Genomic DNA, 139,373 nt, shown 5'->3' on the forward strand with positions numbered 1-139,373 from the left:
AGTATAATATTAAGGTTTCATTATTGTCTAGGTATGATGATAAAATGTTTATTTTATTTTCTCTTGATTTGCAATCAGTCCAGAATTCAGTCCTCTCCAGCCTGCACTGGTTATGACATGTAGCTTTTGGGTGTTAACAAATCCTTCACTATATTAATGAATAAGTCCTGAATTTCACACGGCTAGTTATATAACTACTGTCAGTAACACTGAACTTAACTTAAACTGGACTTAATGTCAAAAGAAGATCTTCAAACACAACTACATGGTGTAAATGTAAAAGTCTGAAACCTTAATCATGCCTGAGTTTGTGAAACAATGTGTGATGCAGAATAAGGTGTAATTGTAAACTATGATGTGGCAGCCTGGGCTTGAAAGATCACCAAGCAGCCAGCTTGAGTTTGTGACCTTTTCATTTTATGAAGACTCCTTCAAACAGATGACTCACTCAACACAACGAAAGCCGTTATTATTGTGAAAAAACACTTTATTTTTCTATTTTATGAAGGTTATTACACTCAAGAGTCGAGGCTGGCCACACTGTCAGGTCTTTGAAAGTGCATCAGAGTGAATGTGGCATTAACAGCTGTTCATATACTCATTCTAGTCAGGTTTACATACTGACAAGGACTGCACGGGCAAATCTGATGAGAATATCTTCAGAAATTCATTTACTCCATGACTGTAACTAGAATTTAGAAAGAAAGCCCTTTGATAGGCATGAGGTTAGACTGGGGAATGGTAAATTAAAACCAGGCTGGTAAGGCTTAGTCTTATCCAACAGCAAGACTGGAAGTGTTAACCTGGAGTTAAATATTGATAAAATTAGCCCCACCTTCATTATAAACACATATAATCTGATACCATGCATTATTCATTTATTTGTTCTTTAAAATTTTTTAATTTCCAAATCTTTCTATTGCAAGTCTGTAGGATGGTGGTTTATGGAGGACCACTACTCTTAAGTATATCTTCCCAGTGATGTTTCAAATCCATTACTGAATATTGCATTTCGTTTCAGAAAATATGACCTTAATAAAACAGCAGTGAGAAATTCCTGGCTCATCCTCCAGGTGAAGACAAGCAGTTCACATCTCATCCACGGCACTGCCTTTCATCCCGTTCCACTGGGTTAAAATGCGAGCAGTGGTTCACTGAATATGCAGTCACACTGGGAACTCTTGCAACCCTTCAAATTATCGGATATGAAATATTCAGACCTTGCCTCTGTGGGGACAGAGCAGAAGCATGGCTGGGGCTGATTGGGTGGCTGAGTTCCCCTTTACTGCACACTGTAACTGCATTCACCTCTTACACCAACAGGGCTGACATAAATAGATACACAGTTAGAAAATATAGTAATTGGCAACTGGAAGAGGCAGGTTAGAGGTTAACTGTTTTCCATTACCGGTGATAAAAATAAACATTTGTGAGATTGAAAATGGCCTGATGTTTATATATAGCACCTTTCTACTGAGTTTAGCACTCTAAGTGCTTTCTACTACAAGTCTCATTTGCCCAGTCATATTCATACAGCACTTTTACACTATATTACCAAAAGTATTCACTCACCCATCCAAATCATTGAATTCAGGTGTTCCGATCACTTCCATGGCCACAGGTTTATAAAATGAAGCACCTTGGCATGAAGACTGCTTCTGCAAACATTTGTGAAAGAATGGGTCGTCCTGTGGAGCTTCAGTAAATTCCAGCATGGTACTGTCATAGGATATCACCTGTGCAGCAAGTCCATTTGTGAAATTTCCGCGCTATTAAATATTCCACAGTCAACTGTTAGTGGAAGTGGTTTGGAATGACAGCAACCGAGTCACTTGTGAAATCACAGATCGGGCTCAGCAAATGCTGAAGAAATGTCACAGAGTAGTAAATAGCTGCAGACCTCCCAACTTCATGTATGCTTCAGATTAGCTCAAGAACAGTGCATAGAGAGCTTCATGGAATGGTCTGGACGACCAGATGTGTCGAGCAACGTGTCAGATGGTGCTAGAAAGCACGCTGCCACTGGACTTTAGAGAAGGAGAGATGTGTTCTCAGGAGACAGAAATCATGCTTTTCCATCTGGCAAGCCAATGGATGAGTTTGGTGGTTATCAGGAGAACAGTACTTGTCTGACTACAGTTTGGGGATGGCCTCTTCCTGTTCCAACATCATTGCGCACCAATGCACAAATTAAGCTCTATAAAGATTTGGATGAGTAAATTTGGTGTGGGATGAATTAGAGTGGAGCCCTTGTTGTCCAACATCAGTGTCCAACCTCACAAATTTGGTTCTGGAAGAATGGTTAAAAAACTCTATAAACACACTCCTAAACCTTGTGGAAAGCCTTCCCACAATAACTGAAACTGTTATAGCAGCAAAGGGTGGGCTGACATTGTATTAAACCCTATGGATTAATAATGGGATGTCACTCATGTTCATATGCAAGTGATGGCAGACGAGTGAATAATTTTAGCAATATAGAGTATCTGTACTTTCAAATATTTACATGAACTCACAAATGGATGTATTTGGGGCAACTTGGGGTTCAGTATCTTGCTCAAAAATACTTTGGCATGCAGAGTGAAGGAGTCGGGGATCAGTCCACCAACCTTCCCACCGGTAGATGACCCACTTAACCACCTTAGCCAAAGCTCAGTGTTCTGTGGGATCATTTAATCATAATACAAATGAAAGCGTTTATGCACATGCAGTGTTTTTTAGGGCAACTTTGGGGAAATGAAAGTTTCAAAGAGATAAATGACAGCTAACAGCTTAGGTAGCTGATAAGAAAATCATAGATGTCATAGATTCTCATGTCATGACTGCATCTTAGGCAGAGAAAATAATGCTTAATCCCAGGTTCAAAAACCGACATTCATAAATGTAACTTGATACCGAAGATAAAAAAAATCAGGCTAAGTGTCACAGTTTGAAAAGAGCTTGAAGTTGTCTGTAATTCTGTGGTAGCTCTGTAGCATTTTGCTTGAGTATCAATATAGCAAAATCTCATGAAACAGACTCGGAAGTGGTGTTTTCATCAACATGTACGGCATGACCTTCAGAAAGGTCAGAGTAGACTTCAGGCTCAGCGTAAACCTTCGTTGTCAAAGTCAAGACTTCTCTACAATATTGTTATCCCACCTAAAGAGTGATGCCTGGATGTAATGGGAGCTAGAGGTGCAACTATGATTCAAAAGAAAACAAATCAAGAATTTAAAAAAATTAACAGGGCAGTGTCCTTTAACCATTTTATTTAGCAGAAATTGTTTTTCTTGTTATCCTTGTAATCTTTCTGCAACACTTTAGGCTTATCTTGTGATTCTCCAGGGGTCCTGATTATTGATTTCTTCCCTGCAGAAGCTGCATGCATCCAGTCTCACATTTTCAGCTCATCTTTGTAAACACAAAGACAATATGGAGACAGCTAAATCTTTTCCTTCCCCTCCCCTTTTGGAAAGGAAACAACAAAACTGTCCATTGCAGATAACCTGAGAAGGATAAATAGCCCTGTCATGGTTTGTTTGTTCTTTTGCTAAATGTGTGTTTATAGCCCATTTGCGCTCTTTTGTCATCTATACTGTGTACAACTCAACCAAACCCAAGGTTTACTTACTCTAAAAAAATATATTTCTATTCAGTTTATAAAATATAAGTGTTGTTTTCAATCAATTGCATGCTCAAAAAATGTTTTGTCTCACTCCCATTTCTCCTTGTTGCATGTTGAAGCTCTACTTTGAACCTTGTTAGGCTCCAACCATGCAAAGTAAGATTTTTTCCCATTTTTCAAGTGGTCTTAAACTTTTGATCGGGACTGTATATAGATTCTCTTTGTGCCTGTGGGTCAGCTTCAAGTAGTTTGTGTTCAGCCGACAGTCCAAAGACTGTTGTATTAGCTGGTGATTCTAACTTGGATGGAAGTGTGCATGTGTGCATATGAAGAGCTGTCTCCCTGTGTTAGACACATGAAAGCTGGGATAGACTCCAATTTCCCCATTGACTCCAAGCTGGATAAGATGTTAACAAAATACATGGGTCCCTGCACTAAGCCAGCTAAAAAGGTCACAACTCAAAACAGTTATTTTATCCATACCCTGTTCTGATGGTGGATGTTTGTGTAATGAAGTCAGTGCGTGCACTTATATCCATCGTCTTCTACAAAAAGAGCCGTTTTTAACCCACGTAATCCCACGTAAGCAGTTTACAGAGTGGATATGGACATTACTTTTATTTTTATTGCACAAAAGGATGAGAGGGAGAATGTAAAATGGAGACTGCTTCAGGAGAGAAACATTTGTATGATACTGTTTGCACAACTTTACCTCCCCGCAAGCATAGCATGCTAATGCTAAGCTACCCAAGAACCCAGAGAGATGCTAAAGCAGCATAAATGCTGACCCCAGTCCAGCACCGTGATGAAGTGAGCAGTCATTTGTGATGAAGCCAGTCGCTGCTGAACTTCAACAGGTAACAAACTCCGTTTCTCTTTGTGATGGTTTTCATCTTGGATATATGCTGTCGGCTTTGTGTTCATACCTAAATGCTAAGAGAAAGATCACGTGTCCTCATTAGGGGCTGTAGCCTCTAGGTTTATATTATCAGGTGTGAGACGGTGTGTTTCATATCATTTTACAGAGTAACATAACAGTAGCGTAACAACTAGTATAACGAATGCCTTTCTCCTTAGAGAAAAAAAAGTATTTGTCTTTCTCCTGTTACTGCGATCGTGGCTCAAGAGTTGGGAGTTCGCCTTGTAATCGGAAGGTTGCCGGTTCGAGCCCCGGCTTGGACAGTCTCTGTCGTTGTCAGAGAACATAAACTCTGCTATGGCTGCACCAAACCTGGACATAGTGCAAAAGACTGTCGACATCGACACTCATGCAACACGTGCAAGGGTAAACATCCCACTTGTTTACACGATGACAACTATGTAAAGAAGGAAAGGGTCCTGCCACAGGAAACCACTATCCTGAGGCTGCTGCAACTTCAATGTCAGTGATTACTGGACAGCCAACTAACACATCAATGATTGTGCCTGTGTGGGTGTCAAAAAAGGATGCAGGAACTGAGAAACTGGTTTACGCCCTGCTGGACACACAAAGCGACACGACATTTGTTGACCAGGAACTGAGTGATGTACTAAAGGCAGATTCCTGTCCAGTTAAGCTGAAGTTAACTACTATGATCGGACGTGACGTGATTGTAAAGAGCCAAAGAGTCTCAGGGCTTTGTGTTCGGGGTTATCGCTCTTCCCTCCTCATCAACCTTCCTCCTGCTTATACCAAGGATTGCATACCGGTAAACAGAGCCCATATCCCAACAAGCGAGACAGCTAAAAGATGGAATCATCTCTCCAAGGTCATAGAAGAGATTCCACCTCTACAGGACTGTGAGGTTGGTTTATTGATAGGCTATAACTGTGCACGAGCAATGGCACCAAGAGACGTCATAACGGGAGGAGACGATGAGCCTTACGCAATTTGTACCGACTTAGGATGGAGCATAGTTGGTGGTGCGTCGACATGCCCCGACACTTCAAGTACGGCGGGACAGTGCTTCCGAGTTGCAGTCAGGGAGCTCCCACCAGTCACCCCGGCAGATGCCATTCGCATTCTAGAGTCTGACTTTAAGGATGCTAAGGAAGACGGCAAACCAGTGTCTCAGGAGGACATCCTGTTCCTGGACAAACTCAAGAACCACATCAAAAAGAACAGTCTAGGTCACTACGAGATGCCGTTACCCTTTAAGGAGAGACCTACCTTACCTGACAACAAACAGCTTGCAGTCATGCGTCTGAGCCATCTAAAGAGGAAGCTGTTAAAGGATGAAGGGTATAAAGAACAGTATGTCAAGTTCATGGAGGAGGTCATAGAAAAGGGTGATGCAGAGGAAGTCCATGATGATGGGAAAGAGGGCGAAAAATGGTACATACCTCATCACGGTGTATTCCACGACAAGAAGCCAGACAAACTGCGCGTGGTGTTCGACTGCTCTGCCAAGTACCAGGGAACCAGTCTGAATGATCATCTGCTCACTGGTCCTGACCTGATGAACAATCTCAACGGCGTACTCCTTCGCTTCCGGTTGCACTCCACTGCATTGATGTGCGACATAGAGAAAATGTTTCATCAATTTCATGTGAGGAAGTTGGACCAGGATTACCTGCGCTTCCTTTGGTGGAAGAAAGGAGATCTCGGTGCACAACCCCAAGAATACCGTATGAGGGTGCATATCTTTGCAGCCTCATCACCTGGTTGTGCGAACTACGGATTGAAGCATTTGGCTACAGAAAATAAAGACCAATACCCATTAGGCTCTCAGTTCATTCTAAGAGATTTCTATGTCGACGATGGAGTCACAAGTACAGACAGCTCAGAGAAGGCTATCAAGTTAGCAGAAGAAGCCAGAAGACTTTGTGCCCTGGGTGGTCTTAGGCTCCACAAGTTTGTGTCCAACGACAAAGCTGTCCTGGAAAGCATACCAGCAACTGAACGTGCATCAGACATTAAAGACCTCAACCTTGCCTTTGATAACTTACCTTCAGAGAGAGCGTTGGGTATCCAATGGCACGTCGAATCAGACTGCCTGAAGATCAGCACCAACCTTAAGGAACAGCCTGCAACGCGTCGAGGCATATTGTCCATTGTTGCATCCCTGTACGATCCCTTGGGTCTCATAGCCCCTTTTTTGCTCATTGGAAAGGAAGTACTGCAGCAGATGTGCTGCCATGGAACAGGTTGGGACGACCCTCTAACCAACGAACTTCGCCCACGGTGGGAGAAATGGAAAAACGACCTCAACAACTTGGAGAGGATAAATATACCCCGAAGTTACGCCCCGGCAGATTTCGGAAAGGTTATCAAACGTGAGTTACATCACTTCTCCGACGCAAGCACTACTGGCTATGGACAGTGTTCATATCTGAGGCTTAGCAATGAAGAAGGAGACATCCACTGTGCACTAGTCATGGCCAAATCTCGCGTCGCCCCAACAAAGGTCACCACGATCCCAAGATTAGAGTTGACGGCTGCAGTCATCTCTGTGAAAACCAGCAATGTTTTGAAGGAAGAACTTGGATATACGGACATTGAAGAGCATTTTTGGACCAATTCCAAGGTTGTACTAGGGTACATCAATAACGAGGCTCGACGTTTTCACACATTCATAGCCAACCGTATCCAGAAGATACATCTCTACACGAATCAAAGGCAATGGAGATACGTCCCTACCAACCAGAATCCTGCGGATCGTGCTTCTAGAGGTTGTTTTGTCAATGAGCTAATATCATCGAACTGGTTTACCGGCCCAGCATTTCTATGGGAAAAGAGAGTTGACCTCTCAGAAGAGGTGGCTCTGGAACTGTCAGTCGGAGATCCAGAAGTTAAGGAAACACGGAAACTGTAGAACAAGATTCTCTTACTTATCGGCTGACAAAGTTCTCGTCCTGGACTTGCGCCATCTGTGCAGTGGCTCGCATTCTTCGAAAGATCAACAAGGATAAGTCAATTGGCCTCTCTACAGTGCAGGAAAGAGAAGAAGCAGAGCGCCTCATCATCAAAGATCTGCAGAGACAAACATACTCGGAGGAAGTGCGGCTATTGAGGAAAGGTCGTCAGCTGCCACCTCATAACAAGCTACATCACCTCAACCCCTTCTTGGACAACAATGGTGTGATTAAGGTGGGAGGTCGACTCCGTGATTCAAACCTTCCTCTCTCAGTCAAACACCCTACCATCATTCCAAAGGAACACCATGTTACAAGGATGATCATAGCATACTGTCATGAAGAAGTCAAGCATCAAGGCAAGGGGATGACTCTCAGTGCAATTAGGACAAGAGGTTACTGGATACCAGGAATTGGTAGGACGGTTGCATCCTATCTTCGCCAATGTGTAGTTTGTCGGAAGCTTCGGAGACGGACAGAAGAACAGAAAATGGCCGATCTCCCTCCAGAGCGAGTAAATCCATCTCCACCCTTTACCTACTGTGGAATGGATTGCTTTGGACCCTTCTATAGCAAGCAAGGACGTAGTGTGCGAAAACGATATGGTCTCCTTTTTACCTGCTTCTCCTCTAGAGCCATCCATATTGAAATGCTGGAGGACCTATCTACAGACTCATTCATAATTGGACTGCGCTGGTTCATTGCTATACGTGGAGCCGTGCGCCAGATCAAATCTGACCAAGGCAGTAACTTCCTAGGAGCCAAGAATGAACTGCAGGAAGCCCTCGTGGAATTAGATGGTGATAAACTGACGAACTTCCTTTCTAAGAAGCAGTGTGACTTCATCCTAAATGCTCCTGGTTCAAGTCATGTTGGTGGAGTGTGGGAGCGTCAAATTAGAACAGTCAGGAGTGTTCTCAACGCGACCCTTGGACTCTCACCTGGAAACCTACCTGATGCTTCCCTCTGAGCATTCTTCTATGAAGCAATGACGATAGTTAATAGTCGTCCTCTCACTATTGAAAACCTACATGATCCCAACAGTCTTGAGCCACTGACACCAAACCACTTACTTACCCTGAAGTCTACCATGGCCCTTCCTCCCCCCGGCAAATTCATAAGGGAAGATATGTATGCGAGAAAGAGATGGCGCCACGTACAATATTTGGCCGAGCAGTTCTGGAGCCGTTGGCGGAGAGAGTACTTGGCCAACATTGCCTTTAGACAACGCTGGCACACCCCAAAGAGAAACCTACAGATCGGGGATATAGTCATAATGAAGGATGAAGACTTGCCCAGAAATGAATGGAGGATGGGAAGAGTCGTAGAGACTACAATGGACAGAGATGGACTGGTTAGGAGAGTGAAGCTTTGTCTAGGTGACAGGAAACTTGGCAAAAATGGTGAACGTCTTACTAAGCGGTCAGTGCTCGAATGGCCAGTTCAAAAACTAGTCTTATTGTTGAAAAATGACTAGTTCATTCCTTGCATACTATGCTTCTGTTGTTTGGTCATTATTTGTATTATGAAATCATTTGTGTTCTCTCTTCCTATGGTTATGGAGTTATGATGTTTGTTACACTAATGATTTGGTGGGAGTGTAAATGACCCAGATTATTTATCTTATTGATATTTTTTAAACAGTTAAATCCCTGAACAAATTATACCTTATAATATAGATTCGACTCTTATTTTGAAATTCGGAACGGGCAACTTCCGGGAAGGAAGATCGTATTGCTACTGCTTGCCATAGAAACAGTTAATGAGAAAGTTACCGTTTTCCATCCATCTTTAAATTAGCATCTAGCTGGAAGGCGAACAGGTATGTTTGTTTGTTGTACTTGTTGTTTACATTTCGGACAATTTGTAAATGTATTATTTGATTGTTAATAAGTTTATGAGTGATCTAGCAGGCTGATGCTAGCACCTCCTGTGCCTTTTCTGTGAATTAATTAGCATAACGGAAACGTGAATCAATCTATCAAGTGAATGTTTTATGTTTTATTTTGTTTTATGTCATGATTACAGCTCTTACGATGTGTCTATGGTAACTTGAGAATAAATGGTTTGGAATACCCCACCATGGTCCATCCGTAATGATCATTGAGTGCATCGTCTGAATAAAGTCTGGCTGGAATGCTACAGTGACTACAATGTAGCTTGCCATCACCAGTGTGTGAATGGGTGGATGACTGGATATGTAAAGTGCTTTGGGGTCCTTAGGGACTAGTAAAGTGCTATATAAATACAGGCCATTTACCATTTACTTTTAAGAAAAGAGTTCTGTGTAATACTTGTAATTACGGAGCCCCTCAGGGGAGAAAAAAAACACATGGGAGAAAAAAAAAAATTAAGACGGACTTTTGCGCGATCCCGAGTTTGTTTTGCGAGATCGCGCAAAAGTCCGTCTTAAATTTTTTTCTCCCATGTCCCCTGCGGGGCTCTGTATGTAATAACCTTTTACTTTTGGAGTTACTTTTTTGAGTAATGACCACAACACTGATCACAGGCAAGATGGAAAATACCTCCAACATGCACAAACATTTGACTACACAGTATTTAACAATTTGCATGAACGCCATGATATGCTGCTTAGGGGTGGTGGTGACTCTTAAAGTGAAGCCGACGGGAATTTATAAGGAATCCAATGGATAAGTGATATTGATAAAGGAATTGGAATCACTAAATTCTTATCGGTTCCCATCCCTATGTTCCCACTGTAATGGCCCTGGCTGTGCTTCCCTGGAGCCCGAAAGCCTTAGAAATGGCTTTGTAACCAAAGAGAATAAATGGATAGCGTCTAATAGAGTTAGTATTGCAGAAGTTTACATGTCTCCTACAATTAGCCTGGGTGAAATTCCAGTGTATTTTGCATGCCTGAGCAACTCGGGGGCACTATTCACATTCTCATTCATTCATTTATCCATCAATCATGTATCCACTGCTCCTCTCTGTTGTGTTGCTGAGCTGTGTCATCTGCTTCACCTCAGTGATCCGATGTCCCTGTTTACTTTACCCGATGTCATTTAGATTATAGCCATTTTTTATTCTTTGCCTGAGATATTAATGCTCGCATTCTGCCATTCAGCAGTAGTTATTTGCTGCCACTCATACTTTCTCTAAGCGACATGCCACAGTCAACATAAAGCTGCAGCTTTAGTTAGTGTTTCAACAGTTTTTCAGTGCTTTCACAATCAGTTCTGCAGTATATTCTCTGTCAGTCACACATATAAAGAAATGCCTTGAAACGATGCCTCACACATGTCACCTCAAAAAGCAAATTATCACAATTTTGATGTTTTGTTAGTCTTTTTTTATAGTTTGAACAAAAGATGACAAATGACAAAACAATTTAATAACAGAGAAAACATCTCGTAAATCAGTATGTAGGGAGTGCAACTCAGATAAGTGTGCTCATTTGGGCTCCGCTGCTTCTCCAGACGCTGGCCAAACAGATCAGTTGTCAAGTGTTTGGGGAGCAACTGTTCTCTGACTTCTAATTTTGCACCCCAAAATCTGAGCCAATCACCCAATCAAACACAGCAGCACTGTTGTCACCATGATAAATAATAGGAACAGATGAATAATTGTGGCAAGAAGAATCAATTCTAATTCAAAGTTTCTGACAGGCTAATGGATGGCGCTCCAGTTCTGTTGTGCTGGTGATGTGAAACGCTATTGGCCACCAATGATGGAAAAAGAAATCTCACTGCTGCTGCTGTTATAGTCTACGCTCTAACAGTGTTTGGAAATCGCATGATGTATGGAGGTGATGAGGGAAAGCATTGACTTTTTTACCTTGAACAATCATTGCTCTGACTGCACACCTCAAGGTCCAGTATTAATCATTCATTGCATCATGTTTTGAGTTAATGGTATTTCAGTGGTGAAAGAAGTACTTAGATCCCTTACATAACACCATCTGTTACAGGTTTTCATTAAAGACAGGAAAATTCTCCTCCTTTATCTTATTTGTTCTATTCTATTATCAACACAGATGCATCGGTTTGTAAGCATAATTTTTGCTGTCATAGCTGCTTAAACACAGGTGAGTTCTATATACAGGTTGGTGGTTTTGTGGGTGGACTTCACCATCAATCCCCCTGATCGTGAATGATCAGAGGATGATGTGATGAAATGATTAACAGCAGGGGAAAGATGATGAAACAAGATTTTCCTTCATGAATGTTATTAGGATGTTCTTTTTCTCATGAAATATTGAGAAGCTTTACCTTTTCAAGTTTTCGACCATTTTCTAAAAAAAAAAAAAGATCTAAAAGTTTAGAGGAGAAATATCTCTTAGGTTGAACTCCAAATCAAACATTTATCTGTTTTCTATAGATGTGGTTCCTTTGTTGTTGCTGAGCCAGTTCTGTCTTGCTGCTTTTTGTGAACCAGCCAGCATTTTTGAAAAGTTTGAGAAGCAAATGTTACATAATCTTCAAGCTGCATATGCAAATCCGATGTAAATTTCTTCCCATAGCCTCTAAAGTCAGTGATTCTCACTTCGGGACCAGTAATTTTGTGCTGCTCTGGCACCTGTATATTTGCTAGAAACAAGTGGGGATGATTCTAGTTGGATGAAAGGTAAATGACCTTGGATATGACAAGCAAGGGGCCAAACATACAGATATTGTCTGTTTACTTTTGGTAAAGGTCACAAGCAGATACAGATATTGTATTTCATCAGACAACTCAAACTTAAAATGACTGTGGTGTTAGAGAATACAGTTAAAGTGTTTGTGCCATCACCCAAACACTCAGTTTCACTGTTTTGGCTCTGTATGATATACAAGAAGGGGGAGAATAGCTAATCTGGTGATCTCAGGCCCATTGTTTTAGACTTTCAAGAAATTCTTTTGACTCACCAAATAAACTATTATTTTATGTGAGAGGAAAATCTGTTTAAAACCACATTAATCAGGCAAACACATTAGATTAGAGTCTGTTGCTTGTGTTTTTGTATCTGTGGCTGTTACTCATTTGCTATCTGGCTGCGAGGCTTGCACAGAGTTGTTATAGTTCTAAGTTTGTTTGGCAGCTAAATATGATAAGATCTTCTTTCTAATGTATCCCAGATGGAGGAAATAGTAATTTGCATCTGTTATCGGAGAGACAAGACGAGGCTGTGTCAAACTGTTTGAGAAAATTCAAATATTTTTCTCTGTCCTCACCTTCCACCCGCCCTCCTGTGTTTCCCTTGGATTAAAGAGTCATCGGTCGACCTCAAAACATTCTTGGAGAGTCTTGAACGTCTAAAACCCTTAATTAAGCTGTGTCCTGAAACTTTCATAGCCAGTTTTCTGAATAGGAAATCTATATTCACATTTCATAAAGAAGGAGGTCATGAAGTACAACACCAAGAAACCAGTACATGGTTGTATTTGAGCATATATTTGTATCACTTCATCAGTTTTCTATTGATTTATTCATCTATTCACTGAACTTAGCTTTTCTGCAAAGCATGTGTGAATATCTAAAGTACACACTAAGCACCTGATGCATAACTGAACAACCTTGTAGTGTTGATAGCAAGTATAGAAATATTAAATAAATAATATTTAATAGAATATACTAAATATATGGCTTTAAGTGTGTGTGTGTGTGTGTGTGTGTGTGTGTGTGTGTGTGTGTGTGTGTGTGTGTGTGTGTGTGTGTGTGTGTGTGTGTGAGATACTGAGCATCAGTGGGTCTGGTGGACACTGACACCTGTTTTCTGTTTGAGTGGACTGAGCATCGACAGTTGCTTCAGGCTTCTGACTTAATCATCATGTCAGCTCTCACTGCATCTTATGCTGAGTGGTGCTGGCAGAATAATAATAATAATTTACTCATTTATATTTCACAAGTGGAAGAGCAACTATTGCAAAATTACCTCTTCCCTTCAAAAACCTTTTTAAATTAACGCTTATGTGAAGTCCACTGATTACTTAACAAAGACTGCAGCCATGCTGAGCTATGCAGTATGAAGCTCTAGTTAGTACAGGGTGGGATCACAGACTAAAGATACTATTCATAATACGCCACCCACACAAATGGCAGTTTTATAATATTTGATCATTATGGTCATTTCATAATCAAGTTTATAGATTATATATTAATATACATTTAATTTTTATTTATTATTGTTTTAGTTTAGTTCACTAGCTCCAAGACTAGCTATCTCCTGTTAAAATTATTCTTCTAAACTGCTGTGCATTTACCATTTAAGCCCTCGGAGAATGATAAAGTAACAAGGATTCAAATCAAGTAAAACTGAAGATGTAGCCACCATAATGTCAAACTAAAGTAAAACTTTGGAGCCACAAGGGGCCATAATTGGAAAGCAGGGTAGGCAGTGCTAGGAAGTATGGATAAGCCCCAATCAAACAGGTATAGAGACTGGTCCCCTGACAACAAGCATTTGCTAGGAAAGTGTATATTCTCTGATGCCAGCCACCTATTAAGTTAAAAATGTAATTAATTCATTTAGTGGTGGCTGAAGTTCACAAAGATTTTGGGTTGCCAGGGGGTCCCCCACCAATCACTAGGCTTACGTGACTAGGGCTCTAGCAGCACTGGTTAGCACATTTCATCCATAAAATGTGTGGCTGTAACACACAAAGACCTGCTAATTACAGCTAAGTAACAGACTAATAAAAGACCACAATTTCACTCTAAAGCAAAAACTTATTGGGCCACATTGTTTGTCATGTATTTTCTTTGAAAGTGCTCAAAAAAGCACCAACAACACAAACCTGGTGAAGTCTAAAGGGATGAGTTATTAAAAATACCCACTGTTCAGTTCTTATGAAATGCGAAATGCCACATGTTTTGTTTTTTTCCGTGTTTCTGGCTACTTTTCAGCTCATTTCACAATCAGCTCATAGTTACTGTGTGCTACCCTTCATGTCATGTTTTTTAAAAAAATTTTATTTACTTGTTGAAGCTGGCTCATATCAGATGTTATTATACACTATATTGGCAAAAGTATTCCCGTATCAGCCTTCACATGCATTTGAACATGTGACATCCCATTCTTAATCCATAGGGTTTAATATAATGTCGGTCCACCCTCTGCTGCTATAACAGCTTCAGCTCATCTGGGAAGGCTTTCCACAAGGTGATGAGTGTGTTTACGGGAATTTTTGACTATTCTTTCAGAAGCGCATTTGTGAGTTCAGACACTGTTGGATGAGAAGGCCTGGCTCAAAGCCTCCTCTGTAATTTATTCCAAAGGTGTTATGTAGGGTTAAGGTCAGGACTCTGTTCAGGCCAGTCAAGTTCTTCTACACCAAACTCGCTCATCCATGTCTTTATGGGGCCTGCTTTGTGCACTGGTGTGCAGTCATATTAAGGGCTTCACTGGGGCAAAAAAATATCGGCCTAGAATTTTTGGTCCAGGTGTCCCATCGTGATTGCACACATACAAACATGCAGCTGAGGACCACATGAAGTTTGGAGATCTGTAGTGATTGACTCTGCAGAAAGTTGGACATCTCTGTACTCTATGTGCTGTATGATTTTATACTCACCACTTCATGGCTGAGTTGCTGTTATTCCATATTGCTTCCACTTTGTTATAACACCACTAACACTTGGCTGTGGAATATTTAGTAGCGAGTAAATTTCACAGCTGGACTTGTTGCACATGTGGCATCCTATCATAATACCACAGCGGACCCATTATTGACAAATGTTTGCAGAGGTAGTCTGTATGCCTGCGTGCTTCACTTTATACACATGTGGCCACGGAAGTGATTGGAACACCTGAATTCAATTACTTGGATGGATGATTGAATACTTTTGGTAATATTGTGTATAAGAAAAATGTTTAAATTAGTTTAGGTTGCAAGAAAATTTATGTTAAAGTAAGCAATTGTTCAGCCTAGAAAACTGAAAGTCAATTTAAAAGTGTTTACATGGATTCTGATCCTACACCACTGGGGTCACTTTTCAGTTCTCAGTTTTTGCAATCATAATCATCATAATCTCAAATAACTGTGCATTTGGGAAGATCACAGAAATATTCATATTCATCCTTGAAATATATCAAACAGCTACTATAATAAAATATAAGTGTGAAGTAATGATTTAATTACAATATTGGTGCATGTGTAAAAGCAAGTTCTTCTAACTATAACAGTATATGGTAAAATGGTAAATGGCCTGTATTTATATAGCGCTTTACTAGTCCCTAAGGACCCCAAAGCGCTTTACATATCCAGTCATCCACCCATTCACACACTGGTGATGGAAAGCTACATTGTAGCCACAGCCACCCTGGGGCGCACTGACAGAGGCGAGGCTGCCGGACACTGGCGCCACCGGGCCCTCTGACCACCACCAGTAGGCAACGGGTGAAGTGTCTTGCCCAAGGACACAACGACCGAGACTGTCCAAGCCGGGGCTCGAACCGGCAACCTTCCGATTACAAGGTGAACTCCCAACTCTTGAGCCACGATCGCCCCAGTATATGTTTATTTGAATAAAATATAACATTAAAAAAACGTATCTGCATGCCTGTGAAGGAATCTTAGAATTGTAAATAAAGATGTGAAGGTGCCAATCACAAATTTAGATCTGGACGTCCACTAAGGGAGTCCCCCCACCAAATTTCTTCAGGATAATAAACAAACAAGCAGACACGGAGGGATAGAAACACCTCCCACATAATCGACAGACACTCCAGCCCCCTGTAAGAGCAGGACAGATGTTCCAGCAGTCCTCTTTAATTTTCTGTCATATCAAAGCTGCTGCACTTGACTTAGGCTCGTGCTTACAGCAGTGCTGTAACAGCAGGAATGCTGTGCTCCTGTGTGGTCTTACACGGTGTGATCTGCATGATTTAGGACCCTTACATTTTTAAAACAGCAGCAGCACATTTTCTGATAGTCAAACATGAAAAAACACGGAGCACCTCACGCCTTCAGCACGAGCGCATCGCTGATTCTGCTTTTAATGTGTTTTCCACGCTGAATTAGAGCAAATATCATATAAAGACAGGGCGGCATGGAGAATACACGGGTTCTACATTTAAAGGGGCTTGAAGGCTAATTATAATTGCAAATTGGGAACTTGACTCCTGGGCCTCCTTTGGCAGAGATCCAGCTTGAACTCATCATTAAATGTTGCATCCACTGATATTCCCCAGTCCTGGCCATATGTATGTTAAATATTTGTATCACATTAAATGCATCTCTAACTTTGTTATCATTTTAAAAAGAAATCTCCTTGTCAGTAGATAGCTTTGATATATAACGATGGATATAAAAGACACGTTATCACGTCTAAAACCGAAGCTAAAACCTGTTACTAATGGCAACACTTGAAGACGGAACGAAAAGTTGGACTTTAAAGACAGCGGGGAGGCACGGTAAAGGTACAAAGGAGGTAACAGCGTTCATGGTGTCGCAGCAGTTGTACACAAAAAAGTGACAGAAATAATGAGAGCATAAGAAGTTCAAACCATTTCCAAGTTTTTCAGCTCCAAGTAGCAGACTAGTTACTTTATGAACTCAGATGCTGCTGGACAGTCGAAATATAGAGTCTGTTAACTGTTTCAGTGGAGAAGGAAAATCTTTGAGAAAATAGGGACAAGGATGTTCAGCCACACCCAGGTGTTGTCTTTAAAGTGCATTTATGCTTATTTTGTTAGAAGACATAAGCTAGTGCCTTCACAAAATAGCTTAGCTATCTAACAGTTAACAGAAATGAGAGATAATTATATCGCTGTGGTAACAGGACTTCATCGTTCGTCATCATTTGCCTTTTATGGTTTGGCTGGATTGGAATTGGAGACCTAAAATCTCTTCAACTGTTTAGAAGAATGCTGCATAAAAGAAGGACATTACCAACAGTCAAAGATTAGTTTGTAGGTTCTCATTCTGAAGTCTTAGCTGGAGCATACTCACTGACTGACACATTTAGTTTTTGAAGAGCCGCAAGGTAACATATTAGAAGGAAGTGCTAAATAATCAGCTTAAATGCAAAACTGAAATTTGCCATTACTGATGCACAATTAACCAAACAGCGACGATAACCAGGTTGGCACCCACCTGTCACTCCCATGTCCCAATAATGTCCTTTGGAACTTCAAGTCAGGGGTTCGACTCCCAAGCAGAGCATCTGTATTCAGTAAGGGTCCCCCAGCTAGACCCACCCCATGCTAACCTTGGAGATGAGCGAGAAAGAGATAACTGAAGCCATACTGGCTTGGAAGTCACCCAGATTAACAAGGTCCACATCAGGTGTTGAGGAACCAGCAACACTGATGAAAACTGGGCTACTGTAACAAGAAAGCATAAATGGGCAAGGGATGAGAACCGGGCTTTTTAAATAATTCGGTGTGTTTTTAAACCTGCAGTCTTTTAATGGCTGGCCAGGGGTGATTGTTGTGGTTGTAAAAACACTTCCCATCATACAGAACTCTATTAGAATATGCCCCAAGGTTTCATTAGGTTTATTTTATAACCTATGCTCATTTCAATAAGGGGAGATCATTAGAAAGAATGAACACAATTTGTTGAAAATATGAACAGAATATAGATAGGCGTTTGGCCGTTAGACTCCAATGGCCTGTCTTGGTGGATCGGCGCTTGAGTGATGAGCAGTGGACATGGGGAGAAGGTCGGTTGCACAAAGGCGTCTGCAAAGGAGAAAAACAGATGCGCAGTGAGATTTAAATTACGCAGCATGAATCCTGATTGGCCTGGAGAATGCCGGGAGAAGGTGATCTGACCAGACCAGTGATAACACAAGCAGCTTGACAGCGTGGGAAAGTGAGAGTGAAAAAGCTCAGATTTAGCCAGCAGCACCTAGGAGTGGACAGATGTGAGACCATCAATCTACCTTATTGAATGCATACGTTTCATTATGAGAGTCTGAAAAGAGGATTATCCAGGCTAAGCACACTAGCTCATAATTTGTCAGTCACAAAGTATGAGCCAACGAATGAGCGCCATTCCTCTCAAAATCCATTTCACTTCGCAGGTCAGGTCCGGTTACAAAACACCAACATCCAAGTGATGCTGAAACTGCTGAGCTCGAGGTTTCAAAATGCAACTTCATAAGCCACGAGCCTCTGTATACCAGCTATGTTTGACATAAATCTAACAAAGCACGCTGTGACTACATTTATTTATGCTGTAAAGTAGGGCATTTTGACTTTGGAGTGTTTTGTTTCAACTAGCCTTTGGAACTGGCCTCAAGTGGCCATTAGAGGAACTGCAGTTTGCCACACTTGGAAGCTGGCTTTAGGATGTTTTGCAGTGTGTCTGGAGATCCCTTTTTAAAGAGGACCAGAAATGTATTTTATGCATTTCAATCATGCTAATAGTGTTAGTAAAAATAAATTTGCTTGAAGTAAAAAATAAAAGTGCCTACACAAAGTGACTTGGCATAGCCTTCCAGCTATGCCAAGTCACTACATAAGCCCCAGGGCTCACAACTCCCTGAGGCAGGCACAAATGTGATGGTGGTTTTATGCGATGCTTACCCACTTAGAATAAATAAAGCAGCTGAAGTGACATGCTTTGAGTTTGTGTAGCTATAGGTGTAACACGTTGCCTCTTTAAGGCAGAAAATCCAGAGAGAGAGAGAGATAGTGCAGGGTGGGGGCTGGAGAGAAGAGGAGAGAAAAGTGGGAGCCAATAAGAGGCAGTGGGAGCAGACACAGTGTTTGTGACACCTTGTGGTGGAGCGTGAGGGGGTGGCAGAGTTTGAGAGAGAGAGAGAGAGAAAGGAGGGGGGCACCACTGGATAGAGAAAGAGAGAGAGGGAGAGATCAAAGCGAAAGAAGAGACAGAGGAGGAGAAACGAGGATGAGAGATAGCAGCATTGCAGCGAGAGCGAGCGAGCGAGAGCCCTTCCTGCCTTTGCAACGAGTGTTTACTCCACTTTTCCTGAGAGCCGGTTATCTCCCCTCTGCGTGAGTCATGGAAGTGATTTACTGTAGGTGAGTGGAGCGGCGCGGCAGCAGAAATACACAGATCTGTGTGTGTGCGTGTGTGTGTGGACCGTGGGGAGGTACGATCGCTCCGTATCTCCCTGGATGTTATTTTCACAGTTTGGTCCCTTCATCCTCTTTTTCTTTCCCATCTCGTCGTGAGAAGCCGTACAACCAACTTCTGCGGAGTTTGGGTCTTGTTCAAACAGCCGCTTCTCCTCCTTTCCCCACATTTGTCCTTTCAGGCGTAGGATACTTTGTGCTCGTGCAGGCTGTACACACACTGTGTAAAGTGTGAAAGGCACGCTGCAGTCTCTCTCTGACAGTCTGAGCAGCATTTAGTGCTTCTGTATTGACAGTCGGACTCAACGGGGCTGAGGGTTGGAAGAGGATGAGAGGGAGATGACTCAAATTTCTGCTTGAGGGACCTGGAGGGTAGCAGCATCAGCGATGATGATGTCGATCTGTAGAAGAGCAGAGATGGAGACAGAGAGAGGGAGGGAAAAAAAGAGATAATCTTGCACAAATAAGCCTTGGCTGCTTGTCAGATTTTTACACAGTATTTTTATGTCTGTGACAAAGCTGATGCCAAATGCGTGCATGTAGATCCTGTGTGATGGCTCCACAGCTGGATCTTCTCCCTGAGCATCTCTCTATGTCCCCACTAACTGAGGTGTGCAGCCTGTGGTTTTGTTGGTGTGTGTGTGTGTGTGTGTGTTTGTTTAAGGCAGGTGATCAGAGATTTGTGGCTCAGACATCCTGAGTGACAGCTGAGCTCTATCACAGCTTTCATCATGACTCAAGCTGGTAAACTGTAGCTCAGCTTGTGACACAACCCCCCCACCCCCCACCATCATGAGGGAATAACCTGCCTTCATCTCATGGCTGGATTAGAGTGATTTACTGTCGCTCCCCGTTAACCTGGATGTGTTTGTGTGGGGTCTGACCTATTATGGCACCTAATGGCCTCATATGTTATTTCCAAAAGGACATTGTCAAATGGTAAACACTGTTGTCAGCCACATCCAGCTGGACTGACAACAGTTGTTATTAATGTTAGCTCTAGTTCTGACCCCTGTGAAAACTACTACTGGCAGAGGTGCTGGACAAGAATTAATAGACCCTTTAAAATTAGAAATTACATTTAGTGCAGACTGGATTTACCATCAGCCAGGATTTCCTTCACTCTTGCTAAAGGACAACTCCAGAGGATATTTTTATCTTTTCTGGCTGGCCCGCAAAGTAGTCCTCAACACAACTCTTGATTGAATGTACAGAATATTAGGGTCACTGCCCTCGCATTGATCTTCAGGCCCTCTCTCTACATCCCTGTTTTCTTGCAGCTTAAAAATCCTTTTTCATTGATTCGTCTCCTCCTTTCTACCTGCACTCCCTCTGCTGTGATTCATATAGATTTAATACAGGGAATCAATGAAGGAAATGGCTGGATTGACCTCATCTGTGTTTTTTGTGGAAAGACAAAGAGCTTCTGACACCTTTTTAGATTCAGTTTGTTACCCTGTGAGAACTGCCTGGGACTTTTAAACAAACACATTCGCCTTCTTTTAAATTCGAGACATCATATGAAAGATTCAGGGGTGCAGACAGGTGAAATAGCTCACGCTCATGGATCGATGAACAGGCAGGTAAAAAAAATGTAAATGAGAGAAGCAACAGAGCTAATAAACACGAATAGCAAGTTATACCACAGTTGGTATTACTTACAAATCAGTGTCAGTCTGCTACCATCATATCGAGCGAGCAGAGCTAAATTGGGCAAATAAAGTTTTTGAAGCATGCACCGAATTTCTTGAGAGCAAAACAGTTTTTTTGTTTGCTTGTTTTTTACAGTACAGTCCTTTCATGTTCACTCACATCACTCACTGCACTTTGAGAAATAGGAGTACATTAAAACTGCACTGGTGTCCTTAAAAGTGCAGTTTAAACAGTAAATGGACAAGTACTTATATAACACTTTTCTACTCTAACTGAGCACTCAAAGCACTTTTTACTACAAGCCTCCTTTACTCGATCACACAAGCATTTTTTTCCTCTATATTCAAGCACCTCTAATATTCACACCGCAATAGATGAATTGCAACCTAAGGATCTGCTGACATGCAGACTGTAGCTGGGCATCGAATCGTCAACCGACTGGTAGACAATCGGTCGCTCTACCTCCTGAGCCATAGCCGCCCAGTCAACACCGAAGTAGCCTGCAGGGTTAATTAGTGGTATCCAAAGTAATTAGGTGTGCAATCTCAAGGGTAAAAAAACACAAATAATGGTATACATGTTCCCCAGTAATAATATGTGCATCATTGCACACTTTCATTTAGCTTTTATGATTAAATATAAAGTTTGGTAAAATATTAATATTGCTCTTAGACTTTAAGATTTTTACATTTTACCATACAATAGTAGAGAGAAAACTCCAACAATGAGGTGACTCCATACGTCAAGCACTTGGCAACAGTGGGAAGGAAAACTCCCTTTTAACAGGAAGAAACCTCCAATAGAACCAGGTTCAGGGAGGGGCGGCCATCTACCGTGATGACCAGCTGGGCTGATGAGAGGGAGACGGGACAAAAGACAAGCTGTGGAAGTGAGCCAGAGATTAAATATTAACTAATTACTAAATGCAAAGTAGTAAGTTAAATAAAAAGCATTTGATTCAAGTCTCATATTGTGTTTCACTTCTATATTGGTGGCAGACTGTTAGCACTTTTGCCTCACAGCATGAAGGTTCTAGTTTCAGTGGGATCATTTCTCCCTAGGCCTGTTTGGTTTTCTCCAGGATAAAATAACAACTGAGAACAATGAATTGAGGTGAGGTTGGTAAGAGTAGAAATATGCTATATGAACTGCAGTGCATTTCCAAGGCTATGAATTTATAATTATAAAAATATGTACAGTTGATTATTACCCCAGTATGCAGTATTTTGCTTTTTTTGTAAAAGATGCATTTTTGTACTCTTACATAAAATTTTAAAATAGTCCTTCAAAGCTGTTCTCTATTGGGCCAAAGATGTTTTCTGTCAATTATCTTATAGGATGGCACCCCAATGACAAGCTTTTGTACCTCTAATAGGACAATAAAGGACGCAACTCTCGTGACGCAACTCTCGTGACGCAACTCTCGTGACGCAACTCTCGTGACGCAACTTGTCCTCTGGTTACAAAATATGAAATGTCCACTCAAGATTTGTTTTATGTCTTTGAATGTTCCTCAGTGCATTTTAAAATCTCAGTTGTCACGTTGCACCTCTGTCTTTGAGAAATATTGTTAGTTAGTAAGAAAGCAGAAGTCTGATGGGAGCAATTCGACTTTTGCCAGTTCATAATAAATATTCACTTTCTTTGTCACTGAAACACAGTTAAGTGTTTATGCTTGCTCAAAAGCAGCACTAGGCGAGCGTTGCTGGTTGAAAAGTTTCACATTTGTTACCGACAGGAGGTGCTCGGTGTGGTAACACTTGTTATGCGCAGCTAAAATGTCTTGGTGCTACATCACTGCAGCTGGTGTGAGAGTGGAAGTCAGCAAAAAACAAAGAAAATCTTGGTTGACTGAAATTGTAGCTTCTCTTCGATTTATTTATGTTGGATGGGTTTGTGGTTGTCATTAGATTAATTAAATCTCCTTCAATACTCTGAGTGCACACTCAAGGCTTATTCACCAAAATGAATTAGAAATAAAAGTAAAAAACTAGCATTTTAAGTGATATTACACCTTGTTATGATTACAGATTTGTACACCTGCCTATACACTGCTTAGTCAAATCCAGGTGTTTTTTTGTAATGTAATCTTTTACATTACATTATTATGCTGAAGAAAAACAAGCCTTTCTGAGTAATAAATCCCACACATAATATAATTCTTTATATATCTGATGAAAGAGGAGGCTTCTCTTGTAGCATGGTCTGCGTGTTGCTGCTGCTGGCAGGTACTGGGAAGCTGCTACAAACCTATAAATAAATCACACGTATTGAAATATGTCAATTCTGCTGGGTTTACACTCAAAGTCTTGAGTGGTAAATGTAAGATGTGTTGAAACATACGTACACAGACAAGTTAGCTTTCTGTTTTTAGAAGATATGGTGTGTGGCTTGCTGAGTTTGTGATATATAAAATGAACTCGACTTTTTCTTTTTAATGGGGTCCGTCAGTTTGGAGATAAGTAAACTTTCTGCAAATTTAGGTTAGACTTGCAATGTTCATTAGGTTATCATGGACTGAGGAAGAAGGACCCAAATACATACCAAAACAAGTAAAACTGTGAAAACTGACTGTAAAAAGTCCATGAGGTACAAAAATCCAAATAGTTCCCCCCAAAAATAACTGGTGCTCTAAAAAGAACTCAACGACAGGCTGGGCTAATAGGGAATGAGCTGGGAAACTAAACACAGCTAAATCACATAAAGTAATGAACAATAGTTGAACTACAAAAATTAATCCAATGACATGACAGAGAAGGTAGAACTGTGCAGCAAGTGACTGCCACAATAAAACAGGAAACAGGAAACCCAAACATGAAAACTGAGAACTTAATTAAGACACAGGGAACACAGGGGCAGCAGGATAAACTGAAATACCGAATTATAAAATATTAACAAAACCAACCATGACCAGATCCCACATAGGTAAACTATAACAAAGATGAAAATAAACAGAAATAAACCAACCTGGAACATTTTGGAATACAAAATATGAATCTCTAAATATCACAAATGCAAATACAAAAATTCAAATTCAGGCATGAAACTTGACGTAGGTTTGGTGTGTTCAAAGCTGTCACAATTTAGGGTGTTTAAAGTTTCTTTTTCCTGCATTCCAAAATTAATGTATTGGTCTTATTCGGCTATTGCAGTTTCCATTATGTCCTTTTTAAAGTAACACATTGTCAGACCAACAAGGATGTGCTTGCACAAGAGCAGGTCAACCGGCCAAGCTGTGAGACCCGAGACTAGAGCCGGTCTTACAGGTTTAAGATCATGTCAAGCAGTTCTTTAACATAAAAAAATCAATAAAATAAAAAACAACAGTTTTGCTTGCTTTTAATCTCTGGGTCCCTTCTTTTGTCCTGTCTCTCTCCCCCAACACCCAACCAATTTCTTTTTGTTAAAAGCTCTTCCCACTATCGCCAAGTACTTGCTTATCGGGGGTCATCTGATTGTTCGGGTTTTCTCCGTTTATTGGGTCTTTACCTTACAACATAAAAGACCTTGAGACAATATTTGTTTTTTATTTGGCACTAAAAAATTGAATCAAATTGGATTGAATTGAACTGAATTCTGCAAAAACAGAGTAGCTGAACATAAGCATATTTGAGTAGACAAAATCTGAAATTCAGTACATATTCCATTTTTTGATAGTTAACCTCCAATCAATTAACTGTCATTTCTGAATCATTAAATGAATCATTTAATATCAGTCATTTTATGTTGTAGCTGCAAAGTCATGACGCACAAAACAAATTGCAGTACACAAACAACAAGGCTCAAACAGAACAGATTTGTGAACAAAAGCATGTCACAACAAACCTCATAACTAGAAAAAAATAATAACAAAACAATTTCACAATGGAACAATAGAAAGTGTGTTTTGATGTGCCTTGGCCTTGAGTCGTCGCGCTCCTTTTCAGCTTTCTCTTCGACAAACGAAAGTGTGAAAAATATGGAAGGTGGGTGGACAGCCTACTTTTAAGCAAGCAAGCAAAGTCTACATGGCCATCTGCTCGCACCAGAATTTTCTTTTAATCAAGGCTGCAGCCCCACAAGAAGCAGACTCCCTCTCACTCCCACAATTTAGCATCTTGTATTAAGTGGGAACAGAACACTCAGCATAACATGATAGCTACATCAAATCCAAGTTGAAATCCAAGAGTGGCTTTGGTGCCATAAACAGATGCTCCGTTTGACAAATTAGTCAGAGATTTGCTGTTGGACGATCGATGCTGATGCTTTTCCTGAGCAGCTTCCTTTTTTATTTTTAGATTCTTTTTCTAACTTTGTCACACTTTATGTTAGAGGTTTACTGAAATTCATTAAAAATGTGAATCAGATTCTTTGGATACACATTAAAGTGGAATATAATGCATTTAAAACATAAGTATCTATGAATACACATTCAGAAGACCAAGTACTTTATTGCAGTGTTTCCCAACCACTGTGCCACGGCACATAGGTGTGCTTTGAGAAATGATCAGGTGTGCCATGCAAGATTATCTGGTTCCACCTGATTAGTACTCTAAACGATCGGCGTTAACGGGCAGAACAATTACATTCTCTTCCACTAGAGGGCAGTACAACTACCTGCTCTAATTAAATGGGTTGCCAACTGGCAGTAAAACTGGAGTCCTGGAGAAAATTCCGACCCAGATCAAGGCCCTAGTATGCGTAGTGGTCAGAAGAAAGCAAAAAAAAAAGGGATATTGGGGACAACCTGAGCCAATTCTGCTATACCTGGTGCGCGGGGGAAAATTATCAATATGCTTTTTGTGGCATTTTTGTTTGGTGGTTTGTGCCATGGCTCCGAAAAGTTGGGAAACACTGCTTTATTGTACATTTGGTGGTACAATAGCTTGCTACTGCGGCAGTACCCTCGTATTGACCTTCTTATTGTGGTAGGACCATTGTACCCTTAACAAAGAGTAAAAGTTTGTACTTTTGTGGTTTGTCCTTTACAGACACCAGTCTTCAACTTCTAGTGGCACTTTTCTATGTTTATGTAAAGCTGCAAAAACTGACATTTAAAAAAAAATGTATTCATTCATACACAGTGGTTTTCAAGTCTTACTAGCACCTATAGCACATTTGTATAGATCGCACCTGTAAGACAAAGTAAGTCTCATTTCATATGAGGTTCTAAAACATAATACTATATTACATTTAAGGTTATCAAATGCCCTATTTTATTAATATTTAACTAAGATCAAGATTAAAGAAAAAAAGTTTTATATTATGATGTACGCTCACTTCAGAGTTACACCTTGCTAGTACCATGTCAGACCCCCTTTTTGCCTAATTGTCCTGAAGGTAAAAGATAAGCTTAAAATCTTAAATTTTTAGCTCATTTTTGTAAACACAAAGACAGCATGGATACAGCTACATCTTTTCCTTCCCATTGCAGATAACCTGAGAAGGGTAAATCTGTGTTTGTTAGTTTGTTTTGTATAAAATATGATTATAAATTCAGTCAAACATTAACAGATAACACAATAAACAGGTTAGGATAACCCTTTAATGGCCAGCACCCCTGTGGGTATACAGTACTGTACTTGTATTGTTTAATTCAATCCAATTCAATTTTATTTTATTTATACAGCGCCAAATCACAACAACAGTCGCCTCAAAGCGCTTTATATTGTAAGGTAGACCCTACAATAATACATACAGAGAAAAACCCAACAATCGTATGACCCCCCTATGAGCAAGCACTTTGGCGACAGTGGGAAGGAAAAACTCCCTTTTAACAGGAAGAAACCTCCAGCAGAACCAGACTCAGGGAGGGGCGGGGCCATCTGTCGCGACCGCTTGGCTTCTTAGGTGAAACACTTACCAGACACTTTATATCTTTCTAGAACAGGAACAATGTGCTATAAACAATCCTCAAATATTGTGGTTCATATTGACATAATAGCATCACACAGCTGCAGATTTGTTGGCTACACATCCATGATAAGAACCATACATATTTCACATCCCATAGGCGCTCTATTGAACTGAGTTCTGGTTACTGCAAAGATAATCTGAGTAGAAAGAACAAAATGTCATGTTCAAGAGCAGCGGTCCCCAACCTTTTTTGCGACATGGACCGGTTTATGCCCGACAATATTTTTGGACCGGTCTGTAAGCTGTCGCGGATAAATACAACAAAATAAAACTAGTACCGGTACCGAAAAAAAGAAGATTTATTCATAACACACGTGAAAAGACTCAGGAAAACCGAGTTAACGATCAAAACGATAACAAAATAACGCTGAAAACCGATAAAAACCCTGAAAACCATACATTTCACACCTGAGCCTCAACTCTCGCGGCCCGGCACCACACGACTCACGGACCGGTACCGGTCCGAGGCCCGGGGGTTGGGGACCACTGTTCAAGAGGATAATTTGAGCGTTATGACAAGCTGTGTTATCCTGCTGGAAGCAGCCTTCAGAAGATGGTACACTGTAGTCAAAAAGAGATGGACACGGTCAGCAACAATACCCAGGCATTGTTGTGCCTGTCTGAATTTTAGCTGCAGTTCCCTGATGTTAGCTAACAGGGGTGGCACCTGGTGTGGTTTTCGGCTGCTGTAGCCTATCAGCTTCAAGGTTCAAGGTTTACATTCAGAGCTTTTCTGCATTCCTTGGTTGCAACAAGTGGTTATTTGAATTACTCTTGCCTTTGAAGCACTCTGGCCAAGCTTCTTTGACCTCTGACAATAACAAGGGATTTTCAGCTGGTGCCAGCCAGTGGATACTTTTTCTCACATTGTGTGGGAAATCCCAGCAGATAAGCAGTGTTTAAAATACTCAGACCAACCCGTCTGGTACCAACAGTCATGCTGCATTCAAAATCACTTAAATCTCCTTTCTTCCACATTCTAATTCTTGGTTTGAACTTCAGTAAGATGTCTTGATCATGTCAACATGCCTAAATGCATTGAATTGCTGCAATGTAAATGGCTGATTAGATATGAGCGGTTGAACAGGTGTACCTAAAATGTCTGCTGTTACAGAGATGCTCAATAATGAGAGTGTTCTGTCTGAACACATACGCAATGTTTTGGGAAAAAAAAACTGTTCATCAGAGAAAATGCTGTTTGTGAAAGTCTAATGCTCAAGTCTGACTGAACATGCAGTCCTTAGTCTCTAATGGACAGACACTTCATTAGAGTGTGCGTGGGTGAAAGAGCATTATAGTCTTTTAAATGATAAAAATAAAATGTGTCACCTTATATTTGTTTCTTTTCTGCTTTGTTTCTTTTTCCTTTCAGGCTGTCTTATTGTTGTGATTAAATCTGCCCCATGCCAGCACAGAGAGCGAACACAGGGGAAAGCAGCACACAACCTGACCACATCAGCAGGCAGGTACTGGTTTTGTATTCTAACTCTTGTAGTTTCTTTTTAAAAGTGCTTCAGGATTCAGTATGTGAATGATTTTTTTCCACAATGTTGTCAAGTTTGTTGTAATCACACATTTTAATTGTTGCTACAAATGTGACTCTCGTCATCAGAACAGCACAGGCACTGCTAATCATTCTGTGTTATCATTTCTTCGAATGTGATAATTCGCAGCTGTAATTGTATGCAAAATCTGTGAATACTGTTTGTTCTGGAATTGGGCTGTGAATCAGAAGTCTAAAGAAAGCAAGCAGAATATCACTTCAAACCCTTGAATGCTTATCAGTTCTGACCTACCTGAGGCAAAAGGAGATGTGTTGAGAACTCAGATCCTGTGAGAACATTTTTCTGTTAATATCATTTTATTTGTATTTTAAAGCATTGAAGAAGAGCATTTAGTTCTTTCAGGTTATGACAGTTTTTCTGGTTAATGTAACTAAAAGCAAAAGTAGGTGTAAAAAAACATTTTAGTTATATGAAAAAATATAAACAGAGGAAATGTCCTTGGTTTTGATCTTTTGCCAATTTGTCAGTTGCCTGTCGTGTCCTGTTGCCTTATTTAACTCCACTTAAAATTTTGCCAATGACAAAGACTTTCTTTATTATAATAACTAAAAAAGATGCATATGGTTGATGCTGCTCTTGCAAGCCACTTTGCAACCCACCTTCACCAGCACCTCTATTTCATGTTATTTCAGACTTGATTAGTGCCATTTCCAGTTGACTGTGAAGGCTGCTCTGTTCTTTGCGCCTGCTCTCCCTCCTTTTTAGACTTTCCAGGTAAAGCTTGCAGAATGAAAGGGAATTCCTAGAACAGAGCTATACCAAATATAACTGCAGATGAAATAATAGTCCCATTTTCTCTAAATGACTGCAAATTTAACAGTTAAACAGGCTCTACTGGTTTATACCTCAGAGTTACATAAATGCAGGTTAAAGGTTCATCTAAATTGATGCGTCTGAATCTAAATAGCATGTGTTCAACTTCCAAGCTCTATTTCTCAGCAACACCAACCAAAACTTTTGCTCTATATCAGCGGTCTCCAACCTTTTTTGCGCCACGGACCGGTTTATGCCCGACAATATTTTCACGGACCGGCTTTTAAGCTGTTGCGGATAAATACAACAAAATAAAACTAGTACCGGTACCAAAAAAAAGAAGATTTATTCATAACACACGTGAAAAGACTCAGGAAAACCGAGTTAACGATCAAAACGATAACAAAATAATGCTGAAAACCGATAAAAACCCTGAAAACCATACATTTCACACCTGAGCCTCAACTCTCGCGGCCCGGCACCACACGACTCACGGACCGTTACCGGTCCGAGGTCCGGGGGTTGGGGACCGCTGCTCTATAAGATAAACACCCACAGCTGTTTGTGTCCAGTAAAAGGGAGACTTTTGACATGCATAAAGATTATTGGTGTTGATCGGGTGTATGCAATTGCTTCAGGGTGCGACCTTAATCTTTGCCTTTCCTGGAAGGAAATTATGTATGAGATTTATGCTGCACTTATAATCTAACTTGTATATCTAAATAAAACTCTTTTTCTTTCATGCTGAGAGTTGGACGAAATGATTGACAATAAAGATGAAGCTGCAATCAGCTTAGCTTAGTATAAAAACTTGAGATTGAAGAACAGATAACCCGCTGTAAGCTTTGAAGCTTTATTTTCCCCCAAACTATTTTTTTTGGTTGGGTTTCAGTTAAGTTGCTTTTGACTCCTCCCTCATCACAAAGGGTTGCTACAACAGGTGGCTCTGCATGTTTGATTTAGCACTTTTACACCAGATACCCTTCCTGATGCAACCCCAATGAGTATTTGTGTCTCCAGCTAGAATCAAACAGCAACCTTTTGTTTGCCAAGGAAGGTTTCAGACATGTCAGGTATCAGTAAATGTTATTAATTCTCTGTTGCTGACTCTTTCAGATTGAGAGAAGGTTATGATATTGTCGACACCAACACTATGGTCCAGAGTTCTTCTGAAGTAGACATTAAATTGTAAATGTATTTATTTGCTGAATTACATAGTACTTTGGCAAATAACTTATAGCATTAAATGTATTACTCTGGGTCAATTCACGTGTACGATGATGTTTGATATTCTCCACAGGTTGCTTTGCTTTGCTGTAGCTTCTAATATACTAAACCATGTGGATGATTGATTAATGGTCACATTCAGTCCTTGTTTTAGTTTTCTTTCAGCTTAAGTGTTGATTGGTGCTAAGCAATTCCTGATAAAAAATCAATAAAATGGGACACAGGGATGAATTAAAAAATACTTTTATTAACCTGCAGCATGCAAGTCTGCAAGGACAGGCACCCTGAAAACATTTAATTGGAGAACCATAGACCATAAAGTCTGTAAGTAATAGTTCATCAAACTATCCACATATTGAAGTGGAACAGACCAATTATTCATTATTTAAGGATAGAGCTGGTATAGCTTTCCTGACTATTCTCAGATTAAGACAGTAACCAACCAAGAACTGACTGCTAACAGCTTCTGTCTGTAACCAAAGCCTGATACATCATATTTATGTGGAACTGCATGAAACTTCACTGTTGTTCCGAAACTATTAAAAACTCATCCACATGTTATTAAGAGATATCTTCCTTCATTACCATAAATACATATCCTCCTGCCAAAAATGCTTCCCTTGGAAGAATACACTTAAATTAAAATTTCACAGGTCTACACTACCCAGTATGTTACAGTCTTCTGTTTTTTTAAATACAGAAACTATATATTTTGTGAGTCTTGCACCAATTTCCTTATTTTTATATAAAAATGAGAAATATGTGCAGTTATTTACTGAAGCACGTGGAAGCATTTTGTACAGTTCTAACAAGCTTGAAAGTCGATGTGTTCTGAACACCTTTCTTCTTCAACACAGTCTGAACTCTCTCAGGCAAGCTTTTCTGTGCTATCATTAAGTAGTCCTGACGAATAGTTCTCCGGGCTTCTTGGAGGACATTCCAAAGCTCTTTAAAAGCTGTGTTTTGTTCTGTTCTCTGCTGAGAAGATCCCACACTGTTTCAGTAATGTTGAGATCCAGCTCTGGGAAGCTGATCCGTAACTGATAATGTAGTAGTGTGTGCTTTCCTATCCAAGTATGCACACGATAACTTGAGAACAAAGCGACGTAGGATTTTTAAATTCATACCACAAGTGCATCTGCTGGGAGGCTGAGGGGTAGAACTGGACGCTTCTGTATTTTTGCTGTTTCTGAAGGACATGACTTTTGGATAATTGTCATTTGCTGTAATTTTTCTTAGGCTTCCCACTGCTTCTTTGTACCCAGATTGTCCAGTTTCCCTATTATTTACACACAGTGCACACAATGATAGACATATCTAGTTTTGTTGATGCAAAAATATTATTTTATGTCACACTGTGTTATCCTTGACAATTTTCAAAGATTGAGCTAAAGAAATACGAACATGTTTTTGGCTGCTAGTAACAAGTCCCTTGTTAGTTCCTTGCCGGTGCATCCCCTGGTGCCTTTGTCCTTTGTCCATCCATCCATTCCCTTCCGCTTATCCTTTTCAGGGTTGCTGGGGTGGGGGGGTGGGGGGGGGGGGTGGGGGGGGTGCTGGAGCCTATCCCAGTTGTCTTAGGGCGAGAGGCAGGGTACACCCTAGTGATGGGATTTCTGGCTCTTTTTAGAGATCCGGCTCTTTCGGTTCGGCTCACTAAAAAGAGCCGGCTCTTTCGGCTCCGAACCGGCTCTTCAGGTTGTTTTGTTGCTTTAATTAATTAATTATTAACAACAATATAAAATTATGCACAAAATGAATTACTAATGTAAAAAAAAAGTAGTTTTATTTATATATGTTTATATATAAATATATGCGGTGGCCCCTAGAGACAAAACACGTACAAACTCCAAAACACATTTCTAGCGTTAACTGAGCTTCCAAAACAGAGCTACTTAGATCACTTAAATTACACAATTGAAAGCATATGTGTATTGTTTGTGTATTTATACACAAACAATCATATATATTCAAATAATTAAAAAAAATTTCATTTACCTGTTACTACCACACACCAAATCCGGTCGTTGGTACTTCCTGGCTTGTGTAGCCACTAGGTAACAAAAGCTCAACACTGCGTCCGAGCATCCTGGAGCACTTCTGTTGTCTTTTGTACGTGTTTCTGAGTTTTTACGTGTTTTGAAGTTTGTATGTACTTTGTCTGTAGGGGCCACCGTAAATATACTTTTATTTATTCACTCCACATAAAATGTAATAAATAAATCATATAATACAAAAACCAACTAGTCACAGTTCAACTTTTAACTATTTACATTTTCAGCTTTTTCCTTTTAAACAAATTTAAAGTGAAACAACACAAAACGCTGCAAACCAGAATACAATCAAATATAAACTATAATATGAAAACAAAACGAAGATGCACATTCTCTGTCATATGGGCCTGCATGAATAAACTTTCTGAATCCTTTATCATCCACAACTGAAAATAGTTGTGGATGATCACTACACCTTTCTAATGTGATGTTGTTGTCCCTGGCTCTCTTTCTCTCTCTCTCCCTCCTGCTCTGTTCCTGTGCTACTGCGAGTGTAACTACCGCCCCTCCCCCCTCATCCCAGCGCAAAGCACAAGGCTCGTGTGCGGAGTGAAGCGGAAAAAAAGTGCAAGAGAGAGGGTACCCAACCCATGCCTAGCGATAAGGAGCCGGCTTGCGTCGTTCACGTCAAAGATCCGGCTCTAAGAGCCGTTTCGTTCGCGACCGACACATCACTAGTCCACCCTGGACAGGTCGCTAGGTGTCACAGAACTAACACATAGACAGAGACAACCATTCACTGTATTCTCATTCACTCCAGCAAACACACCTATGGGAAATTTACTGTTAACCTAATTTAGTGTTTCCAATTAACCTATCCCCACTAACTGCATGTCTTTGGACTGTGGGAGGAAGCCGGAGTACCCAGGGAGAACAAGCAGACTCCGCACAGAAAGACCCCGGCCTGATGGTGGAATTGAACTCAGGACCTTCTTGTGAGGCCACCATGCCAGTGTGCCTTTGTTTTTCTGTAATAATTCATAGGTTAGTGTTAAATATCTTAACAGACAAGAAAAAAAAAAATCATCTTCTGAACTTTTGGAAGCAAAATATGAAGAAATGAGAGTTGTCTCATGATTTTTGCACAGTACTATGAGTATTATCCTGTATGTCCCTGCACATCATTAGGTGTGGAGTCCAAAATCCATTTAGAGTTGAAGTTAGGTTGGGAAATGAAAAAAATAACTCAGTGCAAAAGTGCCAAAAACTGCAGTTACTCTGATGGTCATGTGATGGTCATGTGAGGCTGGCTCCAAAAGTGAATCTATCCCTCCAACTTCCCATCTCTGATATTTAGCCATGAGCAAACTCTAACCCTTTTGCGACTTCAAGAAGGAATAAGGGAGTGCCGCACCACTTAACAATATATTAAACTGCCAGCCTAAGAAAATAGATTTCAGTCCAAAACCTTAAACGATCATAATTAAAATGATATAAAACAGATTCATCTTTTGCTAAAATTAATTCTTCATTTTTGCAAGTTCTTTCATATTTCAGTAAGAAACGCTGGTGCGTATTTCTCCTCATTGCAGGTTTGTTTAGAAGGCTTTGATTACAAATCTGCCCCGAGTCTGACTGAACTTTTATCCTGAAGTAAGATAAGGGTCAAAGGGAAACCAGGCATCATCAATAATACGTTTGTTGTCTCTGTCAGATTAGCTCTTTTATTTTGGTTGTGTTTCAAAGGCGTTTGGTCTGCCTCCCTCTAACTTTTGACAACTTAGAAGAGGAAGGCTTATTGTAGTCCCACAAGGCTTAATTATCCCTCCATCTGATAACAACCTGGTAAGAGAGGAGGTCGGCCAGAATGAGAACAGGAACCAAGGGAGGGGTGGGGGGTAGGATTAATGTAGATTGTCTGATATTACCTGGCCTCTGATCAAAAGACTGTGTTGGCAGGCGGAGCACATAATCCTCTTGATTTCGCCTGTCAGTGCCAAAAACTTCTGGTACTGTGTAGCTCAGTGGGTAGGGCAAGACATTACTGACCAGCCAATGGGAACTCTGCCATATCGTTTCCATAAATACATATCTCAAAGCATGAATCATATTAAACATTTCATCAAAATGCACAGGTAAGTACTGACCTCACAGCCCTAGAGCAGAGTGATTTTTTTTCCTGTCATTTTTGTTTTTATAAATATTGACAAATTTTCGTATGATAGTACTAAGAGTTTTGTGGCATTTTAATATATCCATCCATTCTCACATTTTACTTGCTCTCTGTTGTATTATCTGTGGATCTTTGTGTCCAGAGAGAAAGCAATTTTGAGCAAATTTTCATTTTTAGTCATCATTTTTTTTCTCTTCTGAAGTGCATCTCTCTTGCAATAAGATGCAATAAGATGAAATATTATTAGAATGGGGTTTTTTTTTTCAACTCAAGGACATTTTCTAAAAAAAAGGAAAAAAGGAAAAATAGACAAAAAAGTGATGTTTAAAAAAAGAGAGCAGCTCAAAAGACACTGACAAAAGAAATGATGATTAAGATAATTATGATGTGTTTCATTATATATAATTACTACTAGTAGCAGCTTTAGTCTAAACATACAAAAACCACCATATGCATATCTATGTATCTGTCTATGTATCATATATGCTTAATGCTAAGCTTACTGTGCAGTCAGACACATGAATCCTCTATAGAAAACAAAGAGCAACTTGCAAACCATCTATCAAGTGCAGATCCTGATGCCACATTCTGATGGAGAATGTTTCTTTCAAAACCCATTTTTTTGTATAGATCTGTGCTTTTGGCTTCCTTTAAAAGACGTTTTGTGCATAAGAGAATCTATCCTTTGAAAGAGCTGTCCAAATGCTAAACTGCTTAATGGATAGAAAAAGCAGCAATTTGACTTTATACTCAGTAGTGCTGATCTAGTACCTAAAAGAAATCTACCCATATTTTGCAACATTACCAACCATGGTTAGTTACTATATCATGATAATTGATTTTTCTGACATTTGTCCCTATTCACTTTAAGAAACTTTCCCACAGTGGATTCACCTCCATGCTGAAGGTTACATTTTAGAGATGATCTCAATCGATGATATATGATTATATCAGATAGGAGGAGAGGAGAGCCGAGCGTCCATGTCTAATGATTCAAATAGCCGCTTTCACCTCTGTTGGGAAAAGTAATTATGAGAAAGTCACGTGAGGCTGAAAAAGGGAACGTGGATGAGGACAAGATCAGTGAAATGCACCATTCATCTTTTGCAAAAGAATATTTTGCTGAAAAATTGCGACATTTGTTGACAAGAAATTGTTTTGCATGCAAAACAACAATTTAAAAGTCTAAAAAACGGACGTTGATTATAAGAGGAACATAAAAGAAGAGATGAGAAGAGTTTGATTAAATTGTGTGCAAAGATAAAAATTTAAAAAGTGGAAACTCATTGGAGTATGTAGGGGACACTGGGGTAGCATGTCCTATACAGTAGATCTGGAAATAACAAAGCGTTGTATGATGCAACACAAAGAAGGAACATTGTCAAAGTCTCCATTATTAAATGACTGTGAGCCCCTCTGTACAAACCTCAAAATTTTTAAGTTATATGACCTGTTAAACTGTTCACAGATACATGCATAAAAAAGTTGGTTCAAGGAAATAAACTTGCAACCTTTGCTCATTTGTTAGAAGTGCTGCCATTGCTGTGCCTCACGTTTTATTCACCAAATAGAATCGTGTCAGAAGTGTCAGAAGTCCACTTGTTATTCTAAGCAATGACAGACCTTCTCTGCATCAAATCATAGCAAGACTCAAGGTTTCTGTGGAGGTGAGGCAATTCACTTTAAAACACTGTGAGGAAACTGGAACATTTGTTTCCCAAACACGATCAGGCAGGCTGAAAGTGACCACACCGTCAGAGGATCCAGACATTTAGCTGTATTGGCAGAGAGACGGAGAAGCAATTTGATCACAGATGATGTGAAAAATGCTTAATTTACCCTTATTAAGGGACTTCTTACAGATAATGTAAATAAAGAAGAAAAGTCAGAAGAAGGCTGTCCAGCAGAGGAGTCATGAGTATCTACACCGATTCTTGTGGAAGGAAATAAGGTCAGATTGGGGAGGTAGTCTGAGACTAACATTTCACTGTGATTGACTGAAAAAATTGTCCTTTTTCCTGATGACTGAGGTTTTAGATTTTAGGTTAGTTTTTGATTACTGGCAGTAACAGAGAGGTGTGTGTAAGTGTTATCTACATTGAAACGAGTGGGGAGAATATTCAAATTTATGGCTGTCATAATTTAGACCCCTGCAGTGAATTGACATCTTCCTGACCAAGGAGCATTACGGTCCTCGGAGTCATACTATTCTGACTGGTTTATATATTTATTTATGAGTATTCATGCCTTAGACCAATGTGCGCTGACTGTCATGGACTAAAAAAGCAGTCACAAAAAAATCCGTCAGTCAGATTTTTCCTACAGAAATCAATATAAATGAATGATAAGCAATGATAATGCTGTTCATAATGAGCAAATTAGTTACTTAACAGTTCAGTAATCACTGAGTGGGCCATAAATTTGAAGCCAGAAGGACAATCAGATGGAAGCTTATCAATCCTCCATTTATATCAGCACCCTGCTGAACTGTGAAGAGCACACGAGTCAAACACATGGTCTGTGACATGTGTTCGACGGTGTTTCAGATCAGGGATTATTGCGTTAATTAGCATGGATATGCTCTTCAAAAACTGGAACCCGTCAGTGATTGGATCAGTTAAGCATTTGACATTCAGAGCTTGCTTTTACCCCTCTTTTTGCAAATCCCAGGGAGGATTTCATAACAGACGCCTGCCTGCTACTGAGCTGTCAGATTCTATTTTCTTATTTTCCATTTTTACTGTCTGCAGTAGTGCTGTGTTGTGTATCCGTGTTAACTCGTTGTAGAGTAGTGCCATCATGTTTTCCAGCTGAATATCGAGTAGTATTTCTAGACTGTATATAAAAGATGAATATAGCCTCTGGGTCTGAAAAGTGAAGCCAAAGGGGAGCTTCTTTAAACCTGCATTCTTCCTAATAACCAGCAGGGGGCGACTTGTTTGGTTTCAGAAAGTTTGTGTACGGAAGTCAAGTGTCCTTTTGTCTTAGTTTCTGTTGGATTATTCTTGCCTTTTTCATTACTTTGCACCTATGACTTAGTGAAACCCCGTCAGCCTGAGTGATCTTTGTCCTCACCATCCTCTGTATTTTCAAACTGGATTGTAATGAGTGAAGTGTGGATCTGATTGTGATGTGCTGTTTATCTTGCAACCTCTTAATCACAAGTCATTAGTCAATGGCCAATACCTTCTTTCTGAGTCTTTGAATTAACATAATTTAATAATGGTAATTCTCTTAGAATTACCCAAAAATGAGTTACAGAGCCCATAATGTCATCAGAACATTTTTCAGGTTAGAGTCAATTCCTGTTTTCCCACAGAAAGGATCAGATGTCTTTTTGCAGCCACAGGTATCACCTGCTGGTGGTTCATCTTATATATTATCTGGAGATGTAAGTGAACTTCAATGTCTCTTTTTGTGCTCCATGTCCAAGTCTAAATCCTTTATTCACTGCACATCACTTTGTGATCAACAATTGCTTTCTATTCTGGATATTCCAGGCTCTGGCACTGTAGGTAACCCTTGTTTATTTTGAACTCTATCATGTTGTTCAGCGATAGTTTTTCTGTGTTTTCTACATTTTTGACAGGGTTATATTGTCTAAAACAGAACACAACAAATGTTCACTCTACTAAAATTACAGTTGAGTGATTTTTGCAAATATGAGCATGCTGCCAGTACCCTGACTACTAGAGATGGACCGATCTGATATTACATATCGGTATCGGTCTGATACTGACCCAAATTACTGGATCGGATATCAGCGAGAAATAAAAAATGTAATCCGATCCATTAAATATCAAAAAAGCACCTCACAAAACTTGCTACAACTCGGCTCATAACGTAGCCCTTCGGAGCAGTGTGCATCACGTGATAGAGCGGCTGCCTGTATTTGTAGCGTCCTACCAAACCAGCATTTCATCTCCGAGGACGTTTTCCCAGAGAGAAGTAAAGCAAGTGTGTAAGTTCATCTCTGAATGTCTGTAAAGCATTCCCGCGTTAAGCTTAACAACCGATATATGGAGGACTGCCTCTCTCTCTCTCTCTCTCTCTCTCCTGCTGCTACTTCAATCGTGAAACTGCTTAATGATCAGCTGATCGGCTTTTCTGTCGCGAGTTCGTCTCTCTTCTTGGTTTTTGGCCCACTTCTCACCAGAAAGAGGAAACCAGCGGCTGAACAACAGCAGCACGTTTAACCTTGATAATCTTTTGTTAGAATTTATTTAATATAACTTTCTACAGCAGGATCTTTTTCTACATAGCTGACGGCTGTAACTGTGCAGGGGCGGATCTAGCAAAGTTTAGCCAGGGGGGCCGATAGGGCATGAACAGGGAAAAGGGGGCACAAAGACATACTTTTCTTTCTTATTCTCATTTAAAATGTCTAGCTTTTAATAAATAATTATCTGAATCGTACACCCAAAGTTTTAATCTGATGTAAAATCGGTATCGGACATAAAAAAAGTGGTATCGTGCCATCTCTACTGACTACATAGAAAACTAAAATTTTGACAATTTAACAAACAGTTGCCACAAAAGAAAACATCATTGAGTAAAAATACAGAAAAAAATCTGGTGCTGTTAGGGCTCACTCACTCAGACCAAAAAATGGGTTAGTGACCCCCTGGCAATCACAGTTGGCTAGGGAAAAAAACATTCCCCAATCAGTTGGTAAATGGTTGCTGGAAGTCCCTGGCCACTGATACAGTATGTAAAACTGCACCAAAAACCTCCTTGTAATTGGTTTAGGTGTTGGCAGGTTGCCATGGTTGGTTGTTGCATAGACGATGCAAGCTTGTCTGCAAACACTTGCCAACTACTTACCAAGTCGTAAGGAGATGTTTATAGATATGTTGTCATCTTCCAGGCAAACTGTGGGGAACCACAGCAACCTGACAGTGACCTCCATAGGCCTGTTTGCAACCAACTTCAACTAGTAATAACCAACAGCCAGTCACCAACCAGCTGAGGAATACACATTTTTTCATAGAAACCATGACTGCCAGGGGGGTAGCCGACCCTACTGGCTCAAAAATTATTAGCTCCTCCTCTTCAGCAAAATATGTAGTCAATATGATAACCTTTGAACATTAGAAACTTTCAGCATTCATTCATTTTGATTGCAACAAGCACCAGCATCTGGACAGTTGGTAGTGCACTGCAAGTAGTGCAAGCTTAGGTAAGGCCACAGCTGTTCTAACTAAAACAAATAATTCCTTATTCGAGGAAGACATTTTGAGATGTCACGGTAGGAAGACCACATGTGTAAATTAACAATAGCAGATTCTTAATGGTTTAGGGTTATTTAAAAAACAATTTAAAGGACATTTTTTTAATCCTTAAGATTTATTTAACACTTTAAATAATAAAAATACTTTTTAAGAAAAGAGAAATTCTTGGTAAAATGACTACATAAGTGATGTAAAGGAAGATTTACTTCTCATTCCAGTGCCCTTCCAACTCGTGTTTTTCGCCATCTATGCTGAGTCATTTCAGAAGAGAAAAACAGTAAAAGGCTCTTGAATTCTCACAGTGAAAAGCTGCTGCCCATCTTCTGTTTTCCCCCCAACTGCCATATGTAGACAAATAAAAGTAAGCTGACTTCTTTCATTATATTATTCTGTTACCCTTGACATCATTGAGTACTTCTTCTGCAAAACAGCCTTTAAGGACAAGTAGAAGCATAAAGCAGAAATGCACTCAGGATCTAGCTTTAAGTGTGTCAAACTGCAATTTGAAATGAACTTTACACAACTAACCAGATATATTCTATGCTTACAATAAAATAGTGATTTTTCTTTTTTTACTTTGGCCCTCCAGTATGTGAAAGAAATTTGAGAAATGATTCTAGTTTGCATGTAAGTGACTGAGGGGGCCTTTGGGGTATTTTTAATCTGAAAAATATGTCCTACGCTAAATTGGTCAGTCTGTTTCTCTTATTCATATTTCTGCCACAGTTGGCCCACTGGTGTGGCAATGATGATGGAAATTTTTATATATACTTTTTAACAATTTAAGCTTTCATTGTGTTGTAATTTTTCACTTCTAATGCAGTAAACTTCCTGACAGAACTAGAGTAGATTGATTTATGGCTACAGAAGTCATTGATAGATGCTTATTGCCCAAAGATAGATATATCGATACATCAGGACTCTTTTAAGAGCTGGCCGCCCAGCCAATCTGAGCAATCAGGGTAGAAGGTATTTAGTCAGCGAGGTGACCGAGGACCTAAAAGCACTCCTGCATTAGTCTGTGGAGAGAGGCAATCCATCCAAAAGGAAAACATTTTATGTAGCACTCCACCAATATTTGTGTCTTTGTGGTAGAGTGGCTAGATGGAAGCCACTCCTCAGTAAAAGGCAGATGACAGCCAGCCTGGAGATTGCCAAAAGGCATCTGAAAGACTCTCAGACAATGAGACACAACATTTTCTGGTCTGAAGAAACAAAGATTGAACTCTTTTTCCTAAATGCCAAGTATCTTGTCTGGAAGAAACCAGGCACAACTCATCACCTGTCCAATACCATTTCTACATTAAAGCATTGTGTGGAGTTGTTTGTAAGTAGCAGGAACTGGGACAGTGACTAGTCAAGGTTAAGGGAAAGATGAATGTATCAATGTACAAAGATATCCTTGATGATGTCCTGCTCCAGAGCGCTCTAGACTTTCAACTAGGGCGAAAGTTCAGCTTCCAAATGGACAATGACCCTAAGCACACTACCAAGATAACAAAATCAGTGGCTTCAGGACTATTGGGTAAATGTCCACGAGTTAACCAGACAGAGCCCAGACTTGTAAGTAAGTAAGTAAAATTTATTTATATAGCGCTTTTCACAGATAAAAATCACAAAGTGCTTTACAACACAGGAAATGGAAATATAAAAACAATATAACAGTAAATAAAACAATGTAAAACAATAAAACTATAAAAACAGCATAAGAAGAAATTAATCAAATGCTTTCTAAATAAAAATGTCTTCAGCTGTTTCTTAAAAGAATCAATGGAGTCCGTGCAGCGAAGAGACAGTGGGAGAGAATTCCACAACCGTGGTGCCACAGTCTGAAAGGCCCGATCACCACGAGTTTTAAAACGAGTGCGCGGTACCACCAGCAGTCTCTGATCTAATGACCTTAAAGCCCGAGAAGATGAATGTGGTTTCAGCAGGTCAGATAAATATCTGCTACATTGTAGCCACAGCTGCCCTGGGGCGCACTGACAGAGGCGAGGCTGCCGGACACTGGCGCCACCGGGCCCTCTGACCACCACCAGTAGGCAAACATGGGGTTAGTATCTTGCCCAAGGATATTTGGCATGCAGCCAGGAGGCAGCCTGGGATTGAACCACCGACCTTCTGATTAGTGGCTGACCTGCTCTGCCACCTGAGCTACAGCCACCCCATAAAAAAACACCCCCACAAAAAAAAAAAAAAAGGTCAAGAAAAAAAAACGAAAGATTGCATTTACTAATGAACCACTTTTTCTCCTTAATTCACAAGGTTTTCAACAGGAAGTTCGGGCAAATAAAAATTTAAAACTGAAATGTAGGGCCCTAAACGTTAGAACTAAAATTTTAAAATGAAACCTAATCCTGACTGAGTTTGAGCGGTTCTTCAAAGAAAAATGGAAGAAACTTCCCAAAAATAGGGTTTCCAAGTTTGTAGCATCATAGTCAAAGACTTCAGCATGTATTTGCTTCCAAAGGTGCTTCAACTAAGTATTGAATCTAGGCTGTGAATACTTATGTACATGTTATATATGTTTTTTCCAATAATATTTTTGTTTCACTTTGTCATTATGGGGTATTATGTGTAGAATTTGGAGGAGAAAAATTAATTTAATTAATTCTGGTATAAAGCTTTAACATGAAAAAATGTGGAAGAAGTAAAATGCTGGTAATATTTTCCAGATATACTCCAGCTTTAAAATTTCAGCCTCTTAAGGTTCTTCTTCTTCTCTGTGCCCTTTGACTACTATTTCTATTCTGTGATCAGTCCCCAGTTCATCTATTTTTGGGTGTTAAAATACTACCATATTAGTTATAAATTATATTTTAGTTACCAAAATAGTTTGGTTCCTTGACGGTCAATAAATGTAATTTGCGTAATGTTGGGTGAGCCTCACACACTTTCACAGTAGTTTGTGGTGACTTTTGTATCATTTTATACTATTTTCATTCCATTCACCATTCAGATTTGTCACACTGGATTGCAAAAAACAGGACGGTGATGACCAAAATTCCAAACTAGAGGCTTGTGGTGGGGCGTGGTCTGCGGTGCCGTGAAGGGAGGGCGGACGCACCTGCATGGCATCCGTAATCACGCCCGCCGGGTTAAAACACGGGGACCTAGGTGTGTGGGGGTTGTGTTGTGGTGAGATGTGAATAAAGATGGCTCTAAATGATACTCCGTGGTCCCGCCGAAACCCAGGAGGCGGCACGGCGGGTCCTTATCGGAGCCAGGGAAGGGAGGAGCTGGCCCAGAGGGTGGCCGAAATGGCGGCCGCCCAGCGGGAGCAGGTGGCGGAGGTGCGTCGCCAGCAGGCAGAGCTGCGGGACCAGTCCGAGCGCCACCTACAAACGGATTGGGGAGCTGGCGGCAGGGAGGGCGGACACACCTGCACGGCATCCGTAATCACGCCCGCCGGGTTAAAACACGGGGACTCAGGTGTGTGGGGGTTGTGTTGTGGTGAGATGTGAATAAAGATGGCTCTAAATGATACTCCGTGGTCCCGCCGTGACTTATTCTCGCCACAAGGCTTAAAAACAGTAGTCATCAAGTCACGACATAGGAACATTGACAGTAATTCAAGGAATGGGGAATTGAAAATGTTTAATTTTACAAGTAGGCAAGATGCACCTGAATGCATCATTTTTTTCTGTCTGTTGAGACTTTGTTAGTTGGCTTTCAGGTTTCATTAAGAACACAGATTTCACAAGGCCTTCTGCTGATTCAGTCATTGAACTGTAGACGGCTTTAGTCACGCTTAACTTCGCAGCCGGTCGTGTTTGATAGGAAAGACACGCGAAAGGAAAAGGCTGACCTCTACTATTAGTCTGTGAGTAGGTGGGACAAACTGCATTATTCCACACCAGACCCTATTTCTACATACATTGTTTTCTACATATTACCCTTTCCTTTCAGTGTTGGAATTCCCCTACTACACAAGACAAGCAAAGAAAAATAAAATCCATAAAAAGGTAAAGGATAAAAGCAGACAGCATACAGATTCCAATGCAGTTCAACAGTAGAAGATTCTTTTCTTTCAGCTTGCAGGCATGCATAATATAAAGCAGAATGTGCTTAAACTGGGGCAGTATGGTTTGGCAATTGTTCTGAGATTATTGCATGCAAGATGATGCAAAGTTTGCCTTGCTGCGATGTTTAAAGATCCCAGTTGGCAGCTATATACAATACGCGGCTCCTCCAGTCCTAACAAGCTCAGCCTGTCTCTTCTGTTGGTGGCAGGTTTGCCAGACAGCCTCACCTTGTGAAGGACCCAGTTTCAAAGTTTCCTGACAGATCCTTTTGATTATCGTGAATGTTGGCAGCATGAAACAAAAGGCATTACAGAGTTATTTTCTACGGGAACAAAGGCGCTGGCTCACCACATTCTTAGAGCAGCTAGACTATAAAAAAAGTAAACTCCCAACATACTTTAAAGGGGTTACAGTGGGAATTGCTCTTTAAAATTACTTTTCTTGTGTCAGATCTGATGGTTTGAATCCAGCTGTCCTCAAGCCAAGGTCTCTACAAATCAGAAAGAAGATGTCTGCGTGTTAGGATCTAAGCAATGTTAGGAGCTGGTGGTTTCTTGTAGTTTGCAACAATATTTAGATGGGTGGTCAGATACTGAACAACCATCCCTGTGAATACTGAGTAAACAGCTGTCTGTGTAGATTTGCATTCATCCAGGTTATACAGCCCGTTCTCACTGCCGAGGCGTAACATCCTGACGATTTGTCACGTCCCGCGACGTTCCTGAGGAACGCGAAAGGTGACCTTCCGCATTCTTATGCTACGTGCCGGGTTATGGGTGAAATACAGTAGAATGACCGCGGTAATATGCGTTCCAGCCATGTATTCCAGCTCTAACCCTATCCCTAACCCTAACCAGCACTTTAATGACGTTAAATAGTGTTTTCCAAAGCGATTTAAGTAAAATGAACGAACATGTGTAGATTGATTCCAAACGGTTCTCATGTTTCCTCATTTTTTTTCTGATCTTCTGTGTTGTGTGCCCAGGAGCGTAACATGTTGACAATTTGTCACCTAGCGTTGGGAGTGAGAACTTGTTGGGTTATAGTAGTGCTGAGAGCTTGAAAAAGGCAAATGGATATTTCACCCTTCTTCCGAGAGACTTCTTAACTTCTAGAACAGCCAGTGGCAAGTCCGAAGGACTGGGATGAGGGGGTCGGTCCAAACATCTTCATATTATGTTGTTATCAGCTCAAGTTCATTTGGGACTTGGCTGTACTTTCAGGTAACACCAGTGTACCAGCAAGTTGTGAAGACCCCGTTCCTATATGTAATGGCAGCTTGGCAATAGGCAAAGCTTCTTGAGTAAATGAAGTTCAGGCTAAAAAAAAAAAAAAAAAAAAAAAAAATCCATCAAGGTTAAAGGTCAACCAGCACCCACCCTAAAACACCTCAACAGCTACTTTAAGGTTTTAGATAAATACTGCAAAGGTTAAACATGCTTCATGCACATCCTGAATACAAATAAATGAAGACAGATACTTAATACTCAAGTTTGAGTAAACTTTTATTTCTGCATGTTAAGGCAACTATAGTAAAACAAACTAAATAAATAATATAAAAAATAAAGGAAGGAAGGAGGTGACATTCTGTGAATGAAACCTTTCAGCTGTTCGCTTATTGAAAAGATGTCACTCCTCATGTTTGATTTGGCAGATGCCATATGCCAGATGCACTTCTTGAAACAACCCCAAATGAATCTGGGCTTCCTCCTAGGACTGAACCAGGGATCTTTTACTAGTTAGACAAGTGTGCAAACCGCACTACTGCCACTGGGCAAACTTCAGAGACAAAGACTGCAAAAAAAGTGCAATACAGAAAAAAGAACCCATGAAAGACAAATACATTAATAACTTTGCTCTCACATACTGTCAGATGTAGGAGCCCTACTTTGCCTCGCATTAAATTACCTTCTTTAAATTTGGTTACTGCACTTTCAGTTAGATATTCACTGTAATTAAAATTTCCCCCAAATGTGCGTAGTCTATAACTGAAAATCAAGGGTTGTAAAATGCACAGACGATCTCAAAATCAGAAGTCACATTTATAGACCGTGTGACTCAACAGGATCCCCTGCAGCGTGAAATGTAAACAGTGCCTGAACATAGTCACCTGTGCTGCCAGCATGTCTGCCTTACTGACATGGTTGGAAATAGGTGTTGTTTGTCTTCTAATACCATTTCTTAGGAGTTATTGATCTCAAGAGTTCAAATATGCAAATTTCTTTCCAACTCAGCCTTGAAAAGTGAAGCAGCATCACTCCTTCATGAAAAAATGTAAATTTGCATCTTTATTTTTGCTGTGAATTGAACAGGTTTGTTTAATAGAGTTATGCCGTCATGCCATTTCACAGAGGAGCCCACAGTAGAGTGTTACATAAAGAGGTCTCCCTAAAGATGAGAAACAGAATCACAGTGGACGAGATATGTGTCTTTGAACAAAAAAGGTGCCAGATCAGATCACAAAGTGGAAGTGAGAACCGTACGAAAATGCATCACACATTACGAGATCAGTGAGAAAATCAGATTGAATTTAACTGTCTACATCCACACAAAGGTCCAATAAATAAGGTCGTTGCAGGGGAAAAAAAGGGGGGATATGAGGGAAGTATTGACTTTAGGAACAAAATTAGAATTGATCCGGTCAGCAGAGAGAAGATGGTTTACACTTCCTGCAGTGAATTGTTATACTCGTAGTCGAAGTAAACCTCTGGTAGAGCCATCCTCTCATTATTCTTCCAGGCAGGCGTGCAGTTCTCAGACTCGAAATGAGAGTAACTTCAGATGGCTTAAAAATCTTAATTGATGAAGCTGAGGTTGATGTGCAGGTCCTTCTCTGTCACTTTCTCTTCTCGTCAAAACGGCGCCTCAGTGAAGAAAAACCGTCAGGGAGCGAGACTCTGCTGCTCTCTGCCAAGAAAGAAAAAAAGAGAAACCTTTTCTCCCAGCACATCCACATCTCCACTTTAAAGCGGAAAGATAAACTGTGAGACTGTGGGATGTCCTCAGCTAATCCTTTTGAGAACACACAAACAAAATCCCACCCCAACAATCCTGTGTTAATGCTGATGAAATCTTTAGGAACAAGGAGGCTTACAGCTAAGTATTAGCTGATTAATATTCATCTATTCATTTATTGCAACCAATTTAAAAAGAATTTAGAAGTGATGTAGGACAGTTTGGTTTAGCATTTCAACTTCTTTTCGTCTTAGAGGACCAAACAGCAAATCCTCTTATATAAAAGTCTGTAAGTCATGTTTTTTCTTTTTTCTAACTTAATTTATTATAGGTATATCCAGTCTAATCCAATCCACTCCAATTTCATCTAATCTGAAATATGAAATTCCCATCAAAACCGCTCAACAATCTTCATGTGACATTTTTACACACGTTAAAGGTTCGTTTTATTACCGACAAACTGTGTCAGTCGGACAATTTTCGTGTCAGCATGATGAGGGAACCTCATGATGACAGTTTAAAACCCCTAGAGTCAGACGTGTTTTCCAAAGTGAGACAGGAACATGTCAAATATAAATATGTTTGTGTGGATTTCATAAGATGTGTTTCACAGTGAGCACTGAAGTTCAGTCTTGACAACAAAATGTCTTACTTAGCCTAAAGCTGCATTAGCTAAAATCCATCCATCCAAAATCTATAAGGCGAGAAAAAAGACTTGCTGTAAGCAGTCAACCCTCCACCTGCAGCCTTTCCCTGTCTATTTTAATTCCCTTCCATAAACATGGGCTTATGCATATGTTTCATAAACTAAGAACAAGCCAGTACGTTTTAGATTGTCCAGAATAAACAGGGCCCAACAGATCTGTGGCCCTAAACATTCATTGGGTAAGAGTTACACAATTGTGTCCTTAATAGAAGTGGTCAAGATGATATATAAAAATCCATCCATCCATCCTCTGCTGTTTATCTGGGTCTAGGTCGCTGAGGCAGCAGTCTATAGAGATGCCCAGACCTCTACTCAGCCACCAGTCTCTAGCTTCTCCGGGGGAATGCCAAGGCCTTCCCAAGCCAGCCAAAACTCATAATCTCTTCAACATGTAGGTTTAGGGTCTCCTCTTAGTTGCTTGAGGAGACCCTGCCGGTGGAAGTCCACCAAAGAAGTGGAAGAGGTAGCCGTGGAAAGGGAGGTGTGGGCATCTCTTCATAGACTGCTGTTCCAATTCCCAAGGCCCAGACCGACAGCAAAAAATGGATGCATGGTGCAGATGGTGTCCTGTTGTTTGATAAAGCATTCGTCCTACTTTGTATTTTACTTGCTCAGTTTAGCAGGTCCACATGCATGCTGCTCCTTACACTTTAAACATTGTGCCTAACTCATGATATCATCTTTAATAGTAGTGGAGGGGGGTAACTTTATTATACCTGCTCCATAAATACAAGTCTGAATTTCAGAATTGTTATTTTATCCATCTTCTTCTTGGCATGCAGTCATGATTTTGGTTATCACTACCTTGGGTGTTAATTTGAGCAGTAAAAGCATGGAGGCTTTTCTTATCCCTTGAACGCTTCGTGACACTGCTGTCAGCCCACATTCATATCAGATATTTATTACATCCAAGCAGAGATGTAAACAGTGATCCAAAAAATCAGACAGGAGCAGTAATTTGGAAACAAGCCCAAAAACCCACATTGAAAATGAGAGAGTGCAGAAAAACAGCAAGCCATCATTTCTCAGCTGCTTGCCAAAAGTGTGCACAGGAAGCTGCTACTATAAGATGAACATAATAGAATGCTAATAAATGCTTTGGAGATCACCGGGAGTTCAGACTGATGTTTCCCAGAATGCTCATCAGTCAGACATGTGAGGGGTTGACTTGCTCCTGGAAAGCATCTTGTTTCACCGTTGCTTCGCTTCATCTTGTGAATAACTGACATTCCTTTTTTTTTAGACTGATGTAAATAATTACAGACTGCAGCTATCATTTACAACTTCACTGTTGTTCAGACTGGCAACTCATCACTCCTCCAGCTTTTTCCTGCTCACGATGTCCTGTTTTCTCAGGACATTCCCGACAGTCCTTGCTAGTTATCATCTTTACTGCGCTGCTGTAATGCATGAAAAATTATATAATTTAAAACACATACTGGTACTTAGCCATAGTTTTGTAGGTGTTACTTTGAATTTAATCCTTGTGAACTTAAGTTTGTGAATGGACTTTTAAGCATCCTTTCATTAGTTTCAATGCACAAATCACTTGCTACATGTTTTTATATGAAACCTGAAAGGTCAAATGGCCAACATACTCATCCTTTCTCCAAGGGTTTGACTTGTCTTTGACTCTAATATAGAATATAATTTACAAAGTTATATTCAGCTACCAGTCCTGTCTACACACTGGTTGAAATCTGATCACTGCAAAGCCATAAAGCCGTTCGGTCATATTTCACGCTCTATAGATTACACTAGTCAAGACAGAAATGTGCCATCACAGGAAAGTTAGAAGTAGACAGATGAAACCATGCTGGAAATGCACCCCTCCACTACACAGCCGAGGCACTGGATCTCCTCGTTGTGGAAGAGTTCAGAGTTTTTCCTGAAATATTTCTTCTGTCTGTTGCATTGCAGCAAAACAGGAGGAAGGTTTAATTTTTCCACACAGTTTTTGCTTACTTGTTACTTTTTGATGAGCAAATCCTTGATTTCTTAATGACAGGACTCAATAACAACCATTTCTCATGGAATGCTCTGTGATTAACCGCAAAACTGTCTTGTATCCAACGTCAGTCTAAACAGTGACGGGTTGGAACTAATCGGGAAAGAAAAAATATGACCAGGCAACATTAGGCCTACACAAAAACACCATTAGTTAAAGATGGTATGATAATGATGATGAACAGTTGGTGGACTAATGCCAAATCAACTGTAAACCCACACCTGATGAACTGACAGGTCAGTTACATGTAGTCCTTAGTTGATGTGGGAATTCCTGCTTATTATTTTTTTAATGCTTGTAATCTTTTGAGCACAGCTTTGAGGCAATGAATGGGCTAAAAATGCCAGAAAGAGCTCATTAACATCAGGTACATTTGTAAATATATATACTTGAAAAATCACCTTAACTGGAGTTTAAATCTCTACTCTAATCCTTGCTTATGGCCATGACTGCAAATACTGAAAGAATGACATCATGAGGTTAGAAACGCAAACAGCTGGAATGAGTTTCCTTCATATGGGTTGAGCTTGAAGTAAGATAGGCGTTATAGTTTCTAGGGATGCACCGATCAACCAGCCAGGGACTTAATTTGGCCAGTTTCCAGCATTCTCGGTCCAAACCTATGAGCATCTGGTCAGCCGGCTGCTTACAATTATGAGCTGATTGTTTCATGCATACACAACATCCACACAGTGGCGCATGCACACACACTCACAGCCACACACTAATATATTTATAGTGTTAAAGGTTGTCACAGTAAGTAAACACACAAAGTTTGTTTAAATAAAACGTGCGACAACACAATGAAAACGCTTGCGACAACAGACTGAATCAGACAAGTAAATCCCCCTTACCTAGCTTAATATTTGAAAGAAGCTAACAAAGGGAAAGTGACTAAAGCCAAAGCTATCCAGAGCTCAAAGCCAGCCACAAGCCAGCAGCAGGGATCAAAAGAAAAGATAAAAATTTTCAAAGCAATTTTTTTTTCATTATGAAAATAATATTTTGCATCGAACTATTTATTTTTCTTGATGTAATTCTTAGAAAGGAAATAGCAATGTGCTATTTGTCATGTGCCAAGAGAATTGCAATCCATGCATCTCTAATAGTTTCCAAGTTTGTGGGTTTCCTCTAACCTATGGGAGAATTTTGAGACGCTATTAGGACAGTTTGCCCACAAAAAGCCAATTAACGGCTGAAACAAGAAACATTTAAGCCGATTCATGTTGTTACTCACAGTGAATGTTCTGTGTTCTGTATTACGACTATTTCTGCGTCATAGTAGAAGGCATAGATTTCAACCTCTGATTGTGGTATAGTGACTTTTTTTTCTTGTTCTTGGAGTCTGGGCCTGCCAGAGGTTTCTTCCTGTTAAAATAGATTTTTTCTTCCCACCGTATTTGCTTATTGAAAACCTCAACAACCAGTGGACAATCTACTATTGTAGAATCTTTACATACCTCATGGTATAAAGCACCTTGAGGCAAATACTGTTGTGATTTGGCACTATATAAATAAAATTAGATTTATTTGAATTGAATTGCTTGTGTGGGATGAGTAGAGATGGGCAGAGGCTAGGGCCATTAAGGAATGTATAATGTAATATATGCGTAGCAGAAGTACAACTTGCTTTTTAAACCTTATTTTTGTGCAAAGCCAACAAACTTTTAAACGGACTTTCCTGGTTTTGACGGACATTTCTATAAATGCACTTTTTATATCTTAGTGGCCATTGAAATTTAAGTTGTGTCTTTCCCCCCATTCATTTTCATACATTCTTCAAAATAACATAACCATTTTTTTTCCATCCTTTGAGTTGCTACACTTGCTTCTAGAAATACTTTGAAAAAAACTTTGCTTACCCTGATACCACCACAACCTGACTCCAGATAGGCAGAAATGAACACACAGATGAACAAACAAAGACATTTTATAGACTGTGCACTTTATATTGGAAGGTTAAAACAAAACCCTTCAGGAACACTGGTAGAAACCCAATGATCTCCTGTGAGCACTCGCTAACAGTTGAAACTTGCATGTCCATTTATAGTTATAGTTAGTTAGGAGGACGGTGTATTTTTGTAGCTGTTAGCAGTACACTTTGAGCGAAAGTGCGATACTTCTTCCTCATTTGAAGCCAGAGGAATTATCATGAGTCTGCTCATTTAGCCTGCTGACTGACTGAACTCGTACATTTTTTTGTTTTTTGGTCGTGAGCTCAAGGTGACAGCTTGGATAAATAATAGTCTGAATGCTCTACTGAACTGAATAAGCCTCGAACATCAGACTTATTGTGGCTGCACTGACAACAGTTTGAATGGTGCTGTCTTCTCATCACTGCTGTAATTAGTGAAATGGATTTGAACTGAAAAAGCAGACTACAAAATCAGAATCTTCATAATCCTTCAAATTATTTAAATCAGTTGAGTGATCTTTGATTTCCATCCCTACTGTTCAGTTTCCTCCGTTCTGTCATCAGAACTCACTACGTGTCACATGGTGACGACTTGCTTTATATCACATGCTGTTTCCGCGCATCACTTCCTCTATAACACTTCTGAATTAGGACACCAAGCTGTAGTGTGAATCAAGCTCTATTTTTTGATGATGATCATATTTCTGGGGGGAAAAAAAAACTGGGAATTTAAGTGACAGCGTGCGCTTCAGAGCAGAGCTTTGTGCGCTCTGACACCTCTCCCTCCTCTCGCTCTCTGTAGAGGTGTGGGATGATTTCAGAGTGAGCTGTATCGTTTCAGAGTCACAAAGATTCGGGCATCTCAATGCCACTCTTCCACTGAGCTCACACTGATGTTTCTATTACACTTGTCGCCATGGAGACCAACATCCTCTCCCCCATATTCTGCTGCATCTCTAAATCTTTTCTGTTTCCCACATATGTACCGCCCAAAGTAGTGGCAATGAGACTGCGCCCTTTTTAATGCTCTGTGCGGATTTCCCTTGTTCCTGCAAAACTGAGAGGAAGTGATGTGCTTTGAGAATACTTAATATCATCTGTATTTCCCACTCAGGCACTTTCATTTCAGATGTGAAATCTCACTGCGGGCAGCTAGTGCGTGTTTTGCACTGATGCAGCACACATTGTCATGCGTCTACAGTGACAAATAGCATTCTTCTCACCTTGGGGCATTGTTGACTTCTCACAGGAGCGCTGTTTGTTACTGAAAATGTGGTTCAGACTAGCTTGACACTTCCCAGAACAACCCCCACCCCTTGGTCTTTTCTCACGTGTTGAAATTTATTATTGGCAGGTCCTCGGTGATATCAGATCCCTTCGCCCTATTGCCCCACAGCAAGTCAAATGCAATAACAGCAGAATTGATTATATGTGGACCACAGAGCAGCACTCAGAAAATGTGTTTGCTGTAGTCTCCCTCTCGTCTAAATGCCAAGAATCAGCTCTCAGCAGACGCTCGCCTGCCCGATGAATGTTTAATGAGTCACAGAGCTTCTATAACTGCCCGCACAAACACATTTTCACACAGGTAGATCAGCAGCGTGTCAGTCCTGAGGCATTAAAAAAAACGGTAAATGCAGGAGAGTATGTTTGCAGAGTTTCCTGGTTTATATCCCTGGACCAGCTAGATTGTGTTTTGATGATTAGCTTAGCAGGTAACTGGGAGCAATTCAATTATAGATTCATGTAATTATACACATAATCTTAAAATCTATATAGTCGATAAGAGTCATACTGACAGATTTCTTTTATTTACTACAGAAGCATTTCACCGATCTGGCTTACTTACTACTACAAAAACACAACCTCCTTGAAAAAGGTAATAATGATAAGAATCATAAAAATTATTATATGACCCCTGGTACAGTGTACCAGATGTGATGTAAAAAAATATAATATATTTTAATGTTTTCCTGCATTTTGTGCAACAAACAAAATGTTATGCTGCTTGTAGCCGTCTGATAACACCTGCATCCTCAGTAAATTCTGCTGAAGTGCCCTTAAACCACACAGCAGTACCATCAAACTGTCCATCAATGAAACAATGACAGGATGAAATGGGAAGCAGCTGGATTCACCTATTTTAGTCCAGGACACTCACACTCTCAACACAAATATTTGAATCCTTTTTCCTCTCACAATGTTTTGGTGATTTATGTTGTCTATTCATTTATATAATATTTATTTATTTTCTGGGTTGTTGTTTTTTTGGGGGGTGGGGGGTGGGGGGGGTTCACCACATAACTTTCTTGCAGTAAAATATACTTGATTAAGAATTGACCTGCGACAAGCTCACAAAAGCTTTCAACAGAAGGAAATGCTGAGTGAATGAGGCTGTGAATTTTTCAGCGTTGCACGACATGAATTGTCGACATGAGTAGTTCTAATTACTAGAAATATGCCATTTCTCTTAGGTGATGGTGCTGGTGGTGTTAGAGTGCGACAGTTACCTGCAGAAGTGTCACGTGGACGTTATGTAACACCACACAGACTTTCTAACAAGGAGCTGGCAGGCTTTAAGAGTGTTTGAACTCGTATGCACTCTCACATGCACCTCTGTTGAGTAATGAGGGCTGCTGAGCATGTGTGAAATACACTGAAATTTCATCACATATGAAATTCCTTCTTTATTGTTTATCAGATTTTCTGTCCCACTTCCTCTTGTCCTCTTTTTTCCCTTTACCTTTTTTTTCATCCCCACTGCTTTTCTTGGATTAAATGAACTGGTTAATTTTGTATCTCCAATCTGGAACATTTGCAATGCAATAATTTGCCAGTCTTATAAATAAATAAAAAAAACATTTAGCTTATTTTAAATTGATGGCAGCTCTCAAAAAGGATTGGATGGGGCATGTAGCATCCTTGAATGCCACCCAATGCACGCTACACTCAACTGCGTGTGTTGCAGATAGTGGGCTTACAGGATGTTACACCCATGCCTCTTGTTCACGCTGTGCCCAGCCAGGACCTATGGGCTAAGGCCACCAGAGGCAACCCTTGGGCACCCTCCCCAGGCCTGGCTCCAGGGTGGGGCCCCAGTAACATTATCCTAAGCAGGGTAAACTGGTTCCATGATTTGCCTCTCACAGGTTGCCTGATACTCTCTTCATCTGGCCCTTCATCCAGAACCAATTTGCCTTGGTCCTGTGCACCCTCACAAGCCTGTCCTCCACCATGGTAAGGCGGTGATTCACGAGCATCTGACTTGCATGCCTCCTGGCTGGATTCTGGATGAGGCCCCGGGACATACTGGAGAGATTATATCTCTCAGATGGCCTGTGAACACCTCGGCGTTTGCTTGGATAAGATGGAGGAGGCTGGGGGGAAGGAGGTCTGGGGTTCTCTGCTTAGGCTGCTGCCCTGTGGAAGAAAATACATTGGTGGGAAATGCAGTTGTTGGAAGGATGTTACATTATTACAATGTTAAACTATTGAAGACTATGCTGATACTATCAGAAGGTGACTGAACTACCATTAAAGAACAATAACAAAACCAAAACATTTAGATCTCTGTGGAATAAAGGTGTGGTATGGTGAAATTATATACTACTGCACAAATCAAACAAACTAATACAGCCGTAAAAAAGTTCTGAAAATATATTAAAAATTTGTTGAAACTCTGCCTGATAAAGCTGACATGCCATAAGTGTACCCCAAGTAAGCAGTCATTTAAGAGCAGTTTGGGGTGGAGGAGATCTTTGAAGAAGCGTCCCATAGTTCCCAGTGAATATCAGTTTTTTGCTATAAAGACCTGTACTACCATGGCAGTAATTTCTCACTGTGAGTCATTATATCTGCCACTAAATACTGCTGGACTCAGATAAACACCTAGAGCACAGATAGAGCTGAGACCTTTATGTGAACCAAGCATGAAGAAACCTGACCAAATGAAAACATCTCTTTCAAAATGTCTCTCTCTCTTACTCAGTTTTTAAGGTTAATCCTTTTGTATGTTTTGCTCTTAAATACCTTTGAGCAAGGCATCTGACCTGTTGTCCTTGTCAGTTCCCGGTGTACGTCTATAGCCGGCGCTGCTGAAAGCATCACACTGACTGACTTTCCTGTGATAAATTAATGGAGGAAGGAAATTTTATTAAGTCATCAAAGGCTATTAATGTTTCCAAGGCTACCATGTTTCTCAAAATGACCCAGCGCTACTCACTCCCCCGCTACCACCACAAAACCAACCACCTCCTAACATTTCTACAGAATTTTGTCATTTTCCATTTTCATTTGTCAGCTCAGCTTTGACATCCCAAAAACCTTGGGGAGAAAAAAGCTCACTGGGTTAGTAACCACGCCCCATCATTGATCCCGACACTACATAATAATCAGTCGAGCTTTTTGCACCCTGGCTCCAACGAAAAGACCGACACACTGAATGCAGAGAACGCTGAAACGAGCAAGGCTGTTCTTCAATAATAATGAACCAAACTACTTTAAAAACATCTTTTAAACAATAATAGACATATTTATGCTTTAACCTTGTAGTCAGACAGGCTTTATTTCCCCCTTTGCTCAGAGCTGAGAGCTCTCATCTGCATAAGCTACATTTAAAATATACAGTATTTTCCACAGTTCTGCTGACTGACAGATGATGAAAGCAAAATATATTACAAAGTGTTTTTGAAGTCTACATCAGTGTTGAAACAGGCATAATGTTTCCTGGGAGATTGATTCACTTTGAAACTTCTCCTTCTGTCATAACTTTGCTTGTATCAGTATTTTTTCCTATACGCTTACAGGCAGTTTGTTAGCATCAAGCAAAACAAGTTGAAGAGGCGGAAAATGATTTATATGACAAATTAGCAGTATTAAAAATAATTTAGCCTTTGGCAGATCAAATAAACACTAACATCCTCTGCTTTCTGTACCTACAAATCTTCTCTTACATATTAATGTTTTATCTTGATGTTAATTTCATCAATTCTACATTTAGAAGCTACCGACACCAACCGAACCTCTGGTGCTGGGGCTTTGTAGATTGTACGCTTGACTTGTCAGAGCGCTTTACACTGTGTGACTCTGGGAGAGAAATGTGGTGATGGTGGTGTTCAAAAGACTGGCCCCATTTTTCATTGTGAGACGCATCCACCAACAGCAAGATTTAGAGCTTTGGAGACAAAAGAGGCGCTTCGGAAAACTCTGCAAGTGTTAGAAGTTTAGGATCAAAGAGCAACGTAGATAGATGACCTGAGAGGCTCTCCTTGCATTTTATTCTTTGATTCTTGGGCTGCCGTTCACCATACTGTTATTGCACTGCTGGATCTGACCAAAATAGATATCATATAGCTGTGAGACAGATATGTCTGTGCAGCAGGGGTGGGCAATTAATTTTCTCAAGGGGCTGCATGTGAAACTGGGACTGTTGTGGAGGGCCACACCAATAAGCTAAATTCAGTTTTGCTCGGTATTCATTTTATCTCTTTATAAACTGCTACTGGTAAGAATAGATGTTACAATTAGGCAACGAAAATGGCATAGTACAAACTGCAACATTTTTTCACTACCAAATCAACATTTCCAAAACCAATTATGAAAAAAAATTGCATGATTTTGTAAAATTTTGAAGACTTGCTATTTTGCTCATAGTTCAGTTACTTTATCTGCAGATTCTTTTTTCTTTCAGTTCAGTCAAATTCAGTGTCTGAGGTAGGAAATGCGATGGACTGTCACGTGAACAGCAAATGTAAGATCTGCCTTCCATTCTGCATCTGGGAGTCCCAGATTATTCTTGCCTTTGTTTTCAGAAAGCTCGTGAATTTCTGCTCTCATGTCCCATACTCTTTTTAGCCCAGGCTGAGCCACCCGACACCCATGTGTTAGCCTATGTCACCATGTTCAGTCTCATTCGCCTCCAAAAGTGCAATAAATGGCCTTTATATATTGAGTGCTCTCCTCACCCTCATGAACATCAACAACATAATTAGTTTTCATCACTAACTTGCATAACATGTCCTAGTGTATTATACAATGCAAAAATATTCATTCATTGCTGGGTTCATTTGAGTAAATCTATCTTTCATCCACTTCAATAGGATGACATTTTTTCTTTTTCACATTTGCACACCCATTTGTTGTAACACCTGCCAGTTTGTCCCACTGCATGCTGGAACATTCAAATGTAATTATCAAATATAGAATATAATGTGGGTTTAATTCTAGGCTAGGCTAGGACTGAGTTTGTTTTTTGGTCCATGAATTTCTAGTTTCTAGTATTTTATGTGTTAGCACTAATCAGATGTTATCTGTATCGTGCAGTCCATGGAAGCATCATACTAAGAAAACAAGTATTCTGAAGTGTAATAATTTAGCACTCTAAATATAGTAAATTCTGGCTCAAGAAACAAAAACAAAACTAAAAAACAAAATGACAATGGCCAAAATGTCAAACTCAGCACTTCAAAGTGGTCATCCACAAATCATGTTTCCAGGGATTTGTCCATTTATATGCAGTCTATGTAAAGACAAGTTCTTTAACTGGAAAGTATACAAGTATCAAGTCAGGACATTTGAAGTAAAATGTTTGAGGTCTGAAGATAACATTTGGACCAGAAATATGTAAACTTTTGCTGTTCTGTCATCCTACTTGTATTGTGAATTGAGACAAAGGCCCCAAAACCTAAAAACAGGTCTAATATGCTGATTGTTTCCAAATTCTTGTCTGTATATAAAAGTATTCCCTCCAAAACCCAGCTGACATTTAGACATTCAGAACAAAAGTGAGAACATGTTACAGATTATTAGTGTAAGCATAAAACTTGCAGACAAATTCTAAAAACTGTCAATGTGGTTCACCCTCTCTATCATTAACAGACACATTACACTGCATCACATGTGACTTGAGCTTAAAAAATGTTGCTGCAGTTAGTCACCCACTTGATGTCATCCCCCACTTAATTATACAAGTCAGGTTTCTAGAGATGAAAGTTTGGGTTGTCAGATCTTGTTTTGATAGTTGTTTTTTACTGATACCACCTCTCAGAACTAAAACTTGCATCATCGCCTCCCCGCTATGTTTCCTTCTCTTCCCTTGGTTAAACAAAAAAAAAAAAAAAAATCACAGGTGTCAAAAAAAGAAGCTAAACTTCAATTAACACTTTTCTTCCCACTCTTTACTGCAGCCCCTGTGCGTGTCCTTTAGTTTAAATCATAAACTGATCATTTTTGAATGCATTAAATGAATTCAAGAACTTGCATGAAGAACTTGGTTTCATGTCCAGAATAAAATCAGTTAGACGGCAAAACTCGACCAACAGCTGTGCAATCTAAACTGGTCTGCCTTGTTTGTGTCAGTGTTAGAATTTAATCCTCAACAATAATCTGAGGATTAGGATTAGGCAGAGACCTTGTTGCCATTTTTTTTACAACACTTCAGTTATGTTTCATTCCAAGCTGATGATGCTGTGACTTTGTCCCTGTAATATTTCAGCTGTCTGGTGGACTTCCATGTATTGTGTAGGCATGCAGCCTCAGCTTACAGCTCTTCACCTATGCAGTTATGTCAATCATAACTAGCTAGCTCTCGCTGTAAACAATACATGGAATGCCTCAACTGCTGCTTTATGTTAATTAGGCTGCAGCGCTTTTTCAAGGTGTTTATTCTGCATTTGATGTTGATGCAAACAACGTTTTGTCACAAAGGCAAATTTTGGTGATCATAATTTACGTATGGATGACATACATAGACGCTGAACGTGACAAGTAAGGAAGAAGCAGGGTACAAACATACATAATGCTGGTTTTATGCTTGCCACGCACCCCCTGTCGTGCGAAGCGCCAGTACACCCTCCACATCGGTCGCTTTGCACGGCGCTGCAACATCATCACACCGTCACTTCTATTTATGCAAGCTGTTAAAACGCACAAAGCTGTTGCGGTATTGTCCTGAGCGACAGGAGTCGCCACAAAGACAATACCACCACATAGGCGCTGATATAGCAAGAGAAAAAGTCAAAAGTGGACTTTGGTGTGTGTCTTTTTTTGCACAAAGTCTCAAGTTTTCAAACTGGTGCAACATATCCAGTTGTATTTCTGAGTTTCTGTACTGGAATATTATTTTTAAAAGGCGGTAAAATATGACTGTACATTCGTGTCTTTCACCCAGCTGTGGCAGTGGTGGCAAGTTACAAATATCAAGAGATGCACGACTGACCGAAGTGCCACAAATACGGTGGTGTACGCCAGAGGATGTGATGTCAAATAAAAAGACCAGCATATTGATGCATAGGCTATAAACAACTTTGTAGTAACATTTCTATGTGGGTGAGAATTATGTCCTTGGCAGTTCCAGGTATAAGGTGACTGATATTGTTATTCGTTTGTTTGCCTTTTTGTTTCACTCAAACTAAATTCACTATATGACGAATAAACGCATTTTAGGAAAAGTCATGAATTTTAACAGCGATAAATGATTTTTAAAATTCAAAGGTGTCACAATCACTCCCGTGGCAGTTCGAGTATTAAACTATGAAAATGTATAATCTATTGTGGAAAAAAAACAACAACAAAAAGGCTGCTAGCAACACTCTGTGAATGTAAAGTTGCTTTTCCACAGTAACACGCACTCTGTGTCAGAACAGAACAGCTGTTTGGCATAGGCCTGCTCTCCTTGCTTCAGCCTCTTACTAGCCTAAAATTAAACCCACAGCAAGTCATACACACTGCTGCCACTGTGAGGAGAACAAGTGAAAGAAAGAGAGGGAGAAGCAGAGCGCTGACTGTGTTTTGGTCTGCCATAATTAGTGACTGAACTCAAGGGACACATATAAGCTGAAACACTTAAAGTAAAAGTCGTAACATTTTCCTGATTCTTATTTATTCCTCATTTGTACATTTTTTTTTCTTCTGACTCTTTCAGGGTGTTTTGTTTTTTTGTGCAGTTAGCAGTTGATTATGACAATAAACCATAAAGACATATGTATAACAGCTAGCTTTATAGTTGTTGCTTAAAAACATCTTAAAAACAATGCATATTCAAAAAATGTGATTAGCTTATGTGTATCTTGTTACTACCATATTCACCACATCAGAGAGCCACATCATCTCTGCGTGCTGCAACCAAACATGCAGCATGAGCGCATAAATACTCCTCGCAGGTCTTGTAATTGCACATGTTCCCATTCATTTTTAATCACGTCTACCCCTCATGTACAACAGCAGGAAGATGGTAACTGTTGGAGTCTAAGAAACTTGCTGGCCGCCTCCACCTTGATGAATAAGTAAACACATCGAACCAGGCAGAGATGCAGTTGGTAAAATTCCCAGCTGGAAGCAAGAAGATTTGCTTTCTTCTGGAAGAAATGCTGTTTACTTGCTGATAATTCCACTGCTCGCACTCTCTGAACTCTATTAACATTTTCCTTTGAGTCTGGATTCCTGCATCAACTTTAATTCTGGCTGGGAGATTCAATTTTAGTGCCTCAATCATACTCAGAGCAACTCTAATTAAAACGTATGCAAAAATCTTCTCGGTCTCGAAAGTTGGCTTTTAATAAAGTGGCTTTTGCATAACTCTTTATTTACCTGAGTTTCTGATTCAAAGCGACTGACATGCCTGCAGTGTTGTTAAACAACTACTCTGCCAATCTGCCAGAGATAGAGCAACAGTGGGTTTTTCCTGTTGAGAGATTGTGTTTAGTGTGTCCTCAGTGATTGAAGTGGGCAGAGAGAGTTTTTTAAGGGAATCTTATGCATTAAAAAAATACAAATGTGATAACAGGTGTTGCAAATTTGCTTATTTTTCCTTGGAGATGGGATTAGATTATTTTTAAACAAACTGGTTAGGCCGCTTTCTTTCTGCTAGATTTTAAATATATATATATGTTTTAATATATATGTTACTGTTGTTTTTTTTAGCATTGCATGATATGCTCCATAGACCAATAATCCTGTTGCTCCTTTTTGTAGTCAAATCATAGATAGATAGATAGATAGATAGATAGATAGATAGATAGATAGATAGATAGATAGATAGATAGATAGATAGATAGATAGAGCTTTAAAAACAAATAATAGAACCTTGAAATCGATGCTGTACTTACCTTGCAGCCATGTAAAGATGCAAGTATTGGAGTAATACTGTCTCTCTTTTTGCTACCTGTCAAAATCTTTGCAGCTGCATTTTGAACACGTTGCAGGCAGAACAGACTTGACTGACAGTTGCCTAAATAGAGAGAGTTACAGTAATCAAGACATGACAAAATAAAAACATGGATAACTGTTTCCAGGTCCTTGGATGATAAGTTAAGTTTAAGTTTGAAAATGTTCTTGAGTTGGAAAAAACTGCCATGAAACAACTGAGTTTAGTCTTTTGTCCAGCTTGAGAGTAGAACTGAAAATGAAACTAAGGTTTTAAATGTGGAGAGGCACATTAGCTGATAGTGGGCACAAGTTATTTCTTATAAGACAGGTTGGCGAAAATTATAATGTCAGTATTGTCGTGGTTTAGTTTGAGAACTAGGGCATCCAGCAGTTTATGTCACTAAGACAATCTGAAACTTTCTGCAATGTACCATCATCACCTGGCTTCAGAGAGAGACAGAACTGTGTATCAGCTGCATAACAGTGATATTTATCCAGAATACTGTGTGTATTCAAGAATGAGGACAACTGGTGGAAGACATAGTTCGGTGGAGGTTCTCAGTCATCTAGGTCATAGTAACCTAAGGAGCTTGGAAAGAACAGGGACTGCAGTTCTGTAAGTTTCTTGAAGACCTTTCACCGCTCATCCAAGAAGCTTCTTCAGTTCTAAGACAGTGGAGGGTCCCAGATCTTTAAACCATACTGGGAGTTGTCCCTTAAGAGGGTTGTTGACCCACTTTTGATCATATGGCTCATCACATGTGCCAAGGTTTGAAAAAGTGTTTGGATCATTATCAGCAGAGGTTTCAGGCGAAACTATCGTGAGACCTTGCCTCAACTGATGCAAGATGGGAATGAGTGTTGAGGTCCCTCGTAGGGGAACTGGATTGTAGGTGACAGGTGTAGGTGATTTTTGGCCACCCCCTCTGTTCAAAGATGGTTGTTCACATCGAGCATAGATGGCTTCTTTCACTCCCCCGTCAAACCACCATCTGTCTTCTCTGTCCAAAATGTGAATATTGGCATCCTTGAAAGAGAAGAGGAAAGGAAGGAAGACGAGTTTCTCCAGAACCTTAGACAGAAATGGCAGCTTAGAAATCAGTCTTAAATTGCTTAGAAATGATAAATCCAAACCAGTTTTTGGTTGGACAGTAGTTTAAGAGAATGAGGAAAAGTCCCTTTGAAGACACTGCTATAACAATAATGAGGATGTTGGGATCAACTGTCTTCACCACTGAAAAATGGCGTAGGGAACACGTCCAGAGAGGAAGTAGTTGGTTTCATGTGCATGATTATATCAGTAATATTAGCTAAAGAGATTGGTTTGAAATAAGTGAGAAAAGAAGAGCATGTTTGTGGCTCACAGGGGTCTTGAGATTACAGCAGAATATTTGCTCTGATATTATAAATTTTTTTTAGTAATGAACCTTGTGTGTGTGAGGCAGTCTCAGCTATGGCTCCAGTGGCGGGATGCAGGACAGAATTAATTGTGTTAAATAGGACTTTAGGATTACCAGAATTCTTTGTAATAATCTTAGTGATATATTTAGCTCTTTCTGCCTTGATGGTGCACTAATAGTTATTCAAATAGTCTCTAAACACATTCTACTTTCCTGTCTTACTGCACGAGTGGCATTATTTAACCAAGGTTGAGTTTTAGTTTATACCGTCTGCATTTGAAATGAACAATTGAGTCCATAATGTTGGTGCAAGGTGAACTACAGCATGCAAGTAGCTCATCAGGAATATTGCGATGAATAGAACTTTCATTAATAAAGGAGATGTAGCAAAAGCAGCAGAGAAATGGGGAAGGTTGAGACATTTAGGGCGTATTAAAAAGGGGGCGAGGGTTTGTTTAGGAGGTGAGTGAGGAATGGGAATATTAAAGAAAATGAGTTTATGATCAGATGGACACGCATCAATCAAGATGAGGTCTGTGTGTCCTTGCTTGTATGTAGGGCCATTGACAGACTGGGTTAAATTAAATGACTCCAAAGTTGTAAAAATTCAGCAAATGAAGGTTTGGAGGTGTAAATATTGAAGTTACCAAGAATTAGAAGCTTATCATTGGTGGCATTGTCACAAACAAAAAGTCTGAAAATTCCTGGATGAAATCTTTGATAAGAACACGTCTATACACTAAAGCACTGAGGACAGGAGAGGACAGATCCATCACGAACAGCTCTAGTTTAGAAGTACTATAGTCCCTTCTGAGCATCACTCTGCATTTAAAGTGATCTCTGAAAACTGTTGTGGAGGTGGCCTGGCAACATGAGGTTGCCATGAGGTTGCCAGGTCACCTCCACAACCTGTTGTCGTGGAGGTGGTAACCTCGTGTGTTGAGGAAATTACAGTTTTCAGGAGTCAGTTTAACAAAAGGAGCTAAATCACCAGCTAGTAGCCAAATTTCTGTCATAAAAAAGGCGAAACCATAGGAAACAAAGAGGTCATGAATGAAAGTCTTATTCACCACAGAACTTTCACTGAACACCATTTTAAGGGGCGGAGAATCCAGTCTAGTTGAGAAAAATTAGAGACTGTCCAGATGGAAGGGACTTGCAGAAAAAGTCAGTTTCCCAAAAAACGAGTAAATGCATGCATAGCGTGGGCTTCAAACGATCCCCAAGGGGGCACAGCACACATAAGTTTGGGGAGGCAGCCAAGTCCTTGTATTTAGATGTAGAAGTTCAGATTTTGAATAGTGAAGCATTTCGCTATTTGCATAAAGGTCCAAGCTTTTGATATGGTTATAAAAACAGCACAGTTCAACAATAAAGCCAAGCAACACTCGGCAAGCATACAGTTAAAAAAGGAGTCATAGTTTCTCCATTTGTTCACACAGCCAGGTTAAACCACGTTAGCCAACAAGTCACAGGGCTACGATTAACAAGCCGCTGCCAGAAAAGTAGTTGTAATTACCTGCTTGGCACTATGTATACGACCCACAGCTTGAGAAGCCAGATACTTGAGGCGCGTTAACCAACCAAACAGCAGTGAGGGCTCGTGTTAGGCTGGTGAGTTAGGTGCTCAGAGGAGTTGATTAGCACGATAAACGATACAGCCCAGGTTTTCCAGAGTCAAATCAAAGATAGTGCTCAAGGGCTAAATGGTACATTAAATACTTTACAGTGAAAATAAAACAAAACCAAATAAACAAACATACAGAGAGCAGCGGCAGAAAGACACGGCAGCATACGCTCACTGCTCCACTCACTACGCCTACCTCCAGCTAGTATTTTGGCCTTAACAAGGGCAAGTGGGGGAGTTTTTTCAACAAAGCAAAGGATTTACAACATAGCATTTGTAAACTAGTTTTCTTTAAGAAGAATAAATTATCTCTATTTGTAACAGAATGATTTTAGGAAGAATTAACAGGGTAAATATAATTGGGCCTGTGAAAACTGACCTTTGTATTGAGCCATAGCACAAATTAGTGCAGTACAATGCTTTAACTTTGTAATACTCAAAGCTTGTAAAACCAAGTTACAGCTGAGTGTTATCTTCCAATTTGCATACAGTAAGTTTGAGCTGTCACATGAGAAAGCATCAAACTTCAAACAAAAGATAGTCATTTAGACTTGATGAAAGAATAGTTGATGTTCACAGAGCAAGAAATGAATATACAAAGTTATCACAGTGTTTCCAAGTGCCAAGATTGGATCATCATCAAGAAATTCATAGAGAGCAACACAGCACAGAACAAGTCTGGCAGAGATAGGAAGTGAGAGAGTTCAAAGACACCGGAAAAGAAAACTAGTGAGAGATGTGTCTGAAGACATCTGCCGAGACACGAGTGAATGACTTTGCCTAGAAGACAGACACTATAGCCTAAATGCAAAATTGCAGACCAAGAAAAACTCCACTTCTGCAGAAGAGACACCTTCAAACCAGACAGAAGTATGCTAAGAACAACCTGGAGAAAGATTATGGGTACTGGATGTGTGCCTGTTGGTCAGAGGAGATTAAATGAAAGCTTTTTGGTGGTGGAGGTGCTGTTTATATTTGGAGAAAGAAAAAACAATACCATCCCCACAATGAGACATGGTGGTGGGATTATTATGCAGTGGGAATGCTTCAGCCCATCTGGAACCGAGAATCCCGTACAGGTGGAGGGAATCATGAAGAAAAAAAGACATGCAAAGATTTTGAAAAAAAAAACCCTCTTTGTCTTCCAATATGACCCAAAACTGTCACTTCAAGTAAATAACTACCTCCAGAAAACCAAGGTGAACGTTATGAACTGGGCCGCACAAATCCCACTGAAAACCTGTGACTGAAGTCCAAGTTCCATGATACAAGACCATCAAATCTGGAAGAACTTGAGAGATTTGCCAAACAAGAATAGGTTGCAGTCTCTGGAGACACATGTGAGACTTGTTGAAAAGTACAGCAAATGACAAAAGAATACACAACTGACTATTATTATGAAGCAAATAATTACTTTTACCCTCTAGTTTGTATTTTTTGTGAAATAACTTTCTTTCAGTGTATAAACTAAGCTTCCAAAATAAAGCTTGTTCTGATACTTGTTCTGAAAAATACAAACACGGCTCAAAAAATAAATCTGCAGAAGATCAAAATTATTGGATAAAAAAAGATTGACATGTACAGTATGTATTTTTTCAACCAGGATGTACACTTCAGTACTAGCTGATAGCAATTCATTTTTGTTAGCACCCTAAATGGCAATTTAAGAGTAATTTTTTCTCAAGTCACCAACAAAACATACATCCAATTTTTGTGCTTTTTCATTTGGAAAGACAAACATAAAACAAAGACGCAAGGTGTCCCCGTAGTCTATTTTCAAAATAATTCCTACCATAAATGAGTCTGTGTAGTTTTAGTATGGTGACCACGGTGTAAACAGACTCCTCTGTTTTTTAAACTCAAAGTTTAAAAAAAATTACTTGCGTAACATTTATCATGTTGAATATATTAGAAAACTTCATTTAAAAGAATCATTGAAAAACATGCGATGTGAAAACACTAAAATGTTCTCCCTTCATCAAAAGCTTTCCTGATGCCTGTTTTCCCGACACACCCACACACTCCAACCCACAAACACACAGCAGCTCAGCGGTGTCCGTGTCAGTTCATGTGCTGCCCTGGTGTCAACAGGCAAATGAACAATGGTGTTTACCAAATGACTTTGTTGTTCAACACGCAGGCTTATTAAAATGGCATCTCATTACAGGCGCTGAGCAGCAGTTTTAGGAGATTATTTGCATTCTGTGAAACCACGTTCTCTTCATTATTATTCCGCATTGCATATGGATTTTCTGTGACCATAATAGCTGTTGATATTCATATTACAGGAAGCTTAGGAAATGGGTAGGAAATGAGGCAAAGGCGGAGCTGCGATGGTGTACACACAGATGCTAAATTTTAAGCTTTCTTCCTTTTGACATTTCTGCTGCTAAACTAATGAAATGTCCAAGAATTTATCTTCCACTGATCTTCTGTCAAGCCGAGGTTAACAAAAAGCACAAGATTTGTCTAGTAGCTGTTTTGTAGCTTTCAGTAAATTCCACTGATCTTCATAATTACCTTCAGTCAGCCATAAACGCTAGACGTTCAAACTTCAATGCTGATCTCAGAACACAATCACATCCTCTTATCTGCAATAGAGCATTTGATCGTATCTTACAAGCTCAGTCTTTTCTCTCAAGACAAATTACAGCATCGGTCAATTCAGAAAATGCACCCGCACATTTTTTTGCATCTAAATGAGAAAATTTTTTTGGGGGGGTTGTAGGAGTAATGTCTGACCGGCTTGTTACATAGCAACATATTCTGCATGGATAGTTGCTTGTGGTGGATGAATGAGAAGCTAATTATCATTTTACTGATTTTGCTTTAACCTCCTACGACCTGGCGTCCACATATATGGACATCACATTTTGGGATGTCTAAACCAAAATACTTACTTTTTCTCTACAAGGGCCTGATATCCACTTACGAGGACATTATACTGCTACTGTTCTATCAAAATTTAAAACGAATGTCCTCATATGTGGATCTCATTTTTCTCAGAGGTAAAAATTAGGTAAAGAAAAAAAAAAGGTAATTCTTTGTTTTTACATTCATCAGGTCCCAGTCAACCCAAATAGCAAAGAAAAATTAAAAATGCATGCCGTGAAAGAGTTCGGGTCTTAGGAGGTTAAAGTCAGACACAGTTCTCCGTGTTTTATTTCATACGAATTGTCAACCTGGTGTTATCACGCTAATGATCATTGTATAACCAGACAGTATGTCTGTGTTGCTTTTGTGGCTACATTTACATGTCGTGCCAAACAAAATCTTTGAAACAGCTGACTTGAATGAGATGCTGTCATCTTGTCTATAACATTGTCCAAATGTATGTGTGCATCAGTGCCTACATCCTATTAACTGTTAATTGGCTTGGTGTGTTTATGGAAAACAATCCTAACAAGGAATTTGGAGTGTGTTGACCTGAGCTCACTAATGACGTAGAAACCATTGTCTAATTAAATTCAGAAAATACGAGAAAATGAGCTCTGATCTTTGGTGCTTAGCACTAATATGGTAACCTCTAACTTAAAAACAAAAACAAAACAAAAAACAGCAAAGACAAATATGACATAACGGAGTATTCAAAATCGCAATCAATAAAACAAAACAACACATGGCATCCCCGTGGCTACATCTGTCTTTTAAACTCAGTGGTTAGTATATTAGTACCTGCTTTGTAGGTAGAACAACCTTAATTCTTCATGGCAGAAATTCAACAAGGTGCTGGAAACATTCCTCGAAGATTTCGGTCAATATTCACATGATAGCGTCACACAGTTGTTGCAGATTTATTGGCTGCACATCCATGATGAAATCTCCTGTTTCACCACACTCCAAAGGTGCTATATTGGATGGAAATCTAGCAACTACAGGGGCTATTCGAGTACAGTGAACTCACTGTCACGTTCATGAAACACACATTATTCTGAATTATGTCACAAACAAGATGGGTACACTGTGGTTATAAAAAAATAACATGGTCAGCATCAATAGTCAGGTTGGCTGTAGCATTTAAAAATATGTACCGAGGGGCCTAAAATATCTCTCGCACCATTGCAACAACACTCCCAACCTGAACCACTAATATAAGGATGTATCCTTATAAAGCCCAGCAGCGCCTCCATTTCTTGAGGGTTTTGAGATGGAACAGGCTGCAGACTGAACTCCTAGTGTCCTTCTACCGTGCCACTATCAAGAGTGTGCTGGTGCACGCCATCCCTGTGTGGTACGCTGGTTGCACAACAGCTGACAAGAAGAGACTACAGAGGGTCATCAGAACTGCAGAGAAGGTGATCGTCTGTCCACTCCCCTCCCTGGACTTAATTGCCAGATCAAGATGTCTCTCCAGAGCCAGGGCAATTATAAAGGACCACCTCCATCCTAAACACCACCTCTTCAACATCCTGCCCTCTGGAAAAAGGTTCAGATCCATCAGGTGCAAAACAACAGACTAAACAACAGCTTCTTCCCGTGGGCTGTCAGAACTCTTAATGCAAACTAAGAGTGTGTAAAGACTTCCCCAACACATCAACCCTGACACTGCTGTTGATCATCTATGTGCAATATCTCAGTCTTTCCATGTTCTGTGCAATATTTTGGTCCCAGTAGAACTACCATCTCCACCCTAAATGACCATGGCCCCTCCACCCTTATTTAATTATTATATTATATAACTGCCCTTGTATACAGACCCACAAAGTTTCTGTTTCAACCCTGCAGCTTCACAAGTACTCTGTTTAATCTGCACTGGTCACTTCACTTTATTGTCATTGATATTTATATTTAAAGTGCAATACTGTAATTTTCTGCTGCTCATTCCTGTGCAATATCCCATCTACCCTCCCATCATATTTCTTTTCAAGATTTTCTTATTTAATCACTAGTGTACATATATTTATATTTATAGATACATATATATATTTAGTCATCTTTTCTCTTTTACCATGTCTCTCTAATATTTAGCTCCTTACTATTTTTATATTTTTATATTTTATTTTATTATATTTATTATATTTTCTCCTACTGTATCATGCTGCTGAGTGACTGCTGCTCGTCAAACACATTTCATTGCAATGTTGACCCTGTGCTAATTTGCATATGACAAATAAAACTGAAAACTGAAACAGAGGTTCAGGAGCAGAAGTCTTATTGTAAACATATCACTGCAGACTCGACAATGTTTGCATGAACACGCTTTTCAGCATCTCTTTATTGACCACTTTTCACACACGGTTGCTGTACGCACACAGCCGGCTGTAGCTTTTCAGCTCACAGCACAACACAGACCAACACAACAGCATAGATAGCACAGACTTTAAGGCGGAGAGGCGTGATTGCGGGTCCCGCTCAGGTGCGTCCTCCTCCCCTGCAGCGGCGCTGCAGACCACGCCTCGCCACACACATTAACCAGGTAAAATACATATTTAGGCAGAATTTTGCAAATATCTATTTTTCATTTTTTAGCAGCATAGTGCTTTTTTCCAATTATTTTTTAAAAGTCAGTTCAATACGGTGGCCCCTAGAGACAAAGCATGTACAAACTCCAAAACACTTGCAAACTCCAAAACACATGCAAACTCCAAAACACATGCAAACCCCACAGCACATGCAAACTCCAAAACACTTGCAAACTCCAAAACACATGCAAACTCCAAAGCACATGCAAATTCCAAAACACAACGGAAGTGCTCCAGGACGCTAGGGGCAGTGTTGAGCTCGATTTGCAAAATAAACGGCAAGTTTGTCTGTATGGGACGGTCTAGTCTCTGTCGCGCTTCCCAGGTTGCCTAGCAACCATGATACTAACCGCTGGAAAGGTGTCATACAACTTTGTTTGACAGAAATGAAGGAAAACATATTTTGTTCATTTGTTTGTTTGTTTCTACAAGAGCTTTGTGTGATTTGATAAGTATCTGAGGTTGAGACCACAGGACAGTAAAACATGATTTTTGGGCTTCATTTCTGTACTGAACAGTCATTTAAGATTAGTTAGTAAATAACAATTAGCTAATGTTGTTCATGAGACTAAAGTCATATCACTTTGGTAATGTAAATATAATATGGCCAATATTATAGTTATTATATTAATCATTATTAGCTATTACAGCAGTGAACATGAACTCTGTGTCAAATACTGAGCCTCAGTACAGATTCAAGCTGCAGTTATTTATAGGTCTTATCACCTTAAATCTTCACTCAAAGACAAGTATCTTTGACAGTGCATATATAGGTGTATCATATATAAGAGAGAAATGTTGTTCCTTCAGTATGTTGGCATTACTAAATTTGGCTCATTGCTTACATACGTGTGTAAAAAGAAATTATATGAGCTGTGATAACTGTTTCTGATAAAATGAAGAGTAGACTGATATATTGAATATTCCTTTATTGGGTGAGAAAATCAGACCATGTCATAACTGCTTTAAGTCATACAGAATAGATATCAGAGCCTTAAACAGGCTGACTTCTGCTAAATGGGTCAAACTGGGCAGAAAGTATACAAACACATAGCATCATTATAGAATATGATGTAACACTATAGATCAACTTACCTCAGAATATATAAAGCATATAAACAATTACAGCAATATGATGCAACAAACACAGCAGTGCTACTAATCCAAAATACTCAAAGCTTCATAGAACTGAAACAAACATTTATTTTTAGGTCCATTCTGCTGCTGATACATACTTTAGGTTTCTGAACATTAAACTTGTTGCTGCCTTTCATAGTGTGTAACTTGAAGGCCCTGAGTACTTTCTCCCACACTGCAAACACTGGAATGATAAAATTATTTGAACATTACCTAATAAGACTGATTCAGGACAGACAATTAGTTATGTTAAACTTTCCTAGCAGTCCTTCACAAACAGGGAACAGTCTGTCTATTCTCTCCATCTGTCAGCTGCTGCTGGCTCTTCCTCCTCCTCTTCCTCACACACTGCTGAGTCCTGGTGGATCATCAGGGGTGCAAAGCCTCACAGATGATGTGCAGCAGTGAGTCCCTCAGTCCGTCCTCACTCTGGACACTTGCAGTTGTCACACATGGAAATCAAATGCGTGATAAGCTACAGGATTCAAACACAAGTGTAACTTATAAATACATGTTCATACTTTTATTACACAATCAGAGAGAAAGAAACAGAGAGAGAGTGCAGGACAGACAGACAGGTGACAGTCTCAGGTGTATACACTGCTACAAAACAGCACAAAAGAAGGAGGACTGTGTTATTACGAAACAAGAAGAGTTCCCAGATGGTACAGTGGACACATGTGTGACTCCTGTGATTAAAGCACCTTCCTTTCAGCTTAACGAGTGAACCGTCAGCTCGTTCAAACACACGTTAAAGTCCGTTTGGCTCGACACCACCGAACAGAGGCAGCAATATAACATAGCTAACATTAACAGTGCAGTGAATCCTGCTTGTGCTGTGATATTCAGGACTGCAAACCGAGCAGCATCACTGACTTTCAGCCTGTTGTGTTTGTGGATATATGACTGACTTTAATTATCCATAAAATTATCACATTCTCTGTAAGATTAAAGTCAACTATTGAACAGCGTATATTTTGGAGTAAAGGCTTTAAAACCAAGTTAGTACAAACATCGCTCGTACGCACGCGTGGTGGCCGGGAGCGTCGGGGAGCCCAGCGACGAGGAGACCCGCTCGGTGGAGCAACAGGTGGCCTCCTTCCTCCAAAGCAAGGGGATAGAGATGGACCTGGAGCACGTAGAAGCATGTCACCCACTGCCCAGGAGGAGTGACAGACCGCCGGCCGTCATTATGAGATTCGTCAATCGGAAGAACAAGGTCGCACTGCTGAAACAAGGACGCAAACTGAAAGGCACGGACATTTTCATTAATGAGCATCTGACACGAAAAAACGCAGACATCGCGAGGAAGGCAAGGCAACTGAAGAAGAACGGTAAAATACTACATACATGGGTAACAAATTGCAATATTTTCATTAAGCTAAACGGGACACCAGAAGAGGCAAAAGTACTGATAGTGAGGAACATGGAGGATCTGGTCAAGTACAACTGACACTAATGTATCGAGGCAATATATAACTCTAATGACAATCAAATGATAAATACACCAACATCTCTAATTACACCAGGAAATGACATGGACACGTTGAAATCAATTCTCCAACAGAAAGTAATTGATCTAGATTGTGAATATAAGGAGCATAATATAATAGACCCAGAAATAGATTCTGAAAGTAATTTTCTTTCTTCTTTTGTTAAAAATTGTAATTATTTCACACAGGAACAATATGAAAAAAAAAATCAACCTAGACGGGAAGCTCTCATTAATTCACTTTAACAGCAGAAGTATGTACTCTAATTTTGATTTCATAAAGGACTACTTGCAACAATTTTCTCGCCCCTTCAGTGTTATAGCCATCACTGAAACTTGGTTCAATGTCGATAAAGGAATAGATTTCTGTTTGAATGGATATGATTTAAAATACATGAATAGATTAAATAAGGCGGGCGGCGGGGTTGCTATATATGTTCATAACTCTATAAAATATAATGTTGTAACAACTATGTCTATGGCTATTGATGGAATTTTGGAATGTTTGACTATTGAGATCATGAATGAAAAAAAGAGAAATGTTATAATAAGTTGCATATATCGGACACCCAGTTCAAGTATTGACACTTTTTATGAATGGATAGAAAAAATGTTTGCTTCGGTGAACCAAAAATTACTATTCATCTGTGGTGATTTTAATATTGACTTGCTAAACCCAACAAGGTTAAAAGCCATTGATGACTTTATTGACCTGATGTACAGCTTATCACTATATCCAACAATAACAAAGCCAAGCAGAATAACATCACATAGCGCCACTATTATTGACAACATTTTTACTAATGTCATGGATTTCCAAATTAATAGTGGCCTGCTTGTCTGTGACATAACTGACCACTTACCAGTTTTTACTTTGTGTGACTGTGATTTAAAAAAAATAGATACCAAGATTACGATAGCAAAGCGAACAATAAATGAAGAAGCAATTCATGCCTTCAATTTTGATTTAGCACAACAAGATTGGAGTTCGGTGTATGAAGAGTCAGATGTGGACAAGGCTTATGATAATTTCCTAGATATATTCACTATGTTGTACAATAAACATTGTCCTGTAAATGAACACAAGACAATGAAAAAAAAGATAAGTCCTTGGTTCACAAAAGGAATTATCAATGCTTGCAAAAAGAAAAACAATCTGTATAAACAGTTCATCAAAGTAAAAACAAAAGAAGTGGAACAAAGATATAAAGCATATAGAAATAAATTGACTGATATTATAAGAACAAGTAAAGAACTTTATTATAGAAGAAGATTATATGAAAATAAAAACAATATAAAAGGAACTTGGGATGTTAAATAACTTAATCAAACAAGGATCTTCTGGAACATCATATCCTGAATGTTTCATTGATGCAAATGGTGAAAATCATAATATGAGTAACATTGTAGATGGGTTCAATAAATTTTTTATAAATGTTGGTCCTGAACTAGCAGCGGACATCCCGTGTCAAAAAAATGAAAACATCAGTAATATAAAATCAAATCCCTTTTCACTGTTCCTCTCAGCTACAAATGAGCAAGAAGTAATAAATATCACATTAAAATGTAAAAGTAAGTCTTCAATGGATTGTCATGACATAAATATGTCTGTAGTTAAACAGGTTATTCTGAATATTGCTAGTCCCTTAACATATGTCTGTAATTTATCATTTCAGTCCGGTTGTTTTCCAAAAAAAATGAAAATTGCGAAGGTAATACCACTATACAAAAGTAATGATAAACACAGTTTTACCAATTATAGGCCTATTTCTCTACTGCCTCAATTCTCAAAAATTTTAGAAAAACTTTTTAATTCAAGATTAGAAAAATTCCTTGAAAAACATCAAATAATAAATGTTGGTCAGTATGGTTTCAGAACGCAAAGAACCACTTCAATGGCGATAATTGAGGCAGTAGAAGAAATTACCAATGCACTGGATAAAAATAAATATCCAGTTGGTATTTTTGTTGATCTCAAAAAGGCCTTCGACACAATCAATCACTCAATTTTATTGGATAAATTGGAAAGATATGGTATTCGAGGGAAAGCTGGTAACTGGTTAAAAAGTTACCTAACGGGTCAGGAACAATATGTTAGCATAGGGCATTACCATTCAGAGAAACTTGGTATTACATGTGGTGTTCCCCAAGGGTCAGTGTTGGGACCAAAACTTTTCAATATATACATAAATGATATTTTGGATGTTTCTCAAGTACTTAAGCTCATACTGTTCGCAGATGACACCAACATATTTTTCAGTAGCGATGATTATACTGATCTTGTGATGACCGTAAACAGGGAGCTAAAATTAATTTTAAAAAATGGATGGATATAAATAAATTATCATTAAATATAAATAAAACTAAAGCAATGTTTTTCGGTAATTTAAAATATAATATAGAATTACCAATTATCATTGAAGGTGTACCAATTGATAATGTGAGTGAACACAAATTTTTGGGAGTCGTAATTGATAACAAAATTTCATGGAAACCACACGTCAGACACATAAAAACCAAAATTTCCAGAAGCCTCGCAGTTTTGAACAAAGTGAAACCATACCTTGATAAAGATGCACTTTGTACTCTGTACTGTACCCTGGTTCTTCCATATCTTACATATTGTGTGGAAGTGTGGGGAAACACATATAAAAATACAACTAATCCATTAGTCACAGTACAGAAACGAACACTGCGTATTATTCACAAGGCTGGTTATCTAGATCATACTCACAAACTCTTTCTTCAGGCAAAGTTACTTAAATTCCAGGATCTGGTTAATTACAATACATCTATAATCTTATACAAAGCCTTTAATAAACTTCTACCTACAAATTTACAAATTATATTTGAAATTCGAGAAAGGGTTTATAATGTGAGAGGCTTCGGGGAATTCAAATTACCCAGAACTCGAACAACCCGTAAAGGTTTTTGTGTGTCTGTATGTGGTGTGAAAATCTGGAACAGTCTGAGTTTACAACTGAAACAATGCAAAAATATTCATAGATTTAGATTCCTCTACAAACAGTTGGTCTGGTCACAGTATACTCAATGATGGTTTTAGTGTGCTCTGTAATGTGTTCTCTTACCATTGCTGGTATGGATTCCAAAAAAAAAAAAAAAAAAAAAAGTGTGTGCGTATGTATGTATATGTGTGTGTAGATATATATGTATGTATGTGTGTTTGTCACTATGTAATTATTATTGCCTGTTACCTGTGGTAACGCAATTTATAATTATTATATATTCTGTATTTAGTTATGATGGTTCTAATTGTTGTTGCGAGCTGCCGTTGAGATGCTTGCTTGCTTTTTTGTTGATGAGTGAGTATAGGGGTGGGATTTAATAAGTTTTCTTCGTCCCACTCCTTTTCAGGTAATTTTTGTTTTTTGTTTTGTGCACTTTATGTTCAATATATGTATTTTGTTGTGCCTGAAATGAATAAATAAATGAAATGAAATAAATGAATCGCTAATGTCACATAACTTTCCCGACATGTGGCCAACAGTAATGTTTTAATGTTCTTCATTATAAAAAACATTTGCGCATAAATAAGTGACATAATATTCAGTACTTACTTCTGAAAGTTTACTCTTCGGCAGCTCCGCTTCCGCCGTTTTTTTCGGCAAAATTATCCACACCACAGCCGCGCTATGAAATCTGGGATATGTTGGGCCATGAAGGCTACACCGATCCATCCCTAAAATTCAGAGAAATTAAGGACGCATTTGAGGGCCGCATTTCGAGCAGCCTTTGAATTGGGACAGCCTTCGTCGTGTCGCTGTGACGTAATCGGCCTTAAAATGCGGCCTTTAAGGCTGCAGACCCCAAATCCGGTCATTGGTACATCCTGGCTTGTGTAGTTACTAGGTAACAAAAGCTCAACACTGCCCCTAGCGTCCTGGAGCACTTCCGTTGTGTTTTGGAATTTGCATGTGCTTTGGGGTTTGCATGTGTTTTGGAGTTTGCATGTGTTTTGGAGTTTGCAAGTGTTTTGGAGTTTGCATGTGTTTTGGAGTTTGCAAGTGTTTTGGAGTTTGCAAGTGTTTTGGAGTTTGTACGTGCTTTGTCTCTAGGGGCCACCATAGTTCAAGGCTCCAAAAGCCCAAAGGCGATATATGGTTGGCGGCTCACAACAGTTTTTGTTTGCTGGATCATTTTAGTTCAGCTGGGTTAATGTGTGTTAATTACATAAATAAAATGTAATTTTCTCTGTAGCACTTCATGGATTTCAAAAGCAACACACCTTAGTTGTTCACACAAAGTATAAAGGTAAAAAACAATATATGCAGTGTTATCTTCATTTTAGATGTCAAAAAGTATTTGTGGCTCCCAGTATTTTCTTTTGCGTGGAAACCGGCTCCAAATGGCTCTTTGGATCTTAAAGGTTGCTGACCCCTGGTCTATCCGTTCTTTTGTGTTGCTTACACCAAATTCTGGTCATACCACAAAGAAACACTCGGGCGAATCAGTGTTTGTCCACTCTTGTATTGTCCAATTTTGGGGACCTCATGCAAATTGTAGTTTGCCGTGTTGTGTATTCTGTGCATTTGTTGCCTACCCATCAGGTTGAAGCTGTCTCCACTGACCTCATTAGCAAAGCTTTATTGCTCAGAGAACTGCTGCTGATCACTGGATTTTTCTCTGTTGTGGACCATTGTTATAAACCATGAAAATGGTTGTGTGAGAAAATCCCAGCAGATCAACAGTTTTTACCATGTTAAAGTCACTTAAATGACCTTGTTCCACATACTTATGCTCACTTTGAACTTCAGCAGATCATTTTAACCATGTCCACATACCTCAAGGCCTTATACCTAACAAACTATCTAGTAAATGTATAGGCTATATGATAAAAACAAAAACAAAATGTTGTAAGATACTAACAAATTTCATAACAATATTTTAAAAAATATAATTGTGTGGATGCCCTCAAAGGCATCCACACTATTGAGTTCCTGTTTCTCTTTATTGTGTGGATGCTTTAAGGCATCCACACTATTGTTTTCCTGTTTCTCTTTAATCTTTATTATTGTGTGGATGCTTTAAGGCATCCACACTATTGTTTTCCTGTTTCTCTTTATTCTTTATACTTTATTCTAGTTGCTTCCGTACACTTTTTGGCACTTAACTACTTCCACAATTTTTGTGCTATTTTCACCATTCAAATTTTCAGCTATTCTGCTATTTTTGCTCTTTCCGGCTATATCTTTTGGTATTTTTCACTATTATACTTTTTAAAATATTAAGCTTTTTTCCTTTAATTTGTCCCATTGAAATGAATGGGAAACTTCTGCAATTCTGCTAAAATTTGCTTGTTTTTGAAACTTAACTACTTCCTCATATTTTCACTTAGAACAACCATTCAAACTTTAAAATGTTCTCAAATTATTGGGCTATTCAGGTATAAATCAGCTTTTTCAAATCTTTTACCATTTTATTTTTATCCCTCTTAAAGTTTTGAGTTGCAAAATTGTGATTTTTCACAAAATACATGCGTTGTTATGGTTGCTATGCACTTGGTTCTAAGTGAGACACTGAAGGTTTTGCAGTCTTCTCTTCATGTCCGAACAACTTCTTGCTACTTGCTCAATTTTCACTCAACTTCCACAAATTATACATCAAAACGTAGGTATTTTTGCTGGCTTTCAGAAAATGTCACCATCATTGTTGTGGGATTTCTAGAATTTTGGCAAATCTCCTCAGACCAACACAAAGTCTCAAAACTCTCCATAGAAAGTCAATGGAGAGTTTCTTCAAAATCACCGCTTGATTTCTGTAATGAGAGGCATTTTCGAATCGTCATATCTCCCCAACGAAGCGAAGTTAAAACATGAGGCTTGTCCCAGTATATCTTCAGATACTCCTGACGCTCACAATTCAAGAATTATTTTCTCACCTATTACCGTTCTGAGATGAGTTAGACTTGTTTGAGGGTAGGAAATTCGTCCTTCGCTCAGATTTCTTCAGATTTCAAACTCTGGAAATGAGGCAATTTTTTCTCTCGTCATATCTTTTTTTTGGATTTCCACAGAGACCTGAAAATTTCCATGACTGTTCACCAAAGCCTGCTGTCTCTTACGGTGAAAGAATGATATCGATACTCCAAATAGATTTAGAGTTAGAAAGCGTTGTTTGAGGGCAGGTCAATGCAGTTTTTGCTTCGCCTCTACTCAGTTATGGTGCATTAGAAGTCAATATCTTTAATAATTCATATTTTAATGATAAATTGTCAACACTTGAAGATTCCCCCATCTCTTCTGAACAAAACGGTGTAAGAATGACCGTTCTAGCCCCTACGGTTAGGAAATTATGGTCATTTGTTTGAGTTTAGTCCTCACTATGAGAAATAGACTGCAAAAATCCTGCCTCTCTGCTGCGTGTGTAAAAACGGCTGCACCTGTTTTGGCGGGAAAAAAGTACACAGCCTCTCTGATTGGTGGATTCAAATTTAGCAGCTCCCAGGCTGCTTGACTGACCTAAAAACTGGCTTCTCTCTCTTTCTGTGTGTGTTATAGTATTTCTAAATGATAGTATTTCTGCTTTTTATAGTATTTCTGCTAAATGATAGTATTTCTGCTTTTTATAGGATTTGTGCTTAATATAGTAGTTCTGCTTTTTATAGTATTTGTGCTTAATATAGTATTTCTGCTTAATATAGTATTTCTGCTAAATTATAGTATTTCTGCTTTTTAAGGTATTTCTGCTTTTTATAGTATTTCTGCTTAATATAGTATTTCTGCTAAATTATAGTATTTCTGCTACATTATACTATTTCTGCTTTTTATAGTGTTTCTGCTAAATTATAGTATTTCTGCTTTTTATAGTATTTCTGCTTTTTATACGAATTGTGCTTAATATAGGATTTGTGCTTAATATAGTATTTCTGCTAAATTATAGTATTTCTGCTTTTTATAGGATTTGTGCTTAATATATGTCAGGGTTCTGGGTCTGAGCAACCCAGGATCCCTGTGCAGTTATGTACTAGTTATATGTATTACTATGTATTTTTGGTGTTGCTTCCCCGTTTGCTCTATGCTTGTACATATGTGGAGACACTTGTTAAATTCCCCTGGCTGATGGACTCCCTCAATCCTGTTGTCCTGGACTTCCTGCTTTCCACCCTCCACCTCCACTTTCCTCCTCAGGCTGCTCACCGGCCCGGACCGCTGGTGGATTCACAGCCTGAGACGCCGGCCCCGACGTCTACACGGAAACGACGTTCGCGCTGCCGGCTTTCCTCACCGCAGCCTAATCCACGAACTTCTCAAGAGTCGGCTGTGGTGAGTAGTACGGACAATTTTCCATTTCCCTCACCATCTGTGTTTGTGTCTGCAGTGGACGAGCCGACAGCGCAGGTAACATCACCTCGGTCAGAGGTCTCCACACCACTCGCTGCTTCAACATCTGCAGCTGTGGCACCGCCGTCATCTCACCGCCTGCAGTCACCCTTCTGCCATCTTCTTCACCGGCTGCTACGTCGCCACCCGGACCTGCCCTGCCCGAGCAGGAGCTCGGCGAGCCGGAGGAGCTCGCACTGCCCGAGCAGGAGCTCGGCGAGCCGGTGGAGCTCGCACTGCCCGAGCAGGAGCTCGGCGAGCCGGTGGAGCTCGCACTGCCCGAGCAGGAGCTCGGCGAGCCGGTGGAGCCAGCCCCGCTGCCGGAGGAGCTCAGCGAGCCGGTGGAGCCAGCGCCGCTGCCCGGCGGGCCGGTGGAGCCAGCGCTGCTGACGGAGGAGCCCGCGCCGCTGCTCGGTGAGCAGGAGAAGCTCGGCGAGCGTGTGGAGCCCGCGCCGGAGCTCGGTGAGCGGGTGGAGCCCGCGCCGGAGCTCGGTGAGCGGGTGGAGCCCGCGCCGGAGCTCGGTGAGCGGGTGGAGACCGCGCCGGGAGAGCGGCGCTTTTTTTGCGCCGCTGCGGGATGCGTGGTCTGACTTTGGGACTGTGACCTGGGAGGGTTTGTTGTTTGTTGTTTTTGCTTGTTTTGGTTCTGGCTACTTAAGCCTTAAGCTACTTAAGAGAGTCTTGGAGCTCCCACCGACGCGGGATCATTACGTGAGACTCCACGTCAGTCATCCTGTTGTGCTTGGTTAGTGTGTGTGTATGCCCGCGATTGTATGTGTCCTGACGGCTGCTTCTATTGTGTCCCCAGGAGAGGGGTGGAGTGCCAGACAGCAGCCAGCACGGGGAGGGCTGAGACACGGGAGCGGAGAGCACAAACACTGGGAGAAGACACGACACAGGAGTCTGGGGAAAGCACGGGAATTTGGTGTTATTTCCACACACTGTAAATAAACGCACTGTTTATACACAGAGCACCGCGCCTGGGTCCTCCTTCCCCACACCCCGCACGGTTTGCCATGCCATACCGTGACAATATAGTATTTGTGCTTAATATAGTATTTCTGCTTTTTATAATATTTCTGCTAAATTATAGTATTTCTGCTTTTTATAGTATTTCTGCTAAATTATAGTATTTCTGCTTAATCATACTATTTCTATATATTACTGCCAGGTCCCCAGGCAGCCAATCCTCTGTGAGGACTGAGACACTTAGCCCTGAAATTTACATATCATGGCCTGCACGGCTTCCCAGCCAGCCAATCATATCTGAGGTCTGCCGTTTCTTCTCTCGTCATATCTCAGCGACGGTTGTACAAAGAGCAATGAAAATCGCAGTCAAAGTACACCAAAGTCCGCTGATTCACCCAGTACAAGAATTATGCTTCTAGTCCACCTAGTTTTTGAGTTACATGACGTTTTGTAACTCCAAAAAACGGCGTTTTTCGCCTCTCACCGCGATCTAATTCTGACTGCTCATCACCCTGTTTTCCAGGCGCCCGGCTCTCTTTCCCAGTGGCGCAGTTGGTAGTGACATGGGTCTGCAAGCCAAAGGTCGTTGGTTCGATTCCACATTGGGCAACGTGTTTTTTTCCCTACAAATTAATACACTATCACAGACCAGTAATTCATATTCATCATTTATTATAATTCTGCAAACTTTTATCATTTTACCAGCTTTTCTAATATGGACCTCACATTCTTGTTAACACTCCATGGCACAAATACTGTTCCCTTTAGGCTCTGTGTATGTGTGTGTGTATCAATATTTCTCCCATTTTAAAGTATTACTCCACCATAATTGTATTTCTGTTAAATCAAAGTACTTTTACTACATCTTAGTACTTCTGCTCAATCATAGTATTTCTGCTAAATCATAGTATTTTTGCCAAATCATGGTTTTTGTGCCAAATCATAACATTTGTGTTATGTTATAGTATTACTACTAAGTGGAGGAATTTCTGTCATGTTACAGTATATGTGCTGATTACAGTATTTCTGCTAAATCATAGTATTTCTACTATATTATATTTTTCTTTCTAAATATAGCATTTCTGCTATATAATTGTATTTCTGCTATGTTATAATATTTGTGCTAAACCAGAGTATTTGTGCTGAAACATAGTATTTCTGCCAAATGATAGTATTTCTGTCAAATTATAGTATTTGTGCTAAAACATAGTATTAATTTAAAATTACAATATTCATAGTTCATCACAGTGTCTCTGGTAAATCACAGTATTTCTGCTATGTTGTACTATTTTTCTAAATCATAGTGTTTCTGTAATGTTTAAGTATTTTTGGCTAAATATATTCTTTCTGTTATCTTATACTATTTCTCCTAAATTCTTGTATATTTGAGAAGTTATCATGTTTCTGGTAAGTTACAATATTTCTGCCAAGTTCTGCTATGCTATTGTATTTCTGCCAAGTATTATGTTTCCTCTAAGATATTGCAGTTCTGCTAAGTTATTACTTTTTAGCAAAGTTCCTTTGCTTCTGCAAAGTTTTTACAATTTCTGCAACTTTTCAGCTTTTTCAGCTAGTTTTTGCAGAAAGCTTCAGCTTTAAAGCATCCACACTGCATTTTCGCAGGAAATGCAAATTTTTCTAGTTATTATTATTCTTGGTGTTTCCGTACGTTTTTCGCCGTTGAACTACTTCCACAATTTTTGTGCTATTTTCACCATTCAAATTTTAAACTATTCTGCTATTTCTGCTAATGATGGCTATATCTTTTGGTATTTTTCACTATTATACTTTTTAAAATATTAAGCTTTTTTCCTTTAATTTGTCCCATTGAAATGAATGGGAAACTTCCGCAATTCTGCTAAAATTTGCTTGTTTTTGAAACTTAACTACTTCCTCATATTTTCACTTAGAACAACCATTCAAACTTTAAAATGTTCTCAAATTATTGGGCTATTCAGGTATAAATCAGCTTTTTCAAATCTTTTACCGTTTTATTTTTATACCCCTTAAAGTGTTGAGTTGCAAAATTGTGATTTTTCACAAAATACATGGGTTGTTATGGTTGCTATGCAGTTAGTTCTAAGTGAGGCACTGAAGGTTTCGCAGTCTTCTCTTCATGTCCGAACAACTTCTTGCTACTTGCTCAATTTTCACTCAACTTCCACAAATTATACATCAAAATGTAGGTATTTTTGCTGGCTTTCAGAAAATGTCATTATCATTGTTGTGTGATTTATAGAATTTTGGCAAATCTCCTCAGACCAACACAAAGTCTCAAAACTCTCCATAGAAAGTCAATGGAGAGTTTGTTCAAAATCACCGCTTGATTTCTGTAATGAGAGGCATATTCGAATCGTCATATCTCCCTAACGAAGCGACGTTAAGACATGAGGCTTGTCCCAGTATATCTTCAGACACTCCTGACGCTCACAATTCAAGAATTATTTTCTCACCTATTACCGTTCTGAGATGAGTTAGACTTGTTTGAGGGTAGGAAATTCGTCCTTCGCTCAGATTTCTTCAGATTTCAAACTCTGGAAATGAGCCACTTTTTTCTCTCGTCATATCTTTTTGATAGATTTCCACAAAGACCTGAAAATTTCCATGGTTGTTAACCAAAGCCTGCTGTCTCTTACGGTGAAAGAATGATATCGATACTCCAAATATATTTAGAGTTAGAAAGCGTTGTTTGAGGGCAAGTCAAGGCAGTTTTTGCTTCGCCTCTACTCAGTTATGGTGCATTAGAAGTCAAATATCTTTAATAATTCATATTTTAATGATAAATTGTCAACACTTGAAGATTCCCCCATCTCTTCTGAACAAAACGGTGTAAGAATGACCGTTCTAGCCCCTACGGTTAGGAAATTATGGCCATTTGTTTGGAGGGTAGTCCTCACTATGAGAAATAGACTGCAAAAATCCTCTCTCTGCTGCCTGTGTAAAAACGGCTGCACCTGTTTTGGCGGGAAAAAGTACACAGCCTCTCTGATTGGTGGATTCAAATTCAGCAGCTCCCAGGCTACTTGACTGACATACAAGCTTGCTTCTTTCTCTTTCTGTGTGTGTGTGTGTGTGTGTGTGTGTGTGTGTGTGTGTGTGTGTGTGTGTGTTTAGTGAGAAATAGAGAACTTTACCCTTATTTGGCAGCATATATTATAGTATTTCTGCTTTTTATAGTATTTCTGCTTTTTATAGGATTTGTGCTTAATATAGTATTTGTGCTTGATATAGTATTTCTGCTAAATTATAGTATTTCTGCTTTTTATATTATTTCTGCTTAATATAGTATTTCTGCTAAATTATAGTATTTCTGCTTTTTATAGGATTTCTGCTTTTTATAGGATTTCTGCTTAATATAGTATTTCTGCTAAATTGTAGTATTTCTGCTTTTTATAGTATTTGAGCTCAATATAGTATTTCTGGTTGTAATAGGATTTGTGCTTAATATAGTATTTCTGCTTTCTATAGTATTTGAGCTTAATATAGTATTTCTGGTTTTTATAGGATTTGTGCTTAATATAATATTTGTGACAAATACTGTTCCCTTTAGGCTCTGTGTATGTGTGTGTGTATCAATATTTCTCCCATTTTAAAGTATTACTCCTCCATAATTGTATTTCGGTTAAATCAAAGTACTTTTACTACATCTTAGTACTTCTGCTCAATCATAGTATTTCTGCTAAATTATAGTATTTCTGCTTTTTATAGTATTTCTGCTTTTTATAGGATTTGTGCTTAATATAGTATTTCTGCTACATTATAGTATTTCTGCTTTCTATAGGATTTCTGCTTTTTATAAGATTTCTGCTTTTTATAGAATTTGTGCTAAATTATAGTATTTCTGCTAAATTGTAGTATTTCTGCTTTTTATAGTATTTCTGCTAAATTATAGTATTTCTGCTTTTTATAGTATTACTGCTTTTTGTACTATTTCTGCTTAATATAGTATTTCTACTAAATTATATTATTTCTGCTTTTTATAGTATTTGTGCTAAAACATAGTATTTCTACTAAATGTAGTATTTATGCTTAATCATACTATTTCTATATATTACTGCCAGGTCCCCAGGCAGCCAATCCTGTGAGGACTGAGACACTTAGCCCTGAAATTTACATATCAGGGACTGCACGGCTTCTCAGCCAGCCAATCATATCTGAGGTCTGCCGTTTCTTCTCTCGTCATATCTCAGCGACGGTTGTACAAAGAGCAATGAAAATCGCAGTCAAAGTACACCGAAGTCCGCTGATTCTCCCAGTACAAGAATTATGTTTCTAGTCCACCTAGTTTTTGAGTTACACAACGTTTTGTAACTCCAAAAAACTGTGTTTTTTGCCTCTTACCGCGATCTAATTCTGACTGCTCATCACCCTGTTTTCCAGGCTCTCACTCTCTTTCCCAGTGGCACAGTTGGTAATGACACGGTTCTGGAACCAAAAGGTCGTTGGTTCACTCCCACCTTGGTCAACATGTTTTTCTCCCTACAAATTAATACACTATCACAGACCAGTAATTCATATTGATTATTTATTACAATTCTGCAAACTTTTATGATTTTACCAGCTTTTCTAATATGGACCTCACATTCTTAACACTCCATGGCAAAAATACTGTTCCCTTTAGGCTCTGTGTATGTGTGTGTGTGTATCAATATTTCTCCCATTTTAAAGTATTACTCCTCCATAATTGTATTTCTGATGAATCAAAGTACTTTTACTACATCTTAGTACTTCTGCTCAATCATAGTATTTCTGCTAAATTATAGTATTTCTGCTTTTTATAGTATTTCTGCTTTTTATAGGATTTGTGCTTAATATAGTATTTCTGCTACATTATAGTATTTCTGCTTTCTATAGGATTTCTGCTTTTTATAGGATTTCTGCTTTTTATAGAATTTGTGCTAAATTATAGTATTTCTGCTAAATTGTAGTATTTCTGCTTTTTATAGTATTTCTGCTAAATTATAGTATTTCTGCTTTTTATAGTATTACTGCTTTTTGTACTATTTCTGCTTAATATAGTATTTCTACTAAATTATAGTATTTCTGCTTTTTATAGTATTTGTGCTAAAACATAGTATTTCTACTAAATGTAGTATTTATGCTTAATCATACTATTTCTATATATTACTGCCAGGTCCCCAGGCAGCCAATCCTGTGAGGACTGAGACACTTAGCCCTGAAATTTACATATCAGGGACTGCACGGCTTCTCAGCCAGCCAATCATATCTGAGGTCTGCCGTTTCTTCTCTCGTCATATCTCAGCGACGGTTGTACAAAGAGCAATGAAAATCGCAGTCAAAGTACACCAAAGTCCGCTGATTCTCCCAGTACAAGAATTATGTTTCTAGTCCACCTAGTTTTTGAGTTACACAACGTTTTGTAACTCCAAAAAACTGTGTTTTTTGCCTCTTACCGCGATCTAATTCTGACTGCTCATCACCCTGTTTTCCAGGCTCTCACTCTCTTTCCCAGTGGCGCAGTTGGTAATGACACGGTTCTGGAACCCAAAGGTCGTTGGTTCACTCCCACCTTGGTCAACATGTTTTTCTCCCTACAAATTAATACACTATCACAGACCAGTAATTCATATTGATTATTTATTACAATTCTGCAAACTTTTATGATTTTACCAGCTTTTCTAATATGGACCTCACATTCTTACACTCCATGGCAAAAATACTGTTCCCTTTAGGCTCTGTGTATGTGTGTGTGTGTATCAATATTTCTCCCATTTTAAAGTATTACTCCTCCATAATTGTATTTCTGATGAATCAAAGTACTTTTACTACATCTTAGTACTTCTGCTCAATCATAGTATTTCTGCTCAATCATAGTATTTTTGCCAAATCATGGTTTTTGTGCCAAATCATAACATTTGTGTTATGTTATAGTATTACTACTAAGTGGAGGAATTTCTGTCATGTTACAGTATATGTGCTAATTACAGTATTTCTGCTAAATCATAGTATTTCTACTATATTATATTTTTCTTTCTAAATATAGCATTTCTGCTATATAATTGTATTTCTGCTATGTTATACTATTTGTGCTAAACCAGAGTATTTGTGCTAAAACATAGTATTTCTGCCAAATGATAGTATTTGTGCTAAAACATAGTATTAATTTAAAATTACAATATTCATAGTTCATCACAGTGTCTCTGGTAAATCACAGTATTTCTGCTATGTTGTACTATTTTTCTAAATCATAGTGTTTCTGTAATGTTTAAGTATTTTTGGCTAAATATATTCTTTCTGTTATCTTATACTATTTCTCCAAAATTCTTGTATATTTGAGAAGTTATCATGTTTCTGGTAAGTTACAATATTTCTGCCAAATTCTGCTATGCTATTGTATTTCTGCCAAGTATTATGTTTCCTCTAAGATATTGCAGTTCTGCAGTTATTACTTTTTAGCAAAGTTCCTTTTCTTCTGCAAAGTTTTTACAATTTCTGCAACTTTTCAGCTTTTTCAGCTAGTTTTTGCAGACAGCTTCAGCTTTAAAGCATCCACACTGCATTTTCGCAGGAAATGCAAATTTTTCTAGTTGTGTGGATGCTTTAAGGCATCCACACTATTGTTTTCCTGTTTCTCTTATTCTTATATTATTCTTGGGACTTCCGTACACTTTTCGCCGTTGAACTACTTCCACAATTTTTGTGCTATTTTCACCATTCAAATTTTAAACTATTCTGCTATTTCTGCTAATGATGGCTATATCTTTTGGTATTTTTCACTATTATACTTTTTAAAATATTAAGCTTTTTTCCTTTAATTTGTCCCATTGAAATGAATGGGAAACTTCCGCAATTCTGCTAAAATTTGCTTGTTTTTGAAACTTAACTACTTCCTCATATTTTCACTTAGAACAACCATTCAAACTTTAAAATGTTCTCAAATTATTGGGCTATTCAGGTATAAATCAGCTTTTTCAAATCTTTTACCGTTTTATTTTTATACCCCTTAAAGTGTTGAGTTGCAAAATTGTGATTTTTCACAAAATACATGGGTTGTTATGGTTGCTATGCAGTTGGTTCTAAGTGAGGCACTGAAGGTTTCGCAGTCTTCTCTTCATGTCCGAACAACTTCTTGCTACTTGCTCAATTTTCACTCAACTTCCACAAATTATACATCAAAACGTAGGTATTTTTGCTGGCTTTCAGAAAATGTCATTATCATTGTTGTGGGATTTATAGAATTTTGGCAAATCTCCTCAGACCAACACAAAGTCTCAAAACTCTCCATAGAAAGTCAATGGAGAGTTTGTTCAAAATCACCGCTTGATTTCTGTAATGAGAGGCATATTCGAATCGTCATATCTCCCTAACGAAGCGACGTTAAGACATAAGGCTTGTCCCAGTATATCTTCAGACACTCCTGACGCTCACAATTCAAGAATTATTTTCTCACCTATTACCGTTCTGAGATGAGTTAGACTTGTTTGAGGGTAGGAAATTCGTCCTTCGCTCAGATTTCTTCAGATTTCAAACTCTGGAAATGAGCCACTTTTTTCTCTCGTCATATCTTTTTGATAGATTTCCACAAAGACCTGAAAATTTCCATGGTTGTTAACCAAAGCCTGCTGTCTCTTACGGTGAAAGAATGATATCGATACTCCAAATATATTTAGAGTTAGAAAGCGTTGTTTGAGGGCAAGTCAAGGCAGTTTTTGCTTCGCCTCTACTCAGTTATGGTGCATTAGAAGTCAAATATCTTTAATAATTCATATTTTAATGATAAATTGTCAACACTTGAAGATTCCCCCATCTCTTCTGAACAAAACGGTGTAAGAATGACCCTTCTAGCCCCTACGGTTAGGAAATTATGGCCATTTGTTTGGAGGGTAGTCCTCACTATGAGAAATAGACTGCAAAAATCCTCTCTCTGCTGCCTGTGTAAAAACGGCTGCACCTGTTTTGGCGGGAAAAAGTACACAGCCTCTCTGATTGGTGGATTCAAATTCAGCAGCTCCCAGGCTACTTGACTGACATACAAGCTTGCTTCTTTCTCTTTCTGTGTGTGTGTGTGTGTGTGTGTGTGTGTGTTTAGTGAGAAATAGAGAACTTTACCCTTATTTGGCAGCATATATTATAGTATTTCTGCTTTTTATAGTATTTCTGCTTTTTATAGGATTTGTGCTTGATATAGTATTTCTGCTAAATTATAGTATTTCTGCTTTTTATAGTATTTCTGCTTAATATAGTATTTCTGCTAAATTATAGTATTTCTGCTTTTATAGGATTTCTGCTTTTTATAGGATTTCTGCTTTTTATAGGATTTGTGCTTAATATAGTATTTCTGCTAAATTGTAGTATTTCTGCTTTTTATAGTATTTGAGCTCAATATAGTATTTCTGGTTGTAATAGGATTTGTGCTTAATATAGTATTTCTGCTTTCTATAGTATTTGAGCTTAATATAGTATTACTGGTTTTTATAGGATTTGTGCTTAATATAATATTTGTGACAAATACTGTTCCCTTTAGGCTCTGTGTATGTGTGTGTGTATCAATATTTCTCCCATTTTAAAGTATTACTCCTCCATAATTGTATTTCGGTTAAATCAAAGTACTTTTACTACATCTTAGTACTTCTGCTCAATCATAGTATTTCTGCTAAATTATAGTATTTCTGCTTTTTATAGTATTTCTGCTTTTTATACTATTTCTGCTTTTTATAGGATTTGTGCTTAATATAGTATTTCTGCTACATTATAGTATTTCTGCTTTCTATAGGATTTCTGCTTTTTATAGGATTTCTGCTTTTTATAGAATTTGTGCTTAATATAGTATTTCTGCTAAATTGTAGTATTTCTGCTTTTTATAGTATTTCTGCTAAATTATAGTATTTCTGCTTTTTATAGTATTTGAGCTTAATATAGTATTTCTGCTTTTAATAGGATTTGTGCTTAATATAGTATTTCTGCTTTTTATAGTATTTGTGCTTAATATAGTATTTCTGCTTTTTATAATATTTCTGCTTTTTATAGGATTTGTGCTTAATATAATATTTGTGACAAATACTGTTCCCTTTAGGCTCTGTGTATGTGGGTGTGTATCAATATTTCTCCCATTTTAAAGTATTACTCCTCCATAATTGTGTTTCTGTTAAATCAAAGTACTTTTACTACATCTTAGTACTTCTGCTCAATCATAGTACTTCTGCTCAATTATAGTATTTCTGCTTTTTATAGTATTTCTGCTTTTTATAGAATTTGTGCTCAATATAGTATTTGTGCTTAATATAGTATTTGTGCTTAATATAGTATTTCTGCTAAATTATAGTATTTCTGCTTTTTATAGTATTTCTGCTAAATTATAGTATTTCTGCTTTTTTTTTAGTATTTCTGCTTAATATAGTATTTCTGCTAAATTATAGTATTTCTGCTTTTTATAGTATTTGTGCTTAATATTCTATTGCTGCTAAATTATAGTATTTCTGCTTTTTATAGTATTTCTGCTAAATTATAGTATTTATGCTTTTTATAGTATTTCTGCTTAATATAGTATTTCTGCTAAATTATAGTATTTCTGCTCTTTATAGTATTTGTGCTAAAACATAGTATGATTAAGCATAAATACTACATTTAATAGAAATACTATTTCTATATATTACTGTCAGGTCCCCAGGCAGCCAATCGTCTGTAAGGACTGAGAAATTCAAATTCACATATCAGGGCCTGCACGGCTTCCCAGACAGCCAATCATATCTGAGGTCTGCCGTTTCTTCTCTCGTCATATCTCAGCGACGGTTGTACAAAGAGCAATGAAAATCGCAGTCAAAGTACACCAAAGTCCGCTGATTCACCCAGTACAAGAATTATCCTTCTAGTCCACCCAGTTTTTGAGTTACACGACGTTTGGTAACTCCAAAAAAGGGCGTTTTTCGCCTCTCACCGCGATCTAATTCTGACTGCTCATCACCCTGTTTTTCAGGCGTCTGCTCTCTTTCCCAGTGGCGCAGTTGGTAGTGACATGGGTCTGCAAGCCAAAGGTCGTGGGTTCGATTCCACCTTGGTCAACATGTTTTTTTCCCCTACAAATTAATACACTATCACAGACCAGTAATTCATATTCATCATTTATTACAATTCTGCAAACTTTTATCATTTTACCAGCTTTTCTAATATGGACCTCACATTCTTGTTAACACTCCATGGCACAAATACTGTTCCCTTTAGGCTCTGTGTATGTGTGTGTGTATCAATATTTCTCCCATTTTAAAGTATTACTTCTCCATAACTGTATTTCTGTTAAATCAAAGTACTTTTACTACATCTTAGTACTTCTGCTCAATCATAGTATTTCTGCTAAATCATAGTATTTTTGCCAAATCATGGTTTTTGTGCCAAATCATAACATTTGTGTTATGTTATAGTATTACTACTAAGTGGAGGAATTTCTGTCATGTTACAGTATATGTGCTGATTACAGTATTTCTGCTAAATCATAGTATTTCTACTATATTATATTTTTCTTTCTAAATATAGCATTTCTGCTATATAATTGTATTTCTGCTATGTTATAGTATTTGTGCTAAAACATAGTATTAATTTAAAATTACAATATTCATAGTTCATCACAGTGTCTCTGGTAAATCACAGTATTTCTGCTATGTTGTACTATTTTTCTAAATCATAGTGTTTCTGTAATGTTTAAGTATTTTTGGCTAAATATATTCTTTCTGTTATCTTATACTATTTCTCCTAAATTCTTGTATATTTGAGAAGTTATCATGTTTCTGGTAAGTTACAATATTTCTGCCAAGTTCTCTTATGCTATTGTATTTCTGCCAAGTATTATGTTTCCTCTAAGATATTGCAGTTCTGCTAAGTTATTACTTTTTAGCAAAGTTCCTTTGCTTCTGCAAAGTTTTACAATTTCTGCAACTTTTCACCTTTTTCAGCTAGTTTTTGCAGACAGCTTCAGCTTTAAAGCATCCACACTGCATTTTCGCAGGAAATGCAAATTTTTCTAGTTCTTTATCCTTTCTTTATTCCTGTTGCTTCCGTACATTTTTTGCACCTTAACTACTTCCTCAGTTTTCAGCCGATTTTCTCAGTTCAAACTCTAAACTGTTCTGCTCTTTCTGCTCTTTCCGGCTATATCTTTTGGTGTTTATTACTATTATACTTTTTAAAATATTACACTTTTTTCCTTTAATTTGTCCCATTGAAATGAATGGAAAACTTCTACAATTCTGCTAAAACTTGCGTGTTTTTAAAACTTAACTACTTCCTCATACTTTCACGTAGAAACTCCATTCAAACTTTAAAACGTTCTCAAATGATTGGGCTATTCCTGTGTGATTCAGCTTTTTCATATCTGTTACCGTTTTCATTTAATGCCTCTTTAAGTTTTCAGTTGCAGATTTGTGATTTTTCAGAAAATACATGCGTTGCTATGGTTGCTATGCAATTAACTCAGAGTGAGCACTGGTGCGTTCTGAATTTTCTCTTCATGTCTGAACAACTTCTTGCTACTCGCTCAATTTCCACTCATCCCCCACAAATTATACATCAAAACGTAGGTATTTTTGCTGGCTTTAAGACAGTGTCACTATAATTATCGTGCGAGTTACGGTTTTTTCACAATTTGCCTCGAAGTGACACGAAGTCTAAAAACTCCCCATTCAAAGTCTATGGGGAGGTTGTGAAACTCAGAGCTGAAATACTGAAACTGAAGGCCTTTTCAAATCGTCATATCTCCTTAACGAAGCAAAGTTAAAACATGAAGCTTGTGCCAATTCATCTTCAGACACTGCTGACACTCACGGTCAAAGCAGTTTTTACAGTCATCTTACCGTTGAGCCATAAATTACGTTTGTTTGAGGAGTGGAAATCTGTCCTCCTCTCAGTTTTCAAACTCCGAAAATGAAGCCGTTTCTTCTCTCGTCATATCTCCGCGACGGAAGTACAAAGAGCTATGTAAATCGCAGTCAAAGTTCACCAAGGTCCGCTGATTCACCCAGTGCAAGAATTATGTTTCTAGTCCACCTAGTTTTTGAGTTACACGACGTTTTGTAACTCCAAAAAACGGCGTTTTTCGCCTCATACCGCGATCTAATTCTAACTGCTCATCAGCCTGTTTTCCAGGCGCCCGCTCTCTTTGCCAGTGGCGCAGTTGGTAATGACACGGGTTTGAAGCCCAAAGGTCGTGTGTTCAATTCCACCTAATCCACATGTTTTTTTCACTACAAATTAATACACTGTCACAGACCAGTAATTCATATTGATCATTTATTACAATTCTGCAAAGTTTTATGATTTTGGCAGCTTTCCTAATATGGACCTCAGATTCTTGTTAACGCTCCATGGCAGAAATACATACAAGTACACAGCCTGATAAAGCAGACAGAAGAAGTACCTCTGATTGGTTCAGCATTTTCACCTCCTATCAGCACAAATCTCAGCTGTTTTCAGAAAAAACTGTTTTGAGCAGAAATTCTGCTGATTCATCTCTTTTCAGCGCAACTTTCTGCTTCTTTCCATCCATTCTGCAGAAATTCTGCTCATTCAACTCTTTTCAGCAAAATTTTCAGCCTTTTCACCTCTTATCAGCACAAATCTCAGCTGTTTTCAGAGAAAACCTCTTTTCAGCAGAATTCTGCTGATTGAACTCTTTTCAGCAGAAATTCTGCTGATTGAACTCTTTTCAGCAGAATTTTAAATTTTTCACCACTTTTCACCACAAATCCCACCTTATAAATCCCAGCTTTTTCAGCTGTTTTCAGCAAAAACCTCTTTTGAGCAGAAATTCTGCTGATTCATCTCTTTTCAGCGCAACTTTCTGCTTCTTTCCATCCTTTCTGCAGAAATTCTGCTCATTCAACTCTTTTAAGCAAAATTTTCAGACTTTTCACCTCTTATCAGCACAAATCCCAGCTTTTTCAGCTGTTTTAAGCAAAAACCTCTTTTTAGCAGAATTCTGCTCATTCAGCTTTTTTCAGCAGAAATTCTGCTGATTGAACTCTTTTCAGCAGAATTTTCACTTCTTTTCAGCATAAATCTCAGCTGTTTTCAGAAAAAACTCCTTTGAGCCCTCCCTCAGTTTTTGTGCTATTTGCACCGTTCAAATCTTAAAAAATTCTGCTCTTTCTGCTAATGCCGGCTATGACTTTTGGTGCTCATAACTTCTATACTTTTAGAGATATTGAATTTTTTTTGCAATATTTTTTGCCCATTTCTGCCATCTCATCAGTGGCGTCACTGATTTTCCTTGCCGGGTTGACCTGAGTTTTAGCTCAGTGAGATGAGCATCCATTCTCAGACTGGGAGGCCCGGGTTCAAATCCCGCTTATGGCAACATTTCTTTCAGTTAACAGTTAAACTTTTTTAACTCTTTTCAGCAGAAATACTGCTCATTGAACTCTTTTCAGCAGAATTTTAAATTTTTTCACCACTTTTCAGCACAAATCCCAGCTTTTTCAGCTGTTTTCAGCAAAATCCTCTTTTCAGCAGAAATTCTGCTGATTGAACTCTTTTCAGCAGAATTTTCAGAATTTTCACCTCTTTCAGCCCAAATTCTGCTTATTCACCTCTTCTGCAAAATATTCAGCCTTTTCACCTGTTTTCAGCAGAAATTCTGCTCATTCACCTCTTTTCAGCGCAATTTTCTGCTTCTTTCCATCTTTTCTGCAGAAATTCTGCTCATTGAACTCTTTTCAGCAAAATTTTCAGCCTTTTCACCTCTTATCAGCACAAATCTCAGCTATTTTCAGAAAAAACTGTTTTGAGCAGAAATTCTGCTGATTCATCTCTTTTCAGTGCAACTTTCTTCCTTCTTTCCATCCTTTCTGCAGAAATTCTGCTAATTCAACTCTTTTCAGCAAAATTTTCAGCCTTTTCACCTCTTATCAGCACAAATCTCAGTTGTTTTCACAAAAAACTCTTTTGAGCAGAAATTCTGCTGATTCATCTCTTTTCAGCGCAACTTTCTGCTTCTTTACCTCTTTTCAGAAGAAATTCTGCTGATTCACCTCTTTTCAGCAGAATTTTAAATTTTTTCACCACTTTTCAGCACAAATCCCAGCTTTTTCAGCTGTTTTCAGCAAAAACCTCTTTTCAGCAGAATTTTCAATTCTTTTCTGCCCAAATTCTGCTTATTCACCTCTTCTGCAAAATTTTCAGCCTTTTCACCTCTTTTCAGCACAAATCTCAGCTGTTTTCAGCAAAAACCTCTTTTCAGCAGAATTCTGCTGATTGAACTCTTTTCAGCAGAAATTCTGCTGATTGAACTCTTTTCAGCAGAATTTTAAATTTTTTCACCACTTTTAAGCACAAATCCAAGCTTTTTCAGCTGTTTTCAGCAAAAACCTCTTTTCAGCAGAATTCTGCTGATTGAACTCTTTTCAGCAGAAATTCTGCTGATTGAACTCTTATCTGCAGAATTTTTACCTCTTTTCAGCCCAAATTCTGCTTTTTCACCTCTTCTGCAAAATTTTCAGCATTTTCACCTCTTATCTGCACAAATCTCAGCTGTTTTCAGAAAAAAACTCTTTTGAGCAGAAATTCTGCTGATTCATCTCTTTTCAGCGCAATGTTCTGCTTCTTTCCATCTTTTCTGCAGAAATTCTGCTCATTCAACTCTTTTCAGCAAAATTTTCAGCCTTTTCACCTCTTATCAGCACAAATCTCAGCTGTTTTCAGAAAAAACTCTTTTCAGCAGAAATTCCGCTGATTCATCTATTTTCTGAAAAAAATTCAGCCTTTTCACCTCTTATCAGCACAATTCTCAGCCATTCTGCTCATTTCAATTGTCAGTTTCTCCACCTTTTCTTTATGAGAATGACTTTGGCTCAGTGAGTTGAATAGCTGCTTTGAGACCAGGAGGGCCAGGTTCGAATCCTGCTCAGGGCAACTTTTTTTTTTTTTTTTTTTTTCACCACTTTTCAGCAAAAATTTCTCCGTCTTTACCCCTTTCAGTAGAATTTTTTGCTTTTCACCACTTTTCAACAAAATTTTCTGCTTCTTCACCTATTTTCAGCAGAATTTTACGTTTCTTCACCGCCATGCAACTTTTTGCAACTTTTCAACTTTTTCAGCTTTTTTCAGCAGACATCTTCAGCGTTATGGCATCCACACAGCATTTTCGCAGGAAATGCAAATTTTTCTAGTTCTTTATTATCCTACTTTATTATTCTGGTTGCTTCCGTACACTTTTTGGCGCCTAACTACTCCCTCAGTTTTTGTGCTATTTGCACCGTTCAAATCTTCAAAAATTCTGCTCTTTCTGCTAATGCCGGCTATGACTTTTGGTGCTCATAACTTCTATACTTTTTGAGATATTGAATTTTTTTTGCAATATGTTTTGCCCATTTCTGCCATCTCATCAGATGGCAGATGGCAGACTTGCTTCATCTCTGATTTACCTTGCCGGGTTGACCTGTGTTTTAGCTCAGTGAGATGAGCATCCGTTCTCAGACTGGGAGGCCCGGGTTCAAATCCCGCTTATGGCAACATTTCTTTCATTTAACAGTTAAACTTTTTTTTAACTCTTTTCAGAAGAAATTCTGCTCATTCACCTCTTTTCAGCAGAATTTTAATTTTTTTCACCACTTTTCAGCACAAATCCCAGCTTTTTCAGCTGTTTTCAGCAAAAACCTCTTTTCAGCAGAATTCTGCTGATTGAACTCTTTTCAGCAGAATTTTCAGAATTTTCACCTCTTTTCAGCAGAATTCTGCTTATTCACCTCTTCTGCAAAATTTTCAGCCTTTTCACCTCTTTTCAGCACAAATCTCAGCTGTTTTCAGAAAAAACTCTTTTCAGCAGAAATTCTTCTGATTCACCTCTTTTCAGCAAAATTTTCAGCCTTTTCACCTCTTATCAGCACAAATCTCAGCTGTTTTCAGAAAAAACTCTTTTCAGAAGAAATTCTGCTCATTCACCCCTTTTAAGCGCAATGTTCTGCTTCTTTCCATCTTTTCAGCCCAAATTCTGCTTATTCACCTCTTCTGCAAAATTTTCAGCCTTTTCACCTCTTATCAGCACAAATCTCAGCTGTTTTCAGAAAAACTCTTTTGAGCAGAAATTCTTCTGATTCACCTCTTTTCTGCAAAGTTTTCAGCCTTTTCACCTCTTATCAGTACAATTCTCAGCAGCTTCTGCTCATTTCAGCACAATTGTCAGTCTCTCCACCTTTTCTTTGAGAGAATGACTTTGGCTAAGTAAGATGAGTAGCCGCCTTGAGACCAGGAGGGCCAGGTTCGAATCCTGCTCAGGGCAGTTTTTTTCACCACTTTTAAGCAAAAATCTCTCCGTCTTTACCCCTTTCAATTTTTTTCTTTTCACCACTTTTCAGCAAAGAATTTCTGCTTCTTCACCTGTTTTCAGCAGGATTTTCAGTTTCTTCACTGCCATACAACTTTTTGCAACTTTTCAACTTTTTCAGCTTTTTTCAGCAGACATCTTCAGCGTTAAGGCATCCACACAGCATTTTCGCAGGAAATGCTAATTTTTCTAGTTATTAATAAGTGTTTTATGGTACTGCCCAGCTTTGCCTGAAGTTGATATCAAGTACAAAGGCAGTCTATTTTTAACTGGATTATTTCTTCTTCAGTTTTCTGACTGGCGATGATCACCTGTACATCACGTTTATCTGTTTACTGTGAGTTTATCTCAGCTTCACAGCACCAAAGAAAATAACAGCATTATCATTATTTCAGTTATTGCATTTTGGTTTTTGTCAGTGGCCATACATTGAAGTTGTACATTGAAGTTAGTTGAAATTTATTTTTAAAAAGGAGTAAATGCTGGTTGAAGAACAGAGATCATACTTTAAAAAGATGTCATTCTTAAAAAGCCACAAACCATTGATGCTGCAAGGACGTTATCCTTTCAGTGGGTGTGTTTAAGACTTTTCTTTGATTGTTAAGTTTTTTAGTAGTTTTGAATCTAGGAAATCAAGTGTAAACAGTCTTTATAGTAGCACAACACCCAAACACAGAAGAAAGAAAAATAAAGAAGAGCAAACAGCATCTTTAAATAAACAACATCCAGACTTGAAGCGATGGACTACAGCAGCAGCAGATCACACTGGGTGCCACTCCTGTCAGCTAAGAACAGGAAACTTGTCAAAATCGGACAGTAGAGGATTGGAAAACGTTGCATGTCCTGAGTCTCAGCTCTGCATCAACATTCAGATAGAGTCAGAACATGCTGTAAACATCATGAAAGCACCATTCAGGCTGGTGGTGATGATGTAATGGTGTGGGGGATATTTTTCTTGGCACACTTTGAACCCCTTAGTACCAACTACGCACCGTTTAAATGCAACAGCCTACGTGAGTATTTTTGCTGACCACGTCCATCCGTTTATGGGCACAGTGCGCCCATGCTCTGATGGCTGCTTTGAGGAGGACAAGGCGCCATGTTACAAAGCTCAAATCATTTCAAACTTGTTTCTTGAACATGACAGAGAGTTCACCGTACTCAGTAACCAGATCTCAGACCAATATTACACCTTTGTGATGTGGAGGAACAGGAAGTTTCCATCTGACTGTGCATCTGACAAATCTACAAGTGTGATTTCATGTAAATGTGGACCAAAGTCTCTCACCTTGATGACCCCCTGTCATGAAGAACTTGTGCAGTTCTAAAGGCAAAAGGGGGACAAACCCAATACTAGCCGGATGTGTGACCAGTGTGTAAAAAGTCTAAATGGACTACAAACAAAAGATTACAAAAGATTCAGCTTTTTACACCAAATTGTGCCTAATTATTTGATTATACTATCATGAGACTGTGACTGACTTGCATATCAGCATCACACAGAGACAACAAACAGACCACAACAGAAATCAGAATCAGAGGAAAACCAAAAAAGCCAGTACGTACTGATGGAAAACATTTAAACTGCAGCTTTTGGACTGTTGTTCTATGAACGGGTCTGTTGAGGTGTTTTTCCCCCATAGTTCTCTCCAGGTTCCCCTCAAAAACCAAACATTTTTGATAATGATTCGTGTAATTGGGATATTAAAAAGGTGCAGCATGTAGCATTTATGCTGAGCAGCAGATCTTAGTTGTTCATTGCGGGGACTGAATTTACCTTAGAGGGTAGCTGCACCGATTTTACACATCAAAGTCTGTTTGCAGTTCTCGTACAGGGGGGTGAAGAGCACATGTTTGGAAAATGAAAAAAACAAAACAAAAGATCTGTGGATGGGGAGCTGCATAGTTAGAAAGACGTGAGCTTATCAGACCTCTCTAGACTGGACCTAATCTGCGCTTCAGGGTAGCAGGAAGTAGAATGCATGGAATAGAAAAGATGATATCTCTGCTCCTGCTTCTGCAGATTTTTTTTTCTTCGTTTCAAACAGTTATGAGTTTAACTGGAGTGTTATGCGTAATCAAAGGGTGAAATTTTCCACAGCTCCAAAATATGTATACCGACTTAAAACTGCCTGAGTAAAATCAAGCAAGTATAGGATACTAGAGCTGTAGTAGTCCCAGTACTGGTCTCAGATTTTTGCCTAAAATAATCAGATCTCTGTGAGTTACTGCAAAGTGCAGATGCTCTGTATTAGTGATTAAAGTAGGCTTTCGCCCTAAGCACACATAATTCTCTACTTCTAAAGCATGATGTGTGCTGCAGGCCTGCAGTACATGTAAACTGCAGCTGGAGCGTATTTACCTTTCAGGTCATAGACGAACATAAAAGGCTTTTGCGGTCCCAGTGGTGGCGACTGTAATGAGGATGGGCTCTCCACAGCAGTCAGTGCTTTGACCCACATTAGCTCTCTGCCCAGGGCCCGCCGAGGCAGGATGGAGATGGAGAATAATAGCAGGATAGAGTGTGAGACGTACAATGTGTGTTAAATTATATTCACAAGAGTTCCACAAGATGGCATGAAGTTCATAAACTGGAGGGGATTTTAAAAAAGCCATTAAGAGCCCTTGGCACAGATTCCCAAGCACGTCTCAGCGCTATGATGATCTGTTCTAAATCACAAGTGAAACAACCTTACTGCAAAAGCATTGTCATTACTATTGTTCAGACTGCAGTGACTTTGAATGCAATAAATTTGATGTAACATCACTCACTCAGGGCTCTTTTATTTTGTTCAAGGTGACACACAAGGAACTCCTTTTATTTTAGACTTTTTAGTGGGATAAAAGACTGAAATGGAAAAATCTGAGACATGAGACTGGAGTGCTAGCATTTTGCATGCTGGAAGTCACAAAAGCAGCAAATTGAAGCTATATATGCTGTATCTAATCAGATTTTTAATCTATAATTATCAAACTAACGTAACAAGAAATCAGTGGGCACCGCTGTTAATGCCTATGCTACTGTGAAGCCAAAAACAGTCAGCAGCAAATCCACTATTTCCACATATTTGAACAAGTGTGAGGAAAAGACTAAGTTTGTTAAAAATAAATGAACTACACATTTATGAGATTTCTTTCTTCTGTTTTTTTTTTTTTTTTTAATCTTCAGCGGAAACAAATGGGCTGACTCCTTTATGCAGCAATATTAGACTGATCGTTTAAAAAATAAATGCTCTGTGTGATCATGAGCAAAAGGTTGTTCTTATATTTGTTTTTGAAAATAAAATTATAGTGATAAGGAGTGTGGGAACATACTTTATATCTAGTTAAATGCACCTAACATCAACATTTTCTGAATTTCAAAAACAGTTTTAAATGTATCATCCACAGTCTAGCAGATCAGCGGATGCAGACATTTCTGTCTCTGCAAAATTTGAGAGAGTTTTTGAAGTCATGCTGTCTGTAAGAAACAAACAAAAAAAATTAATAAAAATGCAAATCTCACTATAGAAAATCAGTTTACATATATATAAGAGCTAATTTCAGCTGCAGATGACGATGGATGTGGTTTGGCATTGTCTTGCTGAAATATCCAATGCATGAAAGACTTCATCAGACTGGAAGCATATGTTACTCTTGTATACTATAAACTTCTATATATAGTTTTCATATCATATGAAAGCTGCTCGAGTGCGTTCAGAGGCAGTAATGCAGCCCCATACAGTCAGAGATGCAGAGACCACAACAAAGTTTTCTACTTTGCCTCAATCTATTTTAAATGAGTTTTGGCCCAGAGAAGACAGAAGTGTTTCTGGATCATGCTCACACACGACTTCTTTACATGACAGAGCTTTAAACTGCATTGGTAGACGCCACGGTGAAGCGTGTTCACGGACAATGATTTCTGCAAGCGTGGAAGAGTCCACACAATGATTTTCACAACAGTTTTTAATGTGCGTCCAATATTGGTTTTCAGCCTTGTCCTTTGCACACAGAGATTTTTCCAGATGTTATGTACTGTACACTGTAACAGCCACTGAATTTGACAATAATAAGAAGAAAGACGATGAAACAATTAAAATGCTCCACTGTTTGTAAATGCATTTTTTTGCAGATTGTTGAATCTCTGCCCATCTTTACCTCTGAGGAACTCTGCCTCTCTAGGATCATCTTTTTACACCCAATCTTGTCACTGACCTAATCTAAAATTGTCTGTTTTTTTTTTACTGGTACAGTACTATAATGCCGTTTTGTCAGAGCACACGTGTTTTAATGTTTCATACAACATATCCTCCTGAGGCTGGTGTCTGGGCATACCAAGTTAATGCTCCCATTTTAGAATCAGAATCAGCAGTGTGTGTTAGAAGGTTGGAGTGATGGTGGTGGAGGTGGGATGAGTTGGTTATTCAACCAGCAGACTGTGGTTTGCATTCGTTGAGGATCTTTGTTTGGTTTAGGCACTTAAACTGATGTATGTTATGTTTAGGAAAAGGTTGTTATGTGAGGGAAAATACACTGGGCTTGAAAAATGACATCATTACCCAGTCGGCGGCTGTGACAAAACTAATTGATGTTCCAGGAATGAACAAGCTTGAATACAAGTATCGGACAATATTTGCCTTGTTGACTGATGTCCGCCTGTCGCTAAATGGCTTTTATCGGAGTCACATGCTCATATTTATCTCTCGTGTCACATGAGTTTTGCACTGACTAAATGTTCGAACATAATGAAGACAGCGTGAAGAAAACAGACTTAAAAACAGTTATTAAAGACATTTTTAAATGACAACACTTGAATTAAATAACAGGGGGAAAAAAATCTGCAAATAAATTATATCAATTCCAGTCATCATCCAAATTGATATAAACTATATGAACAATCGGTTTTGGAGTTTCACATCTAGAGAATCAGCAACGACTGAATCAGGAGGAAAAACGAGTATGACTCGAGTCTGCTGACAGTAGCATGTTGCTGTTTTCTTTTCCCTGAGAGGCGTTTACAGCATTTGCCTCTAAGTGAAGCTCCTACTTTAAAACACACAATGAAAATAGAGAGCAGGAAAGAAAAAAAAAAACTTGGCAATAAAACAGAGGAGATGTGTTTTGACTTTAACTTTTGTTCTGAAACCTGTTAAAGATAATGGTGCCCCTTCACTGTGTTACACGGTACCTTTCTTTCATTTCTGCTTTTTCAGGCTGAAGTGTGACGATCACCCAGGCGCTAGCTGTCTCTACTAGTTGTGCCTTGCTTTGTGTGGCAGAAGCTAATTGACGGGTAATTAGCTTCATGAGCTACACCTGGGCACGGTTAGCTGTAAAAGCCACTTTCTTCCTTCAAACCGTTCCTCAGGCTCTTCCTGACTTTGCCCAGTGTGGTTCTTTTTCTTCCTGCGATTGTTTGTGCATGTAGTTCACTACTGACCTGCGGAAAAACACCCACTCTTAATTGAGTTATGTTTTAGTACTTACATTTTAATTTTCTAACTTACCACCGTGTCTTGTACCCCATTCCTTGTCGTCGTCCAAAAGCCCAGTTTGCACGGAGCTGTAGGGAGGGGTAATGTGGCTGAGAGCTGTCTGTGATGAATGTCTTTACACAGCAGATGTGGTACAGTCTCTGCTAGTGTCATTAATTATTTTAAATCATCCGTGTTCATCGAGTCAATAATGAGCCAGCTGTCATGTATAAGAATACATCCCTGTGGAGTCTCTCAGCAATTTCTCTGCTGCAACAAGTATCTCATCCATCTTTTCCTGTCTAAATGTATACAGGCGAGAGTTTTGCTGAACAAGCGGTTTCTGTTTCAGCATTTCACACAGTTACACGCGTTCCCACTTGGGAGCCTCCCAGTACAATCACAGTCTCCTAGTGCTGCTACTGACACTAATGGGGATTAAGTGCCTTGCTGAAGGGTACCTAGATGGGAGTTGTTGAATTCAAAGCATTTCTCATTTATTTTCTCTGATCACACTTTCACAGCACTTTTCACAACACACTCACTTATTAAAGCTTCACAAGCTTGGCTCCTATAACTTTCATACAGGCTTCAGGCCTTCAATTTTCCAAATTATTCCCCAAATCAGACCTTTTGTTTTTCTTTTTTTTTTTAAAGAATCTCTAAATCTTCATTTTAGCTAGAGTTGGAATGAAGAACTAGGCACATTGGATTTTGAAACAGAGAATACATTTAATAAAAAAGCTCTAATATTTATGTCAGATTCATATTTGCTCCATATTTTTGGTCTGAAGCTAAAATACTGACAATGTTCCTTCTAAGCTGCGTGTGTGCGCAATTGCGCACTGCTGGCACGGTCTCTGCGCACAGAAAATCTGCGTTGTGCACACACAAAAAAAAAAAGGGATTCGAACGATGCCACCTTATCCTATAGTCCAGCCAATGATGCGATTCACATTCGTATATATGCAGCTAATCAACGTGACAGGCTATGACAGCGTCTTTATGTGCCGACTATGTGCCGACTTTAGCTAGCAAAGCTAGCGTGGCTGATGTGGAGTGAAGCCACGTTAATGACAACGTGGACAACCATTGGAGATGTGAGCAGGACAGACGGAACAATTGTGTGAACTTTATACCAGTTTTTAAATTGTCTTGATAGGCCACATAAAACCAGAGTTATGATAAAAATACATGCAATTTTTGTTTTCTTCCTAAATACTATCGTTGTTTATATTTACTGCGGGAAGAAATGGTAAAAACTGCGTTTTATAAGGAAAACGCTCGAATGCACTCTCCGCCTGTGAGCAAAAACAAAACCAAAAAAAACCTCCACTCTTTCCTATTGGTCGAAAAATGTACCATGTCGACCAATCAAAAAGTGATATGGCAACATGGCATTTAGTTGTTTAGGAAAGGGGGAAGTTTTAGGAGTGATGGCGGTGTTTTGAGATGTGAGAGATTTGCGACGTTTAGTGTGTTTGGAGTCTAAAGTTAGTGTGTTGTCTTGTGTAGTTAGTGTGTAGTGTAGTCAATAGTTTTTTTGCATGCGTCAGAACAATGATGTCACTGCTGAATGCTACAGGTGTTACAGGAGTGATACATCTCCTGCTGTCAGGCCTGCAGGCCTGCAGGTATTCTCCTTTATCTCATAGTGGGCATTAATTATTTTTTGGAGTAGCACAAATAATTTGTGTGGCATCAAATTTGATGCAGAACAGCTGATTGTTCTGTAAATATTTTGAAATGTTTATGTAAAATACCATCTTGGCTGCATCTTTAGGTAAACAGCTGCAAAAAACTTTGTTGTTTGCAAAACTCAGTTACTGTTTTTTTGAAGAAGTAACTATATAATTAATTGCCCAACATTGGTCATTATATACTGTATTTTGCAGACAGAGAGTTACAGACTCTCTCCCAGACCACAGACTCATGATACAAGTCAGAGCTTTTTTTAAAAAAGAAAGAAAGTTGTGTTTTCAAAATTGGAGTTCAAGTTATTTTTACTTCCAATAGTGTTAACGTACTACTCAGGGAGTTTGTGTGTTCGCTCAGACACATGAATAATTAGAGGGAACATTGCTGCCAAAAGGTTTCATATGTTTGGAAACTACAGAGCTGTTGTTGCAGAAGCTCAAAGAGGGCCCACCGAAGGTACATACTTTCCATGTTTAAATAATGTGTTGTGATAACCTGTGCATCTGCCAAGAGGATCAATATGGAAAAGAAATAGAAGCTATTGAGCTAGCGGGCTACACCACACAGCGACATGACCGAACAGTGGACAGTAAGCGCAAAGGAGGGGGGCTCTGTATGTATGTGAACAACAGCTGGTGTACCAACACAGTGATAACAGACCGTCACTGTTAACCGGACATTGAATATCTGACTGTCAAATGCAGGCCCATCTACCTACCTAGGGAGTTCACCGTTGTCATAATAACAGCTGTTTACATACCACCAGATGCTAATGCTAACTCAGCGATCACACTCCTGCACACAAACATCAATAATAAACAGAGCATTTACCCTGACGCTGTACATATCGTAGCAGGGGACTTCAATCACGCAGACTTAAAAACAGCAATCCCCAAATTCCACCAGCACGTCAAGTGTACCACTAGGGGTGACAAGATTCTGGACAAAGTTTATTCCAACATCAAAATGAGCTACAGGGCCAGACCTTTGCCACATCTGGGTCAGTCTGACCACTTGTCACTGTTTCTAATCCCTGTATATGCCCCCCTCAAGAAAACTGCTCCTACCATCACAAAGAATATTACCATAGGGCCAGAGGGTGCCTCTCAGCAGCTGCAGGACTGTTTTGACAGGACTAACTGGGATATCTTTGAACATCAGGACTTGGAAATGTTCACAGACAGTGTTCTCTGCTATATAAAACACTGCATAGACACTGTTACAACAGTCAAATGTATCCGGGCTTATCCCAACCAAAAGCCCTGGATGACCCGGGAGGTCAAGCAGCTGCTAAAGGAGAGGAACATCGCGTTCAGGTCTGGCAACAGGGACCACTACACTAGCTTGGTACTGTAATCGGATGCCACCGCTGGAACAAGACAGTTTGTGAAATGCCTTCTCTTCTAAATATTCCACGATCGACTGTAAGTGATATTATGCGGTGGAAGCACTGAGGAACCACAGCCACCTCAGCTATAAAGTGGAAGGCCATATAAAGTTACAGTGGTGCATAGTGTGTAAAGTCACCAACGATCTGCTGACTCAGTAGCTGCATAGTTCCAGATCTTCTCCTGGCATAAACATCAGCTCAAAAACTCTCCACCAGAGCTCAGTGGCATGAGTTTATAGGGCTGAGCAACTCCTGTAGATGGCCCAGTACTTTTGTCCATATAGTGTAGCTCATTAACATTGTCTCACAGAACCCTCACTATCAGAGGAACCTACCTAATCAAACTAGTGTATCCTGCGTCATATCTGCAGTATCCATTATGGGGTGTAAAAGGTGGCATATTCTGACCTAAACCGCCTCAGTGTTCGGCCTTGTTTTCCTGAAACCCTGTCCCTTTAAATATTAACAGAAACTGAGATATCAGTAGTGTAAAGAAACTATTTCTTGAAGCTCCCTGAAGAAGATCAAGCAAGCTTGAAATTGCAACACTTAGGAGCTGCAAAGGCAAGCTGTGTTCTTTTTCACTTTTCCATATCAATTTAAATAAATCTTTCCCTGCTTTTTCTAATGACTGGGGTTAAAAAGAAAGCGACAATATAGACAGTATAGACAATATATACATAGACAGATACATATATCCCATTTGGAAAGGAGATACAAAAGGAGGAAAAACTGAAACCCTGTCAGCTGGGCTATAAAAATGGCTTTGATTTCTGGCAGCTTGAATATGCAGTTCAAGAACAGTCACTCTAATTTGCTGCAATTCTCTGACTTCTCAGAACAATTCAGGACTACGTAAAAAGTCTCCATGCTGTATTTGAAGCAGCATTTATTTAGTTTTGTCAAAAAATTTATTTTTCCTCCAAAAGCCTTAGCCAGGACGACCTGGCTTCTAATACCTTTACGCATTGCAGCAATTTCCCTTTCTTTCCGTCGGTTTAAGAAAACACGTCAGTAAAAAAGGAAATTACCGCCGTTCTTGCTCCTTTTTTTTCCCTGTTGTGTTTGTAAAACAAAAATATTACTGAGCAGGACAAATCTCCCCCTCATTTCCGTTTTTGGAGAGACTGTTGTTAATGCGCAGCACTTAAGATAAACCCTCCTAGGACGCATAACAATTTTTAACGTTGGAACTCATTGGTATTCCCCTCTACCTGTTATTATTTCGCCGGCTCTAATCTAAAATGACTTCAGTCCTAGAAATGAGCTCACAGGGCAGACGCACTGATAATTTGCTGAGGGGGAGAAAAAAAATAACAACTTGGCAGAGAAACATTTTAAACTAAAGCAAACACACTAACAAATAGTGCTTATTTATTCACAGACCCACCTTCATTTCCATATAAATGTACGTGACCTATAAGGGGCCTGTTTGTTGTTTAGACTCACTGAGAGAAAGCAAACAAAAATCTAATTTCTTAGTATTTTCTCTTGCAGCGCAGGCATGCGGCTCTTATTTGGCCTTGTTGGACATTCTTTCATTGTCTCAATATCTGATGTTCGCAGGCTTCTATCTAAAACAACGGTTCCTGTGTGAGTTGGTGTGTAGGTGGAGGTGGTTTAGGGAAGACGTTCATAATATTGACTTACAGCCGTTGTTGTCTTTCCACTTATTTTCACCGCTGCATCTCTCAGGTGTCGCCGTTTGGAGCTTTTTCATGACAGAAACATAAAATGGCTTATTTCTCTTGCAGATGGCAGATCTTTTGTTTTTTTGTCCCCCACCTCTAAAATGGAACTCAAGCAATGAATAACACAATGAATAATAAGTTGTTTATTCAGTTATTGGGCCCAGCAGCAGGCCTTTGCCAAAATTGTCCCTGTCACCGGGGAGCTTGTGGTTTCTCACACTGAATGTTGCGTTTTCGTGTTACGAAACATCAAAATTAGAGAGCGTGTCCTGGGATGCTTAGTTTTTGTTTTTTTAGATGAGGTTCCAAATAGGACATACTGTGTAGTCGGTGTGATTCTTTTTCGTTAGAAGACACTGAGCATATATCACCCGAAACAGGCCTGGGAGCGTTTGTTTTCTTTCGAGAGATGTCACTGATGTTTAATGACTTCGGAAACATCACCGGGCGTGTGTTCCTTCTGCACGCAAGCTAAATGGATGACCGACAGACCCCTGCGCAAGCAGGTAGATTAATGACAGAAATTATCCATTAATAGCAGCCGTTTTGCATAATCCAATGATAAACCTTCAAAATCAGCCTTCTATAGCCTATTTGTGCCGTTGCCATTGGCCACATCTGTCATGTTGAGCAGCTCATCAGAATCTAATTAAAGATGGATATCCTTCCAGCTTTGTGATTGATACTCCAAGGCTGCAAAAACCAGCAATTATTATTTTTTGATTAAGCCCTTAAGGCCTAGTTTGATGTAAAAACGTCTCAAATACTGTGTGGCCAAAATGAGCATTGAACCCTGTTTGTTGTCTGTGAAGGTTCTCAGTCATCCAGGTCATCGTAGTCAAAGGAGCTTGCAAAGAAAAGCGTCTGGACTTCTTTAAGTTAAGTTTAACCCTGTTTGTTGGAGAAACTACTGGAACACAAAAAGTCTCTGAGCTAGCCTGAACCACGAAGTCAGATGATGATGAATCTAAACCAGAGCGCGCAGCAGCCTTGCAACAGGGAATCAGTGTAGTACTGATGCTACTCAACCAGCTTTAAAAATTCTCAGTTCCAGCTCTCATGAAGTCATAGTGTTTTTATTAAATAACCTCGTCCTGATACAGGGACCACTTTGAAACAATTGGAAATAAATGTTTTTGGTCTGGGCTTTAGTGCTATTTATGCATCTATATTGTTTCGTGGAAGTTACCCAGTTTTGGCGATGTCGGCTATAGAGATGTCTCCTTTTCTGTGGAACAATAGGAGCAGCTGGCTCTCTGTGTGGGTGAAAGTGTCATGGGATGGTAGCAGTGAACTGGTTCTAGTTAGAAATGGCTCCTATGTACTCAGTCGCAGACATGCACATAGACACTGTCATTCCTATTAGATTTTTTTCCTACACAGAGCCTTGCATTCCAGTCTGTGGGTGTTAAAGGACAGCCCAGGTCACAGACAATAACATAGGATCAAATGCTGCTAGAGCCTCGCATTCCAATCCGGTAATGCCATTTACATCACTCTGACCCAAGTCGACCCTTAACACTGGTTTAACCTCCTAAGACCTGAACTCTTCCATGGCATGCATTTTTAATTTCTCTTTGATAATTGGGCTGATTGGGACCTGATGAATGTAAAAACAAAGAATTGCCAGATTTATTTATTTTTTTACCTAATTTTTGTTTCTAAGAAAAATGAGAGCCACATATGAGGATATTAATATAAAATTTCGATAGAACAGTGGCAGTATAATGTCCTCGTAAGTGGATGTCAGGCCCTTGTAGAGCAAAATTCAGTATTTTGGTCTAAATAACCCAAAATGTGATGTCCACATATGTGGACGCCAGGTCCTAGGAAGTTAAATCTGTTCACTGAGTTTCTGGATTTTTCCAAGTAACTGGGTCAGGATTTCTGGGAGTGATACATGGCTGTAGAGTTTTTCAACAAAACAATGAAGCTGGATCAAAAGTAACACGGGCCACAGGAAAAACATGTATTTTTGAATTGGGAGTGAAACGCCCCTTTAAAGCTGCACTAATTCAATTTTTTTAAAATTCAGTTTCTTGTATAGCAACTGTAGAACTATATAACTATAGAACAGGTGTTTCATATTATAAAGTAAAGATCCCACAATATTATAGAAAGGATTGCAGTGATCAGCTTTCCTATGAGCAAACTCTCTGTGACAGTGCAAAGGAAAAAACAAACTCCCTTTTAACAGGAAGAAACCGACAGCTGAACCCGGCTCGAGGACGGGCATCCTTCTGCCATGACAGTTTGGGTGTGATGGGAATGAGAACAGTAGGGAGAGCATAGAGAAACCACAAATGAGGAGAAAAAGGACAAAACGCAGGCTACAGGAGACTAGACAGAATTTAGTGAAAAGGAGTGAGTGGAGGATGAGCCCACAGTGTATCATAGCGCGGTGGCTCAAACATCCTAAGGACATACACAGCCTGAGGACAGCTTTGCAGATCACTGCTGTTGTAGATGTTAATGATAGTGTCACTATCTGGCTCTGGCATACTGTACTTGTGGTGTTGATGGTCCTGCAGAAGATGTTTGATGCTTTGTATCTTTGTGATTTGTAGTAACAAAGTTCTAAAGACACAATCTAAAAATTGGTCCTTTGCTGGGCTGTCTTTCACATGTAGACACAACATTAGTTCATCCCTTGAATTGGTTTATTTTTTTTATGACTGAATAATTCATAGGTCAGTGTTAAATGGCTTAACAAGCAAAAAACAGTCCTCTGAAAATTAGCAGGTGCAAGGACTGGACTGAAAATGAAAAAGCAGTCAAGAAAATCTTTGAAATCCTGAAGAGCTATTGCTCAAGACCACAAATAACAAGGCAAGGCAAGTTTATTTATATAGCACAATTCAACAACAAGGTGATTCAAAGTGCTTTACAGAGACATTAAAAAACAAAAACAATAAAAAGCATGATTTAAAATTGATTTAAAAAAAACTGTAAATAAAATCAAAACAGTAGATAAAATCAGTAGTTAAAATATAAGTTTTGAAATTTAAGCTTAAAAGTGTGGATTTGGTGCTTTATTCAAATGCAGCTGAGAACAGGTGAGTCTTCAACCTGGATTTAAATAAACTGAGTGTTTCAGCTGATCTGAGGCTTTCTGGGAGTTTGTTCCAGATATATGGAGCATAAAAGCTGAATGCAGCTTCTCCGTGTCTGGTTCTGACTCTGGGAACTGATAAAAAAAAAAACGGATCCAGATGACCTGAGGGATCTGGAAGGTTCATACTGGGTCAGGAGGTCACTGATGTATTTTGGTCCTAAACCATTCAGAGCTTTATAGACCAGCATCAGAACTTTAAAGTCTATCCTTTGACGGACAGGCAGCCAGTGTAAAGACCTCAGAGCTGGACTGATGTGGTCCACTTTTTGGTCTTAGTGAGGACTCGAGCAGCAGAGTTCTGAATGAGCTGTAGTTGTCTGACTGATTTTTTAGGTAGACCTGTAAAGATGCTGTTACAGTAATCAAGCCTACTAAAGATGAATGCATGGACTAGTTTTTCCAGGTCCTGTTGAGACATCAGATCTTTTATCCTTGATATATTCTTAAGGTGATAGTAAGCTGACTTTGTTATTGTCTTAATGTGTTTTTAGTTTAGGTCTGCATCCATCACTACACCCAAATTTCTCGCATGGTTTGTGGTTTTTAGGTGTATAGATTGAAGTTCTCTGGTGACCTGTAATCGTTTTTCTTTGGCACCAAAGACTATTACCTCAGTTTTGTTTTTGTTTAGCTGGAGAAAATTGTGGCACAACCAGTCATTAATTTCCTCAATGCATTTACCAAGAGCCTGTACAGGGCCTCTGTCTCCTGGTAACATTGTGATATATATTTGTGTGTCATCTGCATAGCTGTGATAGTTTATTTTGTTGTTCTTTATAATCTGTGCCAGTGGGAGCATGTAAATGTTAAACAGAAGGGGTCCCAAGATGGAACCTTGGGGAACTCCACGTAATACTTGTCTGCTCAGATGTGAAGTTACCTATTGATACAAAGTATTTCCTGTTTTCTAAGTATGTTTTGAACCAGTTTAGTACAGTTCCTGAGAGACCTACCCAGTTCTCCAGTCGTTTGAGTAATATGTTATGGTCAACTGTATCAAATGCTGCACTGAGATCCAGCAAAACTAAGACTGCCATTTTCCACTGTCTGTATTCAGAAACACTTTGGTCAGAGCGGTTTCAGTGCTGTGGTTCTGTCTAAAACCTGACTGGAAGGCATCATAGCAGTTATTCTGTTTTAACAAGTAATTGAGCTGTTGAGAAACTGCTTTTTCAATGATCTTACTTAAGAATGGGAGATTTGAGATCGGCCTGTAGTTGTTCATTTGTGTCTTGTCAAGGTTGCCCTTTTTCAGTATAGGTTTAATTACAGCAGTTTTTAGTGGTTCTGGAAACACACCTGACATTAAAGAAGAGTTGACGATCAGTAACAGGTCTGACTCCAACGTCTTTGAGACCTTTTTGAAACAACTTGTTGGCAGGACATCTAAACAGCAAGAGGAGGAGTTCAGTTGACCTAAGATGTCCTCCAGGTCTTTGCTGTTAATCTGAGGGCGTCTTTGCTGGGCGATCGTGGCTCAAGAGTTGGGAGTTCGCCTTGTAATCGGAAGGTTGCCGGTTCTAGCCCCGGCTCGGACAGTCTTGGTCGTTGTGTCCTTGGGCAAGACACTTCACCTACCGCCTACTGGTGTTGGCCAGAAGGGCCGATGGTGCGATATGGCAGCCTCGCTTCTGTCAGTCTGCCCCAGGGCAGCTGTGGCTACAACTGTAGCTGCCTCCACCAGTGTGTGAGTGTGTGTCTGAATGGGTGGATGACTGGGTGTGTAAAGCGCTTTGGGGTCCCTAGGGGGGACTAGTAAAAGCGCTATACAAATACAGGCCATTTACCATTTATGGCTGTTCTTGGTGATGATGTCAGAGAAGTTGGACCTCCTTGCACTCCTCAGTTGTAAATTATAATTGTGAAGTTTCTCTTTATAGATGTCATAATGAACCTGGAGGTTTGTTTTTCTCCATCTGTGATCAGCTTTCCTACACTCTCTTTTTTCATTTTTCACCAGTGTGGAGTTTCTCCAGAGAGACTTTTTCCTTCCAGAGATAACCTTCACCTCAATGGGAGCAACAGTGTCCATTACATTTAACATTTTAGCATTGAAGCTACTGACGAGCTCATTGACTGAACCTCTGGACAGGCCAGGTGTTAAGGGGAAGACCTGGTTAAATATCTCACTACTATATTCAGTTATACACCGTTTTGTGATCACTGCTGTTGATATATTTGTGTGGGCTGAAATTTTACTTTCAAAGAAAACACAGTAATGATCAGACAGGCCCACATCAGACACAGTAACCTTTGAAAAGGTCAGGCCCTTGCAGATCAGTTGGTCAAGAGTGTGTCCTCTATTATGTGTGGCCTCTGTTACATGCTGAGTCAGCCCAAAGTTGCCCAGAGTGTTACTCAGGTCTTTAGTCCCTTTGTCCTGAGGGTTGTCCACATGGATGTTAAAATCCCCAACAATAATTACACAGTCGAAATCAACACAGATCACAGACAGCAGTTCACTGAGGTCATTAAAAAAGTCTGTGCAGTATTTGGGAGGCCTGTAAACATTAAGAAACACAACTTTGGATGGGGCCTTCAGCTGTAAAGCCACAGCTTACATTGAAATGATTCATTAAATAAGACAGCAACCCCTCCTCCTCTCCTGCTCACCCTGGCCTCACTGATAAGATTGTAGTTAGGAGGGGTCGTCTCGATGAGAACAGCTCCACTGTTACTTTGGTCCAACCAAGTTTCAGTTAAAAACATAAAAACAAGGCTGTGCTCAGTGATTAAATCATTAATTAAAAATGTTTTCCCAGCTAAAGATCTAATGTTTAATAAAGCCAACTTAAGTGTTTTAGAGGTATTACTTGTCCCCTCGTGTTTGGGAGCAGTCTGTGGCACACAAGGTATGTTTACTATATTTAAAGATCTTTTAGAGTGCCGCTCTCTGTGTTTTGAATAGGCCACATGTCTCCTTCTGTCACCTAAAAGTACAGAAATTTTAAAACCTTCTAGTAAACAGGGTCCCAGCTTCTCCTGGGAAAAGTTATCACTGCCATAATCCCCGCAGCCCAGACCCTCCACACATCACACATCAGACTGTGGAGACAGAGCATGAAGGTGGTAAGGAGGAACTGACGACGAGTTTGCTGACGACACCGTCGTGGTGGGCCTGATCTCTGATAACAACGAGACGGCCTACCTGAAGGAGATTAGGAATCTGGAGAACTGGTGCCAGAGGAACAACCTCCTTCTAAACGTCAGTAAGACAAAGGAGTTGATAGTGGACTTCAGCACTAAGCAGGAGAGGAACTACCAGACCCCCGTCATCAACGAGTGCCCAGTGGAGAGAGTGGACAGCTTCAAATACCTCGGAGTTCACATCACGCAGGACCTGTCATGGTCCTGTCACATCAACACCGTGGTGAAAAAGGCCCAACAGCGTCTCTACCACCTCAGACGCTTGAGAGACTTCCAACTGCCCTCCAAGGTGCTCAGGAACTTTTACTTGTGCACCATAGAGAGCATCCTAACGGGAAACATCTTAACCTGGTTCGGGAACAGCACCATGCAGGACAGAAGAGCTCTACAGAGGGTTGTGCGACCAGCTGAGCGCACCATCCGCTCCAAGCTCCCTGACCTGCACTCAGTCTACAGCAGGCGGTGCTGGACCAAGGCCAGGAAGATCGTGAAGGACCTCAGCCATCCCAACAACGGACTGTTCTCTCTGTTGAGGTCAGGAAAGCGATTCCGCTCCCTGAAGACCAACACAGAGAGACTGAGGAGGAGCTTCTTCCCGCAGGCGATGCGGTCTCTCAATCACACCACCACACAGCACTGACCCACACATATGGTTTTTACACACACACTGGACATTCTGGACATTGTTTTCACTTCATCACTTAAATCACTTTAAGCATATTTGCACTGCACAAGACACTAAATAATGTGGATTGCACAACACTGGACATTATATTCTTCATTTCCAGTTAATACTTGTACAGCTGCTGTTATTGTGTGTATATATATATTTATATTTATATTTCTTCATACATTCTTATATATTTCTATACTGTGTGTATTGTGTATTTTGTTGTACAGTTATTTTATTTTCAACTTTAATTTATATATTTTATCTTATTCTTTCCCAGTTAAATTTACCCTTCATTCTAATTTGTGTTGTATGGTTATTTCATTTTTAACTTTAATTTTTATATTTTATTTTATTTTATTCCTTCCTAGTTAAATCTACCCTTTTTAATTTTCATATTTATTTCCTATCTTATTCATAGCCTTTTCTTTTTTTCTTTAGGTCACGAGCAGTTGTCTAAGCATTTCACTGCATATCGTACTGTGTATGACTGTGTATGTGACAAATAAAATTTGAATTTGATTTGAATTTGAACTAAGGGGGGCGAGGCTGGGCAATGTAACTTCGATTGCTCTGTTGAGAGCGGGGCTCAATGGCGAACCTTTGGCTGCTCTGGTGGGGGGTTTATGGGGGACAAAAAGGGATTGGGCCGGGGGGTAGATCTGAGCCCAGCATTGACCCGCTCCATCATCTCCTCAGTGAATTTCAGGTGTGGCGAGGAGGGAGAAAGGGAGGGGGAGGAGGGTGATGGCCTGTCAGGGGTTTGGGGGACTGGGGAAGGTCGTGGTCCCTGGTCCTGGTCGTTGGTGTTGTTGAGAGAGTTGGAAGCAAATAGGGACCCCTGTTCTTGCCTCTGATGTCTCTCCTTTCTGAAGCTCATCCCAGGTGGGGGCAGATGAGGCTCCTCCTCAATGTTTCTGCTGGGCTTTGTCTGTTCTTGGAGTACTGTTTGTTCCTCTGTCTGTTGTTTGGACGCATCGTTTGACCCTGTATGCAGAACAATGTTTGTCACAGTTGGATATTCATCTGCAATTTGAAGACTTCTCTCCTTCAGGTTGTTGACCATATCCTTAGGAAAGCAGAGGACTTTAGTGTTCTTATCACACATCCTTTGTACATCCTTTATGGTAGAATCAGCCACAATCAGAGTTTCAGGCCTAGCCTTTAGCTTTCCCTGTAGCCTTTTACTTTTCAACAGATTTTCCGACCTTACTTCGCTACTTTTAGATGGATGGTTGTCCGATATAGATCCAGGGTCCTTTGATAGTGGAGCAAATCTGTTCTGCAGTTTCACATTCAGTTGTTTTGGAGGTTTGTTGTTAACCTTCCTATTCACGGCTGTCCAGTCCTGTTTCCTCCCGTATACAGGGGTAGAAGAGCTTCTCTGTCTCGTAGGAAGTGAAGGCCAGTCGGTTTCAGAGATTTCAGCTCGCTGTGCTCTGCCTGTGATACGTCCTCCCCCTTCCAGGAGACATGATTTATGTCTTGGTTTTGCACCAAAACAATCCAAGTGGCGATTATCGCTTGAGGATTTATTATAATGCAGAGTCTACTTTCTTGGTCATGTTATCTGTGCTCCTTAGTTGTGTACTAGCTTGCTCATCGCCATTGTTTTGAATCAAAGGCAAGGTTGTTTCATTTCCACACAGTCCATTTACCTCCACGTTTACTTCTAAGCGATGAATTTTTGTCTCCAGTACTGCAATCTTCTGCAGGAGGCTGTGGTAGTCATCTGTGGAGAGGGAAGGCATCTTGTTGCTAGTTAGCCTAGCGGTTAGCACCTTTCCAGGCTATTGAGGCTGTTCGGTGCCCAGATGCTGTAATCAGGCTTCAGCTGTGTCTAGGCCACAGACACACGGAGCGCTGAAGATACGGTAACTATAAAAATGTTGCTGTTTCTGTTAAGAACGCTTTAGTCCTAATGATCTATAAGTGTCCAGAAGCTATCGCAGGTAAGCTCATACAGAAAAAAGGGAAAAAATCAGCATAAAAATCAATAAAAGCAGCAAAGCATTTAAAGAGCAAAGAGAGGAAGCGTCCACACTCACAAAAGGGGGAGGAGCAAGCCTGTGTGGAGGTACAATATGAAGAAATCTGGGGCGGGTCAAGAAATTGCACAGTACTGTATGGAATTACTGCCGTCCAGTCTAATAGAAAAGAAGGCATTTACTGTTCAGTATCACTCTGACACAGACTGTCTGCAGTGTTGACAATGTGACGCGGATAAAAATAGGCAGAGATTTGCTTAATGTGGGAGTTAAAGGACATCCCCAGGTCACAGACAGTACGAATGGATCAAATGTTACCAGCTTGACAACAGAGAGGGTTACCATCTGACTTCACAGTTCCCTCTGCTCCACAAAGCTTTTTAGTGTCTGTATTTCTATGTCTTACACCTTTTAATGCAAAAAAAGAAGCAAAAGCAAAAGCACACGGAGACTTACCTTGGTTAGGTTTTTCTCTGGAATTAGTGGTGTTGACAACAAGAGTGTAAATATTGGCCATAAACATGTCAAGTGCCAGGCAACAACATCTCAAATGAATACTAATGTTACTGGTAGATGCATGAAAAGGTGATAACACATCAGCCATAACAGCCAGAGAAGGTGATAACATCTTACTGTTATATTTATAGTTTGCACGCCAACCACCAGAAGCCATAAAGACATTTTTCCATATTTAATACAACAGATGTCATTTGTGAATGATTTAATCAATTGTAAATCCTTTAAAATGTTACAAGTTTCTGAAAAGCTCTTTGAAGTTTATTCAGTGCAAACACAGAGTTTAGTTTGAACTGAGAAATTTTCCTATTATTTTTTTCTTTCCAGCAAATTGAGCAACCTCAAGCAGTCACGATTACCTCTCTTTTGTTTTCTTTAACAACTCTGCCCTGCCTGTGATTTTCTTCCTTTATGTGTTTTCCTTCTTTATATGTCATGTTTTATTCTTTTAATTAAAGAATTTTTAAGAAGAGATTCTCTGAGGTGGAAAAATTGTCACATAAGAATCTGAAACCTGTGAGTATTAGGCTTTTTTGGAAAGATAAATTACATAAAGCAGCTCTGTTAACAAAAATAAATAGAAATGTTGTAAATTTACAAAATGGTTTATTGGTAACTCCTATCAGCACTTTCAGGACTTCTTTTCCAGTTAAACATGAGGTCAGCGTACCTTGCTCTGTAGTCTTCACAATGCACAAATTAAATTACAGCTCCTGATTAAAACAGATTACGAGTCCTTGTTATTCTATTACCGTAAATCTTCCACTAATCCTTTATAACAATGTTGTAATCCCAGTGTTCACAGTGATTGAAATAAAACCGAAATTACTTTGCCAAGCTCTCATAAAGTTTTATTTGCTTTTTGATGTCTACATTTCTGTTTTATCTGTCATGTTCAGCAGTGAGAGACGTGATCATGAGGGTAATGTGGAAGTCCATGGACAAGATGAGGTGCTTCAGGAAACGATCCATCTTCCCTTTCCTCGGCTTTCTCATCGCCTTTCTGCTCTTTTTCAACCATTATATGGATAATGGATATGTGCTGGTAACTTTAATCATGTTGTTGTTTGTTTTGTTTTTTGAAATTTTGACTCTTCTGCCTGAAGTGTTCCTACAGGTGTTACTCTTTGTGTTTGCATGTTTGTGTGTGATTTAGGAGGCTGAAAAAAGACAGCTAGGAGAGACGCTGATCCATCCTCCAAACTCTGAAAGATACGTGCACACGTTCAGAGACTTGTCCAATTTCTCTGGGACCATAAACGTGACGTACCGCTACCTTGCGGGGCTTCCTTTACCACGTAAAAGTAGGCATTTCTACCAGATACCAGTTTGAATTCATTTTTACTTCGAACAGGAAAATATTTACTGACTGAACTAACTGTTTTTCACTGTTGGAACAGAGTACCTCACCATTGGCTTGTCGTCGGTCAAGAGGAAAAAGGGAAACTACCTCCTGGAAACGATCAAATCCATATTTGATCAGTCCAGTTACGAGGAACTGAAAGAGATTGTGGTTGTCGTCCATCTGGCGGACTTCGACCTGGTCTGGTGTGAGAACCTGGTGCAGGAAATCACCAGGAAGTTTGCACACCACATCATAGCTGGACGTCTCTTAGTAATCCAAGCTCCAGAGGAGTACTATCCGTCTCTGGACGGATTGAAAAGGAACTACAACGACCCAGAGGACAGGGTCCGTTTCCGCTCCAAGCAGAACGTGGACTACGCTTTCCTGCTCAACTTCTGCACAAACCTCTCCGACTTCTACATGATGTTAGAGGACGATGTGCGCTGCTCCAGGAACTTTCTGACGGCACTGAAGAAGGTGATCACCTCCAGAGAAGGTTCCTACTGGGTGATGTTGGAATTCTCCAAGCTGGGCTACATCGGGAAGCTGTATCACTCCAGAGACCTGCCGCGCTTGGCTCATTTCCTGCTCATGTTCTACCAGGAAATGCCCTGCGACTGGCTCCTCATCCACTTCAGAGGCCTGCTGGCACAGAAGGACGTGATCCGCTTCAAGCCTTCACTGTTCCAGCACATGGGCTACTACTCCTCTTACAAGGGTGCCGAGAACAAGCTGAAGGACGATGACTTTGAGGAAGACTCCATAGACATTCCCGACAACCCCCCCGCCAGCCTTTACACAAACATCAATGTCTTTGAAAACTATGACGCCACCAAGGCTTACAGCAGTATTGTTGATGAGTATTTTTGGGGGAAACCTCCGTGCACTGGAGACTTCTTCATCATAATCTTTAACAAACCAACTAAAATCACCAGAATTAAAATCCTGACCGGCACAGAGGACAGACAAAATGACATTCTTCACCACGGAGCTCTGGAAGTGGGCCAAAAGTCTGTGGACACCAAACAGGGCAGGCAGTGTACATCCTACATCACACTGGGGGAGTTTAAAGTTGGAAACATTGAGGTTAACAATGTGGACCACAAGATAGGCTTTGATATTGAGTGCGTACGAATTGTCATCACTGCCAGCCAGAAAGAATGGCTCATCATAAGAAGTGTCAGTTTATGGACCGCGCAGCCTGTCGCTCAAATATAGAAATAAAGCTTTTTAAATGATTCTCTGCTCGTGGTGATTTTGGATGCAGATGCGGTGACTTCATTTGGGACTTCTACTGTTTGCTGAATTCAAATCAATCCACATTTTTCTTGGGTTGGCCAGAGACCTGCTGTATGTTTTCATTGTGATGTATTAAATTGACTGATGTGTACAGTATGGAGCTTTTATACTTCTGTTCATTTTCAGAAAATCTGTGTATAAAAATATTCAAACTTGGCTGGTATTATATCTCCTTTTTTTCAATTAGTGAACCCCAAGGGTTTTTCCACAGAGTCTGTGGTTCAAAAGATAAACTTGTTGCTTACTTTTTAAATCCACAGTGGGGGGCAAAATACACAAGTGTAAAATAAACAAAAACATTTTTATGGCACAAAAACTCATCAGCTACCTTTTTTTTAGTATTGTCTAAAAGAAGTGAGCAAGAGCATAGAATAGCTGTTATCTACATCTAATATTAAACACAGTTTTCAAAAACTATAGGGAAGTGTTTTCAAAGCTCATTAAACTATGCGTGATGTGTCGAGTGAGGACTTCTAAGTTCCTGAGATAGAGCTGTCTGACAATCTGTTAATGATTTACAAAAAAGAAGGTTCCACCTGCTGTTCAGTGTAAGTACATGCCTAAAAAAGAGAAGTCAAGCTGTGTAATACTGTTAAAAAAATATTCAGACGATCATCATGCCTGAATTGAGTAAAAAGAATCTACCACCTGTGTGAGGTTACTCAAACAAATACAAAATGAACTGGCAAAAAAATTAGATGGGCAAGAAATTTAATTAAATACTATAATATTAACATTAACTACAAGCTCTTGTTTTTGTCATTAGGTAATTTTTGGTGAGTTTTAAACGAATCTGTGAGAGTTGACAAATATGCTCTTTGGAGTACTTTGCTGCCACCTTGTGGTAAATTATAAAAGCAACAACAGAAAATATACAGATTACCTATTGACCTAAGAGGTACATATATCATAAAATATGACTAAAATTGTGCATTGAAGGTGTATAGACTGTTATTAATTATAATAATAGTCTATACACTATAGTGTAATTACAAGTAAAATAAAGAGTAACTTTTAAAAATCTTATAACTCTTAACAGGCAGGCAGCGCAGAAAGTGAGGCACCTAAATTATAATGTCATAATTTACACCCTCTGTTTCATGCAGCGATATATGTCACAATCTACAAAGCAAGAGTAAACCACAGTTTTTTCCTGAAGAGCAATATCAGAATTATACATAAAGTGTGAAATGTGCCATAGTATGTTTTTTGTATGCGGTACCACGGGCCACACTTTGAGAAACCTGGCTCTATAGTGAAAAAAGCTTAAATGATTAAATATTTATATTTTAACATAATACCATTTTGGAACTTTTTATTGTAAATCTTTGTGTGTGTGTGTGTGTGTGTGTGTGTGTGTGTGTGTGTGTGTGTGTGTGTGTGTGTGTGTGTGTGTGTGTGTGTGTGTGTGTGTGCGTGTGTGTGTGTGTTCACAATTTTGCCTGAAGATGCTTCACCATCTGGGAAACTTATGGGACATAATTCTTCTTTCAGGATGAACAGATATGCAAATAAATATTATGCATAGTAAACAGAAGGAATATCATTACGCTGCAGAGGCGCGGGGCTGACTGTAAATAAACAAAGTGCAACCATGTATGAAGCACAGTAAGCCATGAAGAATGTCCCTGCTCTGGTCGGAGAGTGTTACAGGTGTCGTCTGCGCTGCAGCTTCTCCTCTGCGTGAGTCCCCTTCAGGTGTTGTGGTTGCCAGAAATAAACAGATGGCATGATTACTGATGGAGCCAAACACCAAATGAGTTTTCAGCTCACAAGAACTAAGTTCAATGCTTTTCCTTCATTTTTATTCATCCTGTGCACATCCTAAACCTCATTTTCAGCAGCAATCTTCTGGAACTTTCCCCCTCATGCTTCGGTTCAGGTGTAAGTGTTTTTTCACCTTTTACTTTGTGATGTCTTCCTCTTGAGGCTTACATTATATTCACTTATATCTGTCCCCAGGTAGCTTCCAGTCTAATGTATTGTCCCTTTCATCCTCTCCTCATCACATTCACTACCTCCTCTTGCTTTTTTTTTTAAAATCACCTTCTGCCACCCTGACCTCCTACAATCATGTGCAATCCTAATCACTCTCCCATCAGCGTCCCCCTGCACTTTTATGAGAAAGATGACAGAACCACTATTTTTCAACCTTATACCAGACATCTGATCATTAATATTTCTATTTCTTTAATTACTTGGAAATATTAGGACCTGATAAGTTAAAAAAAATTGTAAGCCCGAATTTATTTGACTGTGCCTGACAATAAAACTTAATTCTGTACGTCAACATGGTTGTCTAGAAATTATAATGTACAGTCATGTGAAACGCTAAGTACACCTTTAATGCTCTGCACTTGATTAACTAATCATCAAGTGTGACAACCTCTGTTAAAACAAAAGCAAATCAGACTGTGCAATGTTCAGAAAAGCTGCAAAAAAACCCAAGAACTACATCTCACTCTATAGGTCTCAGTTAGCATGTAAAATGTTAAAGTTCATGAGAGCAAAATTGGAAAAAGACTGAACAAGTATGGCTTGTTTGGAATCCTTCCCAGAAAGCCTCTTCTCTCTGAAAAGAACATGGCAACATGGCGTAGATCTGCAAAGTTACTAATGTAAACAAACAGATGAGACCAACATTTGGCCATAATGCACAGAACCAAACACAGCATATCAGCACAAACAGCTCACACTGACTGTCAAGCACAGTGTTGTCGGAGTGATTGTTTTGTAGCCACAGAGTCTGGGCACCATGCAGTCAACCATGAATGCCTCTGCGTGCCAAAGTATTCTAAAATCACATGTGAGGCCGTTTGTTTTGCCCAGACTGGGTCATGCAGGACGAGGATGCAGCTCAGGAGAGCAGATCATCTACTTGTGGGAAGGTTGGTGCTTCAAACTCTGGCTGCTCCAGTCTGCATGCCAAAGTATTCTTGGGCAAAACACTGAACCCTAAATTCCTCTGATGCATTTATTGAATTCAATTCAATTCAATTTTATTAATATGGCACCAAATCACAGCAACAGTCGCCTCAAGGAGCTTTATATTGTAAGGTAGACCCTACAATAATACATATAGAGAAAAAAGCCAACAATCAAATGAAATGACTGATTGAGTATGAATGTGCATGAATGTTAGATAGAAAGCACTTAGGTGTAGAAAAAAGTGCTAGTTTGAATGGGTATGAATGGGTGACATGTTGTATAAAGCGCCTTCAGGGCTAAAGTAGAGCAGAAAAGCGCCATATAGAAACCAGTCTGTTTAACAGATACATATACAGCACATCTAAAACAGAATGGCTGAAAAAGAAAAGTCACAGTCCAGACTTAAACCTGATGAAATGTGACATTGAAAGCTTAAGAGAGCTGTGCATATCCAAATACCTGCAAACCTCAATGAACTAAAGCAGTGCGATTGATAAAAGACGTTTTGTATGTCATTCAGTGAACATTATTAGTGGTAATGAGCCCCTCTAGATAAGAGCCAGTAGAGGGCTTATACACCTGCTAGTCAGTCAGAAGGTTTTTATCATCCATTCACATGGAGGACCACTAACAGCAGCACAGGCAGACTCCAGTCCTGCTAAACATTCTCCCGAGACTGTTAATGTGAAAGGGCAACTTGATAAAGCAGATAACTGTTTTGTTTTGAGCATTTTCTTCGCCACCTTTTCACACATTTTCACTAAAAGGATGAGCACACTTTGCCATCATCGCTGACCAAAGTACAATTAATGAGTACAGTGCAGTTTTATTTATATAGCAGTAATTCACCATAACAATCCTCTCAAAGTGTGTTCTATGTTACAGTAAAGATCCTACAGAGAGAACCACAGTGCTCAAGAATCACTACAGTTATTCACAGACTGTATATAGCATGCAGTCTGGGCTCTAGATAAAGAAATATATTCCAGAAAGGATTCACATTATTAGTGCTAAAAGTCATGTGGTACATATGTGTTATTAAACACAAATAAACATGTTTCAATGAATAAACTAAACTATTTTCTTACCTTTATCTCATTGATGAGGACAACATTCACTGTAGATCGCTGGCCATATCTGACTCTGTTTTATCTCTGGATAAAAGCACTAAACAGTCAGATTTATAGTGTTTGAAACAACACAATATAATCCAAACAACTTGGATCTAGAAGAACTTTTAAACTTTAATTTTGGTAAGCTGGCTGCTATTTTGACACCTTTTGTCCAAGACAATACTGATGAAGCACAAGAAGAAAATGTGATGCCCTCATGTGCGGGTCTCAGGAGATTAAGAGCATTGATATCTGGCTGGTGTTATTTGTATGTATGAATCTATGCAATATATTTAAAATGACAGTGCAGAAATAACAGTAACATTAAAAATATATTTGGTGCAACCAAAGTCATCTAATCTAACTGTTAAAACCTTTGTATCAGAAATAACAGACTAGGAAATAAAAAGCACAAGTTTTTTTCATGAATGCTGGATGAAGTTCACTGAAGATGCATAAACAGAATCAGTGGATGATTGATTCTGGTGGCAGCATTCTTATTTTAATGTGTTTTATAAAACACAACTACACAACTTTCCTAGATCTGTATTTTCTTCAGCATAATAAACTGAGGTGGGGAAAAGAAAAACTGTACACCAACAATTTAAAACAAAAACAAAAACAAAAAAACACCCCAAAACAAAACGGATATTAATAATAATTAATAATGTCAGAATTTCTGGTACATATAGCATTCATTCACACAAAGATCTTAATGGATTTTATTTTTTTATTTTTTTTTGGGGGGGGGGGGGGGGGGTTTACTTCACGATAAGATGGTCCTATATTGTTTAATCTCTAAGGAAATGTAGGAAAGTTGGCTTGGTTCCTGTTTTTTGTTTAGTTTTTTTTTAAATTATTAATTATATTTATGTTACTTTATTTATTTATTCATTTATTTATTGTTATTTTGACTTATAAATACTACAGCAGACATTCAGTAAAGTTTTTTAAAAATCCAGATCATTCTTGAACGTATACAAAAAATGATAGGGAACGAATTAATTTATAGACAAAACTTATTATTTATTTTGAATCTTTTCAAAACAAGTTTCAGAAGCGGGTAAATGTTGTGTAGGCCTAATATTTATTTGTTTAATTAATTATTTTTTTGTTTGTTTATCAATAATCTTATTATTATTACCAACGCAAACGACTGACGTAAAGTCGTCACACTCCAACGTCATGAAGCCGCGCCAGTGTTGTGGTACCAAGACAAACAGAAGCTAAAAGCGAGGCTAGTGGTGAAATTTGGATGGTACCTCCTACGTGGACTCTGCACTGTTTGGTAAGAAGCACCTACGTGTCACAGTTGCAGCAGAGGATCATATTTATCCCATTTTTATTCATTTATTTTCTACGTTTCGCTTCTTCTGGTATTGGTTAAGTTTCAAGCAAAGTAATGCAGCTAGTTGTTAGCAGAGTGCTCCTCAGTAATATTACGCTGTTACTACAGTTGTGAAGTTTAAACTGAGGTTTACTGTCTGGAGAGGTCTAAAACTCTGCAGCTATAAGTACTATAAGTACTTTCGAAGAAGGAGCGCTGCTGCTATGCGGTTCTTACGTTGAAGTCTAAAATAACCGCCGACGTTGTTAGCGTCGCTGGATGTTGATGCTAATTTAGCTAATACAGCAGAGCTGCTGCCCCTGCGAGCATTTGGCTGTTTATTTTTTTTATGACTTATAGATTATTGTCAGGTCTACGTGAGGTTTGACACATCGATATGTTCTATGTATGCATGCAGCCACAGAAAGTCTCGAGGTAGTTGGTGGGAGAGGATGAGTTTGTTATTACCTGATAGTCATCTAAGTGTTTTTAATTATCTAGTCGTGTTCCAACTAAATTTGAAAGGGATTACTAGTGTAATAGTAACTTTTTAGACGAGCAAATGCAAAAATAAAAAATCAAAGGCCGGGGCGAACAACTATAACAGTAAAGTACACAAGACAATTCAGTTAAAAACAATACATAAACCATTGTGAAACCATAAGTGATGATGAAAGGAAAAACGCAAAAAACAAACAATATCATGTGAAAGCAATTTGATAAACGTGTTTCTTAGAACGACTAGATGCATAGATTTAAGCCAAAAATGTGGGATGGCCAAGAAAGCCCAGCTGTGAAGCTAAGGCTGCAAACCGGCTCATTTGGGGCCAATATCTCCGTTAGGAAGCAAAGACCCAAACATGCTTTAAAAGTCAGCTCTAAAATGTACAGAGAGCCAGTAGAGAAAAGCAAAGACTTTGGTGATGTGACACTGTCCACTAAGAAGCCGAGCTGTTGCATTCTGAACCAGCTGAATGTGAGAGGGTGACCTTTAATTAATCCCAGAAAGAAAGGTACACTTATTTATCTTGGTCCTATGCCTTTTGCTCCTTTTTGAAATTTTGGTTTGTTAAATTCTGGGTCTTGGTATGCTTCATGTACTTGCCATATTTTCTAATGCTTACGATCATCTGTGCCACAGCATATTTTAATATAGATGAATGCACACTTCATTTTTGTATGTTTTCACTATATTTTGTATGTCTTTCTTTAACTAAAATATTAATCTAAGGCACTAATAATTTAAGGCAATCATTTCCCACCAGGTTTGGAAGAACTGAATGAGGTGCTGCCTTTTGCCTCTGCTCTTGTGTGAGTTCTACTGCTGCCGGGATGGGTCAGCAGATCTCAGGTCAGGCGGTGATGAACCATCTGCCTGAGAAGCTGGTGAAACATGCCGGATTGGTTCGTGACAGCGGCTACCTAAGCTACGAGGAGTTTCTAGCAAGAGTGGCTGAACTTAATGACGTGTAAGTCTGTTAAAGATTATTAGCTTTCCCGTACAACAAATAGCTTTTCTTTAAGACAAACAGTTTTTGTGCAGAATGGATAGGTGGAGAAACTTGACCTATTTCACAAAGTGTTCCTTTGGGCTAGTTTTACATAGACTCTTCAAATTGAGCGCTGGCATCAGTACTTTTATGACATATGGGATTTGTCCTTCCTTATTCCCCCAGTATTAGACACAGTTCTGCCAGTTTACCTTTAGCTTACAAACTCCTAGAGGTAATAGCTGCAAGGCATGATAATGCAACAGAAGGTGGAGTAGAGAAAGGTTTTGTTACAGCAATTCTGGAAAAAAAGATTAATGTGACAACAAAATAAACAACACAGTGCAGTGTTATTGATGAAAATAATCATTGAAAACACCTGAAAAAGAAGGCGCAATGAAAGTAGGCGCAATGAAAATAGTTTTTTTTAACATTCATCATGAATCAAATCTGTGTGCTTTATGGAGGATGGTTGGAATGGTTTATGGAGATAAACATAACCTTTTCCCCTCTCTCCTGCGTCTCTCTCAGTACGGCCAAACTAGCTGCTGGACAGCAGAAGCACCTGCTGTTTGAGGTGCAGCCAGGATCTGATGCTACAGCCTTGTGGAAAGTGGCTGTCAGGGTTGTGTGTACCAAGGTGAGACCAAAGAGCCTTCCCCACATGCCAACAGAGGCATCTGCCCACATATTTATGACAGAGAGGGACAGATGTGAGTGAAACCATACTCCTGTAAATTGTGTTTATATGTGGAAACCGTGTTAAAACCAATTTATTTGGAAATGGACTCCCATCAGAATGATGTTTACTATTTCACAAAAATCAAGCCCTTTCTGGGGATCATAATAATATTACAGGGTAGGTGAGGGTAATAGATCTCTGACAGTTTAACTCATTGTTCCACATCAGTTTTTAACTTTAAACGTAATGTAACACTGCCACTGACCAGGCCAAACAAAATTAGAAAGTTTTTGTTTCTTCATAATTAATATGAAGAAACAAAAAGTTGTGTATGTAGTTGGTTCCATTTGTTTGTGTCTGTCTGTTAGATGTCAACTGTCCGCAGTTTCCAAGATATCATTTTCAAATTTTGTGTGATGGTAGATTCTAATAACAACTTGAGTCATAACATGACATCATAAAAAGGTTGTAGAAGCTAAAAGATGTCAGCCAATTCTGCTCCAATCATATGGTTAAAATAATAAAATGCACAATTATAGTATGTAATGTTTCAAGGTCAAAGTTTAGGATCACATGAATTAGGAAAAACTTTCCATTGGTTCATTTCCAGATTCTAAAGCAGTATAATAATCATTGAGTAGCATAAGCACTTCCTTTCTTTGAACTCTTTAAAACATTATTTTTGAATACATTATAATCACAGCGAACAACAAGATTAATATGCTACACTAGATTTCCATATTAACAATGCTCACATCAGCACAAATGATCTATGAGAACTACTTACATCAGCACGTTGTCATGAAAACATCACAGTTTTAGTATAACCTTTGCCCTTTGGTGGGAGTTGCTCTGTGAGTGCTCTTGTGATTGCTTTTGCTTCCTTCCAGATCAATAAGGAGAACGGCATGGTTGAAGCATCGCGGATCATGAACTTGTATCAGTTCATCCAACTCTATCGTGACATCACCAGCCAGGCAGCCGAAGTGTTGTCTGCAGAGGGTGCCACTAAGGGCCCCTCAACCGAGCTTCCCTCCACTGATTCCTGCCAGGCCAGCATGTGGATGGGCAGGTCAGTTACCAGGAAATGGACAGCTATGATATAAAGTGCACACACAACAATTAGATTTTCATGATGTTTTTTAATAGTGAAGGTGGACAGGGATTATGGGAAAAGAGAGCAGTGGTACAACATGCAGCAGAGGTCTTTGTTCAGTGAATGCACTCACTTGTAATCACTGCCAGATTTTGAAGGAGAGTTTTCCTACAACAGACCTGAAAGAATAATGAATATTGGACTTTTATTTGTCATCTGAGCAGTAATGATGTTTGTGAACATATGCGCTATTAAAAATGTTACACTTGTGCAAATATCAATGCTGTTTCCAGCTTTAGCCTCCAAGTGCCCAAAATGTAGTTTCCCTGCTCAGCACAGGTGTTACTGATGCAATACTACAGAAAATGTTTTTTTAATGCCCCACCATCTGCATGAATTATATATTTTTAAGGTTGTTGTTTGTTTGTTTTTGTTTTTTACAGCTGAGCGATTCCTTATTCTATAAAGTTGAGGGGAGCAGTGACTGATGGGTCATTTTAAGGCTTTTACACATTTTTATAACCCGAGAGATATTTATCCTCAGGCGAATCCTGAGCATAAAAAAGTGTTTCTAAAACACTTCTTATGCTTTTTGTTTTCATTTCTAAAAAATGAAAATAAAGTGTGCCTAGCGCTAAAGAAAATAATGAAATTGTTTTCCCCTCTTCTGTATGCATTTCCATGCAGAGTGAAGCAGCTGACCGATGAAGAGGAGTGTTGCATCTGCATGGATGGAAAATCTGACCTCATCCTGCCCTGTGCACATAGCTTCTGTCAGAAATGCATTGATAAATGGTGAGATAATCAAATAAGCTTGAATTATTCAAATTCATCTATAGCGTTGTAAAACATTAAATTACACACCCTCTTCTGTTTCCGTAGGAGTGGCCAGAGCCGAAATTGCCCAATCTGCCGTCTGCAAGTGACTGCTGCCAACGAATCGTGGGTAATGTCTGATATCCCCACAGAGGATGACATAGCCGGCTACATCCTCAACCTGGCTGATGAGGCGGGCCACCCACACAGGCCTTAACATGCAGAATACTGAGCCAAGTAGATAGCAAAGGGAAATATACCCACTTCAGTAGACTTTACATACTGAAACACAAAACACCACTTTCACTGAGAGGTTTCTTTTTTTTCCCCCCTAAAGAGCAAAACAGAAAAGAGTCCAGCAGGTGTCTTCTCTTTATATTCTTTGTGATAGCTTCTGAAAATCTCCTCTTTTAAGTCCTAAAAATCCCAGGATGCTTTTTGAAACCAGAGTATTGTTGATGATGTACTTTATGGAGTTTTGTGATATGTTGTTTGAAGTGAAAAAATTGTATTTGTATATTACAATAAATTGTAACATTTTAACGGAACCCAGAATAACCAAATGTTGCTTAAAGTACTACTAAGAGGTGGTTGGGGTTAACTAGGCACTTTATAAAACAATTGCTGATAAATGTTGACATTGCCTTCCTTCGATATGAATGAGAGAGACACAGTTGCACTTTCTTGTAAAGTTTGATAAGTATGACTCTCATTCATATAATTTAAATCATCACTTTGATATTTTGGGAAAGTGTCTTGTTTGCTGTCCAGGGAAAGTCAGATGTCTGTAAATGTAGGACAGCAGTTAGATTATCCTCATACAAAGACTGGAAACAAGGAGAAAAGGCCGGCTGTAGCCAGTGTTATTAAATCATCTTTGAATATGTTATATTTAATTATATCTAATTTGTTTAATACGACTGATTCATGGCTAAGTTGCTTCATGAAGTCCCTGCAGGACTGTTTTCAACTTTTGGACACCATCAGGCTCTTTTCATTCTGTTTTTAGTCTCTGTGCTAAATTTGGGAACTGACTCTGGCCTTGCAGTGAACATACAGACCGTAAATTGGTATTGATCAAATCTTAAACCTCTGGCAAAGAGCAAATAAGCATTATTTCCCAAAATGTCCTATTCTTCCTTCATGTGCAAATCCAAGACACCAAACATACTTGTCGTATTTGCCAGGGCATCTGGACAAGCAGTAAAGTGAAAATTTATGTTCCATCTATAAAGCTGTTTGGATGTCTGTGCAATGTATCCCTGCATGTTTGTACCCCACATGACATGGACCATGAGCTGTGTTATGTGAATCTGTGCTAAAATCCTGTTCTGGTGCAGTTCAGGACACAGGACTGAATAGTCCCGGACTTGGCTCGTTGTGGTGTCTTAACTGTTTTAAATCACCTTGCCTGTCACATAAGTTGTTCTCCTCTTTTTACTTTTATGATTTTTTTTTCTAATTATTTTTCTCTCATCTTTATTTACACTATTTTATTATGAATTCTGTAGAAATCTTTTAGTTTGCACTCCCAAAACTGCACTCTGTGCTTCGACGTGACTGTAATTAAAAGCAACTTAATGACTGAGAGAGGGGCAGCTTGTAGGGGAACAGTTAAGTAAATCACTGAAATTGTGTTTTGTTTTTTGGGTCTAACCGATCCCTAGTGGCACTTTCAGTTTAAGTTGACATAGCTGTGACACTCGAAGTTGATTCTTCCGGAAATATTTTTATTAAATGTGAATATGTATGAACCTTATAGATTTCATTTCTGTTTTACTCAAATCCAATTCTTCATTTAAAGTTTTATTAAAGAAATGGCTTATTTAGATCTTTGTTGTGTGAAGTTCAGTGAATTCCTCAGTTTAGCATTTTTTCACATTTATTTTAGCAATTTATTCCATATATGAGTCTATAGTTTTGAAATATCAGTAATATTTCAGTTCTATTCATTTTGTTTATCTATCAGATGACATTTTGACACCTCACTTCTCTGGGTGTTTGTGCATAGTTGATGGAGATGATTATATTTGCCTTCATAAATGTTATTTTGGCGCTTTAATCCTTTCATTCAAGCTGAAATATACACACCCCAGAGATGTGCAGCAGTAAGAGAAGTCTTTTACAAGCTCTTTAGCAAACTGTGTCTGATCTTGGTGCATGACTGCATGGTCCATTCAGAAAAATGTCAAAGAAAGTTTTTAATATTTACATTATAAAGTTTATGTTTTTAGGGCATATTTTTAAACATGCCCTAAAAACATAAACTGCTGTGTAATGTGATGTTGCAACCATAAGATGGTAGCATTATCCTGTATTCCTTCTGGGGTCCTGGCATAGCACAGACATTGTATTTGTTATAGTGAATGAAGGGAAGTGTAATAACAGAACCATTCTTACTGTATTATCCTTAATAAACACATACTCAGCTACATTTTTATACAGCTTATTCTGTTTGGAAACAAGATTTTCTTTGGCAATAAAAGCCTAAGTGATGTAACCTACTGTATCAGACTGGTGTTAAGATGTAAAGGAAAAAATCATAAATGCTTAATCTTATGAGTTTTACATGGCTAACATTGGCATTGTTTTACAGGTTTGAACATGTAAACTCAATGGCGGTGTGGGACATTTCATTTTAAAATAAAAAAAGAGTGAAACCTAGTTGTTCATGTGCTGTTCAATTGCTACCTTATCGTGGTGGAGTGGTTTGTGTGTCCCAGGAGATATGTTGTCCGGGCCCTTGTCCCCCTGGTCAGGCCTCTCACTTGAGGCAGTTAAACAATTCCACACCCAGAGCCTGGCAGAGCACCTCGGGTGGATGAGGTCCGCCCTGAGTTCCTGAAGACTCTGGATGTCGTTGGACTGTCTTGGTTGACATGCCTCTGCAATGTTGCATGGAGATCAGGTACCTTTGGATTGGAAGACCAGGATGGTGGTTCCCATGTTTACCGGACCGCAGGGTGCGTTCCAACTATAGGGGCATCACACTCCTCAGGCTCCCTGGGAAAGTCTATGCCAGGGTGCTGGAAAGGAGAGTTCGTCCGTTAGTCGGATACAGGAGGAACAATGCTGTTTTCGTCCTGGTCGTGCAACATTGGACCAGCTCTTTATCCTCTCAAGGATACTTGAGGGTGCATGTGAGTTTGCCCAACCAGTCTATATGTGTTTTGTGGACCTGGAGAAGGCATTCGACCGTGTCCCTCGGAGTGTCCTGTGGGAGGTGCTTTGGGAGTGCGGTGTCTGGCCCATTGTTACGGGCCATTTGAGCCTTATATAATCGTTACAAGAGCTTGGTCTGCATAGCCGGCAATAACTCGAACTTATTCCCGGTGGGTGAAGCACTCTACCAGAGCTGCCCTTTGTGACTGATTCTGTTCATAATTTTTATATACAGAATTTCTAGGCGTAGCCAAGTGGTGGAAGGCTGTGGTGATGTGGTTCTGCTGGCTTCATCAGGTGATGGCCTCCAGCTTGCACCGGAACGGTTTGCAGCCGAGTGTGAAGCAGTGGGAATGAGGATCGGCACCTTCAAATCGGAGGCCATAGTCCTCAGCCGGAATAGGGTGGAGTACCCACTCTGGGTCAGGAACAAGTTCCTGCCCCAAGTGGAGTAGTTTAAGTATCTCAGGGCCTTGTTCACAAGTGACAGGAGAAGGGAACGGGAGATCGACAGATGGATTGGTGCTGCACCTGCAGTGATGTAGACATTGTACTGGTCCACTGTGGTGAAGAGAGAGCTGAATGTAAAAGCGAAGCTCTCAATTTACCGGTCGATCTACGTCCCTACCCTCACCTGTGGTCATGAGGTGTGGGTAGTGATCGAAAGAACGAGATTGCGGATAGAAGCGGTGGCAATGGGGTTCCTACGAAGGGGGGCTGGCCTCTCCCTTAAAGATAGGGTGAGAAGTTCAGCCATCCAGGAGGGGCTCAGAGTAGAGCCGCTGCTCCTCCACATCGAAAGGAGCCAGTTGAGGTGGTTCGGGCATCTGATAAGGATGCCTTCTGGACGTTTTCCAGGCATGTCCCACCAGGAGGAGGCCCCGGGGCACACCCAGGACATGCTGGAGAGATTATATCTTTCGGCTGGACTGGGAACACCTTGGTATCCCTCCTGATAAGCTGGAGGTGGCCGAGGAGAGGGAGGTCTGGCCTTCTTTGCTTATGCTGCTGCCCCTGCTAGCTGGCCCTGGATAACCCGAAGAAGATGGATGGGGACAAAAAATGGTAAAGGAAACTGGCAACTGCCAGTGCTACACCTCAGCCTCCTATCAGACTACTTTGCCTTGTTCTCAAGTTACTGCATTCACAAGATTCTCTGACTTTGAGGTCAAGGTCACTGAGATTCAAATTCATCGAATATTTTTAGTTGTTGCACCCATGGTATCAATTTGAAGCTCCTACATCACCTTATTCTTAGGTTATCATATTCATAAGATTTTCATAAAACTTTACCTTTGACCTTGACCTTGAGGTCGAAGTCACTGAGATTCTAACTCATCTGATTTTTTGTAGTTACACCTATGGTATCAATTTGAAGCTCCTACGTTGCCTCGTTCTTGAGTTATTGAGAACACCTAACTCACAAACTAAGGTGTCCAAGCTGCTTGCCCACCCGCCCAGCAGAGTGATAACAATACCCCATCATAGCTTTTACGGAGGTAAAGACACAGTGAAGCCAAGGATTATTGAGAATTCAAATTGCAATACCTTTAATACCTACAGCATGTTCCAATTGCTGTAATAAACTATTGCTAACAGTACCGAATGCTCTACTGAGGTCTAGCAGGACAAGCACAGAAATGAGTCCACTGTCAGAGGCCATAAGAAGATCATTTGTAACCTCCACTAACATTGTTTCTGTAAATAATCGGTTAGCTGTTTTACAACCCATCTTTCAAGAATTTTGCATTTTTCATGAGTCAGTTGTGACAGCTAGGATTTGCACCAGGAACTTTATTGCTCTGAGGCAACAGTGCTAATCACTTCACCACCACAGTGTAATGATTCAGATATTCCTGTGTCAAGGCACTCTCTGACTTTTGTGTAACCTTTGTTCATTATGTGTGCCATGTGTGATCACTCCTATGCTGTTTTACTATGACTGTTCAAAGACCAGCATGAATCTGTTTTTGCAGTAAGTCACTGCAAGTCACAAATTTTTGGCTTTTTATACGATTTTACTAGTTACAAATATAGCTATTATTAACCTGTGACCATTAAAGTGCTCCAAATAACTGGCTTACCAAATGGCTCAGGTAAATACGTTAGAGGGTTACCTAGGCAACCGGAAACTGCTAGCCCAACCGCCAGCTTCATCCTCCACTTAGAAAAATATTTTTCCTCTGTTGGTTTGCAAGTGTTACTGGTGCTTTTAACACAACACCGGGATGGGTCAGCAGATCTCAGGTCAGGGAGTTATGAACCACCTCCGTCAGAAGCTGGAGAAATGTTTAGAATTGCTTCGTGACAGTCGCTACTTAACTTACGAGGAGTTCCTGGGAAGACTGGCTGAACTTAATGACATGTAAGTGACAGGTCGTTAAAGACAGCTTTAGAGAACAGCAAGTGGCTTTTCTTTAATAAAAAACAGTTTTGTGCAGAATGAACAGGCCGACAAACTTAACCTAGTTCAAAAGTGTACCTTTGGGCTGATTTTACGTAGACTTTTCAATTTGAGAGCTAACGTCAGTGCTTTTATGATATCTGGGATTTAACCTTCCTTATTTTCTAGCATTACATACATTTCTGCTAGTTTACTAGCTAGGTTTTTTAGCTTACAGGCTCCTGGAGGTAATAACTGCAAGGCATGATAGTGCAGCTGAAGGTGAAATAAACACACGAAGTGAACAGCACAGAGCAGTGTTGTTAAGTATTAGTAATGAAAATACATTTTTGAAATTCAGCATGATGAAAAATAAATGTAAAAATTCTGTTATGAATATTGCGGCACTGCTTTGTCATTTGGCTGAATGGTTTATGGAGAGAAACATAACTTCCCCCCTCTCTCATTCTTCTCTGTCAGTACTGCTGAACAGCAGAATGACCTGCTGTTTGAAGTGCAGCCAGGATCTGATGCTACAGCCTTGTGGAAGGTGGCTGTCAGGGTTGTGTGTACCAAGGTGAGACCAAAGAGCCTTCCTCACATGCCAACAGAGGCATCTGTACACACATTTATGACAGAGAGGGACAGATGTGAGTGAAACCATACTCCTGTAAAAGGGGAAAGGTAATTTTAACATCAGCCTACTGCCCCTAGAGAAATACATCCTGTAATAGATTGCTGATAGCAGCTATCAACTGGTAGCTTGGATTAAAAAACCCTGCTGGGCTTGAGAAGCCTGTCATTGGTGGGTTATAGCCAACTATTTTGGCACAGTGTAAGACTGAAACTGCATGCACTACCAGTCATTAAGTCACATGATTGCCTTTTCTTCCTCACAGATCAGTAAGGAGAATGGCATGGTGGAAGCATCGCAGATCATGAACCTGTATCAGTTCATCAAGCTGTATCATGACATCACCAGCCAGAGTCTTCAGGTGCCGTCTGCAAAGAGCCCCTCTACTGAGCTCCTGGCTGACTCCTGCCAGGCCAGCAGGTCAGGCAGTCATGACATAAAGCATACATTTTATAGCACATTCAGCAATTATAAGTACTTTTATGACTTTATTTGATAGTGATAATGAACAGGAAATAGGGGGAAAGAGAGCAGTGGAACAACATACACCAAAGGTCATTGCAGCCAAATCAAAGTGGGACCTCACTACTTGGGCATATTGGTGGTCTAAAAACTCAGCTGTAGGGTTACCATTTTAAAAAGCTATTTAAAAGGTTTCAGCTAAAGCTTTTCTGGAGAATTTAACCACAGGCTGGTCGTTGTTTTGTTTGGAACAAAAAAGGACTCCTTTAAAGACTTTAAAGGTTTTGGTGCCTCAGGACGAGCATGTGTGATCCCCAGCTCCCACAGATTCTGATGCAAATGCATTCAGTCCCTTTGAATACACCCACTTGATCTTATATTTGCCAGCTGAGCAGTAATGATAATGTTGGAACGTACGTGCCATTAAAACCATTACACTTGTGCTAATATCAAATGTTGTGTTTCCGGCCCGAATCTCCAAGCGGCCTAACAATGCAGTTAATGCATTTTTTCCTGCTCACCACAGGTGTCAGTGTTGTAAAACTACAGAAATATTTCTTTAATGCTCCACAGTCTGCATAAATTATATAATTTCTTTGCAGCAGAGTGATTTCTCATCCAAAGGCAAGGCTAGGGGGCTGATTGATGGGTCGTGTTAAAACTTTCGGACATTTTTAGAACACAGAGGGATATTATTTTCTCAATTCCTTGATTGCAAACCCTCAGGATTTATCAGACATATTTCTCGTAAAATAGGCAGAAAAGCTAATTTAAGTTGCCTTCCTCTGTAGATAAATAATAAAACAGTTTATGTTTTCTCTGTATACAAGCAGCAATTGATGAATTGATGATGACAATTTGTTACTGAAAAATCTAAACTTCCTGTTATTCACACACACACAGTAATTATTCCACACCCTCTTCTGTTTCTGTAGGAGTGGCCAGAGCCTAAGCGACCTGGCATGTCATCTGCATGTGACTGCTGACAGCGAATCATGGGTAATATCTGATCTTCAGAGACTACTTCCCTAATCCCTAATGAGGGAGGCCATACATGCTTTAAAATGTCGAATACTTAGCTAAGTACATAGGAAAATTGAGATATACCCACATAAGAAAACCTTTTCCTCCTAAAGAGCAAGATAGAAAAGAATCCAGCAGGTTTCTTCTCTTTATATTCTTTGTGACAGCCTCTGACAATGAAAATCTCCTCTTTTAAGTCCTAAAAATCCCAGGATGCTTTTTGAAACCAGTTTTGTGATATGTTGTTTGAAGTGAAAAATAAATCTGTATTTGTATATTACAATAAATTGTAACATTCAAGGATCCAAGGAGCTTTATTTGTCATTCGCATCACATGTTAACATGAGGTAGAACAAAATTATGTACACACGGTCCGGAGTGAAAAGAAACAAAAATAATGAAGAAACAGAAAGTTAGAATAAATAGTGTTTTTTGTTTTTTTTTAACAAACAGAAATGACAAGTAATAAGACAATACAATAAATAATACTATAAGGAGTAAGGAGTGTGGGTATACATATAGGTGTAAATAAATATTTTAGCAGCAAAGGGCATAATGACCAGCATTGATAAAGTGACATAAAACAGAATAGACGCGTTCTCCGGGAGCGTGAGTAGCCGCTGCTCTACTGTGCGCCGCCATGTTGACATCGACATTTTAATGGAACCCAGAATAACCAAATGTTGCTTAAAGTACTACTAAGAGGTGGTTGGGGTTAACTAGGCACTTTATAAAACAAATGCTGATAAATGTTGACATTGCCTTCCTTCGATATGAATGAGAGAGACACAGTTGCACTTTCTTGTAAAGTTTGATAAGTATGACTCTCATTCATATAATTTAAATCATCACTTTGATATTTTGGGAAAGTGTCTTGTTTGCTGTCCAGGGAAAGTCAGATGTCTGTAAATGTAGGACAGCAGTTAGATTATCCTCATACAAAGACTGGAAACAAGGAGAAAAGGCCGGCTGTAGTCAGTGTTATTAAATCATCTTTGAATATGTTATATTTAATTATATCTAATTTGTTTAATATGACTGATTCATGGCTAAGTTGCTTCATGAAGTCCCTGCAGGACTGTTTTCAACTTTTGGACACCATCAGGCTCTTTTCATTCTGTTTGTAGTCTCTGTGCTAAATTTGAGAACTGACTCTGGCCTTGCAGTGAACATACAGACAGTAAATTGGTATTGATCAAATCTTAAACCTCTGGCAAAGAGCAAATAAGCATTATTTCCCAAAACGTCCTATTCTTCCTTCATGTGCAAATCCAAGACACCAAACATACTTGTCGTATTTGCCAGGGCATCTGGACAAGCAGTAAAGTGAAAATTTATGTTCCATCTATAAAGCTGTTTGGATGATCTTGTGGTTACATGACTGTGTGGTCAGGTCAGCAAGTGTTCCAAAAAACTTTAAATTTTCTTAAAGAGCATGCCTGCATCTGAATCTACATAAACCAGTTTCATATTTTTAAACATGCCCTAAAACATAAACTGCTGTGTGGGATGTATATGATGTTGCAACCATGAGGTGGCAGCATTATCCTGCATCGCTTCTGAAAGGAGTCCAAGCATCAGTAAAGTGAGTGAAAAGAAGTGTAATAAAAAGATGCTCACTATTTTGTACTTCATGGATTTGTGTTCCGGTGGACTGGATGCCTATTTTCATTTATATATATATATATATATATATGTATATATATATATATATATATATATATATATATATATATATATATATATATATTTTGTTGTGTTAAAAAGTATAATTTCTGTACAGTCTCCCTTTAATCAAGCCAAGTAATTAGATGTTCAAAACAAAAAAACAACCCCCGTTTAACTGTTACAAGTCAACTCACTACAGTCTGTTTCACAAGTGTGAATAGTTGATGTCATAGCCACTGTCAGTGTGGGGCCTCTGATGAATGTAAAGGCAAAACTCAGAGTCTTCAGTTATTGAGTTTTAAATGGCTCACATTAGCATTGTTCTACAGGTCTGAACAATGGCTGTGTGGGAGGTTCATTTAGGAATAAGAGTAAAAACTACTTCTTCGTGTGGTTTAATGACTGCACATTAAAAAAGGACAAAGGTTATTGAGAATTTAAAGTGATAACATTTGCAAATGGGCTTATGGGGATCATTTTGACCTGTTATTTATTTTGCGTCTGACCTTCAGAGGCCAGAGCTGCTCTGGTAGTTGTCTGCTATGTTGTAATTAAGATACAAAGCTTAAAAAGCTTGTCTTAGTGTCTTTGTATCAACTTTGCAAATTATTATCTAACATGTTGCCTTCAGACTTGGGCACTGATTCATGACTGAAAGTTATTGATTGACTTATCCCTAATGACTAGTCCTTCCACTTGGTTTAGGCTCCAAATTAAATAAATTAAAAAAATAAATTAAAAAGTGAAAAATAAGATTTTTGTTTTTTAACTGAACTTTGTGATAAGGTATTTTAACCTTTCAAGATTTGACGCCCTCAAAAGCCTTCAAAAGTTAAGGTTACACATAAGCTGCTGAGAGACTGTCAGTTTTTTTAATGATTTATTTATTTTTTAAACATCAGCTAGCA

At 39.3% G+C, this 139,373-nt stretch overlaps 3 protein-coding genes and 1 long non-coding RNA gene across 16 annotated transcripts; 3 read left to right on the forward strand and 1 right to left on the reverse strand.

Moving 5' to 3' along the window:
• Positions 1 to 4,096: 4,096 nt before the first annotated feature.
• LOC146515053 (alpha-1,3-mannosyl-glycoprotein 4-beta-N-acetylglucosaminyltransferase C-like) lies at positions 4,097 to 119,838 on the forward strand. 8 transcript variants are annotated; one of them, XM_085165541.1, is made up of 5 exons: positions 4,097 to 4,464; positions 28,351 to 28,444; positions 117,941 to 118,083; positions 118,195 to 118,342; positions 118,439 to 119,838. In XM_085165541.1, the coding sequence occupies exons 3-5, from the start codon at positions 117,955 to 117,957 to the stop codon at positions 119,599 to 119,601; spliced, it is 1,440 nt and encodes a 479-aa protein (XP_085021667.1). In that variant the 5' UTR covers positions 4,097 to 4,464; positions 28,351 to 28,444; positions 117,941 to 117,954; the 3' UTR covers positions 119,602 to 119,838. The 8 variants fall into 8 exon arrangements, with proteins under 8 accessions (XP_085021667.1, XP_085021666.1, XP_085021665.1 ...); XM_085165540.1 differs by having other exon boundaries at positions 28,351 to 28,440; positions 117,938 to 118,083; XM_085165539.1 differs by having other exon boundaries at positions 4,098 to 4,464; positions 117,938 to 118,083.
• On the reverse strand, positions 91,378 to 98,759 carry LOC146515054 (uncharacterized). 6 transcript variants are annotated; one of them, XR_014874961.1, is made up of 4 exons: positions 97,174 to 98,759; positions 96,701 to 97,075; positions 93,839 to 95,592; positions 91,378 to 93,687 (listed from the first exon to the last, which is right to left on the reverse strand). It is a non-coding gene; the product is annotated as an uncharacterized LOC146515054 (long non-coding RNA). The 6 variants fall into 6 exon arrangements; XR_014874960.1 differs by having other exon boundaries at positions 96,701 to 98,759; XR_014874964.1 differs by lacking the exons at positions 96,701 to 97,075; positions 97,174 to 98,759 and adding an exon at positions 95,594 to 96,427 and having other exon boundaries at positions 93,839 to 95,275.
• A 5,048-nt stretch (positions 119,839 to 124,886) lies between the features above and the next one.
• On the forward strand, positions 124,887 to 131,797 carry LOC146515055 (RING finger protein 141). The gene is made up of 6 exons (XM_085168394.1): positions 124,887 to 125,010; positions 126,315 to 126,518; positions 127,071 to 127,179; positions 128,112 to 128,293; positions 129,005 to 129,112; positions 129,200 to 131,797. The coding sequence occupies exons 2-6, from the start codon at positions 126,382 to 126,384 to the stop codon at positions 129,348 to 129,350; spliced, it is 687 nt and encodes a 228-aa protein (XP_085024520.1). The 5' UTR covers positions 124,887 to 125,010; positions 126,315 to 126,381; the 3' UTR covers positions 129,351 to 131,797.
• A 2,602-nt stretch (positions 131,798 to 134,399) lies between these two features.
• Positions 134,400 to 137,100, forward strand: LOC146515056 (RING finger protein 141-like). Its single transcript, XM_085168395.1, has 4 exons — positions 134,400 to 134,660; positions 135,159 to 135,255; positions 135,578 to 135,732; positions 136,710 to 137,100. The coding sequence occupies exons 1-4, from the start codon at positions 134,524 to 134,526 to the stop codon at positions 136,804 to 136,806; spliced, it is 486 nt and encodes a 161-aa protein (XP_085024521.1). The 5' UTR covers positions 134,400 to 134,523; the 3' UTR covers positions 136,807 to 137,100.
• The last annotated feature ends 2,273 nt before the right edge of the window (positions 137,101 to 139,373 follow it).

This window comes from Neolamprologus multifasciatus, chromosome 7, assembly GCF_963576455.1.
Source record: "Neolamprologus multifasciatus chromosome 7, fNeoMul1.2, whole genome shotgun sequence".
NCBI classification, from domain to species: Eukaryota; Metazoa; Chordata; class Actinopteri; order Cichliformes; family Cichlidae; genus Neolamprologus; species Neolamprologus multifasciatus.

Coding starts and splice junctions, on each gene's coding strand:
- LOC146515053 (XM_085165534.1), top strand. CDS start 117,904: ATGTCTACATTTCTGTTTTATCTGTCATGTTCAGCAGTGAGAGACGTG. Junction 118,084..118,194: donor TGGATAATGGATATGTGCTG/GTAACTTTAATC, acceptor TGTGTGATTTAG/GAGGCTGAAAAAAGACAGCT. Junction 118,343..118,438: donor GCTTCCTTTACCACGTAAAA/GTAGGCATTTCT, acceptor CTGTTGGAACAG/AGTACCTCACCATTGGCTTG.
- LOC146515055 (XM_085168394.1), top strand. CDS start 126,382: ATGGGTCAGCAGATCTCAGGTCAGGCGGTGATGAACCATCTGCCTGAG. Junction 128,294..129,004: donor GCCAGCATGTGGATGGGCAG/GTCAGTTACCAG, acceptor ATTTCCATGCAG/AGTGAAGCAGCTGACCGATG. Junction 129,113..129,199: donor CAGAAATGCATTGATAAATG/GTGAGATAATCA, acceptor CTGTTTCCGTAG/GAGTGGCCAGAGCCGAAATT.
- LOC146515056 (XM_085168395.1), top strand. CDS start 134,524: ATGGGTCAGCAGATCTCAGGTCAGGGAGTTATGAACCACCTCCGTCAG. Junction 134,661..135,158: donor CTGGCTGAACTTAATGACAT/GTAAGTGACAGG, acceptor CTTCTCTGTCAG/TACTGCTGAACAGCAGAATG. Junction 135,256..135,577: donor TCAGGGTTGTGTGTACCAAG/GTGAGACCAAAG, acceptor TCTTCCTCACAG/ATCAGTAAGGAGAATGGCAT.